General features: G+C 52.0%; 1 protein-coding gene across 1 annotated transcript; it reads left to right on the top strand.

Moving 5' to 3' along the window:
- The first annotated feature begins 25,305 nt into the window (after positions 1–25,305).
- Positions 25,306–117,951, top strand: SMOX (spermine oxidase). The gene is made up of 7 exons (XM_068149687.1): positions 25,306–25,479; positions 70,732–70,966; positions 79,635–79,861; positions 97,087–97,260; positions 105,603–106,302; positions 115,538–115,698; positions 117,418–117,951. Exons 2-7 carry the CDS (start codon positions 70,759–70,761, stop codon positions 117,553–117,555), a joined length of 1,608 nt encoding a protein of 535 aa, XP_068005788.1. The 5' UTR covers positions 25,306–25,479; positions 70,732–70,758; the 3' UTR covers positions 117,556–117,951.
- Positions 117,952–130,102: the final 12,151 nt, after the last annotated feature.

The raw sequence follows: 130,102 nt of genomic DNA on the forward strand, positions 1-130,102 counted from the left end.
AGCCTGCTCTGGCTGCAAAGCAGCATCCAAGCACCCTCAGATGAACCAGATCTGAGTTTCAATCTGCAAACTCAAGTGGTGCTAGAAAGACTGCTAACTGGTGCAGGAGTTCTGCAGGAGAGAAACTCTCTGTGCACACAAAGAGGAGGAGGCAGCAGTAAGAAAAGGATGAAGAGGACAAGGAGATAGCAACAGCAGGAGGAGTAGGAGAAAGTAACAGGAAGCAAGAGTAGGAGAAGGCAACAACAGGAAGCAAGAGTAGGAGGAGAAGTTTGAAGTAGAGAAGGAGAAACTGCATGAAAAGGTGGGAAAAGAGGAGCAGGGGAAGAATGTGGGAAGGTGAGAGATAGGAAAAGAACCAAAATGAACAAAGTGAGGAGGGAGTGTTTAGCAAAAGAACATTAGAGCTAAAAGCTGGAAGAAAAAGAGGAAGATGAGGAAGAAAAGGGGGAAAGGGAGTAAGAGGAAAAACCAGGAGGAGGGCTGATGGAAGGGGTTGAACTCAAGGATCTTAAGGGTCTTTGCCAACCAAAATGATTTCATGATTCTATGAACCACCTTTCATGTGTAACTTCCCAGGCTTCACACAGCTGATGGTCCTGGGTCACTGTCCTCTCACCTGTGCTTCACATGAAGTTGTTGGCCAGAGTGGCTAATCCTTGGCCCTGAGAGCAGCAAAAGGTGGGCAGCTACCATGTTCCCTGTCCCTGGAGGGATGTCAAAGCTGTACAGATGTGGTGCTGAGGGACATGGTTCAGTGGGGGGCTTGGCAGTGCTGGGTCAATAGATGGACTCAATGATCTTAAAGCTCTTTTCCAGCCACAACCATTTTCTGTTGGAAATGAAGCGTGGCGGGACCATATATCTCCTGGCTAGCAGATGAGCCTGACAGGTTCTGGGCTGTCAGAGCATGACTGCAGACAGCACCAGAAATGTCTTGGAAGGAGAAATTTCCTTGATGTCCTCAGTGGCTACAGAAATATGGCTTTCCCCTTCCAAATGGAAATCTCATAACATTTTTGTTTGAGGCCGTGCCAGAGCTGAGTGCTCCCAGACTGAGACGTGGCCCCCAGCACCGAGCACTGGAGCTGCTGTGATTCTTGCCAGCTGCTATTTCAAGCTGACAAGACCTGTGATGGTTTCAGATGCTGGCTGCAGGGTTTTGTGGGGGTAAAGGAAAGTGCAATGACCTCAAGCAATCCAAACAGATTTAGGTTCTACTTAGATCAGTCAGCTGGAAGGCTCCTTGGGCTGCCTGTTTGAATGGAAAAGGAGAGAAGAGAAGAGAAGAGAAGAGAAGAGAAGAGAAGAGAAGAGAAGAGAAGAGAAGAGAAGAGAAGAGAAGAGAAGAGAAGAGAAGAGAAGAGAAGAGAAGAGAAGAGAAGAGAAGAGAAGAGAAGAGAAGAGAAGAGAAGAGAAGAGAAGAGAAGAGAAGAGAAGAGAAGAGAAGAGAAGAGAAGAGAAGAGAAGAGAAGAGAAGAGAAGAGAAGAGAAGAGAAGAGAAGAGAGAAGAGACGAGATGAGACCAGGTTGGAAAAGACCTCTGAGATCATCGAGTCCAACCTATCACCCAGCACCATCTAATCAACTAAACCATGGCACCAAGCACCCCATCCAGTCTCTTTCTAAACACCTTCAGTGATGGTGACTCTACCACCTCCCTGGGCAGCACATTCCAATGGCCAATCTCTCTTTCTGTGAAGAACTTCTTCCTAACATCAGCCTAAACCTCCCTGGCACAGCTTGAGACTGTGTCCTCTTGTTCTGGTGCTGCTTGCCTGGGAGAAGAGACCAACTCCCTCCTGGCTACAACCTCCCTTCAGGTAGTTGTAGAGAGCAAGAAGGTCTCCCCTGAGCCTCCTCTTCTCCAGGCTAAGCAACCCCAGCTCCCTCAGCCTCTCCTCACAGGGCTTTGCTCCAGACCCCTCCCCAGCTTTGTTGCCCTTCTCTGGACACCTTCCAGCAACTCAACATCTTTCCTAAACTGAGGGGCCCAGAACTGGACACAGAAGTCAAGGTGTGATGGGGCAGCGAAGCTCCCCCAGGGATAACCCAACAGCCTGGAGATAGTGTGAGCTGGGATTGCACCAGTAATGAGCTGCCCCAGAGCCAGGACCTGCCAAGCTTAACCCAGTATTTGCCTAGGAGCTGTAAGAGTGACTTCTGCAGAAGTTGGAAGGGCTTGGAAGTGGCCCTCAAAGGTCATCTTGTCCAATCCCTCCTGCAGTCAGCAGGGACATTTCCAACTAGGTCAGGTTGCTCAGAGCCCCATCAAGTTGGACCTTGAGTGCCTCCAGGGATGGGGCCTCCACCACATCTTTGGGCAACCTGTTCCAGTATCAACCTGGGATATTGATTGCAAGTCTACAAGCCTGGCTCCCAGCATGTGTGGACAACTGGCTGGTAAGGAGTTCTTCACACCACCACATGATCTAGCAGTCAGTGGATGGAAATTTGTCTTATCCAGTGGAAACATCTCCCTGCCTGTGTTCCATCAGAGGTTCACTGTCTGCAATGTGTTTTCTGTGAGACATTCAGTGTGCCACAAAGCTTCAGGTTCTGATGGGGAAAAATAATGTCCAAGGTCTGGAAAATTCCTGAGCAGCTTGACTGGGTCTGTGTGGTGTGCAGCAGGCCTGGGAGTGGGGTGGTGTTAAGAAACAGGACTGCATCATGCTGTCCATCCCAGCTCTTGGGTGTAACCTCATCCCAGACCTGAATAACCTGTCGCTCTTGGCTAAAGGCTCTGGCTTGCTGCCCCTGCTCCTGGCTCCCCTGTCTCTGCTGAGCTTGTTCCTATGGATGTCTGCCACGGAGACAGCTTGATCTTGGGCTCCTAAGGAAGCATCACTTCTGGAGCACACTTTGTGTATGTATGGAAGAGATCATAGAATCACAGACTCATAGAATCAGTCAGGGTTGGAAGGGACCACAAGGATCATCCAGTTCCAACCCCCCTGCCACAGGCAGGGACACCCCACACTAGATCAGCCTGGCCAGAGCCTCATCCAGCCTGGGCTTAAACACCTCCAGGGACAGGGCCCCAGCCACCTCCCTGGACAACCCATTCCCAGGCTTCACCACTCTCATGGGGAAGAACTTCCTCCTCACCTCCAGCCTGAATCTCCTCACCTCCAGCTTCATTCCATTCCCCCTAGTCCTATCACTACCTGAGATCCTGAGCAGTCCCTCCCCAGCCTTCTTGGAGCCCCCTTCAGATACTGGAAGGCCACAATGAGGTCACCTGGGAGCCTTCTCTTCTGCAGACTGAACAGCCCCAGCTCCTTCAGTCTGTCCTCACAGGAGAGGTGCTCCAGCCCTATGATGCCTGGCTTGATCTTTGACCTTCTCTAATTCAACTTCTCTTGGCATGTCTGACCAACTCCCACCAGATTTCATGGCAGAAGGGTCACAAACAGGAAGTTTTCACAGGTTTGCAGTCAACTTGTACCAGAGTGGGACCACAAGGCACAAATCCATGGGGTGTTAGCAGCTCTGTTGCATATCAAACTACTCATTCTTGCTCCTCTTGCTTTCCCTGCTGGGAGAATCTGAGGGAGGGTAAAGGAAAGTCCACAGTCTTCATCCATGGCTGGAAGAAGAAAGCTGTAGGGTTGTCTCTCTTTTGCTTCCTGTGTGGGATCCATAGCAGGTCTCCCAGACTAAGTCAGGCTGGTTCTGCTCTGTTTCTCCTCTGGATGTTGCTCAGTGGATCACAGAAGAGACCTGGTGCTAACTGCCTATGAAGCTGCTCCAGAGAATAGAATAGAATAGAATAGAGTAGAATAGAATAGAATAGAATAGAATAGAATAGAATAGAATAGAATAGAATAGAATAGAATAGAATAGAATAGAATTAACCAGGTTGGAAAAGACCTTTGAGATCATTGAGTACAATCTATCACCCAACACCATCTGATCAACTAAACCATGGCACCAAGTGCCTCATCCAGTCTCCTCTTAAACATCTCCAGTGATGGCGACTCCACCACCTCCCTGGGCAGCACATTCCAACGGCCAATCTCTCTTTCTGGGAAGAACTTCTTCCTAACATCCAGCCTGAACCTCCCCTGGTGCATCTTGAGACTGTGTCCTCTTGTTCTGGTGCTGGCTGCCTGGGAGAAGAGACCAACCCCCACCTGGCTACAACCTCCCTTCAGGGAGTTGGAGAGAGCAAGAAGGTCTCCCCTGAGCCTCCTCTTCTCCAGGCTAAGCAACCCCAGCTCCCTCAGCCTCTCCTCACAGGGCTGTGCTCCAGACCCCTCCCCAGCTTTGCTGTCCTTCTCTGGACACATTCAGGAGTCTCAATGTCCTTCTTAAACTGAGGAGCCCAGAACTGAACACAGGACTCAAGATGCGGCCTAACCAGTGCTGAGCACAGGGCAGAATGACTTCCCTGCTCCTGCTGGCCACACTATTCCTGATCCAGGCCAGGATGCCAGATCTTGTCTCGACCTCCAAAACCCTCTGAGATTCTGCTTTACAAAGGAGGAAATGTTCATCTTTCATGTTAATGAAGCACTCCTGGCATAGCTAGCTGGCAGCCTATGCTGTAGAAACAAGACAGCTTCCTGCCTGGAAATTCACATGCTCCTCATGGATCACTGGGAGCAACAAGCTCACACCTTTGAAAGGCATAAGTCACTCCTTCAAACCCTGCCAAGCTGGAGGCTGGAAAATTCCAGCCATTCTGTGTGTATGTGACATCATAAACCCTGGGTTTCTCCTCCAGTTGAGCAACTGCAAGGATGGGCTTTAGGAAGGATGTGAAAGATCAGGCCACTCCTGCTGACAAGGTGTGAGCTGGCAATGTCCCTTGTCCTAGAAGCATCTCTGGTGGGTAAGAGGCACAAACACAGAAATGATGCTTTGCTGGCATCTGACAAAGGCCTTTGAATTCTGGCATCCAGATTCTGCCCTGGTTGTAAACTGGCCACAGGCACCACCAAAGCTGAGAGCCATGTGGTGTCTGAACCTGCACTGGAGGTCTGGAGCAAACTCCAGGACTCAGCTCCCACAGGGATGCCCAATTCATTTGAGGATGGAGTGTGTAGGGTGGACCCTCTTCCCCATGAGGGTGATGAGACACTGGAACAAGTTGCACAAGGAGGTGGTGGAAGCCTCATCCCTGGAGGTGTTTGCAGCCAGGCTGGATGTGGCTGTGAGCAAGCTGCTGTAGTATGAGGTGTCCCTGGCCATGGCAGCGGGGTTGGAACTGGCTGATCCTTGAGGGCCCTTCTTACCCTAACAATTCTATGATTCTCTGACTCTCTGATTCTATAATTTGAGGATGGAGTCCATAGGGTGGCTCCACTCTGCTGCTGTCTGTGGGCTGAATGGTGACTCTGCTCCCAGCTGCGTCCCTGGAGCCCTGCAGGACAGAGGGATTTCGTAAGGGAGTAGCAAGGCCTGTGCAGACAGCCAGGGATCTCTTTGGAGAGCATCCAACCTGCTGCCAAGCCAGCTCTGCACCTGCTCCTTGCTGCTGCTGGAGGCAGCCAACTCCAGCCTCATGGGACCAGGGCTTTCGTTTGCTTGTTTGGCTTTGCGGCTCCACATTTGATGCTGTGCTAGGCAGATGGGGCTGCCCTCTGCCCCTGCTCTTCTGGAGGCACCACACAGCTGCTCCAAGCACTTCTGGGGTTGGACAGGAGAATCCTCTCCAGCCACTGACATATTAGAATCATCACAGAAACATCACAGAATTGTCAGGGTTGGAAGAGACCTCAAGGATCATCCAGTTCCAAGCCCCCTGCCGTGGGCAGGGACACCTCACACCACAGCAAGTTGCTCACAGCCACATCCAGCCTGGCTGCAAACACCTCCAGGCATGAGGCTTCCACCACCTCCCTGGGCAACCTGTGCCAGTGTCTCATCACTCCTCTGGGGAAGAACTTCTTCCTAACATCCAAGATGAATCTCCCCATTTCTAGTTTTGCTCCATTCCCCCCAGTCCTATCACTCCCTGACACCCTCAAAAGTCCCTCCCCAGCTTTCTTGGAGCCCCCTTCAGATCCTGGAAGGCCACAATAAGGTCTCCTCGGAGCCTTCTCTTCTCCAGACTGAACCCCAACTCCCTCAGTCTGTCCTCATGGCAGAGCAGCTCCAGCCCTCTGCTCATCCTTGTGGCCCTTCTCTGGACACATTCCAGCACCTCCAGATCCTCCCTGGAACAGAGGCTCCAGAACTGGAGGCAGTACTCCAGGTGTGGTCTCAGCAGAGCTGAGCAGAGCGGGAGAATCACCTCCCTCCGCCTGCTGGCTATGCTTCGCTTGATGCAGCCCAGGATCTGGTTGGCTCTCTGGGCTGCAAGTGCTCACTGCTGGCTCCTGTTGAGCTTCTCCTCCACCAGCACCCCCAGGTCCTTTTTTTTTTTTACTGTGGTAGTTTTAGGCTGTACCTTTACACAGATCTTCAACAGGAAGTGGCAGAATGGAAATAAGTCACCACTGGGTGTGAAAAGGAAAATAAAGAGAAGTTCTAATCAATACCATTGGAGAGATGTCTACCTAAGAATTAGCCTGGCAAACAATATCTCTCTCTTTTGGCTTCTATGATACTAATTTTGTGCTGTGCTGGCTTCTGCTGGCCTTGGCTGCATTGTTTCGGCTAAGTTCTAACAACCCTCTGCTCTTCTATCTTGTCCTTTTGTGTCCCAGGGGGTGGGAGGGAGAAACTATTATTAGCTCCCCTCTTTTTTCTTGGCCAGGGGGCTTCTTGTGCTGTTTATTAGTTGCAAATCCCTGTAAGTATTGTAAATCCTGTATATGTTGTGCATATTCATTGCATTCCATTGTAGGTTGTAGTTTTGCTTGTAAATACAGCTTCATTCCCAGAGAGAGTCATTGGCCACTGGAATGTGCTGCCCAGGGAGGTGGTGGAGTCACCATCCCTGGAGGTGTTCAAGAGGGGATTGGATGTGGCACTTGGTGCCATGGTTTAGTAGTCATGAGGTGTTGGGTGACAGGTTGGACTTGATGATCTCTGAGGTCTATTTCCAACCTTATTGATTCTATGATTCTATGATCTTGGCTTACCTCTGCCTTGGGGCTAATGGAGAGGATCCCAGTGGAGGACAAAGACCATGCTGCAGCAGATACTGGCTCTCTCTCCTGGCAGGTATGAACTTCCAGGTGTAGAGCACAGTGGGCACAGGGAAGCCAGTACATGGTTATCTATAGCAGAGTTAGACTACCTTCTGTGACCTCCTTGCCTAATGCTTCAAACAGGTCTGCAGAAAGGTAGCACAGAGTGTTGCTGTGGCTGGAAGAGCTTACAGAGGCTGGTTGGCATGGGTTTGGTTCTTCTGATTGCTGCTAGCTGGAACCCATGGGGACTTAGTTGCAGGACTCAGTTCTAGAGGACAAAGCCTGGCTCAGTCTTGGCTCTGTGGTGGCTCAGGCTAGAGGTAAGAGGGTGATCACTGGAGGAGTGTTTGGATTATGCAAAGGTAGAATCATAGAATGCATTGGGTTGGAAGGGACCTTCAACAGTCATCCTGTCCAGTCCCTGGAGGTTCTTCATAACACCGTAGAATTGGTTTGGTTGGAAAACCCCTCTAAGATCATCAAGTCCAACTGTCAGCCCAGCACCACCACGGCCATTAAACCATGTCCCAAAGTACCACAGGGTTCTTGAACACCTCCAGGGATGGGGACTCCACCACCTCCCTGGGCAGCCTGTGCCAATCCCTGACCATGCTTGCAGCAAAGAAATTTTTCCTAATCTCCAACCTAAACCTCCCCGGGCACAATCCCAGGCCATCTCCTCTCCTTCTGTCACTTGATATGAGGGACAAGAGACCAAGCCCCACCTCACTCCAACCTCCTTTCAGGGAGCTGTAGAGAGCAATGAGGTCTCCTCTTAGCCTCCTTTTCTCCAGACTAAACACCCCCAGCTCCCTCAGCTGCTCCTCCCCAGCCCTGTTCTCCAGACCCATCCCCAGCTTTGTTGCCCTTCCCTGGACACCTTCCAGCACCCAGATTATTTTTTACTGGAACCCCCAGGTTGTTCAGGGCCATGTCTTGCTGAGCAGGGATAATCAGCCCATGGTAACTGTATGCTGTGAAGCACTCTTGCTGCCATGGATAAAGGTCAAAGGCAAGACACTCCCTGCTCCCTTTGCTGCCACATGGGTGCCATGTAGTGGTTGGTAATCTCTACACACAGCTTGGCAAACAGAGGGGATTTTTTTATTGATAGGAGCTGTTTTCCACTTCTGCAAGCACAACCAAGGGTTTAAAGGGACCTGCTTCCATCCACCTACACGGCCAGCAAGGCTCAAGCAGAAGGTAACTAAGACAAGTAGGGCCACGGGCTGTAGGTTGAAGAATACACAAGGAAGAGCTGACCCTCCACTAGGTTTTAGGGGTCTGTGAGCTGACCAAAGTTTAGAGCTATGCCTGATTTGGTGCTTCTGCAGCATTTCACTCCTGTGTATCACAGTGCTCTGTGCAACTGCACAAACACTGATAGGGCTGAGAGGCTGAGGGGGGAAAACGGAAGCTGGGAGATAAAACCTGGCGCTGTTTGGATAGGAGTGCAGTGGGCTGTGGCCTTCTGGTCTGCAGGCTGGCCTTTAGCTGAGAGGTGGACTCTAATGAGATTAGTTTTATCATCTGGGCAGGAATAGGAAAAAAATGGACAGAAATTAAGTGTGTTTCCATTCTGGGTCTGTTGTGTGGTTTGTAGAATGCCTTGGGAGCAGCAGTATCTGCTTGCCTGTACTTAAAGGGGCTGATAGGAAAGATGGGGACAAAGTTTTAGCAGGTCCTGTTGTGACAGGACAAGGAGTGATGGTTTGAAGCTTAGAGAGGGAAACACAGATCAGAAAGAAAGAATATTTGACACTGAGGCTGGTGAAACACTGGCCCAGGTTGAGCAGAGAGGTGGGAGATGCCCCATCCCTGGAACCATCCCAGATCAGGTTGTTTGGGGCTCTGGGCAACCTGCTCTAGTTGCAGATGTCCTTCATGACTGCAGGGGGGTTGGGCTGGATGAGCTTTAAAGGTCCTTTCCAACCCAAACCATTCTGTGACTCTATGATTCAGAGAAACCTGAAAGAAGAGGTCTTGGGGAGCTGCTGGTGTTGGGGTATTTGGCCTGAACACAGGGAAGAGGAATGACTTTCATAATGCACCCACGTCTCAGACCACATTAGATCCCTGCCTCATCTCCTTTGTTGATTTGGTTAAATGACCTGAGAAGAAGAATAGAATAGGATAGGATAGGATAGGATAGGATAGAATAGAATAGAATAGAATAGAATAGAATAGAATAGAATAGAATAGAATAGAATAGAATAGAATAGAATAGAATTAACCAGGTTGGAAAAGACCTTCAAGATCATTGAGTCCAACCTATCACTCAGCACCATCTAATCAACTAAACCATGGCACCAAGTGCCTCATCCAGTCCCCTCTTAAACACCTCCAGTGATGGTGACTCTACCACTTCCCTGGGCAGCACATTCCAATGGCCAATCTCTCTTGCTGGGAAGAACTTCTTCCTAACATCCAGCCTGAACCTCCCCTGGTGCATCTTGAGACTGTGTCCTCTTGTTCTGGTGCTGCTTGCCTGGGAGAAGAGACCAACCCCCTCCTGGCTGCAACCTCCCTTCAGGGAGTTGGAGAGAGCAAGAAGGCCTCCCCTGAGCCTCCTCTTCTCCAGGCTAAGCAACCCCAGCTCCCTCAGCCTCTCCTCACAGGGCTGTGCTCCAGATCCCTCCCCAGCCTTGTTGCCCTTCTCTGGACATGTTCCAGCTGGACTGGGATGTACAACTCAGGACATGTTGCTGTGAGCAGGGAACTCCAGGAAGGATCATCAGTTACCTTTGGTGGCTGGCCCATTTAATTTCCTTTCACCACTTTTAGGTGTGTGTTCATGGAAAGTTCAGGCAAATGGTTGGAATTCTGTCCCTGGGGTGACTTCACATCGTGGTCACTTTGGGGGTTGCATTACAGCCCAGCTTAGTTTCCTCCATGCTGGGCACCACCGAGATGTGCAGCAAGAGCTAGTCCTTGCATGGGGGACTGTGGTATTCTGGTCTACAGGCTGGGCTTGAGTTGAGAGATGGATTCTAATGAGATTGATTTCATTATCTGGGCAGGAATAGGAAAACATTGTCCATGAGTTAAGCACCTTTCCATGCTGGGCCTGAAGAAGAAAGGGACATCTGGAGGGAGCACCCGAGTGGGAGACTTAGGAGTCCATGGTCCTACCAACTGAATCATGCTGCTGATGTCATTGATTAAGGCTGTTTCCTGGTGAGGAGGAGCCTCTGCACCACACAAGTCAGTGGGCACTGTAATGAATCACTGGTGCTGTTTGCTGAGCTGAGTCACTGGCGTGGACAGAGACCTTTCCACAGAAACCCTTCTTTGATGAACCCAAACCACGGCTCCAGTAAAGATAAATTAATAACTACCTAAATCTCCAGGTCTCTTTGGGGTGTCCTGTGCCCAGTCAAAGGAGCATTTTGCTCAGTCAGATGTTGCCTCCTCCTGAGGATCTGCTCTGTGCTGGTGTCTGGGTGCAGGGTGACCTGAGGTTTCCAGCTGGCAGAACAAAGGCAGAGGATCGTGTTTGCAGGCTGTTTGTTCAGTGTCCCAGTAACAGGACATTGGGCACCTGGAAATTTTGGCAGGCAACCCTTGTATCTCAGTATCTATTTTGCTTCTGAGTCCTGAAACAACTGAGGAGGAAAAAAGAACTAAAATAAATGTAGTATTTATTTTGTTTTTCTATTTAACCAAAAAGCAAATTGGGTGAGAGGGGGAAAAAAAAACTTGTCCAGAGGCCAAGTTCTCACCTGCTTGCTTGAAAACCACTTGAATGTGGGCTCAGAGGAGACAAGTGACAGCAGAATGCATCCCTAGCTACTGAAGGAGCATGTGAAGGAGATCTGGAAAAATCCTCTGTGCCAGGGATAAGGTGAGGGAAGAGCTGTGCAGGGTCCCAGTCAAACCAGCCCAGAAAGCCAATCACATCCTGGGCTGCATCAGGAGAAGTGTGGCCAGCAGGGCGAGGGAGGTGATTCTCCTCCTCTGCTCCTCTCTGGTGAGACCTCACCTGGAGCACTGCAGCCAGTTCTGGAGCCTCTATTACAGGAAGGATCTGGAGGTGCTGGAAGGTGTCCAGAGAAGGACTGCGAGGATGAGCAGAGGGCTGGAGCTGCTCTGCTCTGAGGACAGACTGAGAGAGTTGGGGTTGTTCAGTCCTTCAGACCTTATTGTGGCCTTCCAGTATCTGCAGGGGGCTCCAAGAAAGCTGGGGAGGGACTTTTGAGGGTGTCAGGGTGTGATAGGCCTGGGGGGAATGGAGCAAAACTAGAAATGGGTAGATTCAGATTGGATGTTAGGAAGAAGTTCTTCCCCATGGGGGTGGTGAGACACTGGCACAGGTTGCCCAGGGAGGTGGTGGAAGCCTCATGCCTGGAGCTTTTTGCAGCCAGGCTGGATGTGTCTGTGAGCAACCTGCTGTGGTGTGAGGTGTCCCTGCCCATGGCAGCGGGGTTGGAACTGGCTGATCCTTGAGGTCCCTTCCAGCCCTGACAATTCTGTGATTCTATGATTCTAAGAACCAGTGGCCAGCAAATGAATTCAGTGGGATATGGGCAAACCCATGGAGGTGGGGTGGGTCTTCATGAGCTGTAAACTTCCTGCTGAAGGACACTGTGGGTACAAGCAGGTTCTAGAGGTAAATGGGCAAGTGGAAGAGAGATCTGTTGGGATTTACTCAGCAGACAAATCCCATCAGGCTCAAGACATCACTTGAGTGGAGTCTGAAGGAGGAGGGAGGTTTGGTGGCAAAGTACCATGTGTGTTTGAACCACCCTTGAGTGCCTGCTCCTGGCTACTGGGTTGAGCTATTTTGTTTGTTTCATTTTACTAACAAACCAAGCTTGGCCACCACAGCCACTGCACTGGAAGCACAATCAGCATCCTTGGTCAGGTGCAGCAGGTGCAGTCCTCCACAAGTCTCTCTGGAGGTGACCTCAGGTTTTGAGATGCCCTGAATGCTACCAGACAGCACCTTATGAAGATGCTAGGTTAACAGCTGGACTTGCTGACTGTCAAAGTCTCTTCCAGCCAAAACAATTCTATGATTCTATGATTTATCTTCCATTTTCCTCTCCAAGTTCCTCCCTACCTTTGCCTGTACCTGCCAAGGCAGCTTCCCAAGCTGGACAGAGCAACGTGGCTGTTTTTATGCTCTTAATGTGTCCCAACACCACCAGACATCAACATTCTGACTGACACTTTGATGGCTTGCTATTACCAGTTCCCTTTCTCTGCTTCTCTCCTAGCAACACTGGATCGTTTGAGCACTTTTGTAGCTAAAGTCTTGCTCTGCTTTTCTGTTGGGGTTTAGGACAAGGGACCTGCTCCCACAGAAGTGATTCGGGTGCCAGCTCCCTGCCAGTGTCTGTCACCAGCTGCAGTGTGCTGCTACCTTTCTCCTTCCTCACCTCAGTGCCAGGCAAACCCATTCTGTCCTTTGGGGATTATACCCCAGAGAGCTGAATGTCACAGCAGGCTGCATGGCTGAGCACAGGAAACATTTGTGCCTGCTATTTAAGAGGAATAAGTTGCTGGTGTTTCCCTGGGAACCAGCCTGTCAGTCGAGCTTGCTCGACTCCCCTGTTATTAAAATGAAATGTGAAAGAGCAAATGGATGTGTTGCAGGCTTTTGAAGGGTGAAAGGCTCTCTGGCTGCATTTTGTATCCAAAATATGTGCCCTTCTGTAAAGGAGAAGTGAAATCTGAGTGCTTGTTCTGGTTGCTTAGATGAGGCGTTCTCCTTTCGGGTTACTTTTGCCAGCAGTGCTGTATCTTCACGCAGAGAACTTGGAGGCTGTCTGTAAACAACAGCCTGTGGCTCAGCACTTGCTGGATGCCTGTCTGTGTGCAGGTTGCACACAGCAAAACTGAGTCCCTGGCCCCCTGGCACCGCTCTCCTCTGCTGCTTGTGGGTGTACCCAGCCCGCCTTCCCTGTTACATTTCTTAGCTTCTTTCTTTAGAGCTCTGCTCTCCACATCAGCTTCTGGTTTCGTGCAGGGTAGAGGAGGGGTTATCTTCCAGACCTGCCACTTTCCAAGGCTGCAGGTTATCTGTGGGGCAAGCTATTTTTAGGAAAAGCAGTACCAGTGCAGCTCGCCGCACTTGGCAGCACAGACGCGCAGAGCACAAAGGCAGCCTCTGTACTGGGCTGCTCGGGAGCTCGGCGTGCTCAGCAGCCCAGAGCCAGGCACGGGCAGGCAGCAGGGCACGGGCAGGCAGCAGGGCATGGGCAGGCAGCAGGGCATGGGCAGGCAGCAGGGCACAGCCGTACAACAGAGAGGTTTTGGTCAGCCCCAGAGGCTGCAGACTGCCACTCAGGTACACTCACTCAGTGTACCCTGAGTGAGGCTGCTGAGGAGGGGAGGCAATAGCTTGTGGGGCAGGGATGCACACGGTGGTGGAGGCAGGAGGATTCTCAGGATGCTTCACTGGCCTTTAAGAGGCAACATCTGAAACAGTGAGATACTGCTAGAAGACAGAGCATAAAATCATAGAACAGTTTGGGTTGGAAAGGACCTTAAAGATCATCTAGTTTCAACACCCTGGCAGGGACATCTACTATAAGGCCCCATCCAGCCTGGTCTTAAACACTTCCAGACTTTGGAGCCTCCACAGTTCTCTGGGCAACCTGTTCCAGTGCCTCACCACCCTCAAGGGGAAGAATTTCCTCCTAGTGTCCAATCTAAATCAAGCTTCTTCCAGTTTGGAGCCATTGCCTTTGTACAAAGTCCCTCTCCAGCTTTCTGCATCCTCCCTTCAAATATTGGAAGGTCTCCCTGGATCCTTCTCTCCTCCAGGTTGAACAGAATCAACTCTCTCAGCCTTTCTTCATAGCAGAGGTGCCCCAGCCCTCTGATCATCTTTGTTGCTTCCCCTGGATCCACTCCAAAAGCTCTATGTCCTTGTGCTGGGGAGCTCCAGAGGTGGACACAGGACCCCATAGAGGGTCTCACCAGAGCAGAGTATAGGGGAAGAATCCCCTCCCTCATCCTGCTAGCCATGTTTCTTTGGATGCAGCCCAGGAGATGTACCAGCTGCAAGTCCTGCTGTCAAATGGTCAAGTTCTAGAGATCAAAAATGAGACTCTTAGGACTAGTTTGCTCTTTTCCACTGCTCTCACTGCAGTGGCCATCACTTGCACTTCCCTTTGTGACCTGCTGTGAGATAAGGCAGGAGCTATGCTGCTGTCACTGGCAAAGCCACCTCCAGATTTCCACATTCAGAGCTCTTCCTTTGTGCCTCCCCAGTTTTTCATTTCCTGGTTGCTTTGTGTTCAGAATGGTTTAAGGGATTGTGGTTTCATGCACTTGGTGGCAAAGTGGAGCAAAGGTCCACTTCCTTAGGACGTCACAATGGGTGAGAGAGGACTTCCCTGGTGAGAACTTCAAAAGGATGTGCTAGAGGTGTACAAAATAGTGAGGGACTTGTAAAGGACTCAGCTGTTCACTGTCTCTTCCAACACAAGAGCATGGGGGCATCAAATGAAGAGATGGAAACAGAATCAGGAAAAGGATCCTACATATGGAGAACACAAGAAGGACATGGACCTGTTGGAGCAGGGCCAGGGGAGGCCACACAAATGATCCAAGGGCTGGAACCCCTCTGCTGTGAGGTCAGGCTGAGAGAGTTGGGGTTGTTGAACCAGGAGAAGAGAAGGCTCCAGGGAGAGCTTTTTGGGGCTTTCCAGTACTGAAAGGGGTTGATGGAAAAGCTGAGGACAGACTTTTTAACAGGACCTGTTGTGACAGGACTAGGGGGGATGGTTTAAAAATAAAAGAGAGAAATTTAGACCAGATAGAAGGAAGACAACCCTGCCTCAGGTTGTAGAGAGATGGTAGAAGCCCCATCCCTGGAACCATTCCGGGTCAGGTTGCTTGGGGCTCTGAGCAACCAGCTGTAGTTGCAGATGTCCCTGCTGGCTGCAGGGGAGTTGGACTGGATGACCTTTAAAATCCCTTCCAACCCAAACTTGTCTGTGGTTCTATGATTCATGAAGTCCTTGAGCAGAAAATAACTGGGAGCTGAGAGGGCTGAGTCTTGCTCTGCCCCTGTGGGGGCAGGATGCTGACCTAGACAGCTGTCTGCTTGCAGCTGAGGCAGTTCTCGTGCCTCTTCATTCCTCAACCCCTGCTTTCTGCCTCGATCTTTTTCACCTGCTCTGCAGTGTGGCTGGGGTAGTGCTGTCCTTCCTCTTGTCTCCTGCAGAGAACTTCCTCCAGGACTTCTGGGAGACCTAGCAAGGTACTAGGGAAAAGAGTGAGGTGTTGGGTGACAGGCTGCACTTGATGATCCTGGGCTGCATCAGGAGAAGTGTGGCCAGCAGGGCAAGGGAGGTGATCCTCCCCCTCTACTCAGCTCTGGTGAGACCCCACCTGGAGTACTGCCTCCAGTTCTGAAGCCCCTATTACAAGAGGGATCTGGAGGTGCTGGAAGGTGTCCAGAGAAGGGCTAGGAGGATGATCAGAGGGCTGGAGCACCTCTCCTGTGAGGACAGACTGAAGGAGTTGGGGCTGTTCAGTCTGGAGAAGAGAAGGCTCCCAGGTGACCTCATTGTGGCCTTCCAGTATCTGAAGGGGGCTACAGGAAGGCTGGGGAGGGACTGCTCAGGATCTCAGGTAGTGATAGGACTAGGGGGAATGGAATGAAGCTGGAGGTGAGGAGGAAGTTCTTCCGCATGAGAGTGGTGAAGCCCTGGAATGGGTTGTCCAGGGAGGTGGTTGGAACCCCATCCCTGGAGGTGTTTAAGGCCAGGCTGGATGAGGCTCTGGCCAGGCTGATGTAGTGTGGGGTGTCCCTGCCCTTGGCAGAGGGGTTGGAACTAGATGATCCTTGTGGTCCCTTCCAACCCTGACTGATACTATGATACTATCTTTGGGGTCTCTTCCAAGCTTGGTGATTCTGTGTGAAATGCCCAAGATGGGCTCTGTAGCCCTGCTCAGCTGATGGTGGTGGGGACTGAAGTTCCAGGAAGGATTTGTCTGCTGTGCACCTCCCTTCTCCAGTTCGGACTGACAATGGCCTTGGCTGTACTGCCTCAGGTGGTCACCACCACACATCCCAGAGAGTCCTGCAGCCCTTGTGCCGCCCACGTAAGGCATAGGAGGTGTCCAAGCTCCTTCCCAAAGGAGCAGCTGTGTTCAGTGAGGCACTGGGAGATATCCTGGCTGGGGGACAGCAGGGCCCGTGGCCAGCATGCAGAGATGCCTTTGTGGGGGGGGGGGGTTTCTCTGTGTGCAGCAGACTGTGCTGTCTTCTAACCTGCTTTCTGCCTGCACTCCAGGGAAAGCCTTATCCAATTCTCCTCATCCAAAGAGGGAAGTTCAGCTATGAGAGCTCACAGAAATGGAGCCATGAAGAGGTTTTAAATTTAGCAGAGAGGAGGCTGCAATAAGAATAATTATTAAGGACTTGAAGCTTGACAGACACAAGCAGTGGCACACCTCAAGGCTTCAGGGTGAAGGCTCACTGCAATACCTTCCTGAGGACTGCAATTGAGCTGCCACATGTAGAGCTGGGTTTTTTTTCCCCTGTTGTTGAGGTTAGGTACTTTTCTCAGCAGCTATATCCTTGCAGGAATCCATGTAGGAAGGTGTTGAAGCCTGTTGCTCTCAGATATTAAAAGACATAATTGTCTGAGCTGTATCATTCTGGAAATCAGCTGCCTAGAAGGGAAGAAGGAGGAAGAAGAAGCAAAAAAGCTGCGAGGGGAATTTCAGGTGCTGTCCTCTGCACCTGGGCTTGTTCTGTGTCCAACCATAAAGGTGAGCTGGGTGGTTGTTCTGTGTCCAGTGTGTTTATTAGCTCCGGGAACTATTTATGATGGGTCTTCCTGTCACTTAGCTTGTCAAATGATGAGTGATTAGGAAACGTCACCATTACTCATGCCTGTGAATTACTGCAGCTCCCCTGGAGTGCCTGGGAGGTCAGAAGGCTTTTCAGCTGAGCACAGACTCTCTGAAGTGACTTTTGAAGCCACCTGTAAGCCTGAATAATCCTTCCAAAGGGATGCTGCTGGGCTTCCAGGCTCCCTTTGTATCCTCAGTACAACCTTTTATTGACTTATTCATAGAATCTCAGAATGGTTTGGGATGGAAGGGACCTTAAAGATCAGCCAGTTCCAACCCCCCTGCCATGGGCAGGGACACCTCCCACTAGCCCAGGTTGTTCAAAGTCCTGTAGCAGCCTGGCTTTGAACACATCTGGGGAGGGAGCATCCATAACCTCCCTGCACAGCCTGTTGCAGTGCCTCATCACCCTCACTGGAAAGAATTTCTTCTCAATCTCCAGTCTAAATCCCCCCTCTTCCAGCTCACAGCCATTGCCCCTCATCCTGTCACTACAGCTCTTGTTAAAAGTACTTCCCCAGCTCTCCTGTAGCCCCCTTCAAGTACTGGAAGGCTGCTCTAAAGTCACCCTGCAGCCTTCTCTCCTCCAGGTTGAATAGCCCCAACTCTCTCAGCCTGTCCCCATAAGAGGGGTTCAGAGGATCCCTCTGATCATCCTTATGGCCTAGTCTGGACCTGCTCCAACAGTTCTATGTCCTTCTTATGCTGGGGGGCACAGAACTGGATGCAGTGCTCGAGGTGAAGTCTCAGAAGAGCGGAGCAGAGGGGCAGAATTTGTCCTGCTGGTCACACTTGCTGCAGCCAGGATCTGGTTGGCTTCTGGGCTGCAAGTGACCACTGTCAGGGGACCTCCGAGGGAAAGGAGAAAAACATTCACAAGAAGCAACTGTTTGATCTCTGCCCTTCCCTGTTGTGTTTATGGTCAGCAGTCTTGCTTCAGCTGAGACTTGGAGTGGGATATTGTGTTTATATTAGCATGTTTCTCTCTCCTGCACCGGATGTGGCTTGGCTTTTTCTCCTGGGAATGTATGTTTTTGTTTGGCTACTCAAGTGTTCCTCAAGTGGGTGAATGAATCATGGAAACTCTGCAGTAGGTAGGTGATGGGAAGAGAATAAATCATTCTAACTGAGCCCTCATGGTACCTTTGCTTTGCCTGCTCTGCAGGTGAATTAGAATCAGAGAATCATCACAGAATTGTCAGGGTTGGAAGGGACCTCAGGGGTCATCCAGTTCCAACCCCCTGCCATGGGCAGGGACACCTCACACTGGATCAGATTGCTCATAGCCACATCCAGCCTGGCTGCAAAAACCTCCTGAGGCTTCCACCACCTCCCTGGGCCACCTGTGCCAGTGTCTCACCACCCCCATGGAGAAGAACTTCTTTCTAACATCCAATCTGAATCTACCCATTTCTAGTTTCTTTCCATCCCCCCTAGTCCTAGAACTACCTGGCACCCTAAGAAGTCCCTCCCCAGCCTTCTTGCAGCCCCCTTCAGATCCTGGAAGACCACAATAAGGTCTCCTTCAAGCCTTCTCTTCTCCAGACTGAACAGCCCCAACTCCTTCAGTCTGTTCTCATAGCAGAGCAGCTCCAGCCCTCTGCTCATCCTCCTAGTCCTTCTCTGGACACCTTCCAGCACCTCCAGATCCTTCCTGTACTAGGGGCTCCAGAACTGGATCAGTGCCTGGCTTGTAAATCAGCAGTGGAGAGGATGGAAGTGTCAGCTGGGCTGCTTGGAGTTGCTGTACTGTAATTATTCAACACAGCTATTTCCAGACTGCTCTGCCATCCTGTGTCACCCAGCCCAGGGCAGCAGCCAGCGTGCCAGTGTCCCGGTGACAGTGATTGCTGGCTGAGAAAATCACAGCACTCCCTGTTCTAAACTCTATGTGTTTGCTTTTGAGCTGTGTTTCAACTGCACCAGGGTCCTGCTAGATGTCAGTGAGTGAGTGGATGCCCACAGAATCCCATGGTGGGGGTTGGAAGGGTTCTCTGGAGATCATGCAGTCCAGCCCCCCCACTAAAGCAGGGTCACCCACAGCAGCAGGTGGGGTTGGAAGCTCTCCAGAGAAGGAGACTCCACAGCCTCTCTGGGCAGCCTGCTGCAGGGCTCTGGCACCCTCACAGCAAAGAAGTTTTGACTTGTGTTTAAGTGAAAATTTGAGCACCTGCCAAAATTCTGGCATGCAAGGAGGCCTTTGACTGCTCCCAGTGCCAGCTCCGAATCTTAGCAAGGGTGGGTGGCGTGTAGAGCACAGCACAGCCTGTGGCTGCTATCAGATGGCTTCCTGGTGAAAGATTGCTGGCTTCAGGTGGCTCACAGCACTTTTACCAACAATCTGAAATCTGAAGATGAAAAATGCTGTGTGAGAACAGCAAGAGGCAAAACCTTTCTATACTGAATGTCAGGAATGTGCTGGTATGGAGGACAGAAGGGTGCTGAATGCTGCCCATTTTATCATTTCCACTCCTGCTCTCTTTTCCAGGCAGCTGGATCTTTATTTTCCTAGAAAAGAAAGCTTCATGCCAGGCTTGATCCTCATCTTCCCTGACAGTTCTAGGAATGGGGCATTCTCTTGGCCAATAAGAATCCAGAGGGCAATTGCTTAATGGCTTTAAGTCATTATTTTGCTTGGCAGACAAAGGAAAAAAATCAAGGCAAATCCATCAAATAGATCTCCTGGCAGGACTTCAAACACCCCCACACCCAGAAGTACTGTGTCCAGGTACCCTTCCACCTGCCTCGTGCCCACCATGGGATTAGTTTGCTAGATTCCCTTCTGCAGCTGAATGGGTGCCAAGGGACATGGGACCTGAGCTATTTTTGTCTGTCCCTGGGACATCTTGTTGTTGTGCAACAATCCCAACAACCCTCCCAGAAAGAGACCTTCTGGGCAGCAACACCTTTCTCTTTCATTCATGGTGTGTAGACTGGAAGTGCCTGAGAGGAGATCTCATTGCTATCTACAGCTCCCTGAAAGGAAGTTACAGTGAGGTGGGGGTTGGTAGTCTCAAGCTGTGCCAAGGGAGGTTCAGGCTGGATGTTAGGAAGAAATTCTTCCCAGCAAGAGAGATTGGCCATGGGAATGTGCTGCCCAGGGAGGTGGTGGAGTCACCATCCCTGGAGGTGTTTAGGAAGAGCCTGGAAGAGGCACTTGGTGCCATGGTTTAGTTGATTCGATGGTGTTGGGTGATAGGTTGGACTGGATGATCTCAAAGGTCTTTTCCAACCTGGTTAATTCTGTGTTCTGTCTCTTGTCCCTAGTGTCAGGTGGTAGAACGAGAGGAAATGGCCTCAAATTGTGCCAGGGGAGGTTTAGGTTGGAGATGAGGGAAAAAATCCTTTGCTGCAAGAATGGTCAGGCACTGGAACAGGCTGCCCAGGCAGGTGGTGGGGTCCCCATCCCTGGAGGTGTTCAAGAAATGTGTGGCTATGGCACTTTGGGACATGGCATAATGGCCATGGTGGTGTTGGGTTGAAGGTTGGACTCAATGATCTTAGAGGTTCTTTTCCAGCCAAAACAGTTTTGTGATTCTGTCATGATGATTTGGCTTGCAGCTCTTGGTGGTCTTCTCAGGTGTGTTGATCAATGAGGTCTTTCTCCCTAGCTTTTAGGTTGCACCCTCTGGATTCTTACCCATCATGTTTCATTTCATAGACTCATAGAATTAATAAGGTTGGGAAAGACCTCAAAGATCATCAAGTCCAACCTGTCACCCAACACCTCATGACTACTATGATGAGACAGATGAGTGGAACATGAATCCTGGAGAGCCAGGCTTGCTCCTCCTGCTTCTTCTGAAGTGGGACAGAATTGCCCAGAGAGGTGGTGGTCACTTCTCTCCTTCCTTCAAACCAGTTAATGTCAGATAGGAACTCATGATCTTTGAGGTCTCTTCCAACCTTGGTGATACTGTGATACAGTGACTACTAAACCGTGGCTTCGAGTGCCACATCCAATCCCCTCTTGAACACCTCCAGGGATGGTGACTCCACCACCTCCCTGGGCAGCACATTCCAGCAGCTAACAACTCTCTCTGGGAAGAACTTTCTGCCCACCTCCAGCCTAAACCTCCCCTGGCACAGCTTGAAACTGTGTCCTCTTGTTCTGGTGCTGCTTGCCTGGGAGAAGAGATCAACCCCCTCCTGGCTACAATCTCCCTTCAGGGAGTTGTAGAGAGCAAGAAGGTCTCTCCTGAGCCTCCTCTTCTCCAGGCTAAGCAACCCCAGCTCCCTCAGCCTCTCCTCACAGGGCTGTGCTCAAGGCCTCTCCCCAGCCTTGTTGCTCTTCTCTGGACACCTTCAAGTGTCTCAGTGTCCTTCTTAAACGGGGGGGCCCAGAACTGGACACAGGACTCCAGGTGTGGCCTAACCAGTTTTGAGTACAGGGGCACAATGACCTCCCTGCTCCTGCTGGCCACACTATTTCTGATACAGGCCAGGATGCCATTGGCCTTCTTGGCCACCTGGGCACACTGCTGGCTCATGTTCAGCTGGCTGCCAACCAGCACCTCCAGGTCCTCTTCTGTTTGGCAGCTCTCCAGCCACTCTGCACCCAGCCTGTCAAGGTCCCTCTGGAGAGCTCTTCAACCCTCTAACAGATCAACTCCTGCCCCCAGCTTGGTGTCATCTGCAAATTTACTGATGACTGACTCAATCCCCTCTTCCAGATCATCAGTGAAGATGTTGAACAGGATGGGGCCCATTCATTCATAAACCTGTGGCTCAGGAGTTCTTCCCAGGAAAGATGCTCTGTTTACTCTGAAGGATGGCTGTTCACAGACCATGAGCTAGGAAAACAGAAGTCAGAGGCTTGACATAGTGCTTATTTTAGGATGTCATCAAACTCCTTTGGAGCTGCTGTGGCACCACCAGCAGCCACCCCTGTCAATTCCTCTTTCTTGATGCATCAAGCACTATATTAAGCCTTGCAAAGTGCTTGCAGAGTGTGTAAACTTTATTTTCCCACAGGTAATTGCATTTCTCTGTACCCTCAAAATGTCTTGCAAGTGTGTCTAGGGCTTTTGAGCTGGCTGGGCTCTGCTGCCAAATTTAAACTGGAGAAAGGGGGTAGAGCCCAGGGGACCCCAGCTACTCACAGCTTTCTAGTTTTAGTACAAATCCTTCAAATTGCTGCCAAGCAAGCTAAGAGCTAGTGCAGTGCTGGAGCATGGCTGTTTGTTTGCTCTAGAGGAAACAGAAGTGCCATTCACAAGGAATTGGCTCACCATCTTTCCCAGCTGCTGGGTGACTAGCATCTTTCAGGGGTCAGCTTCTCTGTGGGAACAGGGAGCACCAGCTTGTTCTTCACCACCGTGGCTCCTCTTTGGCCTCAGCTAGCAGCAGCCCTGGGGGGGCAGGTGAGATGCTAAGGTCCATGGGCAGGAAATCCTGGCTTCCCTTTCAGATTGGTAGCTGCAAGTTGCACCTTCAAAGCAATTTCCTCATCACCCCAGACTGTCCTGACTGGTGGGAAAGGCTGCTTTTTCCAGCCAATACAACTAACCCAGTTACCAATTCCTCTCTCCAGATATAGCTGGTTAAGACAGGGATATGGCTCATTTCCCTGAAGTCCTTTAATTTGCAAAGGTCTGCTTCCATCTGTAGGCTTGGTAGAGACCCTAAGCTGAGGCCACAGGGCATGTGTGAGAGGGCAGAGCTGCTGCCTCTTCTCCACTCACACCCCAGCAGGGTCCAGCACTGCTGGCTGGCTCCTACAGTGTGCAGGACTGGGGCAGACATCCTTATGGCTTGCAGGCTTCAAAACCACCTTCCAAAGATAGTGTGTGGCCAGCAGATGCCCACTGTCCTATACTGATGGTCAAATACTGCTGGTGGCTTCAGCATCTGGCTACTCCCAGGTTCTTTGAAGGCCTGTGACATCAGCAGGAAAGCACAGCCAGAAGAGTGCAAGGTCTGGAAGAAAGCAAACGCTGCCTGTATGAAATGGAAAGGTTTGCACAGTTAGTGTTTGTTATCTGGTTGAAGCTGGGATATCCAAACCCCAGGTTTCTTCTGGCTTTTTTTTTCCCCCTCCATATGTTTTGGCTGGCTGAGCAACCTCACCCCAGTTGTGCAGCTCTACTCAGCTCTGGTGAGACCCCACCTGGAGTACTGCCTCCAGTTCTGGAGCCCCTATTACAAGAGGGATCTGGAGGTGCTGGAAGGTGTCCAGAGAAGGGCCACGAGGATGAGCAGAGGGCTGGAGCACCTCTCCTATGAGGACAGACTGAAGGAGTTGGGGCTGTTCAGTCTGCAGAAGAGAAGGCTCCCAGGTGACCTCATTGTGGCTTTCCAGTATCTGAAGGGGCCTACAGGAAGGCTGGGGAGGGACTGCTCAGGATGTCAGGTAGTGATAGGACTGGGGGGAATGGAGTGAAGCTGGAGGTGGGGAGATTGAGGCTGGAGGTGAGGAGGAAGTTCTTCCCCATGAGAGTGGTGAAGCCCTGGAATGGGTTGTCCAGGGAGGTTGTTGGGGCCCCATCCCTGGAGGTGTTTAAGGCCAGGCTGGATGAGGCTCTGGCCAGGCTGATGTAGTGTGGGGTGTCCCTGCCCATGGCAGGGGGGTTGGAACTAGATGATCCTTGTGGTCCCTTCCAGCCCTGACTGATACTATGATACTATGACACTACTATGGTACAGGTGTAAACCTCCAGCAGGCAGGTGAGTGTGTTTCGTAAAACCCCCACACTCCTGGAGGCCATTTGCAGGCATGACTTTCCATCCAAGGCACAGTCTATTCTCCAGACATCCAGAAGTAATTTCAGCCAGGGTTTAGTGGGAAGGCTGGGGGATGTTTAAGTGTTTCAGCTCAGTTTGGTGGTACTCCTGCCCTGTGAAAGAAGGATTTTACAGTGAGGGGGGTGAGACTCTGTCCCAGGTTGCTTGGTGGGGTGGTAGATGCCCCATCCCTGGAACCATCCCAGGTCAGGTTGTTTGGGGCTGTGAGCAACCTGCTCTAGTTGCAGATGTCTGTGATGATTGCAGGGGGGGTTGGACTGGGTGACCTTTAGAGGTCCCTTCCAACCCAAACCATTCTATGATTCATCCCATATGTTACACAGAGCTTGGTCCTGGTTGCAAACTTTCTTTTTGGAAAGAGACTAGGATTTAATAAAATGTGCTGTTTATGAGGCTGCTGCTTGGAAACAAGACCTCTGCCTGCAGCTGCACGAAAGGCATCAAGCTCAGAAGCAGAAGGACCCTGTCTCTCCTGCTAAAGAGCTCTCTATGGCCTCTCCCAGTTTGTTACACTGTAATGAGACCTTTTTCGCTCAGTGCCTGAAGGTGTTTAGAATCATTTTGAGGTGTTGGAGCAGCTCCAAGAAGAGCAATAAAGCTGATGATGGGTCTAGAGCTTAAGCCTTGTGAGGAGTGGCTGAAGGAGCTGGAGAAAAGGAGGCTGAGGGGTGAACTTGTCGTTCCCTCCAACTCCCTGAAAGGAGGTTGGAGCCAGGTGGGGGTCAATCTCTTCTCTCATGGAACAAGTGATAGGACAAGAGGAAACAGACTCAGGCTGCACCAGGGAAGGTTTAGGTTTGACACTGGAAAAAAATTCTAATCTAAAAGGGTTGTCAAGCCCTGGAGTAGGCTGCCTAGGCAGCACTGGAGTCTGCATCCTCGGAGGGGTTTAAAAACTGTGTAGATGTGGTGCTGAGGGTCATGATTTAGTGGAGACCTGACAGTGCTGGGTTAGTGATTGGACTCCACGATCATAAAGGTCCCTTCCCAACAAAGGGACCTTTAAATGTCATCTTGTTCAACCCTGCTGCAGTCAGCAAGGGACCAGAGCAGGTTGCTCACAAGCCTTGTCCAACATGACTGGGAATGTTTCCAGGGATGGGGCATTTACCATCTCTCTGGGAAACCTGGGCCAGTGCCTCACCAGCCTCAGTGTCAAACATTTCTTCCTTCTCTCTCATCTGAATCTCCCTTTTAGTTTACAGCTACTGACGAGTGTCCATCCTGTATCAGCCAGGCTGGGACACCTGAGGGGCGCTGAGTTCTAACGCTGGGATACAGGGAAGGTGTTCTGCTGGCTGCAAGGGGCTCGAACTGGATGCCCCTTCATGCCCTTTCCAACCCGAGCCATGCAGCGGTTCTTTGATCTCCAGTGCCAAATTTGGCCAGTCCTAAAGGAGGAGCCGCGGCTGTCCTGACCCCAGGGCAGGATTGCTTCACCCCGTCTCGGGATTCATTACTCGTGGGGCTGTGCCGCTCGGCAGGGCTGAGCTGGCAGCTCTCCCTCCCCTGCGCAGGGGAAAGCCGCAGCCCCTGCAGGCCGCGCCGGGACGGAGCGGAGCAGGACGGCCGAGAGGAGGAGGAGGAGGAGGAGGCGGGGAAGGAGGGGAAGGAGGAGGAGGAGGAGGCGGGGGGATCCTTGAGGCGGAGCTGGGGCGGGCCGAAGGGGAGGCGGCTGGAAAACAGGCCGGCGCTGGTTCTCGCCCCGCAGTGCCAGCAGCCGCAGCCGCCGCGCCGGGAGCCGCTGAGCCGCGGGGAGGGCAGCGAGGCGCTGAGGCGAGCCGGGCGGGCGGCCAGACCCCGTCTTCTCCGGCCACCGCAGAGAGAGGTACGAGGCGAGGAGGGACGCGGCGGCTCCCAGCTCGCCGCCCGCCGGGGCTCCCCCCTCGGAGAGCGGGCACGGCCGTCTCGGCTGCCCGAGCCCTGCATCCCGCCCTCGGCGGGCACCTGCCGCGCCCGGCCCGCCACCTGCGGCTGGAGGGAAGCCGGTGCCCGCCTCGGCCCTGGGCAGCCCAGCGCTGCCCTCCGCGCAGCGTGCCCGGGAGGGTTTGCAGCCCGCGGTGCGGAGAGGGTGGCGGTGGCCGCGGGGCAGAGCAGGGAGCGTTTGCCCCGGGGGCTGCCCTGGAGTCCCCTGCCGCACAGCCGGCTTCACGAAACCGCCTCCGAAACGTGAGAGCCTCGGTCCAGGCGGTGGCTGCCCTGCCCGGCACAGGTGGAGAGCCAAAGGCTGGGGGTGGCGGTGGTCTTGTCCCCAGCCGTGTGCTCGGGAGAGAGGAGCAGGGCACCTGCTGAGGCGGGCAGGCCTGTTGGGGTGCTCTGGGGTGTTGTGTGCTCTCGGTGCGGTTGTGGCAGCCTAGGACCCACAGGTGATGCGCGGCCGTGCCCCTCTCCGTTTTCTCCGCCTCAGCCTTCCAGGTGATGACAGGAAGAATAAAGAGGTTAAGTGGGAGAGTCACCCTGATCTGATGTGCGAGGTGGGGTGGAAACGACGAGCTGCCAAGACTCGCAGTTCGTTCGCGTTTTGGTGTTACTTACTTACACGGAGCTGTTACCATAACCGGGGGCTTGGCGCTTCATCCCCGTCTCCTGCTTCCCCTCAAACCCGCTGGCTTCTGCCGAATCCTGCTGTCTTGTAGCTCGCTGCCGTGGATGAGGGAGCGGTGCTGGACCTGCAGGAGCGAAAGGCGTGAAGTCCGTTATCAGTCCCCAAACCTGACCTGGAAACAAAGCGTTCTAGCAATTCACACTTTCCAGCCCCAGAAACCCAGCTGCTCTGCTGGATCCCTTGCTCTCTTTCTCGGCCCTCCAAGCGCCTTGCGTGGCACATCGGCACGCCGTCTGAAACCCGGCGCTGGGGCCAGCTGTAATTGCCCTGATACATGAGATGTAAACACAAGCTTTAGGTAAAAGTGAAACCATATGTATCGGCTGACGCGCGGCCGCTCCGCCGTCCTGCACAAACAGAGCCCAGGCCAGCGCTCTGTCCTTACCTCACCCCTGTTGATCCACTTCTTCCCTCAGCCCCTACGACACAGTCCTGTTCCCAGGAGTCACCAGACAGGTTTAGTGGAGGAGGAGAAATCAGCCTCGGAGCGTTTCTGCTCGTTGTGCAAGAATGCTCCTGTGTTTTCAGGCTCTTACAAATGTTTTATTGACTTAGTGATAACATTTTGCTCTCGTAGGTCCTTTTCCCTTTCCAGATTGTTAGCCCAGCACTTACTAATCTTGTATGGCACTGCTGTGGAACAGATGTACAGTTGTTCAGCTAGTAGCAAGGTCTGTAGCTTCAGCTGGCTTTGCTTCTAAAAGACAGTGCTGCCTTCCCCTTGTACCCCTGCTGTAGAGAGGGACTGGGAAAATAGATTTGGATGACTGCTGAGCTGGCAAGAAACTGATGGTCCTGGCTCTGGCTTGGTGCCTTGATCTACATCATTGCATAGCTGCTCAAATGCTTACCTGGGCATCTTTGGGTGTAGAGGAGCATCAAGCTGGTATTTTGGCCATACAAACATATGGAAATAGGAGCACAGATCTGTGTCTTTCAGTGCTGAAAGTGCTGGCTGATGTTGGGCACCGTGGTCATCTGTTCTTCCTCATCCTTTGGGTGTGTGGAGCAGTGCTCTTGAGCTGTACTGCTTTGTGCTATGCATCCTTGAAGTGGTGGAGTGTGTGGCTGGAACACCACAAACACTCTATACACATCCTGGGAGTCCCTGTTCTCACTTCTGCTATTGCTGCAAGCTCTCCTGGGTAAGTCCTCCCTGGTTTTCACTTCAAGGGCTTTCTCTCTGTTACATCTTTCCCACCAGAGTGTGCCCAAGGTTACTTTGGTGGCTCTGAAACACAGTCTCTTCCTGGAGCTGGGGAATCTCAGTTGTGTGGTTAGAGAGACTGAGGTAGCATTTGGAAAGCTCTGTCAAATTGCTGCCTTCCTCACAAACAGGGGACTGAGTGGTTTGTGGGCTCCCTACAGGACCCTTTGGCCTAAGAGGTGCTCTTGTACTGGTCTCCCCCTTAGTCAAGTAGTGTGATTGGGTTCTGCACAGTGCTCTATCTGCCAGAGGTAGTGGACTCCTGCCCATCTCTCCCTCAGAAGCTGGGGTGATCCTGCATGTTGTGTATTCCTGCTCCTGCTGCAAAAAAATGCCCTCTCAACCCCAGTTGTAGTGCTTTTTGTTTTCTCATCCCCCAGACAACTCATCCCTCCTGACAAAATGTAAGGTTCTCCAACTGATTTCCAGCTGGCTCACATGAGGGGGTCTAAGGAGAATCATGACACTGACTTCTGAAGTATGTGGATTTACTTGGTGTAATTGGGTTACATAAGAAACAAAAATAAACCATTTTCTCCTTGCCTTTGAGAAAGATTAAAAGACAGCCTGTTGTATTTCACAAACCTAACTGCTGTCTCTTTCTCTCAGTCACTGTAATTAACAGACCAGAAAACGGAAAAATGTAGAAATAGCCTTTCCCAGTGGCCACCAGCACTGGGCTTCTCCAGAAGTTAATGAAGTCAAGTCTATGGCAATGAGATAACTGATTTATTTTAGCTGCTTTGTGGAGCTGAAGTGTTGTGACAGAATGGTAAACAGTAAATGAAAGAGGTATAAAGATTGCCTCTTGGAAAGGGAGTGAAGAATGGATTGGAACTCTTCCCTCTGGAGCGAGCATCTAAACATCTCTGCCTTAAGGATCTGTGCTTCTCTGCTTGGGTGCAAAAATGAATCTGTAGCACAGCAGTCAATAGAATAAAGAGAATTAACCAGGTTGGAAAAGACCTTGGAGGTCATCAAGTCCAACCTATCACCCATCACCATCTAATCAACTAAACCATGGCACCAAGTGCCTCATCCAGTCTCCTCCTAAACACCTCCAGTGATGGTGACTCCACCACCTCCCTGGGCACCACATTCCAATGGCCAATCTCTCTTTCTGTCAAGAGTGATGTGGGTGAAGGACAGTAGCCCCCCATGGAACATGTCTAGAGGAGGGCCACAAGGATGATCAGAGGGCTGGAGCACCTCTCCTGTGAGGACAGACTGAAGGAGTTGGGGCTGTTCAGTCTGCAGAAGAGAAGGCTCCCAGGTGACCTCATTGTGGCCTTCCAGTATCTGAAGGGGGCTACAGGAAGGCTGGGGAAGGACTGCTCAGGATGTCAGGTAGTGATAGGACTAGGGGGAATGGAGTGAAGCTGGAGGTGAGGAGGAAGTTCTTCCCCATGAGAGTGGTGAAACCCTGGAATGGGTTGTCCAGGGAGGTGGTTGGGGCCCCATCCCTGGAGGTGTTTAAGCCCAGGCTGGATGAGGCTGTGGCCAGGCTGATCTAGTGTGGGGTGTCCCTGCCCATGGCAGAGGGGTTGGAACTAGATGATCCTTGTGGTCCCTTCCAACCCTGACTGATACAATGATACTATGGCTGGGCAGCAAGGTGCTCTCTCCTGGCTGGTAGGTTCAAGTCCTCTTGCACACCAACTGTCCTAGCAGGCCTGTGGCGAGGGGATGGAAGCACAACCACAGTACTACAAACACAAGTGACTCCTTGTGCTGTGGACACCTGATGGGAAGTGAGTGGTTTAACAGATGGCACCACAAAATGCTGTGGTGTTTCCAGACCATGTTATCATCAGGGTTGTGCTCCAGGATCATTTTCAGCCACTTTGATGATGTGTCCCATTTTCATCAGCTCTCCTTGAGGCTTTGATGTGTCCAGGAATTCCATGCTCTGTATGGAGGGCACCTGGCTGTATGCAGAGTGAACACCCTTGGGTTTGGAGTGGTCACCATGGAAATTGGGTACAAATCTTTGCTTTTTTTATGTTTAAATCTAAGGGTTCTGTGGTTTCTTTTTATTAGAGGAGAAGATTCCAGGAGCAGTGTGGGTGGGAATATGAACTGCTGGGAAAAGACAACTTTGTGGTGACTCCAGTTAGCACCACTTGCATTGTGGCACCTGCAAAGCTCCTTGATGTGGTGCAGCCTTTCCCTCTGCTCTGCAGAGTGGCTTGGTAAGAACAGGAGTCTGAGGTCCTGCTTTTGTCTCTGGCTGTGAGAGGATTTTGGGGGACCTGTGGAGTTCAGCTTTTCCTTGTACCTTCTTGGAGTCCACAGCAACCTGTAACAAGCAGCTTGATGCATACAACAGTCTTTCCTTAAGCAGGATGTCATCAGTCAGTGTTGTAACAGGTGGTGTTGCTCTTCAGCTGTGCAGGGTGTGCGCTCTTCAGGGAGATCCTGGCACTGCCCTTTCCCTTCACCTCCCCAGAGCATGTCCATCACATCACCAAAATATACAGCACATTCTTTATTCAGAAGGCATTGAGTATCAGAGCCAGCACCTCTGAGGGCCACTGAGGTGGGGATTGGGCTGCAGGAACTGTGCTGGTGGTAGGGATTCAGCCAGCAGCTTTGTGCTGGCCACCTCAGCTGTTGCACAGGGTGTTTATAGTGGCCTGCTGGGAGGCTGAACCTGATAGCACCACGACTGGAGATTAGGGAGCAATTCTTCACAGTGAGAGTGGTGAGACACAGGAATGGGTTGCCCAGGGAGGTTGTGGATGCCCCCTCTCTCTGGTGGTGTTTAGGGCCACGTTGGACAGGGCCTTGAGCAACCTGATCTAGTGGAAGGTGTCCCTGCCCATGGCAGGGGGCTTGGAAAATGGATGATCTTTAAGGTCTCTTCTAAGCCAAACCATTCTATCAATCTATGACACAGACCTTTGCTTTGGGAGACACACTGTGTGTTTTCCTGACCTTTTCCAAGTCCACCACTAGACCATGTCTCTCAGCTCCACATCTTCACAGCTTTCAAACCCCTCCAGGGATGGGGACTCCTCTACTGCCCTGGGCAGCCTGGGCTAGGCCTTGTCAACCCTTTTTTTTAGGGAAGTAATTCTTCCTCATGTCCAGCTTAAAACACCCTTGGCACAACTTGATGCCATTTGTCCTATTGCTTGTTCCTTGGGAGAAGAAGTTGACCCTGACCTCGCTCTGATCTCCTTCAGGGAGTTGTAGAGGGCAATGAGGTCTCCCCTCAGCCTCCTTTTCTCCACACTAAATAACCCCAGTTCCCTCAGCTGCTCCTCACCAGCCCTGTTCTCCAGACCCTTTATCAGCTTTGCTGCCCTTCTCTGGGCCTGCTCCAGCACCTCAATGTCCTTCGTGGAGTGAGGGACTCAAAACTGAACCCAGTATTTGAAGTGTGGTCTCACCAGCGCTGAGAGCAGGGGGAGGATGGCTGCCCTGGTCCTGCTGGCCACACTGTTGCTGATGCCTTGGTTGTGCATTTCATCATCAGCAGCAAAGTAATGCAAGGAGGGTCAACATTCCTGTTCCCACTGGAGTTTGAGCCCTGAGCTATTTCAGGGTAGTTTTCTGCTCCCAGGCCATCCTTTAAGTTTTGGTAAAACAAGACAGCAATTGTTAGTGCTCTCAAGTCACTCCAAAAGATGGCTACTGGAACTTGCTGGCTCTGAGGGGAACAGATATTGCAGCCACAGAGTGGGGTTTTACACAGGGCTTTTGTTGTCACATGCCTTCCTCAGAACCCTGTCCTCCTCCCAGACCACATTCATCTCACTGCTCAGAGCAGGAGGACAGAGGGGAAAAGCTGGGGGGCCATGGAGCAGCTGAGTTACAGGATGGAGGTCACAATGAGCAAGGCAGAGAGCTGCCCTGCTGTCAATGCAGATGATTTCAGCTGGTGGGGAATCTTTGGGTTTGGTCCCTTGAATTTTCATAGTATCATTCAGGGTTGGAAGGGACCACAAGGATCAGCTAGTTCCAACCCCCCTGCCATGGGCAGGGACACCCCACACTAGATCAACCTGGCCACAGCCTCATCCAGCCTGGCCTTAAACACCTCCAGGGATGGGGCCTCGACCACCTCCCTGGACAACCCATTCCAGGGCTTCACCACTCTCATGGTGAAGAACTTTCTCCTCACATCTAGCCTGAATCTCCCCACCTCCAGCTTCACTCCATTCCCCCTAGTCCTATCACTACCTGAGTCCAGCAGGCTTTTAAAGGGCTGAAAAGTCTTTAGGATGGCTTGGAAATGTCATCCTTTTTTGTTTTCCTTTCTATTTATTTAGGTATTGTTTGTTTTGTTTTTTACCTACCAAGTTCAAAGGCAGGAACTACCTTTTAAGTGGTAAGACAATATTTGTTTTCCTGTCTGACAAAGCAGCGAACCAAGTGGCCCAAGATAACTTCTGAAGGGAGGGTTGGGGAGGGGATGGGATTATTTCTTCATTTCTTCAGTGTTCATTGCTCTGCACAGTGCCAGATTGCTCTGAAGTGTGTCCTCTAGGTTGAGCCCAGTGGCATTTAACAGCGTAGGCTGCTGGCATGCTTGGAATGACTGAAATATTGGACAGGATATGATGCTGTTTGCACACTTGGAGGAGGGGGGGGTGTGGAAAATAAATCATAAAGCCCATGGGTTTGCATCATTGCTGTTCTCAGGTACCTGCTAAAGCTGCCTGGTAGCAAGTGCATCCAGGGAATACCTGGTGTGAAGGCCTGGCCTGGCCCTAACTTGGGACAGCAGCATTTTTCTCTTTCAAAGAGTTCTGCTCAGTTTGATTCAAGCAGGCAGGGAGGGGTTTTCTTTTCTTTTTTCCCCCTCAGGTGTAAGTCTCCAACATGCTAACCCCCTGTTTCTGCTGACACCGTGTCTGAACCAGAACTGAAACTCATGACTCATGGGCGTGCGCAGAACCACAGAATCGTTTGGATCGGAAGTGACCTTTAAGGTCATCCAGCCCAACCACTCTCTAACCCTACCAAGGCTGCTGCTAAAGCACAGCCCTCTGCCTCCTTCAAATCATAGCATCAACAAGGTTGGAAAAGACCTCAAAGATCATCAAGTCCAACCTGGGACTCCAGGGATCCAACCACTTCCCCTGGCAGCCTGCTGCAGGCTGTGATAACCCTTTCAGTCAAGGAATTTCTTCTGATATTCAACCTAAGCCTCCCTTGGTGCAGCTTGAGGTCATTTCCTCTTCTCCTGTAAGTTGTTACCAGGGAGAAGAGACCACCCCCCACCTGGGACCCAAACCTCCATTCAGGGAGTTGGAGAGAGCCTTAGAGTGTCCTCTCAACCTCCTTTTCTCCAGGCTGAACACGCCCAGGACCCTCAGCTGCTGCTCACCAGACTTGTTCTCCAGACCCTTCACCAGCTTCCTCCCTTGGACCCACTCCAGCACTTCAATGTCCTCCTTGGGATGGGGACCCCAAAACAAGGTGTGGCCTCACCAGTGCTGAGTACAGAGGGAAAATCGCTTCCCCACTCCTGCTGGTCACAGTATTGCTGATCCAGGCCAGGATGCTGCTGGCCTTCTTGGCTACCTGAGCACACTGCTGGCTCCTGTTCAGCCAGTATGTTCCAGGATGTAGGTGTAACCTCCTGCTTTGATCTCCAACCTTCTTCTAACAGGAGTTTCTGTTTTGGGATCAGTCAGAGTTGTGATCCCAGTGGGCTCTGCCAGGAAGTTGTGCATCCTTAGCGTGCTTGGGAAGCCTTTGGTTGAACAACTCAAAATCCCAGACCCTTCTGGAAAGCCTGGGGAGCTGGCAGGAGCCTCCTTTTGCAAGGCACTGACTTGAGCAGTAAAACCACATGTAGGTATTTTCACTCTGTCCTCCTATCTCCCACTGCTTGTTTCCTCTCTTGCACAACTGCTCTCCACCCCCCATGGGGGCAGAGTCTTATGGGTGCCTTACACAAACTGAAAGTGCTGCTTCTAGTGAAAGGCTTGGTCCCATTCTTGTCTGTGCTCTGGTGTGGCTGTGGGTGAGGGAGCTCCATCTGGGAGCCCAGGCAGCAGGCAGCAGATCCTTACTTAATTTTTATAGGGCTCTTTTTCAGCTGGATCCAGTCCCTGGGCTGTCCCATGACTGCTGCTCCCAGCACTACACAGATAGTCCTTAAGGACAGTGCAGACCTCAGGCTGATGTTTCCTGGGATTGCAAAACTGTCCTCAGATGTGCTGGGCTGTGCTCACACACCAGTGCATGTTTACCTCAGACCCTTTCTGGTGTCTTGCTCACTGTGTGCTTCCTTGGCCAGACATGGCTGAGAGCTTGGAGGTCAGCCTTGGGTGTAGAAGAACGAGCTGGGAGGAGCTGGAGAGGGCATGCAGGGAAGCAAAAGCTGCTAAGGCCTGCCTGCTGCTGAAGTTGATAGGTGAGGCTGTGGCCCTGTGATAAAGATAAGTGCTTGAGGGCCTGCAGTTTGTGTCCTGTCTGCTCTCAGGGTTCCCTCTGTGTTGAGTAATGCTCACAGGAGCACTGTGCTGCCAGGAACAGAATAGACTGAGTTCAGTGTCCTCTTTGGGGTCATGGGGAGCTCACACCATTACTTAGAGTCATAGAATGGGCTGGGTTGCAAGGGACCTTGAAGATCATCCAGTTCCAACCCCTCCACAGGGGCAGGGACACCTCCCACCAGCCCAGGTTGCTCAAGGCCTCATTCAACCTGGCCTTGAACACCCCCAGGGAGGGGACATCCCCAGCCTCCCTGGGCAACCTGTTCCAGTGCCTCACCACCCTCACTGGAAAGAATGTCCTCCTAATCTTCAGTCTAAATCTCCCCTCTCCCAGCTCAAAGCCATTGCCACTCATCCTGTTGCTACAAGCCCTTGTAAAAAGTCCCTCCCTGGCTTTTCTGTAGCCCCCTTCAGGTACTGGAAGCCTGCTCTAAGGTGTCCCTGGAGCCACCTTTTCTCTAGGCTGAACAGCCCCAGCTCTCTCAGCCTGTCCCCCCCAGAGGAGGTGCTCCAGCCCTCTGATCATCTTCATGGCCTCCTCTGGACCCATTCCAACAGTTCCATGTCCTCCTTGTGCTGGGGGCACCAGAACTTCATGAAACCCCCCTCTCCAGCTGGGGTTTCAGGAGGGCAGAGCAGAGGGGAAGAATCACCTCCCTTGGTCCTGCTGGTTTCACATGGTGCCTCTCTTTGGGTTTTGGAAAGAAAACTTGACAAAGGACTGAATGTGAGCCCTGGCTCTCTAGCTCAGCACTGGTCATTACCCTTTTGTGTCCTCTGATCCCCTTGGGGTGGGGTCCAGGACTGTGTGGTGGGCTCACTGTATGGGAAGGCAACCATAGTTTTCAGGACACAAAGTCAGCTTTGCTCTTAATAGCTGCTATGGACAAGAGAGAAGGAAGCTCTGAAGGCTAAAGATCACAGTATCACAGTATAACTAAGGTTGGAAGAGACCTCAAGGATCATCGAGTCCAACCTATAACCTATCACCACAGACCCCATGACTAGACCATGGCACCAAGTGCCACATCCAATCCCCTCTTGAACACCTCCAGGGATGGGGACTCCACCACCTCCCTGGGCAGCACATTCCAATGACGAACGACTTGCTCGGTGAAGAACTTCCTCCTCACCTCGAGTCTAAACCTCCCCTGGCACAGCTTGAGACTGTGTCCCCTTGTTCTGGTGCTGGTTGCCTGGGAGAAGAGGCCAACCCCCACCTGGCTACAACCTCCCTTCAGGTAGTTGTAGAGGGCAATGAGGTCTCCCCTGAGCCTCCTCTTCTCCAGGCTAAACAACCCCAGCTCCCTCAGCCTCTCCTCACAGGGCTTGTGTTCAAGGCCTCTCCCCAGCCTTGTTGCCCTTCTCTGGACACCTTCAAGTGTTTCGATGTCCTTCTTAAACTGAGGAGCCCAGAACTGGACACAGGATCCAAGGTGTGGCCTAACCAAAGCAGAGTACAGGGGCACAATGACCTCCCTGCTCCTGCTGGCCACACTATTCCTAATGCAGGCCAGGATGCCATTGGCCCTCTTGGCCACCTGGGCACACTGCTGGCTCATATTCAGGCAGCTGTCAATCAGCACCCCCAGGTCTCTCTCTTTTTTGGGAGCTCTCAGCCACTCTGACCCCAGCCTGTAGCTCTGCATGGGATTGCCGTAGCCAAAGTGCAGCACTCGGCACTTGGACTTGTTGAATGCCATCCCATTGGACTCTGCCCATCTGTCCAGTCGGTCGAGGTCCCTCTGCAGAGCCTTTCCACCCTCTAACTGACTAACATCTGCCCCTAACTTGGTGTCATCTGCAAACTTGCTGATGACTGACTCGACCCCCTCATCCAGATCATCAGTGAAGATGTTGAAGAGGACGGGGCCCAGCACTGATCCCTGCAGGACGCTACTGGTGACTGGCTGCCAGCTGGCTGTGGGGTCTTGGGGTTGACCAGAAGTTCAGCACTGCCCAGGCATTTCTGCATGAAGAGTTGATGCAGCTGGGATTTCACATGCCAGGCTCCTAGGTGAGCAGAGGGAGAGGCAGTGCTAGAGGGCAGATGGGAGCCTCCAGTGCTGAACAGATGACCTACAAGCTTCTGGTTTGTTCTTAGCAGCACAGACATTTTGCTCAGGGCTTCCCCAAAACATGAAAGAGATTCAGTCCTGGAGAGCTTACATATGGAAATATTGCAGGGACTAAGAGAAGGAAAGCCTCAAGGGGAAGAAGAGAGAGCTCTGACTGAAGGGTGAGATGTGAAGGAGGCTAAGTGGGTGAAAAGGTGGCCTCCTGTTAGCAGACATCCCTGTGCTGTGGGAAGAGAGAGCCTGTCCCTTTGGGAGGGCTGTGCTGGGAGCTGGGGAGCTCCTGTTCACATGTCTGAGCTGTAAGACCAGTGGTGTGCTCTCCAGATTGCTCCTCTGGGAATGAAGGGAGAAGCTACCCTGTGGGAATGCCAAGCTGCTGCACACAGGAGCTCCCAGCCTTTCTCTGAGGGGTTATGGATCTGTTAGGGAAGCTGCTGTTCTCTGGAGCTGCTGCTAGGTTCTGTTGTCTTATTTCTGTCCTAAGCAAAAAGCCAGCAGGGACTTTAGTAAGTTGTCTAACCTGACCTCCTGCCCCAAGACTGGCTCAGATCTATCTACACTTCCCCAGCAGATGTTTATCCAACACAGTTGTTAAGAGCCTCCAGTGACTGCTGTTCTCCATCCTCCCTGGGTGATCCTTTAAAGTCCTTTACTCCTCTTGTCATTACCAGGATTTTCCTGGTTTCTGACTTGCCTTTCTTCTGCTGCAGTTGAGAATTGCTGGCCTCCTGTTGCTGTCCGGAGTGAGCTGTTCAGTCCCCTGCAGCAGCAGGCTTTGGGAGTGTTTGGGCCATGGCTGTTTTTAGCTTCAGAGCCCAAAACTTGCTCCATCTGGCACCTGCCTCCACTGAGCCAACACACACACACACACGTTTATTACTCTCCTGTGTGGACTGTGGGGGATGAGGGATGGAATTTTTTTCTGACAGCAGCCTGGGTAAAGTGTTTAGTCATGGAAGGTTTCACTGTGGCTCTGCCTCTTTACCCACTATATAAACAGCCCCCACACTCTTGTTGCTCAAGAGGAATGTGTTAGAGATCTTCCCTGCCTGCCTGTGTTGTAAGGTGAAGGTCCTTACCAGCTGCTCTCACTGAGGTGTTCCCTGTGATGAGCTCAATTGAAGCCTGCCCAATTGGGCTTTCCTGATGTGACCTCACATCTGTTCTTCAGGAGGGACCTACTGTTCTCCCTTCCAGCCACAGCAACCCCATGCAGTGCTGCAGGCTGGGGTCAGAGTGGCTGGAGAGCAGCCAGGCAGAAAGGGTCCTGGGGGTACTGGTTGATAGTAGGCTGAACATGAGCCAGCAGTGTGCCCAGGTGGCCAGGAATAGTGTGGCCAGCAGGGGCAGGGAAGTCATAGTGCCCTGTGCTCAGCACTGGTTAGGCCGCACCTTGAGTCCTGTGTCCAGTTCTGGGCTCCTCAGTTTAAGAAGGACATTGAGACACTTGAATGTGTCCAGAGAAGGGCAGCAAGGCTGGGGAGAGGCCTTGAGCACAGCCCTGTGAGGAGAGGCTGAGGGAGCTGGGGTTGCTTAGTCTGGAGAAGAGGAGGCTCAGGGGAGACCTTCTTGCTGTCTCCAACTACCTGAAGGGCGGTTGTAGCCAGGAGGGGGTTGGTCTCTTCTCCCAGGCACCCAGCACCAGAACAAGAGGACACAGTCTCAAGCTGTGCCAGGGGAAGTTTAGGCTGGATGTTAAGAAGTTGTTCTTCCCAGCAAGAGAGATTGGCCATTGGAATGTGCTGCCCAGGGAGGTGGTGGAGTCACCATCACTGGAGGTGTTTAGGAAGAGCCTGGATGGGGTGCTTGGTGCCATGGTTTAGTTGATTAGATGGTGTTGGGTGATAGGTTGGACTTGATGATCTCGAAGGTCTTTTCCAACCTGGTTAATTCTATTCTAGTCTAGTCTATTCTAGTCTAATGTAGTCTATGTGTGGTCTCTTATTTTTGTACCTACCATCTGGGTGTTTTGGTGAAGGGTACAGTTGTTCATGACTTTCTAAAGCTGCTCAGATGTGGCTGAGATTATGCTGAGAGGAGAGGCAGCCCTCAGACATAGAACATGACAAAAAGTACAGGAACGTGGCTAGATTGGGTGTTAGGAAGAAGTTATTCCCCAGGAGGGTGGTGAGAGACTGGCACAGGTTGCCCAGGGAGGTGGTGGAAGCCTCATGCCTGGAAGTTTTTGCAGCCAGGCTGGATGTGGCTGTGAGCAACCTGCTGTGGTGTGAGGTGTCCCTGCCCATGGCAGAGGGCTGGAACTGGATGATCCTTGAGGTCCCTTCCAACCCTAACAATTTTGTGGTTCTAGAGCACTAGAAACATGACTTGCTGAGGCCAGTTGTGTGAGATTCAACAAGGCCAAGTGCTTTGACCTGCACTTGGGTCACAGCAACCTCCTGAGGGCTCCAGGCTTGGGGCAGAGTGGCTGAAAAGTGCCCAGTGGAAAAGGATCTGGGAATGTTGTTATACAGCTGGCTGAAGATGAGCCAGCATGTGCCCAGGTGGCCAAGAAGACCCACACATCCTGGCTTGGATCAGCAGTAGTGTGGCCAGCAGGAGGAAGGAAGTGATTTTCCCCTGTACTTGGCATTGGTGAGGCCACACCTAGAGTGCTATACTCTCACTCCAAGAAGGACCTTGAGGTGCTGGAGCAGAGCAGGGCAGCAAAGCTGGGGAAGGGTCTGGAGAACAGGGCTGGTGAGGAGCAACTGAGGGAACTGTGTTTATTTAGCCTGAAGACTAAACAACTGGAGTCTGGAGAAGGTTTAACCTTCTTGCTCTACAGATCTCTGAAAGGAGGTTAGAGCGCGGTGGGGTTTGGTCTCTTCTCCCTAGTAACAAGTGATAGGACAAGAGAAAATGACTTCGAGTTGCACCAGGGGGGGTTCAGGTTGGACATTAGAAGAAGCTTCTTGACTGAAAGGCTTCTCAAGCTTTGGACTGGCAGAGGCTCCCGAAGGGAGGTGTTTGAATCCCCGTTCCTGGAGCTGGCACAAAGAGGCAGAGATGTGGTGCTGAGGGACATGGTTTAGCAGCAGGCTTTGTGAAGTTAGAGAAGAGTTGGACTCCATCTTTAAAGCTCTTTTCCAACCCCAAACGATTCAGTGATATTCTGTAAGCTGGGTAAGGTGCCAGGGAGCAGGAGAGGAGCAGTGAACCCTCAGCTCCCAGGCAGCTGTTGTTGATCTCTGCAGTTTAAGGCCACTGTACCAAATGGCTGCTGTGTGACAGCTATCTGAGAGCTGCTTGTCTGCCTGGGTGAAGAGAATTTGGGTCTTGCCTCTTCCAGGTGGCATGTCCTCACAGTATCACCAAGGTTGGAAGAGACCTCAGAGATCATCAAGTCCAACCTGTCACCCAGCACCTCATGACTAGACCATGGCCCCGACTGCCAGGTCCAATCCCCTCTTGAACACCTCCAGTGATGGTGACTCCACCACCTCCCTGGGCAGCACATTCACTGCACAAAGCACTGCAGTTTGCATTCACTGCCCATCCTGCACACCCTAGTTGTATCTGCTTTGGCAGTGTTAGGGGATGCTCAGAGGATGCTCACTCAGAGGAAGGTGGCACTGGCATGTGAACTCTGTGGGCTTCCCTTTGTGGAGTGCTTCACTTTTATTTGTGACAGATGAAAAGTGGAGAAGGCACAGTGTCTGTGTGTGGTGCTGCAGGTCAAGGGAGGTTCTCCTTCCCCCCTACTCAGCCCTAATTAGACTGCATCGGGAGTTCTGGGGTCCCCAGTTCAAGAGGGACAGGGAACTACTGGAGAGAGTTTAACAAAAGCTACCAGGATGATGAAGGGACTGGAGCATCTGTCTGATGAGGAAAGGCTGAAAGCCCTGGGGCTCTTTAGTCTGCAGCAGAGAAGGCTGAGAGGGGACCTTATCAGTGTCTATAAATAGCTGAAGAGTGGCTGTCAGGAGGATGGAGCCAGGCTCTTCTCAGTGATAGCCAGTGATAGGACAAGGGGCAATGGGTGTAAACTCTATCACAGGAAATTCCAGCTTAACAGGAGAAAAAACTTTTATTCTGAGGTTGCTGGAGCCCTGGACCAGGCTGTCCAGAGAGGTTTTGGAGTTGGAGCCCTGGACCAGGCTGTCCAGAGAGGTTTTGGAGTTGGAGCCCTGGAACAGGCTGTCCAGAGAGGTTCTGGAGTTGGAGCCCTGGAACAGGCTGTCCAGAGAGGTTTTGGAGTTGGAGCCCTGGAACAGGCTGTCCAGAGAGGTTCTGGAGTTGGAGCCCTGGACCAGGCTGTCCAGAGAGGTTTTGGAGTTGGAGCCCTGGAACAGGCTGTCCAGAGAGGTTCTGGAGTTGGAGCCCTGGAACAGGCTGTCCAGAGAGGTTCTGGAGTCTCCTTCTCTGGGGAGATTCTAGCCCACCTGGAGGTGTTGCTGTGCCCCCTGTCCTTCCTAGGTGGCCCTGCTTTGCAAGGAGGTTGGCCTTGATGATCTCTGGAGGTCCTTTCCAACCTGATGGGATGGAATGGAATGGGATGGGATGGAATGGAATGGAATAGAATAGAATTAACCAGGTTGGAAGAGACTTCTGAGATCATTGAGTCCAACCTATCACCCAACACCATCTAATCAACTAAACCATGGCACCAAGTGCCTCATCCAGTCTCTTCCTAAACACCTCCAGTGATGGTGACTCCACCACCTCCCTGGGCAGCACATTTCAATGGCCAATCTCTCTTTCTGGGAAGAACTTCTTAACATCCAGCCTAAACCTTCCCTGGAACAGCTTGAGACTGTGTGCTGGGTGCCTGGGTGCCCCCACCTGGCTACAACCTCCCTTCAGGTATTCAGTGTCTCCATGAACACCCCTCATGCTTTTCAAAGGGAGAGAGCAGGAGCTGTGTCCCACAGGTATGTCTCCACACAGAGCCTTTGTCCTGAGACAGCTGGAGATGGAGCTAAGATCCCAATGAAGGCTGGCCTGGACAGGTCTGAAACACCCCTTGGCGTCAAGTGGTGTTTATTGTGGTGAGAAGAGGAGCAGGTAAGGAGGGAGGAGCAGCCTTGCTGTTGTTTGTTTGATCTATCTGCTTCAAATTCCTTCCTCACAGCTGCCCTGCAGAGCTTTTGGGTGCTAACTTGTATAATGTGAGCCTGCTGTTGCTCTTGTGCTGTCTCCAGCAGCACTGACAGTTCTTTGTGTTTCCTGCCTTGCTCTTTTTCGCCCCTGACTGCAGACACAGGGATCTGTAGTCATGTGGAAGGTATTTTATTGACAGCTTTTGAGTCTAAAGGGCTTGTTAGCACTGAGCAGGTGGAGTGCTGTAGGCTACTGAGCAAAATCCCTTGTTTAGGGTTTCTGCAGCATGATGTCACAGAACTGAGAGTGATTTAGGTTGCATAGGACATCTGGAGCTCTCTTGCCTGACCTCCTGCTCCCAGCAGGGCAAGAAGCAAAGGCAGGTTTCTTGTGAAGGTTTCTGATCAAGCTTCAGCCCTTTTCCAGTCCAGTGGGGCAAGGTGGTGCCATGCTTAGTGCTGTCACAATGAGGAATGTTTTCCTCTTGGCTGATCAGAATTTCCCTTGCTGCAAGCTGTGCCCCTTGTTTCTTGTCCTTCTGTTCCCAGAGAGGAGTCTGACTTCCTCTCCCCTGTAACCTGACAGGTAGTGGGAGGTCGGAATAGGATCCCCCACTGTCTGCCATTTCATCTCCAAATTAAGCAAACCCTATTCCCTCATTCTCTGCTCTTCCAGTGAGCAGACACCTTAGTGGTGCTCCACTGAGCACTCTGAGTTTGTCAGTATCTTTTCAGGGCAGGGCAGTACAGTGTTCCAGATGTATCCTCCTTAGTGCCAAGAGCAGGAGAGCCATTTCCCTGAGCTCTTGGCTCTTCTCCTTCCCAACACAGCCCACTATGTGGCTGGATTTTGTTGCTGGTGGGGCATGCTGCTGCTTCCTGCTCATCCATCCTATCATCCAGGGCATGAATTGAGATACTGGACAGTGTCCAGATCAGCACTGGCTGTTTGTTGAGAAGCACCATTCATGGAGGGCTGCCAGTTAGGATGCCAGTCTGTCCCTGCTACCTTTCCAGCTCCAACCAAACTTAAGCCACCTTGTGTCCCACCCTTCCAGTCTGTGTCTCCCCAGCTGTGGGGGCAGGTTAAGCGTCTCTAAAATGGTCCCTCTTGAAAAGATCTGCTCATCAGGGAGTTGCTTCAAAACAGTGGCAATGCTTTGCTTCAGGCTGACCTGTGTGGGGCTTTTCTAGGAGGCAACTGTGCTGGAAGAAGAGGGATGTCCAGTACAAGCACAAGGGACTCTGAAAAGGAGCTTTTGGTTCCATGGACTCTGCTTCTTTCCACCCATGCTGATGGCCATTAGCTTGTTTTTAAACAGGGATTGCAGCCAGTGTTAGAAGAGCTAAAAGCTAAAGACTATTTTTTCCTGCTGGATGGAGGAAGGAGGCTTCCCTCAGGCTGTAGCCTGCCTGCTTGCCTGGGCTAGTCTGTTCTAAGGAACATGTCTGGCTTAAACTGAGCCATTTTAATCCCTTACCTGGGGCTTCTTAGTTTCATTTTTCTCCTCAAGATTCTCTCCAGCCTGCTTCTGGAAAAGGCAAATTAAGCTGCACAGAAGGAAACAGCCAAGGGCAAAGCTTTGCAAGGCTTTCCAAGACATAGCTAAGTGCTTTCCATGGATCATCACTGCAGGCCCAGGTCTGCTTTTATGCAGCTGTGGGACATGGTTGAACCTCACAACTGTCCCTTGACCCTCAAAGAGGTTGGGACAGGTGATCTTCATTTAGAATAAACCTTTATTTAGAATAAACCAAACCAGGTTGGAAGAGACCTTCAAGATCATCGTGTCCAACCCATCAACCAATCCAACCCACCTAAACAACTAACCCATGGCACCAAGCACCCCATCAAGTCTCCTCCTGAACACCTCCAATGACGGCGACTCCACCACCTCCTTGGGCAGCCCATTCCAATGGGCAATCACTCTCTCTGTATAGAACTTCTTCCTAACATCTAACCTAAACCTCCCCTGGCACAGCCTGAGACTGTGTCCTCTTGTTCTGGTGCTGGTTGCCTGGGAGAAGAGACCAACCTCTGCCTGTCTACAACCTCCCTTCAGGTAGTTGTAGAGAGTGATAAGGTCACCCCTGAGTTTCCTCTTCTCCAGGCTAAGCAGCCCCAGCTCCCTCAGTCTTTCCTCACAGGGCTGTGTTCCAAACCCCTCACCAACTTTGTTGCCCTTCTCTGGACTCGTGCCAGCAAGTCAACCTCCTTCCTAAACTGAGGGGCCCAGAACTGGACACAGGACTCGAGGTGTGGCCTAACCAGTGCAGTGTACAGGGGCAGAATGACCTCCCTGCTCCTGCTGGCCACACTGTTCTTGATGCAGGCCAGGATGCCATTGGCCCTCCTGGCCACCTGGGCACACTGCAGGCTCATGTTCAGCCTGCCATCGACCAGCACCCCCAGGTCCCTCTCTGCCTGGCTGCTCTCAACCACTCTGACCCCAGCCTGTAGCACTGCCTGGGGTTGTTGTGGCCAGTGTGCAGAATCTGGCACTTGGATGTTTTCAATCTCCTGCCCTTGGACTCTGCCCATCTGTCCAGCCTGGCAAGGTCTCTCTGCAAAGCCTCTCTACCCTCCAGCAGATGATCCTTGGGGTCTGATTCTCTGGAAATAGCCAGAGCCTTCTCTGGAGACTTGCTGTGGAGTAAGTTCCTCCCCACTCTGGCATTTGTACCTGTAACTTCTCTTTCTTAAGTATTTCTTCTTGTTGATGTTGGACCAGTGTGTCAAGATGGTTTGGAAATCCAAGCCTCTAAACTGTAGTGCTTGCAAACCCTCCCAGCTGAATCATCTGTGGGGTTTATGGCCATACATTCCAGTCTATCATCCAAACTGGTAATGAGAAGATTGCACAGACCTTGTGCCTGGCTGGACCCACTTCCCAATGCCCCCCTCCCCCCCCCACACTCCCCAGATGAGATGGCAAACCCTTGATAATTATGCTCTGAGAGTGATGTTGTCAAGCAGCCACTTGATGGTGATTACATCAAGTTTGTGTTTTCTTACCTGGGCCTAATGGGAATGTCAGGCAGAAGTGTCAGAGCTAACAAAGACTGCATTGCTTGATGGGGTGCTTGGTGCCATGGTTTAGTTGATTAGATGGTGTTGGATGATAGGTTGGACTCAATGATCTCAAAGGTCTCTCCCAATCTCCCCTTCTCTCCTCTCCTCTCTCCCCTTCTCTCCTCTCCTCTCTCCCCTTCTCTCCTCTCCTCTCTCCCCTTCTCTCCTCTCCTCTCTCCCCTTCTCTCCTCTCCTCTCTCCCCTTCTCTCCTCTCCTCTCCTCTCTCCCCTTCTCTCCTCTCCTCTCCTCTCTCCCCTTCTCTCCTCTCCTCTCCTCTCTCCCCTTCTCTCCTCTCCTCTCCTCTCTCCCCTTCTCTCCTCTCCTCTCCTCTCTCCCCTTCTCTCCTCTCCTCTCCTCTCTCCCCTTCTCTCCTCTCCTCTCCTCTCTCCCCTTCTCTCCTCTCCTCTCCTCTCTCCCCTTCTCTCCTCTCCTCTCCTCTCTCCCCTTCTCTCCTCTCCTCTCCTCTCTCCCCTTCTCTCCTCTCCTCTCCTCTCTCCCCTTCTCTCCTCTCCTCTCCTCTCTCCCCTTCTCTCCTCTCCTCTCTCCCCTTCTCTCCTCTCCTCTCTCCCCTTCTCTCCTCTCCTCTCTCCCCTTCTCTCCTCTCCTCTCTCCCCCACAGGCTGCCATTTTTCTCCTGCTGGTGCCCCTGGTCACATTGCAAGTTAACAGTATTTATTAAAGTGGCTTTGAGTTCACAGTATCACTAAGGTTGGAAGAGACTTCACAAGCCATGCCAGGTGGTGTGTCCAGTTCTGGGCTCCCCAGCTCAAGAGAGACAGGGAACTGCTGGAGAGAGTCCAACAGAAGCCGTGAAGGTGCTGAGGGGCCTGGAGCATCTCCATGAGGAGGGAAGGCTGAGAGACTTAGGGCTGTTTAGCTTAGAGAAAAGCAGGCTGAAGGGAGAGCTGATCAATACTGATCAATAGCTAAAGGGTGGAGGTCACAAGGATGGGGCTAGGCTCTTCTCAGTGGTGGCCAGTGAAAGGACAAGGAGCAGGGGGTACAAACATGAGATGATCCACTTGAACATGCAGAAAAACCTCTTTGCTATGAGGGTGCCAGACTCCTGGAGCAGGCTGCCCAGAGAGCTTGTGGAGTCTCCTTCTCTGGAGAGTTTCCAACCTCACCCTGGACACTGTGATCCTGGGCAAGCTGCTGTGGGTGCCCCTGCTGCAGCAGGGTGTTTGGACTGGGTGGGCTCAAGAGGTCCCTTCCAAGCCTCACCGTTCTGGGATTCTACTCCATGATTTGTCAGGAGTTTGGTAACAGAAGGGTTGTGCTGTGACAGCACCAGGAGATCAGGAGGGAAACAACCAGGGATGTGTTCATGGGTCCCAAACAAAATTAATCAATTACCCCAACCCAGCCTTCAGAGCACCCTTTGAATGAATCCCAACCCTTGTCTGCAAGGGCTGGAAAGTGACAACCGTGTGTGCCGGGCAGCAGCTGTGGGGCGGCAGTCAGCCCTGCCTACGTGCTGCTACTCAGATCTGGTTAGCTGGCTAATTGGATAACAGGCAGGACACTTCACAACTACATGAGTATATTAAGCTTAATCTGCTTGGCAGCAGGGAGGGGAGGGAGGGAGGGAGGATGTGCTGGGTGACAAATGGCCATGAGAAGATGCACAGCGGAGCGGTGGTGTAAGCATGGTCCTGTGTCGCTGTTGCTTCATCTCCAGGAACTTGCTGAGGCAGAGGCCTTCTGTGTCTGCAGCATTTACAGAGTAGAATAGAACTAACCAGGTTGGAAAAGACCTTTGAGATCATTGAGTACAATCTATCACCCAACACCATCTGATCAACTAAACCATGGCACCAAGTGCCTCATCCAGTCTCCTCTTAAACACCTCCAGTGATGGTGACTCCACCACCTCCCTGGGCAGCACATTCCAATGGCCAATCTCTCTTTCTATGAAGAACTCCTTCCTAACATCCAGCCTAAACCTCCCCTGGTGCAGCTTGAGACTGTGTCCTCTTGTTCTGGTGCTGCTTTCCTGGGAGAAAAGACCAACCCCCACCTGGCTGCAACCTCCCTTCAGGGAGTTGTAGAGAGCAAGAAGGTCTCCCCTGAGCCTCCTCTTCTCCAGGCTAAACAACCCCAGCTCCCTCAGCCTCTCCTCACAGGGCTGTGCTCCAGACCCCTCCCCAGCTTTGTTGCCCTTCTCTGGACACCTTCCAGCAACTCAACATCTTTCCTAAACTGAGTGGCCCAGAACTGGACACAGGACTCAAGGTGTGGCCTAACCAGTGCTGAGTACAGGGCACAATGACCTCCCTGCTCCTGCTGGCCACACTGTTCCTGATGCAGGCCAGGATGGCATTGGACTTCTTGGCCACCTGGGCACACTGCTGGCTCCTGTTCAGCTGCTGTCAACCAGTACCCCCAGGTTCCTGCAGATACTTTCTCCTGAGGACAGAACAGGTGGAGTCAAGTCATGACCTGTGCATGTATCCACATGTCTTTCCAGGCATAAGCTGCTGGGAAAATAGCAGCACACATCTTCCACAGAGCCCGACTTGGTTTTCTCCATGCCTTTGAAAAGAGCCAGTTCCACTCCCCAAGTTTTTTATGGGGTAAATGCAGCAACTGCATCTTCCCAGGACACATAGGGAAAAGAATTTCAATCATCAGAGAAACTTCTCTCTTGCACATCCAGAGCTGCTCACACCAACCTCAGTGCAAGCATTCTGATCCAGTTCACTGCACCTCCTCACATACTGCAAACTAGCTTTAGCCCTGGAACCTGCTGCAGAATCCAGGTGTTCCTTATTGATTCTAGGATCCTCTGCACAGGATGTCTCTGCTGCTTCTGTCCCCCTGGATTTTCAGTCAGGGATGAAGTTATCCCATATGTTTTATTAAATGCCTCCTCTGGAAGGGATTTAAGCACTCTAGGGTCTGGAGAACAGATCTTGTGAGGAGCAGGTGAGGAAACAGGGCTTGTTTAGCCTGGAGAAAAGGAGGCAAAGGGGAGACCTCCTGGGTCTCTAGAACTACATGAAAGGAGGTCCAAAAGAGGTGAGGGTCAGTCTCTTTTCCCCAGAAAAGATGCAATAGTCAAGAGGAAATGGCCCCAAGTTGTGCAAGCAGAGGTTTAGGTTGGACATGAGGAACAATTTCTTCCCTGGAAGGGTTGTCAAGGGCAGTGGTGGAGTCCCCACCCCTGGTGGAGTTTCAAAACTGTGTAGATGTGGTGCTGAGGGATGTGGTTTAGTGGTGACCTGGCAGTGCTGGGTTCATGGTTGGACTTGATGATCTTAAAGGTTTCTTCCAACCAAAAAGACTCTATGATCCTACTGGAAAAACAGGGCTTTTAAAAGTGGAATTGGCTGGCTGATGTGGGCAGCTCTCTGCTCTGAGACCCAAATATTAACAGATGGGCAGAGTCCAAGGACAGGAGATTGAACACATCCAAGTGCCAGGTTCTGCACATTGGCCACAGCAACCCCATGCAGTGCTACAGGCTGGGGTCAGAGTGGCTGAGAGCAGCCAGGCATAGAGGGACCTGGGGGTGCTGGGTGGTAGTAGGCTGAACATGAGGCAGCAGTATGCCCAGGCAGCCAAGAGGGCCAATGGCATCCTGGCCTGGATCAGGACCAGTGTGGCCAGCAGGAGCAGGGAAGTCATTGTGCCCTTTGTGATCATTGAGTCCAACCTATCATCCAACACCATCTAATCAACTAAACCATGGCACCAAGTGCCCCATCCAGTCTCCCCCTAAACACCTCCAGGGATGGTGACTCCACCACCTCCCTGGGCAGCACATTCCAATGGCCAGTCTCTCTTTCTGTGAAGAACTTATTCCTAACATCCAGCCTAAACCTCCCCTGGCACAGCTTGAGACTGTGTCCCCTGAGGCTCCTCTTCTCCAGGCTAAGCAACCCCAGCTCCCTCAGCCTCTCCTCACAGGGCTGTGCTCCAGACCCCTCCCCAGCTTGGTTGTCCTTCTCTGGATACCTTCCAGCATCTCAGCATCCTTCCTAAACTGAGGAGCCCAGAACTGGACACAGGACTCAAGGTGTGGCCTAACCAGTGTACAGGGCAGAATGACCTCCCTGCTCCTGCTGGCCACAGTATTCCTGAGCATCTCATGTCCCAGCTGTACCTTGTGGCTCATTTCAGCAGCAGCTTTGGAGGGTTCTTGCATCCTTTCTGCCTTGAGACTTGTGTATTTTGTGACTAGCAAGGGTTAAAGGCCTGGCACTTGTCCACAGGAGGAAATTGTTCCACTGTAAAGTGGGGGTGAAGTTGAAGCATTCTGCCTTTCCCATGGAAAATCTTATTCAATAACAAAAGCCCTAAGTCAGTTTTACTCTTGGCTGAAAGGTGGAGTTTGCAGGGTGGCTGTTTGGCTCTGTTCCAGTGCAGACAAACTTCCCCAGCCACCCACTTACTTTGGGTGAACTTGAGAATGGCTGTTGAGTGCAGGAGAGGTGTTACTGTTATCCACACCTGATCCAGTGCCTGGATTAAAAGTATGGGAAGGGAAAATTTGCGCTTATTTTTTCCAAAGGATAATTCATATCTTGGCATCTAAGTCGCTGGGAGAGGCTCTGGAGGCTCCAAAGTTGGCTTATCTGTTCCCTCCTGGTGCTGAGCTGGGTCAGATCTCAACTGGAGGCATCAAGAAGGAATGAATGGCTGTGGTCTGTTACAGATCATAGAATCAATAAGGTTGGAAATAGACCTCAAAGATCATCAAGTCCAACCTGTCACCCAACACCTCATGACTACTAAACCATGGCACCAAGTGCCACATCCAATCCCCTCTTGAACACCCCCAGGGATGGTGATTCCACCACCTCCCTGGGCAGCACATTCCAATTGCTGACAATTCCCTCTGGGAAGAACTTTCTCCTCACCTCCAGCCTAAACCTCCCCTGGCACAGCTTGAGACTGTGTCCTCTTGTTCTGGTGCTGCTTGCCTGGGAGAAGAGACCAACCCCCACCTGGCTACAACCTCCCTTCAGGTAGTTGTAGAGAGCAAGAAGGTCTCCCCTGAGCCTCCTCTTCTCCAGGCTAAGCAACCCCAGCTCCCTCAGCCTCTCCTCACAGGGCTGTGCTCAAGGCCTCTCCCCAGCTTTGTTGCCCTTCTCTGGACACGTTCCCCAAAATGTTAAATGAGGTTCAGGTGTCATGTCTTCTGTTTTCTGTAACAATACACACCAACAGCATCCTTCTCTCCCACCCCAGCCTGCTGTGCCTTGAATAAACTCCTCTCCTCAGTCCATCATCGACTTTGAGTCAGGCTAGACTTGGACCTGTGCTTCCTGAAGGGTGGAGAATCATAGTATTAGTCAGGGTTGGAAGGGACCACAAGGATCATCTAGTTCCAACCCCCCTGCCATGGGCAGGGACACACCACACTACATCAGCCTGGCCAGAGCCTCATCCAGCCTGGCCAGAGCCTCATCCAGCCTGGCCTTAAACACCTCCAGGGACAGCACCCCAACCACCTCCCTGGACAACCCATTCCAGGGTTTCACCACTCTCATGGGGAAGAACTTCCTCCTCACCTCCAGCCTGAATCTCCCCACCTCCAGCTTCATTCCATTCCCCCTAGTCCTATCACTACCTGAGATCCTGAGCAGTCCCTCCCCAGCCTTCCTGTAGCCCCCTTTAGATACTGGAAGGCCACAATGAGGTCACCTGGGATCTTTCTCTTCTGCAGACTGAACAGCCCCAACTCCTTCAGTCTGTCCTCACAGGAGAGGTGCTCCAGCCCTCTAATCATCCTCCTGGCCCTTCCCTGGACAAGCTCCTGCACCTCCAGATTCCTCTTGTAATAGGGGCTCCAGAACTGGAGGCAGTACTCCAGGTGGGGTCTCAGCAGAGCTGAGCAGAGGGGGAGAATCACCTCCCTTGCCCTGCTGGCCACACTTCTCCTGGTGCAGCCCAGGATCTGATTGGCTTTGTGGGCTGCAAGTGCACACTGAGAGCTCCTGTTGAGCTTCTTCTCCACCAGCACCCCCAAGTCTCTCTCCTCAGGGCTGCTTTCCAGCCAGTCAGTGCCCAGCCTGGATTTGTGCCTGGGATTGCTGATATAGCAATTCAGAACTGTCAGTATTAACTTGGCAGTGGCCTTTTTTTCTCTTCAGCTTCAACTGGAGAAATCCCAGGGCATAAGTTGTTTTCCTCTTCTTGCATGGGCAATATCTAGACATGCCCAGCACCTTCAGGATTGGTTTTCAAACCCAAGATAACCATTGTGGTGGTTCTGACTGGCTGCTGCCTGCTGCAGATCAAACCCTCACCCCATAACTTGTGAGTCAAAAGCTGAACATCTGCTTGGTTGGTCATTAGTGTCCTCACAAATTGATTGAAACCCCAGACCAGATCACAGAATGGATTAGGTTGGAAGGCACCTCAGAGGTGATCTGCTTCACCCGCCCCTCATGGGCAGGGATGCCTTTCAACTATACTTGGTTGTTCAAGGCCTCATCCATCCTGTCCCTGAACACCTCCAGATAGGGGGCATCCACAACCTCTCTGGACAGCCTGTTCCAGTCTTATCACCCTTGTAGTGGAGAATTTATTCCTAATTTCCAGTTCAAATCTACTCTCCCTCAGTTTAAATCCATTCCCTCTTGTCCTGTCTCCAGACACCCTTATGAAAAGTCCCTTTCCAGCCTTCATGTAGGTTCCCATCAGGTACTGGAGGGGAGCCCCAGAACCTTCTTCAGGCTAAACCACCCCTGCTCCCTCAGCCTGTCCTCACAGCAGAGGTGCTCCAGCCCTTGGATTATCTTTGTGGACCTCCTCTGGACTCCCTCCAGCAGCTCTGGGTCCTTATGCTGAGGACACCAGAAGTGGAGGCAGGATTGCAGGTGGGGTCTGAGCAGAGTAGAGCAGAGTCAAGGGGCAGAATCCTCTCTCTTGCCCTGCTGCCCACACTCCTCTGGCTGCAGCCCAGCACACAGCTGCCTGCTGGGCTGCATGAGGGCACTGCTGGCTCATGGGGAGCTTCAACCAACACCCCCAAGGCTTTGTCTTCAGGGCTGATCTCAACCCATTCTGCACCCAGCCAGGATTTGTGCTGTGTGCTGGCCCAATCCAGATGCAGGACTGTGCATCTTGCACTGTGACTTGTTGAACCAAGCCTGTCAGGATGCTTCTGGATGTCATCCCTGCTCTCAAGTGAGTCCACACCACACAGTTTGGTGTCACCAGCAAGCTTGCAGTGCTGTGTGTTTGCAAGAAGACAAACAAGATAGGGAGGGTTCATCCTGTGCTTGTGGCTGAACACAGAGGAGCTGTCCTTGTAGCAGGATCCTTGGTGCCAAGAGTGAACTTGCCAATCTAGGTCTTCCTTAGGATTTTGAAGCACTACTTTAAGTTTCCTGAGCCGTAGTCATAGAAAATCTTAGGTCTGGAGTAGGGGCCCTGGGCTGTGAGAGGCAATCCTTTGGAAAGCTGTGCAGAGATCCTGGTGTCTCTCCAAAGCTGTGGCCTGTGTTTCAGAAAGGGACATTGTGAGTGAGGAGGACAAGTTTCAGATCACATGGCCCCCAGCAAGTCCTGGCCTTTTGCTAGGAACACTGGCTGGAGAATGTTAATTGAGTCCCTTTTTAAATGAAGGAGGCTTTGCTTCCTTCCCAAGTTTTCAAAACAGATTTCCCAACTACAGAGCCTGTTTCATTCAAGTGTAAATCCTTTCTCCTTAACCTGGAAGTTATCCCAGGAGAGGAAAAAAAAGCTGCTCCATTCACTGCAGGACAGAGCCTTGTGCTTGGGGTGCAAGGGAAGAAGTGGCTCAAATTGTCCAAACAGGAAGGGGATTGAGAAAAGGCTTTGCTCAGTGAGTGGAGCTCTCATTGAACTTCAAATGATCGTCCTACAAACTCCACTTTATCTCTCTGCTGCCTTTGAAGCCTGGCACAATGATTGAAGTGTCTGCTGAGTTTGGAAGTGACACTTTGGATGGGTTATGGTTTGTTGTTTCTTTTTTCCTTGCCAACGTGCCAGCCCCTCTGTGGGCTGGGTGCATTTCAGCCTGGAGTTCAGAGAGTCATGGAATCAGCAAGCTTGGAAAAGGCCTCAGAGCTGGGATTGTTTAGCCTGGAGAAGAGGGGGCTCAGGGGAGACCTCCTTGCTCTCTACAACTACCTGAAGGGAGGTTGTTGCCAGGAGGGGGTTGGTCTCTTCTCCCAGGCAACCAGCACCAGAACAAGAGGACACAGTCTCAAGCTGTACCAGGGGAGGTTTAGGCTGGAGGTGAGGAGAAAGTTCTTTCCAGAAAGAGGAATTGGCCATTGGGATGTGCTGCCCAGGGAGGTGGTGGAGGTGCTCAAGAGGGGACTGGATGTGGCACTTGGTGCCATGGTTTAGTTAGTCAGGAGGTGTTGGGTGACAGGTTGGACTTGATGATCTTTGAAGTCTTTTCCAACCTTATTGATTCTGCGATTCTATGATCATCAAGTCCAACCTGTCACCCAACACCTCCTGACTAACTAAACCAAGGCACCAAGTGCCACATCCAATCCCCTCTTGAACACTTCCAGTGATGGTGACTCCACAACCTCCCTGGGCAGCACATTCCAGCAGCTAACAATTCTCTCTGTGAAGAACTTTCTCCTCACCTCCAGCCTAAACTTCTCTGGCATAGCCTGAGACTGTGTCCTCTTGTTCTGGTGCTGCTTGCCTGGGAGAAGAGACCAACCCCCTCCTGGCTACAACCTCCCTTCATGTAGTTGCAGAGAGCAAGGTCTCCCCTCAGCCTCCTCCAGGGTAAGCAACCCCAGCTCCTTCAGCCTCTCCTCACAGGGCTGTGCTCAAGGCCTCTCCCCAGCCTTGTTGCCCTTCTCTGGACATGTTCAAGTGTCTCAATGTCCTTCTTAAACTGAGGGGCCCAGAACTGGAGTTATGGGATGGCTGCAGTCATTTGAAGTTGACTGGCTTGTTATCTCCTCAGCCTGCCACACAGCTCAGGCCTGCTGTGGGTATCTCCTACTGTACACTGACTCCCCTTTGTCTGAGGGCATTAATGGGAGCGCTGCTTTTGGCACAGCGAGGTGCTAAGGGCTGGTTTCTGTGTGCTGAAGCTGAGGGCCTGAAAGGAGGGAGCGTGACATGCTGAATAAATGAGCTCCCCTCTAAGCACACTGCAATTGTGCTGTATTTTTAGCAACTTATGGATAGGATTGTCATTCTTTCACCCTCGAGTCACATGGGAAGGCCCTGGAAGAGCAGATAAATCACAAGTGTCCCAGTTCCCAGTGTCTGCTGCTTACCACATGACAAGGCTCCTTGCTCTGTGAAATCAAATAAAGCTCTCAGATCTGAAATTCTCTCTTTTCTTCCTCAGCCTGTGCCACTGAACTTTTCTGAGCCACGTTTTATCTTCATTCTGTGAGGCTGTTTGACATGCAGTGTTCTCCGGAGGAGCAGCGTGGAGTGAACTGCCCTTTGTCTCAGTCAAATGCCCTGACTGTCAGAGGAGAAATGGTTTGGAGTTCAAGTGTGTCTGGAGTAATTAAAGGCTCCTTGCAGGTGCCCTTTTCACAAGGGCTTGTAGTGATAGGATGAGAGGGAACAGCTTTAAGCTTGAGGGGGGGGAAGATTTAGCTCCACAGAAACCTTTCAGTGGCTTTCCAATAGGTCAAGGGGGCTACAGGAGACCCAGGCAGAGACCTTTTACAAGGGCTTGTTGTGACAGCACAAGGGGCAGTGGCTTTGAGCTGCAAGAGGGGAGATTTAGACCTGAGATTAGGAAGAAACTCTTTGCAGTGATGGTGGGGAGACACTGTAAGAGGTTGCCCAGGGAGGCTGTGGATGCCTCCCCCTTAGAGGTGCTCAAGGCCAGGTTGGATGTTGCCTTTGGCAGCCTGGGCTAGTGGAAGGTGTCCCTGTCCATGTCAGGGAGTTGGAACTGGGTGATCTTTAAGGTCTCTTCCAAGCCAAACCATTCTCTGATAATCCATCCTCAGAGTGCATCCCATGGCACTCCAGCCTGCAGTTCCTGCAGGGCACTTGAAGCACAAGGTGGCAACTGGAGGAGGTTTTCTGATGAATTCCCCAGGCACAATTTCATCCTTGGGCTTTGCTTTGAATTTTGCAACAAGGTGGGAACAAAGCTGAAGGTGTCCTTGTCATGGTTTTGTCTTTGTCTTTGTCCTCTCCCACCCATCTCTGTCTTGTTTTTCATGAACTGTTTCTGCTCTCTGCTGTTTTGGTCTGTCCAGCACTCAGGAGGGCAGACACTCAGCAGGGTGAGTCGTTCCTGCTGCCTTACAGCAGGGCTGTGTCCCTGTATAGGAGGTTTTTAGTAGCAGTCATTAACCCCCTCTGGGCATCTCTGGATGACCTGAATGCAGACAGCATTGCATTAAGAATCACCATGGCCATTAAACCATGTCCTGAAGTGCCATGTCCACATGTTTCTTGAACACCTCCAAGGGTGGGGACTCTACCATTGCCCTGGGCAGCCTGCTTCAGGCCTTGACAACCCTTTCTGGGAAGAAACTGTTCTTCATGTCCAACCTAAACCTCCCCTGGGACAACTTGAGGCCTGTTCCTGTTGTCCTATTGCTTGTGGCTTGGGAGGTGAGACCAACCCCCACCTCACTCCAACCTCCTTTCAGGGAGTTGCAGAGCCAGAAGGTGTCTCCTCAGCCTCCTTTTCTCAAGGCTGAGCAACCCCAGTTCCCTCAACTGCTCCTCACCAGCCCTGTTCTCCAGACCCTTCACTAGCTTTGTTGCTCTTCTCTGGAGACACTGCAGCACCTCAATGGTCCTTCATGGAGTGAGGGGCCCAAAGCTGCACCCAGTATTTGAGTACTTCTAATTCTGGTTCCCAGCCTTTGGTGTCTCTGTTACACTTAATGATTTTCCCTCTGGCTGGAGTGGTGTAGATGTGGTAAGTGCTCAGGGATGGCTGAAAAACAAAGATCCCCTGTGGGTGTTGCTTTCAAACAGAGAAGAAATGGTGCTATTTAGGGAGCTGGGCTGCTATTTCAGGGCAGTTTGTTAGGTCTGGGTTCTGAGAAGTGGTGAGAAAAAGTAATTGCTATGGGCTAGCCTGGCTCTTATGGTGTGTCCTGAGATGATCCTCCTGTACACATCGAGCTGGAGCCAGTCCTGAGCCTCTCTCCATGCAGATTCATTCCCTGTCTCACCCTCCCTGTGTCTCCTCCTGGATGGGAGGAGAAGAAAAGATTCCTGCTGAAGCTTTGAAGCTTGCTGCAGTGAATTTTAAAGCCCCGGGGCAGAGAGAATTCCCAAGTGCACCATGGCCACCAGCGTTTATTTGACTGAGACCCCATTGTGTGCCGAGTTGTGCAAACATGGGCTAGTTTCCTAGTTAATTAAGGTGCTTTTATCACTTAAGTTGCCCAAACAATTGCAGAGAGCAGGAGGGGAGTGAAGATAAGATCGGCTGAGTACGCAGATGGGGTAGGGTCCAGCTCTCTTTGGCAGCTGGAATGGGAGTGCTGCAGGAAGCCTGTCTGCACCATTGTTCTGATCTGTTTGACCAGTGGTTTTACTCTGTAACCTCATCTTTGCCTGGAGTTTTCTGTCTGTCCTTCCTTTCACAGTCCTCAAACACCAGACTTGGCTTTCAGGAGAAGCTTAGCTGTGGCAGCTATCTCCCAATGCTGAACACGGAGCTGAAAGTAAGGGGACCAGCCAACATGGATTTAGGAAGGGCAGGTCCTGCCTCTCCAACCTGATCTCCTTCTATGACCAGGTGACCCGTCTGGTGGACGTGGGGAGGCCTGTGGATGTGGTCTACCTGGACTTCAGCAAGGCCTCTGACACCGTCCCCCACAGCAAACTGCTGTCTAAGCTGTCAGCTCGTGGCTTGGACCACTACACTCTGTGCTGGGTTAGGAACTGACTGGAGGGCCGAGCCCAGAGAGTGGTGGTGAATGGTGCCACAGCCAGCTGGCAGCCAGGCACCAGTGGTGTACCCCAGGGATCAGTGCTGGGCCCCATCCTCTTTAACATCTTCATTGATGATCTGGATGAGGGGGTCGAGTCAGTCATCAGCAAGTTTGCAGATGACACCAAGTTAGGAGCAGATGTTAGTCAGTTAGAGGGTGGAAAGGCTCTGCAGAGGGACCTCGACCGACTGGACAGATGGGCAGAGTCCAGTGGGATGGCATTCAACAAGTCCAAGTGCTGAGTGCTGCACTTTGGCTACGGCAATCCCATGCAGAGCTACAGGCTGGGGTCAGAGTGGCTGAGAGCTCCCAAACAGAGAGGGACCTGGGGGTGCTGATCAACAGCCACCTGAATATGAGCCAGCAGTGTGCCCAGGTGGCCAAGAAGGCCAATGACATCCTGGCCTGCATTAGGAATAGTGTGGCCAGCAGGAGCAGGGAGGTCATTGTGCCCCTGTACTCTGCATTGGTTAGGCCACACCTTGAGTCCTGTGTCCAGTTCTGGGCTCCTCAGTTTAAGAAGGACATCGAAACACTTGAACGTGTCCAGAGAAGGGCAACAAGGCTGGGGAGAGGCCTTGAGCACAGCCCTGTGAGGAGAGGCTGAGGGAGCTGGGATTGTTTAGCCTGGAGAAGAGGAGGCTCAGGGGAGACCTCTCTACAACTACCTGAAAGGTGGCTGTAGCCAGGAAGGGGCAACCAGCACCAGAACAAGAGGACACAGTCTCAAGCTGTGCCAGGGGAGGTTTAGACTCGAGGTGAGGAGGAAGTTCTTCACCGAGCGAGTCATTCGTCATTGGAATGTGCTGCCCAGGGAGGTGGTGGAGTCATTGTCCCTGGAGGCGTTCAAGAGGGGATTGGACGTGGCACTTGGTGCCATGGTCTAGTCATGGGGTCTGTGTTGATAGGTTGGACTCGATGATCCTCGAGGTCCTTTCCAACCTAAGTTATACTGTGATACTGTGATACTGTGGAAGGTTCCCAGCACAGGGGCAAGCAGGGCTTGGCAAGCTTGTGGAGGCATGGGGAAAGGCAGGCTGGGTTGGGGCTGGTTGTTGCTTGTCCTGGTTAGCTCAAACTTCTCTGCTGCTGAGCTGTGAACCTGCTGAGCATTCTAAGGGTCACAGCTAAACTGCTTCTTGCTGCACTGGGTTAGGTTCTGACCAGCTCAGTGTTGAGAAAGCCCTGATGGTCTGGAGGATGTGGAAACAGGGAATGATTTGGGAGCTTTAAAGGTCATGCAGTCCAACCCCCCTGCAGTTATCAGGGACATTTACAACAAAAGCAGGTTGCTCAGAGTCCCAACCAACCTGACTTGAGATGTTTCCAGGGTTTTCTCCACAGCTGGTAGAATTTCTCTCATCTGGGTTAAGACAGGAATGTGCCATCTGCACAGGCTGAGCACCGTTCTGGTGTCCCTACTTCCTCCACTTGCTGCAGCATAAGAGTGTTCTGGCAGTGTTGCTGTTGCTGGGGATGGAGTAGATGCTGTGGGATGACTGGTAGGTAGCTGGACCCTTGCTCCTATGTCTGAAACCTCCTGAAATAAAGCAGCTGCTGGTGCCCCATCCAGAGCATGTCCTGGGTCTGCCTTTGGGAGATGCATTGAGCAGAGGATTTGCTGGATTCACTCCTCTGTTGTGCAAGGAACTTGCTGAAGCTGTGCCTTTTGTCACTGCTGTGAAACTCCCTTTAACTGTGTCCTCTGCAAGAGTGTAGCCTCTGGCACATGAACCACAGCATGACTCTGTTCTGATCTTCCCAGCTGCGTGGGCAGGAGGAGCTCCATAGCCCAGACCGTGCGGCGCGGGGCAGGCATTGTCTGGGCTGCAGCTGAGCTCACCAGCTTTGTGGGACCAGAAAGGCTGCAAGAACAAGGGGAAGGAGGAGACTTATGCCTCCAGGACTGGCCAACAAACAACCAGTCTGACCATAGCTGACTCAGCTTACCATCACAGGATGCCCTTGCTGTGTGTTCCTGAAGTCCTGAGAGGTCTTTGACTCTCTGTGTAACTCTCTGAAAGGAGATGGAGTGAGGTAGGACCTCACCTGCACTACTGTGTCCAGCTCTTGGGGCCCCAGCACAAAAGAGACATGGACCTGATAGATTGAGTCCAAAAGAGGGCCCCAAAGATGATCTGAGGGCTGGAGCACCTCTGCTACAAAGACAGGCTGAAATAATTGGGGCTGTTCAGCCTGGAGAGAAGAAGGCAGCATTTCAGTGTCTGAAGGGGCCCTACAGAAATAGAATAGAATTAACCAGGTTGGAAAAGAACTTTGAGATCATTGACTCCAACCTGTCACCCAACACCATCTAATCAACTAAACCATGGCACCAAGTGCCTCATCCAGTCTCTTCTTAAACACCTCCAGTGATGGTGACTCCACCACCTCCCTGGGCAGCACATTCCAATGGCCAATCTCTCTCTCAGTGAAGAACTTTCTCCTCACCTCCAGCCTAAACCTCCCCTGGTGCAGCTTGAGACTGTGTCCTCTTGTTCTGGTGCTGGTTGCCTGGGAGAAGAGGAGACCAACCCCCACCTGGCTACAACCTCCCTTCAGGTAGTTGTAGACAGCAAGAAGGTCTCCCCTGAGCCTCCTCTTCTCCAGGCTAAGCAACCCCAGCTCCCTCAGCCTCTCCTTTCCTCCTGTGCTGCCCAGGGAGGTGGTGAAGATGTTCAAGAGGGGATTGGTTGTGGCACTTGGTGCCATGGTTTAGTAGTCAGGAGGTCTTGGGTGACAGGTTGGACTTGATGATCTCTGAGGTCTCTTCCAACCTTATTGATTCTATGATTCTATGAAACTGGAGCAGGGCACACTGATGTTGGACGTCAGGAGGAACCTCTTCACAGTGAGGGTGGTGAAACACTGAAACAGGTTGCTCAGGGATGTGGTTAAGGCCCTGTCCTTGGGGAAATTCAGTGTCAAACTTGAAGTGTTCCTGGGTAGCCAGATCAGCTGGAGATGTCCCTGCTGAGTGCAGGGGGCTTGCACAAGATGACCTGGGAGGGTCTCCTCTGACATGATGCAATCTGTGGATCCACCCTTTCCAACCTCACCCATTCTGTGCTTCTGCTGTCTTGCAGCTGGCTGAGCTGCTGCATTCTCACACTGCCCCTCAGCCAGAGGAATGCACCCCAGAAGCAGCCACAGCCCAGCCACTTTGATTTGAGTTGTCACACCTCAGGTCTGTTGTTGTTTTGTGTTTGTATCAAATAAGCATGGCTTCTTCCAGCTTGGGACAAGGACCCAAGTTGGTGTGGCCACACCTCTGCCTTTCCTGTGGTGGGGAGATGGTATTTTGGAAGGCAGGGGGTAGATGACTGTAAGACTTGTGGTGTTTTGTTGCATGACTAAAGTAGCTAAGGTCATCTTCTCAGGCTGGAGAAGACCTGAGTTTGGACAGGCAAAGGTTAGTGCTGTAATTTCCTTCTGTCTCTGTTGGGATGTGTCCAGAGGGAGGAGAGTGCAGAGTCAGCTTAAAGGGCTCTGCTGCCTTCAAAACAACTGATGCCAAGGGAATTTTGGGCACAAGGCTGCAGGCCTGGCATAAAGGTGAAACAGGAGGTGGCTTGATCTTAGAAGCATTGAATCGTTTTAGTTGGAGTCCAGCCGTTAACCCAGCACTGCCAGGTTATCACTAAACCATGTCCCTCAGCACCACATTGACATGGCTTTTGAATCTCTTCAGGGATGGGGCAGCCTGTTCCAAGCCTTGACAACCATTTTGGGGAAGAAATTATTCTTCCTGTCCAACCTAAAGCACCCCTGGTGCAACTTGAGGCTCTTTCGTCTTTCCTTATCACTTGTTGCTTGGGAGAAGAGATCAACCCCCCACCTGGCTCCACTCTCCCTTCAGGTAACTATAGAGAGCCAGAAGCTCTCCCTTCAGCCTCCTTTTCTGCAGACTAAACACCCCCAGTTCCCTCAGCTGCTCCTCACCAGCCCTGTTCTCCAGACCCTTCACCAGCTTGGCCCTTCTCTGGGGGCCAGAACAAATGGTGGTGTTTACTGACAACAGATCCTGGCAGAGCCTGCAGGGTAGAGGTCCTACACCAGATCTCTGTCACTGAGATGTAACAGGCTGCCCAGGGAGGTGGTTGAGTCCCCATCCCTGGAGATGTTCAAGAAATGTGTGGAAGTATCACTTTGGGACATGGTTTAATGGCTGTGGTGGTGGTGGGTTGATGGTTGGACTCTGTGTGCTCACAGGCACACAGTTCTGCATGATGGTAGACCCCTGAGGTGCAAAGGCCAGAAAATCATAGAGGCACTGAATGGTCTGGGTTGGAAGGGTCCTTAAAGATTGGAAGCAGATAGTTCCAACCCCCCTGCCATGGGCAGGGACATCTTTCACTAGAAGAGGTTGCTCAAGGCCCTCTTGAACCTGGCCTTGCATCTGCATTATGCAGGCAGGAGCGTTCCCAGCCCCACATTCCCTGTCCTCTGCTGGCACTGGAGTGGAAGTGTGTGAGAGATCTGATCTTGATTTACGAGCTCCAAGCAATATCCTCTCTGTCTTGAAGGAAAAGTGTTTCAGCAGCTGATGAGTGGCACTGCTAAAAATAGCCATTTCTGAGCTGAATTGCTGCAGCTTCTGCTTGTGGTCTCACAATTGAGCTTTTGTCTCTGCTTGGGTTGATTTCATCCCTCGGTGTCAAGTGCTGCCTGTTTGTAAACACTCTCAGAGCGTGATGACAAACCTGCAGTAAATCCACTTGTGTGTGTAGGGCCCCTTCATGTGTTGACAGTAGCCTGAATAGCTGCACTTCAAACAATGATAGAATCCTGGTGTGTTTATTTCTTGGGCTGCCTTGCAGCCTTTCAGCTGGATTCCAGCCCGGTTGTTTGCATCTCGCTTCTACACACACACAAGGTTGCTTAGGCTTCTGATTAGGGATGAGGTTTAACTGGTTAGGGATGAGGTTTAACTGGTTAGGGATGAGGTTTAACTGGGGCTGTTCAGCCTGGAGAAGAGAAGGCTCTAGGGACACCTTAGAGCAGCCTTCCAGTGCCTGAAGGAGACTGACAGGAAAGCTGGGGAGGGACTTTTTGCAGGGGCTCGTAGTGATAGGACTAGGGACAATGCCTTTGTGCTGGAAGAGGAGAGAGAGAGACTAGGGATTAGGAAGAAATTTGTTCCAGTTAGGGTGGGGAGACACTGGAACAGGTTGCCCAGAGAGGTGGTGGATGCTCCCTCCCTGCAGGTGTTCAAGGCTAGGCTGAATGAGGAACCTTGAGCGACCTTGAATAGTGTGTGGTGTCCCTGCCCATGGCACTGGGGTTGGAACTGGATGATCTTTAAGGTCCCTTCCAACCCAACCCATTCTGTGAATCTGTGATTTTCCATCAATTAAAACACCTGAAGGGAATGAAATGCTCCTGGTAAATTTGCAGGCAGCTCACACCTGGCTGTGCTGGTGTTGACGATTCAGTTCTCACCCTCCAGACAAGCTGTTACACTTGTCACTGTGGCAGTTCAACACTCCACAGGAGGACCAAGCAATTCAGGGAAAATTGTGTGCTTAGGAAAGAAAATTGGCTCCTCAGAATAGCAAGTGGAAGTGCAGCCACTGGCTGCCTCTTCTGGAGGTGCATTTCCATTTTAGCTGTCTGAAGCTATCTCCGGATCAGCACGCGTGTGGTGGCAGCAGGGAGCGGAGTGAGAGTCAGTGCTGAGGCCCCAGGGTCTGTGAGTGTGTGTCCCTGGAGGCTTCAGCTGGACTTGCTTTACACCACCCCATAATCATAGAGGCACAGAGTTGTTTAGGTCAGAAAAGACTTTTAAGGTCATGGAGTCCAACCTTTAATCCAGCACTGCCAGCTCACCACTAGACCATGTCCCTCAGCACCACATCTACACAGTCTTCAAATCCCTCCAGGGCTGGGGACTCCACCACTGCCCTGGGCAGCCTGGGCCAGGCCTTGACAATCCTTTTGGGGAAGACATTTTCCTCATGTCCCACCTAAACTTTCCCAAGGTGCAACTTGAGGCCATTTCTTCTTGTCCTAACATTTGTCACTAGGGAGAAGAGACCAAGCCTCACCTGACTTAAACCTCCTGTCAGGTAGTTGTAGAGAGCAGGGTCCCCCTTCAGCCTCTTTTTCTCTAGGCTGAGCAACCCCACTTCCCTCAGCTGCTCCTCACAAGGCTTGTGCTCTAGACCCTTGACCAGCTTTGTTGATTTTCTCTGGACCTGCTCCAGCTCCTCAATGTCCTCCTTGTAGTGAGGGGCCCAAAACTGACCCCAATGCAGCCTCCTCAGTGCCAAGCAGAATAGAATAGAATAGCATAGAATAAACCAGGTAGGAAAAGACCTTTGAGATCATCAAGTCCAACCTATCACCCAACACCATCTGATCAACTCAACCATGGCACCAAGCACCTCATCCAGTCTCTTCCTAAACACCTCCAGTGATGGTGACTCCACCACCTCCCTGGGCAGCACATTCCAATGGCCAATCTCTCTTTCTATGAAGAATTTCTTCCTAACATCCAGCCTGAACCTCCCCTGGCACAGCTTGAGACTGTGTCCTCTTGTTCTGGTGCTGGGTGCCTGGGAGAAGAGACCAACCCTCACCTGGCTACAACCTCCCTTCAGGGAGTTGGAGACAGCAAGAAGGTCTCCCCTGAGCCTCCTCTTCTCCAGGCTAAGCAACCCCAGCTCCCTCAGCCTCTCCTCACAGGGCTGTGCTCCAGACCCCTCCCCAGCTTTGTTGCCCTTCTCTGGACACATTCCAGCATCTCAACATATTTCTTAAACTGAGGAACCCAGAACTGGATACAGGACTCAAGATGTTGTAGAGAGCCAGAGGGACCCCCTTTAGCCTCCTTTTCTCCAGATGGTCCATCTTAAGATGGGTGTGCCAGAGATCAGCAGAAGGGATCACTGCTCCTTTCCATCACCTGAACAGCAGCAGGCAGCTGATACAAGTTGGAAATCCCAGGAATGAGATGGGAGGAAATGAGTCCCACCTGGGATGGCCATGACCATGGGGGACAAAAAAAGGGAGTAATCACAGAATTGTTTGGATTGAAAGAGACCATCTAGTTCCAAACAGGATTGGAAGAAATCATCTGGTTCCTACCCCCGTGCCATGGGCAGGGACACCTTCCACTAGACCAGGTTGCTCCAAGCCCCATCCAACCTGGTCATGAACACTTCCAGGGGATGGGACATCCACAGTGCCTCTGGGCAACCTGCCTCACCATCCTCACAGAGAAGAATTTATCCCTTCTATCTAATCTAAGTCTCCCTTCTTGCTGTGTGATGTGAAGTCTGCATGGAGAGCAAGGTCACTTTTATTTTAAGACTTACCAATCCTGGTGGGAAAAAGAGAAAGAAAGGAACAAAGAAGCCCCAACCAACCAAGTCCCAGCCAAGCTTTCAAGCAGACAAGCCTTGTTTGCAGCTTGTTTGTGTCCCCACAGCTCTGGCCAGTGCTACCACAGGAGGATTTGGGTGAGCTAAGAATAGCAGATTTCCTTGAGAAATGTGGTTGTTTATTTTGGGTTTTTCTTCTTGAATTGTTGGAGCCTTGGTGACCTTTTTTATCTGAAGGGTGCTAGAAGAATAGCCTGGTCAGAGAGCATTGTTGTGATGAGGAGGGCAGCTCACAACTGCCCTAATTCTCTGGCTTCTTCCTTGTGACCTGCAAGCTTTTGCTGGCAACATGGGATGAAAAGTGGTCATGCCTCTGAGCTTGGGTGCTATTGCTGCTGGATTGAAGGTGGAGAAGGCCAGAGGAACATCTCCAGTCCTGCTGTTTCTGGGTTGCCATTGTCCAGGAGGTCATTGCCAAAGGAACCCAGAACCCAGTTTCACTTCTGATCCTGTTAGATTAAAAGCCACTAAACTGACCTGCTTGAGAAGGGAGGTGCAGGACCACTGACTGACAAGGGCAAAGAGATTACAGAATCACAGAATGGCTTGGGTCAGAAGGGACCTTTAAAGGTCATCTAGTCCAACCCCTTGCAGTCAGCAGGGACATCTGCAACTAGTGCAGGTTGCTCAGAGCCCCAGACATCCTGGACTGGCTGCAGGGATGGGGCATCTACCACCTCTCTGGGCAGCTTGGGCCAGCATCTTACCACCCTCATGGTAATGTAGTAGCTTCACTCAACCTCAGGAGAAGGTGACAGGGAAAAACCTCACACATTTCTTTGTTAACAGCCCATTGTCCTGCACTGGCAAAACCAGAGAAGTGATGCTTCCTCTATTGGATGTTTTTCTAACTAGACTGTTGTCCTTCATCTCTGTGTGGTGTCTTTGTGTGAGTCTGAGGAAAGGTCACAGAATGACCATCATAGAATGGTTTGGGTTGGAAGGAACCTCCAAAGGTCATCTAGTCCAACCCTACTGCAGCCACAAGGGACATCTTCCACTAGATCAGGTTGCTCAGAGTCTTATTGAGCCTCATCTCCAGACATGGGGCCTCAGCTACCTCTCTGGGCAACCTCTGACTGTTAGGGATTAACCTGCAGCTGGCAAAGGGAAGGAAACTGGGATGCCACATTCTTGTTTATCTCAACCCATTCTGAAAATCCACTTCCAGGGTGGGTTAAGATGAACAAACCACTCATGTCCCAGATGATGAAATCCCACAAGGGAAATGAATCAGCACCAAACCCAAGCAGACCCATCTCACCAGCTGCTATAGGGAAGGAGCTTTGCATCCTCCACCTTGCTGTGTGCTCCAGATCTTTGCTGTTTTAGGTGGAACAGGAAAGAAGTGGTTCACCACAAAACAGAGTCATTGAGGTTGGAGGGGACCTCTGAGATCATTGAGCCCAACTATCAGCCCAACACCACCATGCCCACCAAACCATGTCCCTAAGTGCTGTGTCCCCACGAGCCACAGGCCCCCCTGGGCAGCCTGTTCCAATCCCTGACCACTCTTGCAGCCAACAAATTGTACCTAATCTCCAACCTAAACCTCCCCTGGTGCAACTTGAAGCCATTTCCTCTTGTCCTAAAGTGTCCACTGCTCAGGTTCTGAGGCCACCCATATGTCCAAGAGATCTTGAAAGAGGGCAGTTTCAGACAGATGTTCCTTTGCTTCTTGGCTGTGTCATCCTTATTGCTTTAGTGTGCATGACCTAAACTGGGACAGCTGGAGGGTAGGAATGCTGCTCTGGGCCAATCTCTGCTCCAAACTGGGACACTGTTTACTGGGCCAGTGAACTATTGATTCTATGATTCTCTTGGTGCTGGGTGACAGGTTGGACTTGATGATCTTTGAGGTCTTTTCCAACCTTATTAATTCTATGATTCTATGATTCAGACTGTGATGCTGCTTTTGGATCCAGCTTGCTCAGAAGTAAGTCCAGTGCCTGGCCTGGCTGCTCACACCTCTTCCTGCTTGTCAAGAGACCATGAGTTGTGACTTGTCACGTACTGGAAAGCGTCAGCTGCTTGACGTGTTTGACTGCAGCTTGGGAAGAACTCTCCAAACAGCAGTGTGTGGTAGCTGAGATCTGCTGGACAGGAGATGAAAGCAGGGAGATGATTGATGTCATTGCAGGTAGAAGTGTGGAGCATGGCTGCAGCCAGAGCTGGCTCAGCCTCACCTGCTCTGTTGCTTGGTGGCAGTTGGAACAGGCTGCACTGGCAGGAGCGGAGCGCTGTGCTCATCTTCTCTCGCAGGTGAGCCCAGGTAGGGTGGATTGAGCTGAAGCTCTTCCAGTTGAAACCAAACCAAAGCAGTTGCCAGGAGCTTTGGTAGGACCATGTTGCTTTTCATACCACTGCTTGAATCACTACTGACTGCATGCTGGTATTAGCAGATGTTGGTCAGTTAGAGGGTAGAAAGGCTCTGCAGAGGGACCTCGACTGACTGGACAGATGGGCAGAGTCCAATGGGATGGCATTCAACAAGTCCAAGTGCCGAGTGCTGCACTTTGGCTACGGCAATCCCATGCAGAGCTACAGGCTGGGGTCAGAGTGGCTGAGAGCTCCCAAACAGAGAGGGACCTGGGGGTGCTGATCAACAGCCACCTAAATATGAGCCAGCAGTGTGCCCAGGTGGCCAAGAGGGCCAATGGCTTCCTGGCCTGCATTAGGAATAGTGTGGCCAGCAGGAGCAGGTAGGTCATTGTGCCTCTGTACTCTGCATTGGTTAGGCCACACCTTGAGTCCTGTGTCCAGTTCTGGGCTCCTCAGTTTAAGAAGGACATTGAGACACTTGAAGGTGTCCAGAGAAGGGCAACAAGGCTGGGGAGAGGCCTTGAACACAAGCCCTATGAGGAGAGGCTGAGGGAGCTGGGATTGTTTAGCCTGGAGAAGAGGAGGCTCAGGGTTGACCTCATTGCCCTCTACAACTACCTGAAGGGTGGTTGTAGCGAGGAAGGGGTTGGTCTCTTCTCCCAGGCAACCAGCACCAGAACAAGGGGACACAGTCTCAAGCTGTGCCAGGGGAGGTTTAGATTCGAGGTAAGGAGGAAGTTCTTCACCGAGCGAGTCATTCGTCATTGGAATGTGCTGCCCAGGGAGGTGGTGGAGTCACCATCCCTGGAGGTGTTCAAGAGGGGATTGGACGTGGTGCTTGGTGCCATGTTCTAGTCATGGGGTCTGTGTTGATAGGTTGGACTCAATGATCCTCGAGGTCCTTTCCAACCTAAATTATACTGTGATACTGTGATACTGGTGTCACCTCTCTTATATAGAGCAGGAGGCACTTGCTCAACATCCATAAATGCTTTAAGATGCCAGAGAGGAAGTGACTCCAAATAAAACCACTCTTGCTTTGGCCTTCATTACTTGCTCTAGACTTCATTAGCACACCTGATCTTATCCAGCAGTGCCTTAAGCACAAAAGTTTGACTCTTCTCCTGGTGAAGCAAGAGAGGAACAGGAGTCTTTGGCACCAGGCAGGCGTTGAGTGAGTTGAGGAAGAGCTCAGGAGTAGTCAGCAGCCTGGCAAGAGGCAGAGGCAGCACAGTAACTCAATGGGAAGCATTGGGTAGGCCAGGAAACATACATGTGCTTTATCTCCCAGTCACTGGGCAGCACCTGATCCAAGGGCTGGTGAATCCTGGGCTGTGTGTTCATCCATTGCAAGTCAGGACTGATGCCTCCTTAGGCCTTGTGGAATATGTTTCTCTGTACTCTCTTCCTTTGTGCTCTTGAGGGCACCTGTGACCCTATCCAGAGCCAGAAGTCATTGACATTTGTCTATAAAGACATCCAACATTGGATGAACCTGGAGAGCAGGTCTGGTGAGGAGCAGCTGAGCAAACTGGAGTTGTTTAGTCTGGAGGAAAGAAGGCTTAAGGGAGACCACCTCACTCTAAAACTTCCTGAAAGGAGGTTGGAGCCAGGTGGGGGTTGGTCTCTCTCCCACAAATGATAGCATGAAACAAAATTAGTCTCAAGTTGCCCCAGGGGAGGTTTAGGTTGGACATTAGGGACAACTTCTTCACTGAAAGGGGATATTGGAAGAAACTTCTTGACTGGAAGAGTTCTCCAAGACTGGCACAACCTTCCCAGGGAGCTGGTTGAATCCCCATCCCTAGAGGTGTTTCAAAGAGGCAGAGATGTGGTGCTGAGGGACATGGTTTAGCACCAGCCTTAGCAGAGTTAGAGCATGATTGGATTGATGATCTTAAAGGACCTTTCCAAGCAAAACAATTCTGTGATTCCATGATTCCACACATTGCTGATCCCTGATTAAGGTTTAAACTTAACCATGGACTCAGGCTGTGTACTAAAGTAAGATGGTGGGTCGTGGTTTAGTGTTGACCCTTCAGTGTGGGGTTGAAGGTTGGACTGGATGGTCTTGAAGGTCTCTTCCAACCAATAAGATTCTGTGAGGACTTGGGGTATACACAGGTAGCAAGATGGCTTCTAGGAGTTTGCAAAGCAGATCAGCATAGTATCATAGTATCATAGTATCAGTCAGGGTTGGAAGGGACCACAAGGATCAGCTAGTTCCAACCCCCCTGCCATGGGCAGGGACACCCCACACTAGATCAGCCTGGCCACAGCCTCATCCAGCCTGGCCTTAAACACCTCCAGGGACAGGGCCCCAACCACCTCCCTGGACAACCCATTCCAGGGCTTCACCACTCTCATGGGGAAGAACTTCCTCCTCAAATCCAGCCTGAATCTCCTCACCTCCAGCTTCACTCCATTCCCCCTAGTCCTATCACTACCTGAGATCCTGAGCAGTCCCTCCCCAGCCTTCCTGTAGCCCCCTTCAGATACTGGAAGGCCACAATGAGGTCACCTTGGAGCCTTCTCTTCTCCAGACTGAACAGCCCTAACTCCTTCTGTCTGTCCTCATAGGAGAGGTGCTCCAGCCCCCTGCTCATCCTCCTGGCCCTTCTCTGGACATGTTCCAGCACCTCCAGATCCCTCTTGTAATAGGGGCTCCAGAACTGGAGGCAGTACTCCAGGTGGGGTCTCAGCAGAGCTGAGTAGAGCTTGGAGGAGCAGCTGAATGCCTTGGGTGGGTGGAGGTAGAATGGGACTAGTCAGGGCTGGTATGAGTTTAAACCTTTCTTCATCACAGAAGTTTGAACCTCTCCTCATCAAAGACTTGGGGCTCATCCTGCTGTGGCAGGACGGGCTTGGCTCCGGGGCCCGCATCATGTGGCTGTGAATTTGCTTGGCCCTTGTCGTCTTTCATCAGATACAAAGCATTTTTCTGTCTGCAGCCCTTCTGTAATTAGTGGTGTGATATCTGATCTGTGTGCTTGGAGCTAAATCCTCTTCACCTAGCCCCACAGTTACGTGATGTGAAGCGTGTGCTTTGCGGTTGCCACTGAGGCGAAGCGCAGCGTTCTGGCTGTGCTGTGGAGCTCGGCGGCGCTGGGCACGGTGGCTCGCTGCTGCTTTCTGCTTTCAAGGCTTGACCGCAAAATTGCCACTCTGAGACGAGGCTTTGAAAACCCTTGGACTTCTCTGGAAATAATCAACGTGGTACATGAGGGTGGAGGTTCCTGGAGTTCCCACTGCTGCTGCTTCGGGCCAAAAAGTCACTGCATCCCAGCTTGACCTCAGTTATCCTTACTGTCCCGTTTGGAAAGCTTGGTCTAGTTCACAAGTTTTCTTTCTTTCCTGCTGGGCTTTTTCTTTTTAAGACTTCCTGAGGATTTTTAACTGCAGAGAAACTTGAGCTGAGCTCCCTCAACATGTTTCTTTGCCTTTTTTTCCCCTCCCATAGGTTCCTTAGTTTAAAAATCCTGAAGCTCTCTTTCTGCAGGGAAGTTCAAGCTGAGTTCCCTCCACACATTTCCTTGCATTTTTCCATGGACTCCTTAGAGATCTTGAGGGTTTTTAACTGAAGAGGAAAAGTTCAAGCTGGGTTTCCTCAACAGTCTTCTCTGCTTTCTTCCACAGATTCCTTAGAAAGAGAGCTTGAGGGTTTTTTAACTGCAGAGAAGCTCATGCAGAGTTCCCTCACCAAGCTTCTCTGCCTTCTTCCATAGGTTCCTTAGAGAGCTTGAGGGAGTTTAACTGCAAAGGTTGAACTGAGCTCCCTCAGCAAGCTTCTCTGTTTTCTCCCATAGATTCCTTAGAAAGAGAGCTTGAGGATTTTTAACTGCAGAGAAGAAGCTTGAGCTGAGTTCCCTCACCAAGCTTCTCTGTTTTCTCCCATAGATTCCTTAGAAAGAGAGCTTGAGGATTTTTAACTTCAGAGAAGCTTGAGCTGAGTTCCCTCACCAAGCTTCTCTGTTTTCTCCCATAGATTCCTTAGAAAAAGAGCTTGAAGATTTTTAACTGCAGAGGAGAAGCTTGAGCTGAGTTCCCTCAACAAGCTTCGCTGCTTGCTTCTATAGATTCCATAGAGAGCTTGAGGGTTTTTAACTTCAGAGAAGTTGTTCAAGCTGAGTGTCCTCAGTAAGATTCTCTGCTTCCTTCCATAGATTTCTTAGAGAGCTTGAGGGATTTTTAACTGTGGAGGAGAAGTTCAGGCTTAGTAGTATTATTAGTATCACTAACTAAGGTTGGAAGAGACCTCAAAGATCATCGAGTCCAACCTGTCACCACAGACCTCATGACTAGAGTAGGGAGGACACTACTGTCTACTGCTGAGTTCCCTCACCGACCTTCAGAGAATCAAAGAATTGTTAGGGTTGGAAGGGACCTCAAGGCTCAGCCAGTTGCAACCCCCCTGCCATGGCCAGGGACACCTCACACTAGAGCAGCCACATCCAGCCTGGCTGCAAAAACCTCCAGGGATGAGGCTTCCACCACCTCCCTGGGCAACCTGTGCCAGTGTCTCACCACCCTCATGGGGAAGAACTTCTTCCTGACATCCAATCTAAATCTACCCATTTCTAGTTTTGTTCCACTCCCCCCAGTCCTATCACTCCCTGACACCCTAAACCATCCCTCCCCAGCTTTCTTGTAGGCCCCTTTAAGACACTGGAAGGCCACAATAAGGTCTCCTTGGAGCCTTCTCTTCTCCAGACTGAACAGCCCCAACTGTCAGTCTGTCCTCACAGGAGAGCATCTCCATACCTCTAATCATCCCTGTGGCCCTTCTCTGGATACATTCCAGGATGTTCAGATCCTTCTTGTACTAGGGGCTCCCGAACTGGACACAATACTCCAGGTGTGGTCTCACCAGAGCAGAGCAGAGGGTGAGAATCCCCTCCCTGGCCCTGCTGGCCACACTTCTCTTGCTGCAGCCCAGGCTCTGCTTGGCTCTCTGGGTCGCGAGTGCACCGCAGTGGCTCACGTTGAGCTTCTCCTCCCGCAACAAGCTTGTCTGCTTTCTCCCCCAGGTTCCTTAGAAAGAGAGCTTGGACGGCATGCAAAGTTGTGAAACACCTGCAGACAGCACGGATGATCCTCTCAGTAGTGGCCTGCGGAGCAAGCGGCAGCCTCGAATAGTGATCATCGGCGCAGGGCTCGCGGGCCTGTCGGCAGCCAAGGCGCTCCTGGAGAGCGGCTTCACGGATGTAACCGTCCTCGAGGCCACTGACCGCATCGGGGGCCGCGTGCAGAGTGTGAAGCTTGGTAAGAGCCACCCCCTGGGTTTGGCTGTCTCCTGCCTGGGTGCTGGGGGTTTGTGTGTGTGTGTGGCTCTCAGCTGGGGTGGCTTTGGGGAGGGGCTTTGTTGGTCTGTGCGCCTGTGCGGCAGGTGATTTGAGCTGGGATGCTGTCAGCAGTGTGAGCGCCTGTGCGGCAGGTGATTTGAGCTGGGATGCTGTCAGCAGTGTGAGCGCCTGTGCGGCAGGTGATTCGAGCAATGTGAATGTGCTGTCAGCAGTGTGAAGCCCTGGGCTCCTGTCAGGATGGGAGAGTCAATAATTCAATCATTATGGTTGGAAAAGACCTTTAAGGTCGTCAAGTCCAACTGTAACCCAGCTGTTGTGACCACTAAATCACCATGCCTACACTCTGCTTCAACACCTTTGGGGATGATGACTCCGCTGCCTCCCTGGTCAGCCTGCTCCAGTGCCTGCCCAGAGAACAGCAACAAAGCTGGGGAGGGGTTTAGAGCACAGCCCTGTGAGGAGAGGCTGAGGGAGCTGGGGTTGCTTAGCCTGGAGAAGAGGAGGCTCAGGGGAGACCTTCTTGCTCTCTACAACTCCCTGAAGGGAGGTTGTAGCCAGGTGGAGGTTGGTCTCTTCTCCCAGGCAACCAGCACCAGAACAAGAGGACACAGTCTCAAGCTGCACCAGGGAGGTTTAGGCTGGAGGTTAGGAAGAAGTTCTTCATAGAAAGAGAGATTGCCCATTGGAATGGGCTGCCCGGGGAGGTGGTGGAGTCACCATCACTGGAGGTGTTTAAGAAGAGCCTGGATGGGGTGCTTGGTGACATGGTTTATTTGGTTAGATAGTGTTGGGTGATAGGTTGGACTTGATGATCTCAAAGGTCTCTTCCAACCCTGTTAATCCTATCCTATCCTATCCTATCCTATCCTATCCTATCCTATCCTATCCTATCCTATCCTATCCTATCCTATCCTATCCTATCCTATCCTATCCTATCCTATTGCAGGAATGAAATTTTCCCTAATATCCAACTTAAGCCTTCCCTGGTGCAACTTAAACCCATTTCCTCTCATCCTATGGCTAGTTACTTGGAAGAAGAGACCAATACCAGCCTTAATCCAACCTCCTTTCAGGAACTCATAGAGGGCAATAAGATCTCTCCTCAGCCTTCTCCAGACCAAACAACCCCAGGTCCTTCAGCTGCTCCTCATATGGTGCCCTCCAAATCCCTCACCAGCCTCATTGCCCTTCTCTGGACACCCTTCAATTCTGGTGCCCAGGACTGAATACAGTGCTCAAGCTGTGGCCTCACCAGGGCTGAGTACAGGGGCACCATCACTTTCCCTACTCCTGCTGGGCACTGGGTTTTGATCCAGGCCAGGATGCCACTCGACTTCTTGGCCACCTGGGCACACTGGTGGCTCATGTTCAGCTGTCCACCAGCACCTCCTAGATCCTTTTCCACCTTACTGCCTTGCAGCCACTCTGCCCCAAGCCTGTAGTGTTGCTTGGGGTGGTTGTGACCAAAGCACAGGACCCGAGACGTGGCTTTGTTAAACCTTGTCTGCCCAGTCTTGTGCATCTCTTTGGAGGGAGGGCTGCTCCAAACCCTGTTTCTATGAAATAAAGACCTTAGTGATTGTTTTCACTTGTACAGGAAGAGCTCTGTGTAACAGGTCTGTGAGAAGCCTTCAGTGACTGAATAGCTGTATCAAGAGAGTTTCCACCAGCTCTTTCCAGCTTGACTCCACCGGGAGCAGTCAGTAAATCTCCTGGCTAGTGACAGGGCTGTCTCTGGGTGACTTGCATCACTTGCCAAGTGGCAAGCCCTGAGCTATTCTGTTTCACAAACCCCATTCATTTCCCTAGAACTAATTTAGTGTGTAAGGGTACTACCCACTGTGAATCAAGCTGCTGGAAAAACCTCCTCAATCTTCCTTTTCATCCCGATCTGCAGCGTTCCTACCTCCGTGGCTTCCCTTCTCAGTGTGCAATAAAGGTGCAGACAGGAGATATTTTAACCCTCTGTCAATTAGAAGCACTTGGAAAACCCCTGCCTGCAGGAGGAGTGGAGCAAACATTGTCCTTTGCAGCACAGCACTCTGTGGAACTTCCCCTGGTACCTAGAAGGGCACTGCCTGTCTCTTCTCCACAGGAGGCCAAAAGCTCCTCTCTTCTACTCAGTTGTCTTCCTGATTTCAATTAACTGCTGCTGTTTCTGATCCCACTTCAGGATTTGTAAGCTCTGGCCTCTTGCTGCCCTCCTTTCTTTGTGTTTGCCAGGTGCTTACATCATTACTATATTTTACTTGATAAACTCCCCACAGTAAATAAACAGCCACGTCCTATGGACCTTTTGGAAGGGAAATGAATGGAGAGGCAATTGGACAAATCTAAGCTCCAGGGTTTGAATAGGGGCACTTCACATTCTGCTGAGACTTGGCATGGAGGTTGGAAGGGGAAGTGTGTCCTTTGCTCACAATGCACTGCATTAAAAATAGCCTCATGGCTGTGAGAGGAGGGAAGTGTGAAAGACCTGAAGTCTTCAGGGAGTGACAGATCATCCTGGCAGTGCACCTGTGAAATGGTTTTGTTGTACTACTGCTGGGACCAGTTCTCTCCCCTTTGGACACCTCCACTGGTTCCTGATATCTTTGCCTTTGCTGGGAATCTCCCTCCTGTTCATTAACACTTCTTTCATGTGAGACAGGAGCAGGTTTCTCAGTCTGGTGGAGCTCTTGCTGTTTATAGAATCATAGAATCACTTTGGTTGGAAAAGACCTCCAAGATCAAGTCCAACCATCAACCCAACACCACCATGGCCAGTATCACAGTATCACAGTATCACAGTATCACTTAGGTTGGAAAGGACCTCGAGGATCATCGAGTCCAACCTGACACCACAGACCCCATGACTAGACCATGGCACCAAGTGCCACGTCCAGTCTCCCCTTGAACGCCTCCAGGGTCGATGACTCAACCACCTCCCTGGGCAACCCATTCCAATGCCGAATGACTCGCTCGGTGAAGAACTTCCTCCTCACCTCGAGTCTGAACCTCCCCTGGCGCAGCTTGAGACTGTGTCCCCTTGTTCTGGTGCTGGTTGCCTGGGAGAAGAGGCCAACTCCCTCCTGGCTACAACCACCTTTCAGGTAGTTGTAGAGGGCAATAAGGTCACCCCTGAGCCTCCTCTTCTCCAGGCTAAACAATCCCAGCTCCCTCAGCCTCTCCTCATAGGGCTTGTGTTCAAGGCCTCTCACCAGCCTTGTTGCCCTTCTCTGGACATGCTCAAGTGTTTCAATGTCCTTCTTAAACTGAGGAGCCCAGAACTGGACACAGGACTCAAGGTGCGGCCTAACCAAAGCAGAGTACAGTAAACCATGTCTCAAAGTGCCATGGCCGCAGGTTTCCTGCACACCCCCCAGAGATGGTGACTCCACCACCCCCCCTGGGCAGCCTGTTCCAGGGCCTGACCACTCCTGCAGGAAATAAATATCCAGTGCAGATTTGCAGGGCAGAGGTCTGGAATCCAAAACTCTTGGTCTTTTAATACCTTTCTTAAAGTGATGAATTGTCCATCTCTTCATTGCTTCAGCAAATTTTCTCATAGAATCATAGATTATTGCACTGTGTGAGTACGGGAAACAGTTCCAGGACCTGCTGGCATGTTTGTTTTTCCTTCCAAAAATCAGGTGCCCTATAAGATAGTGTTGGATGATGGGTTGGACTTGATGATCTCAAAGGTCTTTTCCAACCTGGTCATGTCACTCCACTCCACTCCACTCCACTCCACTCCTCCCCTCCCCTCCCCTCCCCTCCCCTCCCCTCCCCTCCCCTCCCCTCCCCTCCCCTCCTCTCCTCTTCCCCTCCCCTCCCCTCCCCTCCCCTCCCCTCCCCTCCCCTCCCCTCCCCCTCCCCTCCCCTCCCCTCCCCTCCCCTCCTCTTCCCTCCCCTCCCCTCCCCTCCCCTCCCCTCCCCTCCCCTCCCCTCCCCTCCCCTCCCCTCCCCTCCCCTCCCCTCCCCTCCCCTCCCCTCCCTTCCCCTCCCCTCCCCTCCCCTCCCCTCCCCTCCCCTCCCCTCCCCTCCCCTCCCCTCCCCTCCTTTCCTCTTCCCTCCTCTCCTCTCCTCTCCTCTCCTCTCCTCTCCTCTCCTCTCCTCTCCTCTCCTCTCCTCTCCTCTCCTCTCCTCTCCTCTCCTCTCCTCTCCTCTCCTCTCCTCTCCTCTCCTCTCCTCTCCTCTCCTCTCCTCTCCTCTCCTCTCCTCTCCTCTCCTCGAGTCTCCTCTCCTCTCCTCGAGTCTCCTCTCCTCTCCTCGAGTCTCCTCTCCTCTCCTCGAGTCTCCTCTCCTCGAGTCTCCTCTCCTCGAGTCTCCTCTCCTCGAGTCTCCTCTCCTCTCCTCTCCTCTCCTCTCCTCTCCTCTCCTCTCCTCTCCTCTCCTCTCCTCTCCTCTCCTCTCCTCGAGTCTCCTCTCCTCGAGTCTCCTCTCCTCGAGTCTCCTCTCCTCTCCTCGAGTCTCCTCTCCTCTCCTCGAGTCTCCTCTCCTCTCCTCGAGTCTCCTCTCCTCTCCTCGAGTCTCCTCTCCTCTCCTCTCCTCGAGTCTCCTCTCCTCGAGTCTCCTCGAGTCTCCTCTCCTCGAGTCTCCTCTCCTCGAGTCTCCTCTCCTCGAGTCTCCTCTCCTCTCCTCTCCTCGAGTCTCCTCTCCTCTCCTCGAGTCTCCTCTCCTCTCCTCGAGTCTCCTCTCCTCTCCTCTCCTTGAGTCTCCTCTCCTCTCCTCTCCTCTCCTCTCCTCTCCTCTCCTCTCCTCTCCTCTCCTCTCCTCTCCTCTCCTCTCCTCTCCTCTCCTCTCCTCTCCTCTCCTCTCCTCTCCTCTCCTCTCCTCTCCTCTCCTCGAGTCTCCTCTCCTCGAGTCTCCTCTCCTCGAGTCTCCTCTCCTCGAGTCTCCTCTCCTCGAGTCTCCTCTCCTCTCCTCGAGTCTCCTCTCCTCGAGTCTCCTCTCCTCGAGTCTCCTCTCCTCGAGTCTCCTCTCCTCGAGTCTCCTCTCCTCGAGTCTCCTCTCCTCTCCTCTCCTCGAGTCTCCTCTCCTCGAGTCTCCTCTCCTCTCCTCGAGTCTCCTCTCCTCTCCTCGAGTCTCCTCTCCTCGAGTCTCCTCTCCTCTCCTCGAGTCTCCTCTCCTCTCCTCTCCTCTCCTCTCCTCGAGTCTCCTCTCCTCTCCTCGAGTCTCCTCTCCTCGAGTCTCCTCTCCTCGAGTCTCCTCTCCTCTCCTCGAGTCTCCTCTCCTCGAGTCTCCTCTCCTCTCCTCTCCTCTCCTCTCCTCTCCTCTCCGTCTCCTCTCCTCTCCTCTCCTCTCCTCTCCTCTCCTCTCCTCTCCTCTCCTCTCCTCTCCTCTCCTCTCCTCTCCTCGAGTCTCCTCTCCTCGAGTCTCCTCTCCTCGAGTCTCCTCTCCTCGAGTCTCCTCTCCTCTCCTCGAGTCTCCTCTCCTCGAGTCTCCTCTCCTCGAGTCTCCTCTCCTCTCCTCGAGTCTCCTCTCCTCTCCTCGAGTCTCCTCTCCTCTCCTCTCCTCGAGTCTCCTCTCCTCTCCTCGAGTCTCCTCTCCTCTCCTCGAGTCTCCTCTCCTCGAGTCTCCTCTCCTCGAGTCTCCTCTCCTCTCCTCGAGTCTCCTCTCCTCGAGTCTCCTCTCCTCGAGTCTCCTCTCCTCGAGTCTCCTCTCCTCTCCTCGAGTCTCCTCTCCTCTCCTCGAGTCTCCTCTCCTCTCCTCTCCTCGAGTCTCCTCTCCTCGAGTCTCCTCTCCTCGAGTCTCCTCTCCTCTCCTCGAGTCTCCTCTCCTCTCTCTCCTCTCCCTCAAGATTGTAAGTGTAGCAGACAGCAAGCTCCTCCTGCTCCTGCTCTGGCATCTGATGGCTGGCAGGAGGGTTGCATTAACAAGGTGACTGTCACATGCATTATTGATGAGCTCTGCTGCTCTGCAGCAGTCATCTCTACCAGGCTGCCCGTGCTGGGGGGGCAGTGGAGCTTGTGGCACCTTAAATATCCACACGTTTGTGGCTTGATGCTGCACGCTGAAGCACATCTTTGTTTAGGTGCATGTGGGAATCTTTCACAGTCATAGAATGATTTGGGTTGAAAGGGACTTCCAAAGCTCTATTCCAACACCCCTGCAGTCAGCAGGGGCATCCTCCACTAGATCAGGTCGCTCAGAGCCTTCTTGAGCCTGACCTTGAATATCTCCAGGGATGGGGCTTCAACCCCCTCCCTGGGCAACCTGTTGCAGTGTTCCAGCACCCTCACGGTGCAGAATGTGTTCCTCACATCCAATCTAAGTCTCCTCTAATTTCAAACCATTGCCTCTTGTCCTATCACCACAGGCCTTTGTAAACAGTCCCTCTCCAGCCTTATTGTGGGGCCCCTTCAGGTACTGGAAAGCCACTATTAGGTGTCCCCAGAGCCTCAAGGCTGAGAATCACAGAATGGTAGGGGTTGGAAGGGACCACTGAAGATCATCTAGGCCCAGAATACAGAGCTTGAAGGGCAATCAGCATGCTGCTTAGTGAGGAGGTGGTTGTTTGCTTGAGAAGCAGGAGGATACCTGGAGCTTCCCATGGAGGCAGCATCTCATCTGGAGAGCAGCATCTCTTGGAGTCTCCACCTGTTCAACTGTGCTACAGCTTAGTGCTGCAGTGTTGTTCTGCCTGAGCATACATTTACATGTTAAGCAGGCTGTGATGACTGGCAGCTGCATGCTCCTTTCTTCATCAAGCAGCATCCTGTTACCTCTCCTACTTAATCAGGTGCTCACACACCTCTGGAGCAAGCTGCACAGCAGGCTGCTGGCTGGGATGCTGGGAGAACACAGCTTCTGCAGCCTTTGAAACAGCCAGCTTTGGACTTCTGAGAATCTCTAAAAGGGTGGGTGGAGGACACTACCCAAGCTTATTTTTAGCATCTCTTTTCAGCTGCTGAACATCTCCCTGTGCTGTCAGCCCAGTTGTGGCTGTGCTGGGGCTGGGGGGAGGTCAGAGCTCTGGTGCACAGCCAGTTAGTTGTGAGGAGGGGAGAGAGTGGGGCTGACTAAACCCTTTGAGTTTTGCAGGCAGGGATTACAGGTGATGAAAACTAAATGCCTTTGGTGTTTGACCTGGCTGTGCATCTGTTTAAAGAACCTGATTTAAGTTTTCAAAGGCATAAATAATGCAATAGAACCTGTTGACTCATGTGGGGAATGGAAATGCTTCGTTGTGTTGCAGCTAATCTGAGGTGTATTTGTAAAAGACACACAGGTTTGATCACAGGACAAGGTTCAGTATTCAGGCCACTGTCATTATCCCAAGGCAATCCAGTTTCCCCCCCCCTGTATTTCTTGCTGCAGATGCTTTTCTTTCTGTATTCATAGAATCACAGAATGGTTTGGGCTGGAAGGGACCTTATAGATCATCTAGTTCCTTGGCATTAGCAGGGACACACCTTCCACTAGACCAGGTTGCTCTGGGTACCCAGCTCCTCCTCTTGAATACAGGGGACATTTGAAGTCTTTAAGTACTCTATCCTGTCCCTACAACTTGAATATTTCTGTAAGTATCTTTCTATGTCCTTTTTGCAGTAGTGCACTGTGGCTCTTACAGCTCTTTCCCTTCACGACCACCTGGCTGGTGCTGCAGCACCACCAGTGCATTCTCTGCTTCCTGGTCATGTTAAGTGCAGCTTATAGAATCATTAAGGTTGCAAAAGATCACTAAGATCAAGCCCAGCCTTCTACCTAACACCTCCAGGTCTCCTAGACCATGTCCCAAAGTGCCACAGCTGCTTGTTTCTTGAACACCTCCAGGGATGGTGAATCCACCACCTCCCTGGGCAGCCTATTCCAATGCTGACCACTCTTGTAGGAAAGAAGCTCTTCCTAATATCCCACTTAAACATTCCCCTGGCACAGGTTTAGAGGAAATGGCTTAGGAAAGTGACATAGCAGGGACAAAGCAGTTAGGAACAGCCATGGTAAGTACTGGGAACCCAAAAGATTCTGAATTTCACCTTAAGTTTCAGAGGTTTGTCACTGAGGGAGGTGGTGTGGGGGGATACCTTTATTGGAAACACAGAATCACAGAGTTGTTAGGGTTGGAAGGGACCTCAAGGATCATCCAGTTCCAACCCCTCACACTACAGCAGGTTGCTCACAGCCTGGCCTTAAAAACCTCCAGGGATGAGGCTTCCACCACCTCCCTGGGCAACCTGTGCCAGGGTCTCACCACTCTCATGGGGAAGAACTTCTTCCTAACATCCAATCTGCATCTACCCATTTCTATTTTCATTCCATTTCCCCCCAGTCCTATCACTCCCTGACAGCCTACAAAGTCTCTATCCAGCTTTCTTGTAGCCCCCTTCAGATACTGGAAGGCCACAATTAGGTCTCCTGGGAGCCTTCTCTTCTCCAGACTGAACAGCCCCAACTCTCTCAGTCTGTCCTCATAGGAGAGGTGCTGCATACCTCTAATCATCCTCGTGGCCCTTCTCTGGACACCTTCCAGCATCCCATCCTTTGAGCACTCTCTAAGCATGTCTCCTGGAGGACTGGTTTGAAGAGCAGAGAGAGCTGTGAGTGATGTTCAGAAGCGTTGAGCAGTTGCTGTGGTTTCTTTAGGGTGGAGCGTTGCGCGCTGTCGGATGAACGCTGAGTGTCCTTGCTTGGTTCTCCCGCAGGGCACGCCACTTTTGAACTGGGAGCTACGTGGATTCATGGTTCACATGGAAACCCAGTCTATCATCTAGCAGAAGACAATGGTTTGCTTGAAGAGACTACTGATGGCGAGAGAAGCGTGGGCCGGATCAGCCTTTACTCCAAGAACGGGGTGGCTTACCACCTCACCAACAATGGGCAGAGGATCCCGAAGGATGTGGTTGAAGAATTCAGTGATTTATACAACGAGGTTGGTACTCAGCTGCTCTCTCACCTTGCAGATTGGCCTCAACCACCTGGACTCCAGGGCCGTTCTAATGCTCTGGGTGCTGGGCAAAGGTAGAGAACCTGTGATATGGAACTGTAGACTCATTGGATAGGATAGGATAGGACAGGATAGGATAGGATAGGATAGGATAGGATTGAATAAGATAGGACTGAATAGGATAGGATTGAATAGGATAGGATAGAATATGATAGGATAGAATAGAATGGGTTAGGATAGAATAGAATAGAATAGAATAGAATAGAATAGAATAGAATAGAATAGAATAGAATAGAATAGAATAGAACAGAATTAACCAGGTTGGAAAAGACATCAAGTCCAACCTATCACCCAACACCATCTAATCAACTAAACCATGGCACCAAGCACCCCATCCAGTCTCTTCCTAAACACCTCCAGTGATGGTGACTCCACCACCTCCCTGGGCAGCACATTCCAATGTCTAATCTCTCTTTCTGTGAAGAACGTCTTCCTAACATCCAGCCTAAACCTCCCCTGGCACAGCTTGAGGCTGTGTCCTCTTGTTTTGAGGTTTCTGTTGAGGTGGGAAGGACCTTTAAGACTGATGAGGCCAACCATTAACCCAACACTGCCAAGTCCACCACTAAACCATGTCCCTCAGTTCCATATTTACATGTTGTTTTAATACTTCCAGGGAAAATGATTCCATGCTATTTAAAGTGTCAGGTCTAGGGGGACTGGGGGGAATGGAACAAAACTAGAAATGGGTAGATTCAGATTGGATGTTAGGAAGAAGTTCTTCCCCATGAGAGTGGTGAGAGACTGGCACAGGTTGCCCAGGGAGGTGGTGGAAGCCTCATGCCTGGAGGCCAGGCTGGATGTGGCTGTGGGCAACCTGCTGTAGTGTGAGGTGTCCCTGCCCATGGCCAGTCCCTTCCAACCCTGACAATTCTATGATTCTATGATTCCAGGGTTTAACCACTGTTTCAGTAAAGAATTTTTTCCTAATGTCCAACCTAAACTTCTCCTGGTGTGAGTTGAGGTTGTTTCCTCTTGTCCTGTCACTTGATACATGGGAGAAGAGTTGTCCCTGTAGTGAGAGTGCCAAAGCTGAAGGCAGTACTCAAGGTACAGCCTCATCAATGCTGAGTACAGGGGGACAATCCCTGCCCTGGTCCTGCTGGTCACACTGTTCTTGATACAGGCCAGGATGCAGTTGGCCTTCCCAGAAGCACAGAATACATCTGGTTGGAGGAGACCTCAAAGACCATTCAGCCCAACCCTCAATCCAGTACTGAAGAGTCTTGGCTACCTGGGCACATGTTGGTTCATCTTTGTAGAATCATAGAATCAATAAGGTTGGAAAAGACCTCACAGGTCATCAAGTCCAACCTATCATAGTATCATAGTATCATTCAGGGTTGGAAGGGACCACAAGGATCATCTAGTTCCAACCCCCCTGCCATGGGCAGGGACACCCCACACTACATCAGGCTGGCCAGAGCCTCATCCAGCCTGGGCTTAAACACCTCCAGGGACAGGGTCCCAACCATCTCCCTGGACAACCCATTCCAGGGTTTCACCACTCTCATGGGGAAGAACTTCCTCCTCACCTCCAGCCTGAATCTCCCCACCTCCAGCTTCATTCCATTCCCTCTAGTCCTATCACTACCTGAGATCCTGAGAAGTCCTTCCCCAGCCTTCCTGTAGGCCCCTCTCAGATACTGGGAGGCCACAATTAAGTCACCTGGGAGCCTTCTCTTCTGCAGACTGAACCTGTCACATAAGACTTCATGACTACTAAATCATGGCACCAAGTGCCACATCCAATCCCCTCTTGAATACCTCCAGGGATGGTGACTCCACCACCTCCCTGGGCAGCACATTCCAATGGCTAACAACTCTCTCTGGGAAGAACTTTCTCCTCACCTCCAGCCTAAACTTCCCCTGGTGCAGCTTGAGACTGTGTCCTCTTGTTCTGGTGCTGATTGCCTGGGAGAAGAGACCAACCCCCACCTGGCTACAATCTCTTTTCAGGTAGTTGCAGAGAGCAAGAAGGTCTCCCCTGAGCCTCCTCTTCTCCAGGCTAAACAGCCCCAGCTCCCTCAGCCTCTCCTCACAGGGCTGTGCTCAAGGCCTGTCCCCAGCCTTGTTGCCCTTCTCTGGACACCTTCAAGAGTCTCAATGTCCTTCTTAAACTGAGGGGCGCAGAACTGGACACAGGACTCATGCTGCTGTTGATTAGCACCCCCAGGTCCTTTTCCATCAGGCACTTTCCAGCCACTCTGCTCCAAGCCTGGAGTGTTCACGGGGTTTGTTGTGACCCAAGTGCAGGCCCCAGCACTTGGCCTTGTTGAACATCATCCCATTGGCCTCAGCTCATCAATCCAGCCCGGCCAGGTTCTTCTCTCAAGCCTTCCCACTCTTAAGCAGATCAACACTTCCAACCCAACTTGGTGTTGTCTGCAAACTTACTGAGAGTGCACTCAGTCCCCTCCTCCAGATGACTAATGAAGGTAGTGAAGAGAAGTGGCCCAAAATATCTTTAGTTCCTTTGCAGCACATCAACCTCTGGTTTGCTCTCATCTGCGTAACTGTGGCCCACTTGTCCCTGCCGTGGGATTAAGTCACTGCTGCCAGCATGAACAATCTTTCCATATTTGTCATCCATGTAATCACTTCCAGCAACTATTGCTGGGGAGATCCAGTCATTTGCTTTAGAAAGTTGTTCCTTGACTGAAAGGGTGAAGGAGAGATCAAATTACTAAACAAAGTGGAGCGTAAAAACCTTAGCAACCACCAGCTAAATATTGTAGGCCTGTGACGTTTTATTGCTGCCCTAAATACCATGGTGTGTGCCAAAGCAGCCCAGTGTCCAGGAACTGCAACTCTTCTTACATCAGAAGGAAAGGAAAGGAACATCTTTTCTGGTAGACTCAGAGCAGTGTGGACTTCAGCTGATGGTTATTTTAGCTTTTGTTGGATGCTCGGTGATGTCCTCTTCACGCAGTCACGGAGTGCCAGGTTGGAAGGGACCCCAAGGATCACCTGGTCCAACCTTTCCAGGTCATAGTATCATAGAATCATAGTATCAGTCAGGGTTGGAAGGGACCACAAGGATCACCTGGTCCAACCTTTCCAGGTCATAGTATCATAGAATCATAGTATCAGTCAGGGTTGGAAGGGACCACAAGGATCATCTAGTTCCAACCCCCCTGCCATGGCCAGGGACACCCCACACTAGATCAGCCTGGCCAGAGCCTCAGCCAGCCTGGGCTTAAACACCTCCAGGGATGGGGCCTCAACCACCTCCCTGGACAACCCATTCCAGGGCTTCACCACTCTCATGGGGAAGAACTTCCTCCTCACTTCCAGCCTGAATCTCCCCACCTCCAGCTTCATTCCATTCCCCCTAGTCCTATCACTGCCTGACATCCTGAGCAGTCCCTCCCCAGCCTTCCTGTAGCCCCCTTCAGATACTGGAAGGCCACAATGAGGTCACCTGGGAGCCTTCTCTTCTCCAGACTGAACAGCCCCAGCTCCTTCTGTCTGTCCTCATAGGAGAGGTGCTCCAGCCCTCTGATCATCCTCATGTCCCTTCTCTGGACACCTTCCAGCACCTCCAGATCCCTCTTGTAATGTGGGCTCCAGAACTGGAGGCAGTACTCCAGGTGGGGTCTCAGCAGAGCTGAGCAGAGGGGGAGGATCACCTCCCTTGCCCTGCTGGCCACACTTCTCCTGATGTAGCCCAGGATCTGATTGGCTTTGTGGGCTGCAAGTGCACACTGAGAGCTCCTGTTGAGCTTCTCCTCCCCCAGCACCCTCAAGTCTCTCTCCTCAGGGCTACTTTCCAGCCAGTCCCTGCCCAGCCTCGACTTGTGCCTGGGGTTGCCTCAACCCAAATGCAGGACCCTGCACTTGGTCTTGTTATGTCATGAGCTGGCCCAGCAGCCTGTCAAGCTGAGGCTTAAAATTGCCTAGTGTAGGGGAATCCACTGCTTCCCCTGGGAGATGATTCTGAGGTCTCACTGTTCTCATGGGCAAACAGTTTCTCCGGGAGTCCAACGAGACTCCCCAGCAACTTGTCCCTATCATCCCTTGACTTCTCCATGGGACTCCTTGTAGCAGGGATTCTCCATCCTCCTGATATCCACCCTCTCTGTACTGGTTCCTCTTCAGCTTAGTGCAGACAAGAGCATCAGTATGTTACAGAATAACCGAATAGGAACAAAACCCCAACCAACTAGAGACACAGAACCTGAACACACCAAACAGAAGCCTGCAAGATGGAAATGAAGATGAAAGTCCAGTGGAAAGATTAACCCCTGCTAAAAAAAAACAAACAGCAAGCCAGTGTTAGATGAAAATGGCCAAATTTATGTTGATATAACCTGGTACTGGTGTTCTCATCTGCTGTTCCCTTCTCAGGGAAAATGGGGTGACTTACTGATCTGTGCTGGGCACAGCAGAGTGAGAGAGCTGATTCCGCTTTCTCTGAGACATCAACTGGAGTACTGGGTCCAGCTCTAGGTCCCCCAACACAAGAGAGACATGGAACAGCTGGAGTGGGTCCAGAGGAGAGCCACAAAGGTGATCAGAAGCCTGGAGAATCTTTCCTATGAAGACAAGCTGAATGATTTGGGGCTGTTCAGCCTGGAGAAGAGAAGGCTCCAGGGAAACCTTATAGCAGCATTTCAACATCTGAAGGGGACCTACAGGGTGGCTGGGGAGGGACTGCATAGAAAAGCCTGTGGTGATAGCATGAGGGGCAATGGGTTGAAACTGGAGCAGGGGAGATGTAGGTTGGACATCAGGAGAAAGCTCTTCACAATGAGAGTGGTAAAATAATGCAGCAAGTTGGCCAAGGATGTGGTGGGGGCCCCATCCCTCTGGAGACATTCAAGATCAAACCAAATGTGTCCCTGTTGGAGGTATCCCTCCTGACTGCAGGGGGGTTGGTCAAGATGACTTTTGAGCAACCCACTGCAGTCTGTGAAGCTGTGATTGGTGTTGGTTCTATCTGCTTTCCATGGAAAGATTAGGCCCCAGGCAGAGTGAAGTGAAAGGAGGAGGCATGGCATAATGAATTCTGATTAACTAATCCAAATTATTCCCCACACTTTTATACTGTCACTTATGAAATACATTTATGGAGGTGAGTACAGAACCTCTCATCCTCCAGGTGATGTGATTCATTCCAGGAAATGGGATCTCTCAGTGCATTATGTAAATGGCAGGAACTTTATTGTTTAACAGAGTCCCTGGGGCAGTGAGGTTGTGGAGTCTCCTTCTCTGGAGAGATTCCAAACCCACCTGGACATTGTTGTCCTGGGCAAGCTGCTCTGGGTTGCTTAGTAGGAGAGTTGGACTGGATGATCTCCAGAGGTCCCTTCCAACCCACACTATTCTGTGTTTCCATCATTTCCATCAGGCCAAGCCTAAACCCTCCAGATTTTCATCTTGACAATGAACTCCACCACCTTTGATGCTTGGCAGAGCATCTAGACTCAGGTTGCTCTTCATGTTTAAAAATATGCCCATGAACACTTAGGAAGCCACTTGGAGCCTGTAAAGCATGATCAAGAAATGAGTGGGGAACAGAAAAAGAGGAACCTTTCTTCTTGTTGTTTTGTTTGTTTGTTTGGTTTTGTTTGAAATAACACTGTTCTGGGCCTCAGAACTGGTATCTGTGATGGGATGGCACAAAAAGACTTGATGGGGTGCTTGGTGCTATGGTTTAGTTGGTTAGATGGCGTTGGATGATAGGTTGGATGTGATGATCTTGAAAGTCTCTTCCAACCTGGTCTTGTTTCCCTTCCCTTCCCTTCCCTTCCCTTCCCTTCCCTTCCCTTCCCTTCCCTTCCCTTCCCTTCCCTTCCCTTCCCTTCCCTTCCCTTCCCTTCCCTTCCCTTCCCTTCCCTTCCCTTCCCTTCCCTTCCCTTCCCTTCCCTTCCCTTCCCTTCCCTTCCCTTCCCTTCCCTTCCCTTCCCTTCCCTTCCCTTCCCTTCCCTTCCCTTCCCTTCCCTTCCCTTCCCTTCCCTTCCCTTCCCTTCCCTTCCCTTCCCTTCCCTTCCCTTCCCTTCCCTTCCCCATTCCATTATCATTTCAGTTTTGGAGAGGAGTAGTTGGATTAAAGGAACCTTGTTATGGAAAGAATTCAGCAACCTGTGGCAGAGATAGAGTTTTTCTTGGCCAAAAGCCAGTGGAGATAATTCATCTGAGTTCTCAAAGACTGGATTAGGCTCCCCAGGGAGATGGTTGAATCTCCTTCCCTGGAGGTGTCTAAAGGCAGCAGAGGACAGACTGAAGGAGTTGGGGCTGTTCAGTCTGCAGAAGAGAAGGCTCCCAGGTGACCTCATTGTGGCCTTCCAGTATCTGAAGGGGGCTACAGGAAGGCTGGGGAAGGACTTTTCAGGATCTCAGGTAGTGATAGGACTAGGGGGAGTGGAATGAAGCTGGAGGTGGGGAGATTCAGGCTGGAGGTGAGGAGGAAGTTCTTCCCCATGAGAGTGGTGAAGCCCTGGAATGGGTTGTCCAGGGAGGTGGTTGAGGCCCTGTCCCTGGAGGTGTTTAAGCCCAGGCTGGATGAGGCTGTGGCCAGGCTGATCTAGTGTGGGGTGTCCCTGGCCATGGCAGGGGGGTTGGAACTGGATGATCCTTGTGGTCCCTTCCAACTCTGACTGATACTATGATGCTATGATACTATGATACTAGATGTGGTGCTGAGGGCCATGGTCTAGCACCAGCCTTGGCAGAGTTAGAGAATGGTTGGACTTGGATGATCTGAAAGGTCTTTACCATGCAAAATGATTCTGTGATCTGAACAACTTTTTCATCTCACTGGATTGCAAAGAGAACCAGGGGAAACAGAGTTGACAGGTGAGACGTGTGCAGGGAGATTAACAGCAGCTGAGACTGGAACAGGGAGAGGGAGGGAGTGAAAACGCTGTGGTGAACAGCATCATTGATGCAAGTGGAACACCTCCATGCTCATCCTGTCTCACAGATGAGAGGAAAATCTCCAGCCAGGGAGGGTGTCAGAGGCAGGCAGGCTCTGAAATGAGGAGAGAATACAAAGATGAGAGCTTGCTTAGCTTGGAGGTGCAGCTGATAAGATAAAGGCAGCGTCAGTGTGCTGGTGTTTTAGGAATGATTAATTGGGGAAATCAAGCCTCTTTAAAGGGTTTTAGGTTGTGTTTTTTTTTTCCTTACAGCCCCAGAAAGGGGACAGGCAGTGACATGAGAGCAGCACATTAAAAGTTAATCTTCTTTACACAACACCTAATTAGCTTATCGTTGCCACAGGATATCTTTATCGCTAGGAGACGGAGAAGGCTTTCACACTTAGGCGTTGTAAAAATGTCCACAGCTACTCCCTGCCAGAAAAAATATGTGAGGGACAGGTTCAGCCAAGAAGAGGACATCAGCCAGCCTCTAGCTGCTGTTGCTGGGGAGGTGATTGCTCTCTTTTCCTTCGCAGTGAGCTGGAGTTTCTCCCAGGGGTGGCTCATCACGGAATGGTAGAATGCTAGGGGTTGGAAGCTCATCAAATCCAACCCCCTACCAGAGCAGGATCACCTAGGGCAGGTCACACAGGAGCACATCCAGGTGGATTTTGAAAGTCTCCAGAGAAGGAGACTCCACAACCTCTCTGGGCAGCCTGTTCCAGCGGTCCAGCACCCTCACCCTTAAGTGTCTCCTCACGTTGAGGTGGAACTTCCTGGGTTCCAGCTAGTACCTTCTCCTATCACTGGGCACCACCATAAAGATCCTTTTGTCTTGACACCCAGCCCTCAGATATTTATAGTAATTGATTAGATCCCCTCTCAGCCTTCTCCAGACCAAACAGCCCCAGGTCTCTCAGCCTTTCTTCATAGGAGAGATGTTCAAGTGCCTTCATCATCTTTGTAGCTGTCTGTTGGACTCTCTCCAGTAGTATCACAGAATCACCAAGGTTGGAAGAGACCTCAAAGATCATCAAGTCCAACCTGTCACCACAGACCTCAAGACTAGACCATGGCACCAAGTGCCACATCCAATCCCCTCTTAATCACCTCCAGGGATGGTGACTCCACCACCTCCCTGTCTCTCCTGAACTGGGGTTTTGTTGAGCTCCTTGTCCCAGCCTGTTTGGCCTGTTAGATTGGACCATCTGTGGTGATTTCATAGAGCTGAGTGGAGGTCTCCCCTGTGCTGCTGTGTAGGAAAAGTCTGGGCATGAAAGTGAGCTGTGTGATCTCCTGAAAGTCTCCAGTGAAAAAAGATGGTATGGAACAGTGACAAGCGGAGTCCCTCAGGGATCAGTCCCGGGACCTGTCTTGTTCAACATCTTTGTGGGTGACATGGACAGTGGCATTGAGTGCACCCTCAGCAGGTTTGCTGATGACACCAAGCTGTGTGGTGCAGCAGACACGCTGGAGGGAAGGGAGGCCATCCAGAGGGACCTGGACAGGCTGGAGAGGTGGGCACAAGCCAACCTCATGAAGTTCAATAACAGCAAGTGCAGGGTCCTGCATCTGGGTTGAGGCAATCCCAGGCACAAATACAGGCTGGGCAGTGACTGGCTGGAAAGTAGCCCTGAGGAGAGAGACTTGGGGGTGCTGGTGGACAAAAAGCTCACCAGGAGCTCTCAGTGTGCACTTGCAGCCCACAAAGCCAATCAGATCCTGGGCTGCATCAGGAGAAGTGTGGCCAGCAGGTCAAGGGAGGTGATCCTCCCCCTCTACTCAGCCCTGGTGAGACCCCACCTGGAGTACTGTGTCCAGTTCTGGAGCCCCTATTACAAGAGGGGTGTAGAGGTGCTGGAGCGTGTCCAGAGAAGGGCCAGGAGGATGAGCAGAGAGCTGGAGCACCTCTCCTGTGAGGACAGACTGAAGGAGTTGGGGCTGTTCAGTCTGCAGAAGAGAAGGCTCCCAGGTGACCTCATTGTGGCCTTCCAGTATCTGAAGGGGGCTACAGGAAGGCTGGGGAGGGACTGCTCAGGATCTCAGGTAGTGATAGGACTAGGGGGAATGGAATGAAGCTGGAGGTGGGGAGATTCAGGCTGGAGGTGAGGAGGAAGTTCTTCACCATGAGAGTGGTGAAACCCTGGAATGTGTTGTCCAGGGAGGTGGTCGAGGCCCCGTCCCTGGAGGTGTTTAAGAGCAGGCTGGATGAGGCTCTGGCCAGGCTGATGTAGTGTGGGGTGTCCCTGCCCATGGCAGGGGGGTTGGAACTAGATGATCCCTGTGGTCCCTTCCAACCCTGAAGGAAACTATGAAACTATGAAACACAAGTACCAAGTGCCTCAGTGCAGCAGGCATGTGGCTTCGGGAGCCTTTTCCTCTGCCACCTTAGGTGCAGAGCATGTCTCTCTTTACACCTGCTGAGCCTGCCTGATGCATTTCTGGTTTGTGTTTTGTCAAGTCCCTTACTCCTTCAGGACTTTCTCTTAATTTTCACTAGAGTCTATTCTGTCATTATTGGTTTTTTTCATTCCTGGCTGGCCAAGAGTCTCTTGATTTCCCTGGTGATGAAATGGATGCTGGGGAGGAGCAGTAGCAATTTGCTATTCAGTTCATAGATTCATAGAATGATTTGGGTTGGAAGGGACCTTAAAGGTCACCTAGGTCCAAGCCACCTGCCATTGGCAGGGACACCTTCCATTAGATCAGGTTGCTCAGAGCCCCATCCAGCCTGGCACTTGGAGCCATGCTTTAGCTCTCAGGAGGTGTTAGGTATTAGGTAATAGGTTGGAGTTGATGATCTCTGAGGTCTTTTCCAGCCTGGTTGATTCTATGATTCTATAGACCAGATTGCTCAAGGCCTTGCCCAGCCTGGCCTTGAACACCTCCAAGGAGGGGGCATCCACAACCTGTTGCAGTGTCTCACCACCCTCACTGTGGAGAATTTTGTCCTAATCTCCAGTCTGACTCTACATCTCTACATCTTTTGGAGGAAGCAAGTGTTTTGAGAGGTTGTCCAGGATAAAAAGATCACCAAAATCCTGAAGTCAGGCTCCTCCTCTACCTTGCAGGAGCTCCCAGACCCTTCTCAGTCGCAGCAATCCCACCCATAGGTCATTCATCTCTGGCTTCATCTCCCCCTTTAGAAGAGGCTGAGCTAGCAAAGGCTGTGACACACACTGTCCTCACTTGGCAAGAAACAAAAACCCCACCAACCACAGGATGGATGCAAAGCCTGCTCAGGGCTGGGGCTCTGGCATGGGCAGTGGAAAATGTAGTGCTGAATGAACAGGACTAAATTTGTCAGGGTTTCAGTGGCTGCACAGCCGGCTTCCTTCCCCAGCACTCACACACTGCCCTCCTGATGCTGCAGCTGCTGCCATCTGCTTGGGCTCCAGCATGTGCCTCCAGCTCTGCTCCTCCAGCTGGATCTCTCTCCCACCCCAGTTATCTTGTCATCTGGGCACCAAACTCCAGTGCATGCAGAGAGTGGAGGGTGTCCCTTGGGTGTTTCACCTGGGTCTGTGGAGTCACTGAAGCTGGAGCCCGGCAAGTGAAGCATCTGCTCTGTGCTGAGTTTCCCTGGTGCGAGGCAAGGCAGCCCAGTACCTCCAGAGCTCTGCCTCACTGGTTCATTTGGAAAGTCCTTGGGCTTTTTCCAGGCACTTGTCCAAGCTTTCTTGGCTGGCTTCTTCCACTTCAATGGAAGTTTTGCTTCTTTTTGTTCTCAGGAGCCTGAATTTTTAATAGCTGTAGGGATGCCTGACAGAAGCCTTTATTTGGTTGTGAGCAGTAGGACTGCCCAGCTCTTCTTTTCTCTAGCAGAAAGGTCCCTACGAGAGGCTGCTGCACTGCACTGAAGTCAGTCATGATCAGTCACAAACTTGAGACCAAGGTGACCCAAATATTCCTCTGTGAGAGCACTGAAAACCCAGCAGAGCCTGCAAGGAAGGTCTTCAGTACTGGAGAGCAGTTATCTGCATTTCCAACCAGGTGTTGCACCATAACAAAGAGCACTGAGCCTGCTGATGACAGGACACTGCCCTCCTTAAACCACAGACTGTGCTGGTCTGGCTCTGCACAGGCTCAGCATCAGTCCACTTGGTCAGTCTCTCAAAGGAAGGGGACACTAGCACTTGGAAGGGTCACCAAGGTGTAACTGTCCACCCCAAGAATTCATAGTGTTCCCACCTTCCTCTCCACTCCTGTTGGGAACATAGAATCAGAGAATGCTTTGGGTTGGAAGGGACCTTTAAGGGTCACCTAGTCCAAACCCTTGCAGTCAGCAGGGGCATCTGCAACTAAAGCAGGCTGCTCCCAGCCCCAACCAACCTGACCATGAATGGTTGCAGGGATGGGGCATCTCCCACCTCTCTGGGCAACCTGGGCCAGTAAAAAAATCTTCCTTCTCCCTAGTCTGAACCTCCCTCTTTCAGTCTCAAACCATCACAATAGACCCTGCTGAAGTGTCGGTCCCCAGCTTACTGATCAGCTCCTTCAAGTCCTGAAAGGCCACCAGAAGGTCTCCCTGGAGCCTTCTCATCTCCAGGCTGAAGAACCCCAATTCTCTTAGCCTGGCCTCACAGCAGAGAGTTTCCAGCCTTTTCCTCATTGCTGTGACCCCACTGTTTTGGGTGGATAACTGGGGGAATCCTAGGGCTGAAGAAAAGTGACAGGAGTCTGACCCTTGAGGGTAATCCCTGCAGCTTCCCTGTCTGTGTGTAACTGCTGGGAAAATGCAAACAGGGACAAGTGACCTCTGAGCAACTCTCCTGTCCCTGCTAAGTCTTCATTTCACTCTCCAAGGAGGTTTTTAAGGCCAAGTGCCAGGTATTAGCAAAGGGTGAGCGGGAGGCAGTGAGCTTGACAAGTGAACTGCAGGTGCAGCACTGCACTGCTTTGCCTGCCTGATTATTTTGCAGTCCTTCAGCCAGCCTGATGCAGAAAAAGTGCCTGTTTTGACTTGGTCTTTTCAGTCAGGATGTGGTCCCCAAAGACCTGCTTCACAGGAACCTTCCCCTTAACAATCAGCTAATTAATGGCCTTGTTATCTGTCAGCTTTCTCCTGTGTGCTGCACAGCTTCTGGGGGTGGGATGCAGCCAACGAATGACAAAGTTTTCCACCCTTCTCACTCCCCCTGCCCTGTGCTGGGCTTCCTGCCATCCCCAATTAAGCTCCAGTGCCTTGCCTTGCATTATCTTAGAAAGCAGCACCAAAGGGCCACCGAGAGTCACCGTCCCCTCCCTGCCCCTCTATGGCAGTGACAGATGTGTGGCCTGCTAACAGCCTTCACCTACCTCTGCTGAAGGCTTTTTGCTGCCTGGGGATTAAATCACTGCAGTTTTCAAGCCAAGTGAGGAAAAAGACAATGCCCCAGCTCGTCAGCAGTGCTGACAGGAAGGAGCATGGACTGGGATGTGCTTTCCTGACCTCCTTCAGTGCTGGGGGACTTCTTTATTTAGATTTGTTCTTCCTAAGAGGCTGCCTCTTCCTGTGCTGGAGGAGCATGTATGTAGTAAACACATGGAGGTGGAAGCCTGTAGGTAACAGAGAGGACATCCTTGCTGGGACCCACGTTCACTGCAAAGCCCCTTGGTTGTGGGGACCAAAGGTGTAAGCTGAAGTGAAACCATTTTCATGGCCCTTCAATTAACTCCTTTTAATTTCTGCCCTTTGGCCCCATTTCCTTGCAGGATTTTATGTAAACCCTCAGAATTAGCAAAGGAAATCTGCTTAGAATGAAGAGCTGCTTGGGATGGATACAATCACAGACTGGTTTAGGTTGGCAGAGACCTTAAAGGCCATCCACTTCCAATGCCCTGCCATGGGCAGGGGCACCTTTCCCTAGAGCAGGTTGCTCAAGACCCTCTTCAGTCTGACCTTGAACATTTTCAGGGAGGGGGCTTCCACAAACTCTCAGGGCATCCTGTTCCAGTGCCTCACCACCCTCATAGTGAAGAATTTCTTCCTAATATCCTGCCTAAAATTCTTCCTCATATCCTGTCTATATCTCCCCTCTTTCAAAGCCATCACTACATGCCCTTGTGAAAAGGCTCTTTCTTGCTTTCCTGTACCCACCCTTTAAGTACTGAAAGGCCACCTGAAGGTCTCCCTGGAGTCTTCTGTTTTCCAGGCTGATCAGCCCCAAGATTCTCAGCCTGTCCTCACAGCAGAGGGGTTCAGGCTCTGGGATCATTTTTGTGGTCTTCTTTGCAACCCACCTGGGCAGGTCTGGGCCCCACAGCTGAAATGCAGTCAACTTCTTTTGCTTCTGCTGATGGTTCTTGCAGACAGCACATTCCAATGGCCAATCTCTCTTTCTGGGAAGAACTGAACCTCCCCTGGCACAGCTTGAGACCGTGTCCTCTTGTTCTGGTGCTGGTTGCTTGGGAGAAGAGACCAACCCCCACCTGGCTACAACCTCCCTTCAGGTAGTTGTAGAGAGCAAGAAGGTCTCCCCTGAGCCTCCTCTTCTCCAGGCTAAGCAACCCCATCTCCCTCAGCCTCTCCTCACAGGGCTGTGCTCAAGGCCTCTCCCCAGCCTCACTGCCCTTCTCTGGACACATTCAAGAGTCTCAATGTCCTTCTTAAACTGAGGAGCCCAGAACTGGACACAGGACTCAAGGTGTGGCTTAACCAGTGCTGAGCACAGGGCACAATGACCTCCCTGTTCCTGCTGGCCACACTGTTCCTGATACAGGCCAGGATGCCATTGGCCTTCTTGGCCACCTGGGCACACTGCTGGCTCATGTTCAGCCTACTGTCAATCAATACCCCCAGGTCCCTCTCTGCCTGGCTGCTCTGCAGCCACTCTGACCCCAGCCTGTAGCACTGCATGGGGTTATTGTACCTTTCACCAGGCTCATGGAACTAAAGCCCCTCTCTCAGGAGCCCTTTGTCCATCACATTGGGATGAAGTGACTGAAGGGGAATGTTTTTCAGATCTCACCTCTGCCTGTTCCCAGTGACCTCAGAGGTGGTCTCATGGGCATGAGGATGCTTGCTGTGAGTGTGAGCAGTTTCCTGCCCAGGGAAGGAAAGCTTTGATTGTTTCAACTGCAGACAGTACAATCCTACTCCTACTTGATTAGAAACCTGCCTGCAAAGGGATGTGCAGGGAGCCTTTCCTGTAGTTTCTTCCATAGGATGTGGTCACTGCATGCCTGCAGTAAAGGACATCTTTTGAGTGTCTGTTGGATTCTTTTATCATGACAATATAGCTTTTAATGAAGGACTTCCTCCTCCATCTAAACATGAGGAGGAACTTCTTTAATTTGAGCACTGGAGCAGGCTGTCCAGAGAGGTGGTGGGGTCTGCATCTCTGGAGACATTCAAAACCTGCTTGGATGCATTCCTGTGTGGAGCTGCCTTGGCCAAGGGGCTTGGACTGGATCTCCAGATGTCCCTTCTGATCCCTACCACTCTGTGTTTCTGTGCCTTTGCTGTTGCTTCTCCTCTTCCTTCTTGCCTACAACAATTTTGTCTTCTGCTCCTCCTCAGATGGTTCAGCAGCCTCAAGAAGGGGAGAGCAAGGAAATAACAGGGCTTGTGAGAACAACTGATAAATCCTGGTGGTGGTTATCCTTACCTGCTGCCTGACCTGTGGGATGACAGCTCTAGGAAAGGCCCCACTCAGTGTTTGCACCACAGGGAATGTGCATCTCTGCTCTTTCCTCTGTTGGGCAATGAAGGATACAATGGTTAATAAAAACACCCCCATGGCTCACTTACCCTTTTTGGCCAAATGGTAGCTGGGTTTTAGCACAGCTTTGCTTGTCTTGTGAATGTGTTATCTGCTTACACTCTGCAAGCAGCTTATGAAAGCTGAGCTGAGTTGTGCTGACACAAGGTCTGCAGCTCAGGCTGGTTGGAAGTGGTCCGGGCCTCAGAAATCAGCAGCCCTGAGAGCTGTGGGATGCTGGAGGGCACTGGGGAACAGACAAGGCACTCTTTGCTTTCCTTTGTTTCACTGCATGTAGGGCATTGGTCTCCACCTTTCCTGTCTGCAAGTGTCCTTGGGAAGGCTCTGCCCCACTCAGTGTCTGCAGTTCCCCTCTGTCCTCACCAATTCTACTCATTTCTCTTGTGATGAGCTCCTTGGGTTTGTAATTTATTTTCCCCTTTTCTCATTGTTTCAGATATTTTCTGTTTCAGTTTCCTCCTCATGCCTTATGTGTCCTAATCTACTCACTGTCCTCCAGTCACTCACAGACCTGCTCTCTCTCACTCTTGCTGCTGCTGCCTTTTTTCCTCACCCTTCCTCTTCATCCCCTGTCTTTTGCCCCCTCAAATTCACTTTATTGTTAAAACCCAAGTGAAAACCAAGCTTCTAGGACAATAAAACAGGGAAGAACCCACACCCTGGTGAATTAGCTGTATCAGCAGAGCCTGTGTTGGCAGAGATCTTTGAGATCACCTAGTTCCAATCTCCTTGCCCATAGGCCTGGACACCTTCCACTAGATCAAGTCACTCAAAGTCCCATCTAACCTGGCCTTGAACACTTCCAGGGATGGAGCATCCACAACTTCTCTGGACAACCTGTTCCAGTGTCTCATCACCTTCACAGTGAACAATTTCTTTTCAATATCTGAATCTCTTTCAGTGTAGAACCATTAATCCTTGTCATGTCACCCCATTCCCTGATGAAGAGTCCCTGTAGCCCCCTTTAAGTACTGAAAGGCCACAAGTAGGTCTCCCTGAAGCCTGAGAATCATAGAATCAATAAGGTTGGAAAAGACCTCAGAGGTCCAACATATTACCCAACACCTCATGACAACTAAACCATGGCTTCAAGTGCCACATCCAATCCCCTCTTGAACACCTCCAGGGATGGTGACTCCACCACCTCCCTGGGCAGCACATTCCGATGGCCTCTTTCTGTGAAGAACTTTCTCCTCACCACCAGCCTAAACTTCCCCTGGCACAGCTTGAGACTGTGTCCTCTTGTTCTGGTGCTGGTTGCCTGGGAGAAGAGACCAACCCCCATTTCTTCCCATTTCTAGGCTGAGCAACCCCAGCGTCATAGCCTGTCCTCATAGGGGAGATCCTCAGTCCTTCTGATGATTGTCATGGCCCTCCTCTGGACCTGCTCAAACAGCTCCATGTGTTTCTTAAGCTGGGAGTCCCAGAGCTGAACACAGTACTCCAGGTGGAGTCCCATGAGAGTGAAGCAGAGGGGGAGAATCACCTGCTTCCTACCAGGCATTTACTTTTGAGTGGAGCTTCTCAGTATGACCAAATAATCTGTCTCCAAAAAATGATCTTCAGTTGGAATGAAACCACCTCCAGCAGGAAGCAGGGACATAGCTCTTCTGCTTGAAAGAGTGCTGTGCACCCCTGTGGTGTGACAGAAACGAGAGGGCGACACCTTCTCCACAAACAAGTCACTAATGGGATGAGTTGCACTTCTGGGAGGCACCTTTGAAAGCTTTCCTGTGTTAAAAGATTCCTCAGAGTTTTCCCATGGAAGTGAAGAGCCATGTTTCAACTGCAGGCTCTTCTGGTAATATTAGAGACAGAAGTTCAGATCACTCCAGCCAGCCTCAAGCAGGAGGTCAAGGTGGATGGTTGCTTTAGAATTCTCTTCTATTCCAGTTGGAATGGAATGGAATGGAATGGAATGGAATAGAATAGAATGGAATGGAATGGAATGGAGTGGAATGGAATGGAATAGAATAGAATAGAATAGAGTAGAGTGGAGTGGAGTGGAGTGGAGTGGAATGGAATGGAATGGAATGGAATGGAATGGAATGGAATGGAATGGAATGGAATGGAATGGAATTAACCAGGTTGGAAAAGACCTTCATGATCATCAAGTCCAACCTATCACCCAACACCATCTAATTAACTAAACCATGGCACCAAGCACTCCATCCAGTCTCTTCCTAAACACCTCCACTGATGGTGACTCTACCACCTCCCTAGGCAACTCCCTGAAGGGAGGTTGTAGCCAGGAGGGGGTTGGTCTCTTCTCTCAGGCAACCAGCACCAGAACAAGAGGACACAATCTCAAGCTGTGCAGGGGGAAGTTTAGGCTTGATCTTAGAAAGAAGTTCATCACAGAGAGAGAGAGATTACCCAGTGGAATGGGCTGCCCTGGGAGGTGGTGGAGTCAAGGTCTCTGAGGGACGAGGGACGAGGCACTTAGTGCCATGGTCTGGTTGATCAGTTCGGGTTGGCTGATCAGTTGGACTTGATAATCATGGAGGTCTCTTCCAACCTGGTTGATTCTGTGACTCTGCTGTGAATCACGTTGTCCAATGTTCTGCCCTGTCTCTGGCAGGTCTATAACCTGACTCAGGAGTTCTTCCAACGAGGTAAACCAGTCAATGCTGAGAGCCAGAACAGTGTGGGTGTCTTCACACGGGACGTAGTGCGCAAGCGCGTCAAGGCCGACCCGGATGACACAGAGGCCATCAAGAGGCTGAAACTAGCCATGATCCAGCAGTACCTGAAGGTGAGTGTGCAGGGCATTGTCTTTTGGGTTTAGCTAAGAGCACACCTTTGACACTATCAGTTCAGGCTGGGGGGTGAGGTGTTTGTGATGGTTTGGCCCACCAGCGTTAACAAAACTCGGCTCGCTCAGTCAGGGAAGCAAAGGGAAGCTGTATTTACAAGCAATAGCTACACTCTGCAATGGAATGCAATGAGTGTGTCCAAATACACAGGATTTACAATGTTATGCAGGTCCCCCTGCTTCCCCCCTAACCTTCCCTCCCCCTTCTCATAGAATCAGTAAGGCTGGAAGAGACCTCACGGATCATCAATTCCAACCTGTCACCCAACACCTCATGAGGACTAAACCATGGCACCAAGTGCCACATCTAATGCCCTCTTGAACACCTCCAGGGATGGTGACTCCACCACCTCCCTGGGCAGCACATTCCAATGGCTAACAACTCTCTCTGGGAAGAACTTTCTCCTCATCCCCAGCCTAAACTTCCCCTGGTGCATCTTGAGACTGTGTCCTCTTGTTCTGGTGCTGGTTCCACAAACTCTCAGGGCATCCTGTTCCAGTGCCTCACCACCCTTACAGTGAAGAATTTCTTCCTAATATCCTGTCTAAATCTCCCCTCTTTCAAAGCCATCACTACATGCCCTTGTGAAAAGGCTCTTTCTTGCTTTCCTGTACCCACCCTTTAAGTACTGAAAGGCCACCTGAAGGTCTCCCTGGAGCCTTCTGTTTTCCAGGCTGATCAACCCCAAGATTCTCAGCCTGTCCTCACAGCAGAGGGGTTCAGGCTCTGGGATCATTTTTGTGGTCTTCTTTGCAACCCACCTGGGCAGGTCTGGGCCCCACAGCTGAAATGCAGTCAACTTCTTTTGCTTCTGCTGATGGTTCTTGCAGACAGCACATTCCAGTAGCCAGTCTCTCTTTCTGGGAAGAACTTCTTCCTAACATCCAGCCTAAACCTCCCCTGGAGCAGCTTGAGACTGTGTCCTCTTGTTCTGGTGCTGGTTGCTTGGGAGAAGAGACCAACCTCCACCTGGCTACAACCTCCCTTCAGGGAGCTGTAGAGACAAATGAGGTCTCCTCTGAACCTCCTCTTCTCCAGGCTAAGCAACCCCATCTCCCTCAGCCTCTCCTCACAGGGCTGTGCTCAAGGCCTCTCCCCAGCCTTGTTGCCCTTCTCTGGACATGTTCAAGTGTCTCAATGTCCTTCTTAAATTGAGGGGCCCAGAACTGGACACAGTACTCAAGGTGTGGCCTAACCAATTTATTAGAAGAAAAGAGAAAAGAGATTTGAGAGAGCTCAGTTGGTCTTATCTGCAAGGTCAGCTGGTAGCAATAAATCCTCCCAGCTGAAACAGAAGCAGAAAGCAACATGCCAGTGAAGGAGGAAAAGAATGAATGTGGGAAATGAGACTGCTGAGGGTCCCCTTTCACACATCTGGCCAATGAAGTTAGTTTGGAATAATCGTTTGTTTTCCTTTTTACCCCCAGCTGTGGATTTGTTTGTATTTCTTCACCCTTCTGCTTGAAAATCTGCAGCTAACTTTTAAAGGCATAGCCTGAAACTGTCACAGTGTGAGAAAGCAGCCCTGAGGAAAAGGGCTTGGGGGTGCTGCTGGGTGAGAAGCTGGACAGGAGCCGGCAGTGTGAGCTTGCAGCACAGGAGACCAATGGCAGCCCGTGCTGCATCTAAAGCAGTGTTGCCAGCAGATCCAGAGAGGTGATTCTGACACTTTGCTCTGGTGAGACCTCACCTGAAGTGCTGTGTCCAGGTCTGGAGCCCTCAGTACAAGAAGGACATGGAGCTGATGGAGAGGGTCCAGAGGAGGGCCGTGAAAATGGGCAGGAGGTTGGAGCACCTCTGCTATGAGAGCAGGCTGAGGGAGCTGGGGGTGTTCAGCCTGAAGAAGAGGAGGCTCTGGGGAGACCTAATAGCAGCTTTCCAGTACCTGAGGGGGCTACAAGAAGGATGGGGAGAGACTGCTTGCAAAGGCCTGCAGTGACAGGACAAGGGACAACGGCTTCAAACTAGAGAAGGGCAGAATGAGATTGGATATCAGAAAGAAGTTCTTCACTGTGGTGAAGCACTGAAACAGGTTGCCCAGGGAGCTGGTTGAGGCTCCTTTCCTGGAGAAACTAAAGGTAAGACTCAACAAGGCCCTGGACAGCCTGATCTAGTTGGGGATGTCCCTGCTGACCACAGGGAGGTCAGACTGGATGACCTTTGGAGGTCCCTTCCAGCCTGGACCATGCTATGATTCTGTGACACCTGGCTAAGCCTGGTTCATCCTTGGGATGCTGAGGGTGGTGAGACACTGGAACAGGTTGCCCAGAGACATTGTGGATGCCTTCTACATGGAATTGTTTAAGACTAGGCTGGATGAGGCTTTGAGCAACCTGCTGTAGAGGGAGGTGTCCCTAGGCACTGAGGATGTGGGTCTGCTGGTGGCAAGGGGATGGAACTGGATGGTCTTTAAGCTCCCTTTTAACTCAAGCCATTCTATGAAGTCTTTGAATTGCTTCCTGTGGTCTCTTGCAGCCAGGGCAGTTGGTGCTTATACTTATCTTCCTGGGGTGCATCCCAACACAGGGGGCTGGAAGAAATAACACCTTTGCTCTTTTTCCTTCTTCTTTTCTTGCCTAAAACTTCCACCTTTCTAATTAAAAAGGGCTTTCCTGAGCCCTGTTGAATTTTCTGCTGTGATTCAATGTTTTCTTAACCCCCTGAAGCTACTCTATCATCACAGTCTTTATAGTAAAGTCTTCTCTTGTGCCTCACACCTGGGACCCTGTGATCCTTCCTGAGTGTCTTTCACTCCCTTCTGCTTCTGTCCATATCTCAGAGAGCAGAAGAAATGTCACTTTGATACTGGTAATTTGCTGAAGAAATCCCCAGATAGCCTTTGAAGGGAAAGCAATACAATCAAAAGTGGATTGTACAAACCCATGTCCTAATCATCCTTCCTCACAGCTTCCCTAGTTCTTTTGATCTCCTTGATGTCTTGGCCTAAATGAGATCTCTGTGGGATGAGGATTTAATGCTGCATCAAGCACTCCACAAGTGTAACAGTCATTTCTCTTTTAATTATAATGACTTAAAGGCTTATGAAATGAGGCAGGGGAGGCAGGCAGCATTCTGGGGATCTCAATCAGTGTCTGCAGGTGGGGAGCTGAAACAGGGAGAAATAAAGAGCTAAAGAGTCTCACAGGAGATCTGTGATAAAAGTGAGATTTGGACCTAGGCAGCCTGAGTGCTCTTCATAGAATGGCTTGAGCTGGAAGGGACCTTAAAGATCATCTAGTTCTACCCCCCAGTGCCATGGGCAGGGACACCTCCCACTAGAGCAGGTTGCTCAAAGCCTCATCCAGCCTGCTCTTAAATACTTCCAGGGATGAGGCATCCACAAGGTCTCTGGGCAGCCCATTCCAATGTCTCTCCATCCCCACAGGAAAGAATTTCTTCCTAATATCCAACCTGAATCTACCCTGCTGTAGTTTAAAGCCATTGCCCCTTGTCCTATCACTACAAGCCCTTGTAAAAGGTCCCTCCCAATCTTTCCTGTGGCCCCCTTCAGGTACTGGAAGGCTGTTCTAAGTTCTCCCCAGAGCCTTCTCTTCTCCAGGCTGAAAAGCCCCAACTCTTGCAGCCTGTTCTCATAGAAGAGGTGCTCCAGATCCCTGGTCATCTTTGCAGCCTCCTCTGGACCCTCTCCAACTGATTTGTGTCCTCTTTGTGTTCTCTTGTGCTATCTCAGTGTCCTAACCCAAGTGTATCACAGGCTGCTTGCACAGCTCCCCCATGAAGCTGAGTTAATGACTGTGCTATCCACCTGGCATCCCCTGTGCAGACAGCCTTTGCCATGTGCTAGAGCTCTGGCTTTCCTGGTGCTTGCTTCTGTGGTTGCTACAGGTTAGCACAGCCAGAAACTTTTCTGCAGGTCTTGCAAATCCCTTCTCATGTGTAAATACCTGAGAACAACAAAGCTCCTGATACTTAAGACTGTCAGATCAGAGTGGCTGCTGAGTGAGCAGTGATTAGCTGGTGTTTCAGGCAATCCCTAGACAGGTGGTTGCCTGTTTGTCTACCTGGCATTTTTCCTCCAAGGGTGAAAGAATCAAACAGCCACCACTCTGCCATCTTCATAATGTGGAGTGGCCTGCTGGAACACCCAGGCAGGCTGAAGGGCCTGTTGAGTGAGTGTCCAGGCTTGCCAGGCTTCCAAACACAGTCCTTAAAGTCTGGAAAGGCCTAGAAAACTGACCTAAGGCTGGGACAAGAAATTAGGATAGGATAGGATAGGACAGGATAGGATAGGATAGACCAGACCAGGTTGGAAGAGACCTTCAAGATCATCATGTCCAACCCATCAACCAATCCAACCCACCTAAACAATTAACTCATGGCACCAAGCACCCCATCAAGTCTCCTGAACACATCCAGTGATGGTGACTCCACCACCTCCCTGGGCAGCCCATTCCAATGGACAACCACTCTCTCTGTATAGAACTTCTTCCTAACATCCAACCTAAACCTCCCCTGGCGCAGCTTGAGACTGTGTCCTCTTGTTCTGGTGCTGGCTGCCTGGGAGAAGAGACCAACCTCTTCCTGTCTACAACCTCCCTTCAGGTAGTTGTAGAGAGCAAGAAGGTCACCCCTGAGTCTCCTCTTCTGCAGGCTAAGCAACCCCAGCTCCCTCAGCCTCTCCTCACAGGGCTGTGTTCCAAACCCCTCACCAACTTCATTGCCCTTCTCTGGACACCTTCCAGTAAGTCAACCTCCTTCCTAAACTGAGGGGCCCAGAACTGGACACAGGACTCAAGGTGTGGCTTAACCAGTGCAGTGTACAGGGGCATAGAATAGAATAGAATAGAATAGAATAGAATAGAATAGAATAGAATAGAATAGAATAGAATAGAATAGAATAGAATTAACCAGGTTGGAAAAGAGCTTTGAGATCATAGAGTCCAACCTGTCACCCAACACCATCTAATCAACTAAACCATGGCACCAAGTGCCTCATCCAGTCTCCTCTTAAATGCCTCCAGGGATGGTGACTCCACCACCTCCCTGGGCAGCACATTCCAATGCCCAATCTCTCTTTCTGGGAAGAATTTCTTCCTAACATCCAGCCTGAACCTCCCCTGGCACAACTTGAGACTGTGTCCTCTTGTTCTGGTGCTGGGTGCCTGAGAGAAGAGACCAACCCCCACCTGGCTACAACCTCCCTTCAGGGAGTTGTAGAGAGCAAGAAGGCCACCCCTGAGCCTCCTCTTCTCCAGGCTAAGCAACCCCAGCTCCCTCAGCCTCTCCTCACAGGGCTGTGCTCCAGACCCCTCCCCAGCTTTGTTGCCCTTCTCTGGACACCTTCCAGCAACTCAACATCTTTCCTAAACTGAGGGGCCCAGAACTGGACACAGGACTCAAGGTGTGGCCTAACCAGTGTATTGTCATCTTCTCTTTGCCTTCAGTGTTTAATTAGTGTGTAAACCATTGTGACTCTGGTGATCTGAAGAGTTTATGGTCACTGTGTCCCATGTGTCAGTATTGCCATTGGGAATTCGCCCCAGGACATGGCAAACATCCTGCCTTTCTTCCAGGGATTGGGGAGGGACTTTTTACTAGGGCTTGTAGTGATAGGATGAGGGGCAATGGCTTGGAGCTGGAAGAAGGGAGAATTAAACTGGAGATGGGGAAGAAATTCTTTCCAGTGAGGGTGGTGAGACACTGGAACAGGTTGCCCAGGGAGGCTGTGGATGTCCTCTCCCTGGAGGTGCTCAAGGCTAGGTTGGATGAGGCCTTGAACAACCTGGGCTAGTGGGAGGTGTCCCTGCCCATGGCATGGGGATTGGAACTGGATGATTTTTGAAGTCCCTTCCAACCAAAGCCTTGTGTGACTCTATGAAGCTTTGGCTGTGGAGGTCTCAAATCTAGAGCTTCTGTGACCACACAAGTGTCTCACATATTGGCATTTCCCTTTTCTGCCTTCCCCAGTGCCTGCTGCTCCGAGTCCCCTCACCCTCAGCAGATCATTAGCTTGCTGCCTGTTTGACAGCATGCTGAAAGCTGCAGGCAGCAGGGATAGCTGCCAAAAGCCTTTCATGGCTCCTCATGGGCATGTTTATTACCATGGGAAAAAGCATCTGATTAACATAGCTCCAGCTTCTGTCCCTGCAGCACCAAGCAGCCAGTCCCTGGCCAGGACAGTGGGTTTTAAATGACAGCAAGCAGGCAGAGCTGTAACCAAGAGCCAGGCAGAAGCAAAGACACCATCTCTGAACCCTGGCTGGTGCAACCAAAGCTGCTGCACCTTCTTACCATGGCAGAACATTTCTGTGACTGGAAGGAAGGCTAAGGATTGATTTTTTTTCAGGCCTTATGGCCAAGCACTTGTTGCTTAGCACAAATGATGTGGTTTAAGAGTGGGATTCAGGACTCCCAGCTTGTGCAGCTCCTCTGCCCTTGGAGGCTCCAGGACAAAATGTCTCACAGTGAGAACAGTCAGACGTTGGAATCATCTCCCAAGGGAGGTGGTGGATTTTTTAGCAGAGGTTAATCTTTCCACTGAACATCCATCTTCATTTCCATCTTGCAGGCTTCTGTTTGGTGTGTTCAGGTTCTGTGTCTCTAGTTGGTTGGGGTTTTGTTCCTATTTGGTTCTTCTGTCACATACTGATGCTCTTGTCTGCACTGAGCTGAAGAGGAACCAGTACAGAGAGGGTGGCTAACAGGAGGATGGAGACTCCCTTCTTAGAGGGAGTCCCATGGAGAAGACAAGGGGTGATAGGGACAAGTTACTGCTGGGGAGAGTCCCATTGGACTCCAGGAGAAAACTGTTTGCCCATGAGAACAGTCAGAGCTCAGAATCACCTCCCACTGCTTCCACTGCTTCCTCTACATTTGGCACTTTTAAGCCTCAGCTTGACAGGCTGCTGGGCCAGCTCATTTCAACTAGACCATCACCTAGAAAGGTTGGGCCAGGAACGTGTCCAGAGAAGGGCAACAAAGTTGGTGAGGGGTTTGGAACACAGCCCTGTGAGGAGAGGCTGAGGGAGCTGGGGTTGCTTAGCCTGGAGAAGAGGAGGCTCAGGGGAGACCTTATTGCTCTCTACAACTACCTGAAGGGAGGTTGTAGCCAGGTGGAGGTTGGTCTCTTCTCCCAGGCAAGCAGCACCAGAACAAGAGGACACAGTCTCAGGCTGTGCCAGGGGAGGTTTAGGCTGGAGGTTAGGAAGAAGATCTACACAGAGAGAGTGATTGCCCATTGGAATGTGCTGCCCAGGGAGGTGGTGGACTCACCATAAGGTGTTTAGGAGGAGACTTGATGGGGTGCTTGGTGCCATGGGTTAGTTGCTTAGGTGGTGTTGGGTGATAGATTGGACTTGATGATCTCAAAGGTCTCTTCCAACCTGTTCTATTCTATTTGGCCATTGGAATGATTTAGTTGCTTAGATGGTGTTGGGGTGATAGGTTGGATGCAATTATCTTGAAGGTCTCTTCCAACCTGGTCTAGTCTATTCTATTATTCTCCTCTCCTCTCCTCTCCTCTCCTCTCCTCTCCTCTCCTCTCCTCTCCTCTCCTCTCCTCTCCTCTCCTCTCCTCTCCTCTCCTCTCCTCTCCTCTCCTCTCCTCTCCTCTCCTCTCCTCTCCTCTCCTCTCCTCTCCTCTCCTCTCCTCTCCTCTCCTCTCCTCTCCTCTCCTCTCCTCTCCTCTCCTCTCCTCTCTCTCCTCTCCTCTCCTCTCCTCTCCTCTCCTCTCCTCTCCTCTCCTCTCCTCTCCTCTCCTCTCCTCTCCTCTCCTCTCCTCTCCTCTCCTCTCCTCTCCTCTCCTCTCCTCTCCTCTCCTCTCCTCTCCTCTCCTCTCCTCTCCTCTCCTCTCCTCTCCTCTCCTCTCCTCTCCTCTCCTCTCCTCTCCTCTCCTCTCCTCTCCTCTCCTCCTCTCCTCTCCTCTCCTCTCCTCTCCTCCTCCTCTCCTCTCCTCTCCTCTCCTCTCCTCTCTTCTCTTCCCCTCCCCTCCCCTCCCCTCCCCTCCCCTCCCCTCCCCTCCCCTCCCCTCCCCTCCCCTCCCCTCCCCTCCCCTCCCCTCCCCTCCCCTCCCCTCCCCTTCCCTTCCCTTCCCTTCCCTTCCCTTCCCTTCCCTTCCCTTCCCTTCCCTTCCCTTCCCTTCCCTTCCCTTCCCTTCCCTTCCCTTCCCTTCCCTTCCCTTCCCTTCCCTTCCCTTCCCTTCCCTTCCCTTCCCTTCCCTCCTATCCTATCCTTGGGGTCCCTTGCAAGCTGGCACTGAGTCTGCAGCAGGGTGACACAAGTCGCTCCATGGCAACGTTGCCTTTGGGTTGCTTTTCCTCAGGTCGAGAGTTGTGAGAGCAGCTCCCACAGCATGGATGAGGTCTCGCTCAGTGAGTTTGGGGAGTGGACCGAAATCCCTGGGGCTCATCACATCATCCCCTGCGGCTTCATAAAGGTCGTGGAGATTCTGGCTCGCTCCATTCCCGAGTCCGTCATTCAGCTCCGCAAGCCCGTCAAGTGCATCCACTGGAACCAGTCAGTCAGCAAGGAGATTGAGAGGGTGGCTGACCACAACAGCGACCTGCCCGAGGAGGACAAGGGCTCTGACGTCTTCGTAGAGTGCGAGGACTGCGAGTTCATCCCAGCCGACCACGTCATCGTGACCGTGTCCCTGGGAGTGCTGAAGAAGCGCCACGAGAGCCTCTTTCACCCCCGCCTGCCCGAGGAGAAGGCGCTGGCCATCGAGAAGCTGGGCATCAACACCACCGACAAGATCTTCCTGGAGTTCGAGGAGCCTTTCTGGAGCTCCGAGTGCAACAGCATCCAGTTTGTCTGGGAGGACGAGGCAGAAAGCGAGAGCTTGACTTACCCTGAGGAGCTGTGGTACAAGAAGATCTGCAGCTTCGATGTGCTCTACCCGCCGGAGAGGTACGGCTACGTCCTGAGCGGCTGGATCTGCGGAGAGGAGGCCTTGATCATGGAGAAGTGCGACGATGAGACCGTGGCGGAGACCTGCACCGAGATGCTGCGGAAGTTCACAGGTCAGCCGGGCTGCGGTTCCTTTGGAGGGCGGGGAGGAGCGGGAGAGCGGGGCTGGGGTGCGGGATAGGCGCCGGGAAGCCAGCGCGCGGCAGGAATCCTTAGTTCCGTGGCGCCTGGCGTCCCTTTGCCTCTGCTTCCACCTCCCGCCCGGGTGTGCCTGGCAGCTATTTATACAGAGGGGCTGAGAACCAGCTCAGGAAGTGGTGGGCAGAAGTGCTGGAGGATTCCACATCCTCTGCTTTATTTGCTCACAAACAGCTCTTTGGCAGCTGGAGCTGTTGGCCGCTGTACTCCCGAGGACTCACCGCGGCCGTGGAAAGCAGCTGAGCTCTTCTAGAGCCAGTGGGCTTGGACCTGGTTAGATCAGCTGAGATGTGGTGGCTGAATCACACCCCTGACTTGCCATTCAGCATGAGAATCCGTTGATCTTGAGAGTTCCCATCTTCACAGAGTCATAGAATGGGTTGGGTTGGAAGGGACTTGGAAGACCATCCAGTGGGCAGGGACCCCTCCCACTACACCAGTCCCCTGTCCAACCTGATCTTGAACGCCTCCAGGGAGCAGGTTACATTTCTTTTGTCTCTTCAGAAACCACAGGGTAGACCCTGGGATCAGCAAGTCCTAGCACAGCCACCAAAGCTGAGTCCTTGGTTCAGTTCTCTGGGTGCTGCCTTTCTGTTGGACCACGAACCCCTGGCTGCCCTGCAGCCTGCAGAGGAGTAGATGAACTGCTGGATGCTGGACTCTGGGCAGCTCCTGCCTCCTGAGCTATTTGGCTTTGGGGGTGTTGGGTGTCCCTACAACGTCAGCAGACGCACACCTCCTTTCCTCCTGACGTCAGCAGGCCAACTGCTTCAACTATGCAGTGCAGCAGGAGGCTCTTCTCTTTCAGGCCAAGCTGTTCCCATGCTGATATCTCCCAGAGCAGATAAACAACCTTGGTTGTTGCAACTTTTCTTGCTTGAGGCCTCCTTTGGGGTTTTAAAAACACCTTGATTCCTTAGTGGGAATTTGGCCCTTTGGGTCTGTCTCCGTTTGGCACACTGGAACTCTCCCTCTTCCTTCTTGGGCTCCCTTGCTGCTGATATTGTTTGCATGTGTTGGATGTTCCTCTTCTCCTCCTAGGATGGAAAGCTGTTGGCAAGGGGTCACTGGTATGTGCTGCAGTTGCTGTTCCAGCTGATCCTGCACTTGGTCACTGTCCATCAGACTCTTCAGCAGTGTGAGCTTTACCTCAGCCTGCTTCTAATCTTGGCTTATCCAACCCTGGGGAATTTCAGATGGAATTTACCAGGGCCCTGCAATGAACATTTTGTGCAGAAGCTGGGGGGTGGCCTCTCAGCTGCTTGAAACTATGAGCAAAGAAAGCCTGTTCTTGGAACACCCTTTGCACAAGGTGACCTGTTCCACTTTATGCCCCCCAACACGTGTTTGTTCCTAGAAAAGGTCTTTACAGGCCTTGCAGGATGGCCTTGCTGGGGAAGCTGGGTTGATCCTGCCACCCTTGCTCCTGTTTTGCCCAGCAGGTTCACAGAGGCAGCAAATATCTCAAGAGTAATCTGGGCCAGGTGCCAGGCAGGCTGAAATAACAGCAGCATGCTCAGCTCTGTCCTCTCCACTCATCTGGCTTGCTGGAGAGTGAGTGGAGAGGGACAAAGCAGGCTCCTGTCTGTGATCTATCGGTAGTCATTTCTGAGAGTGACTGGACTGCTCTGCCCCAATTAGCTCCACCAACCCCAGCTTGGAAAGTGTTTCCCACTGCCCCTCTTCATGGAAGTCAGCTCACAGAGTTGGGGAGCTAGGATTTCCTGAGCTCAGCAGAAAGAATGACTCTTCCACGAGGTGCTTCAGTCCTTCCAGACTTCACTTGGTGCTCTGTGGCAGCTTCTGAAGAAGCTTTTCTCCACTGAGTACAGAGAATCTTAGCTTCAGCAGTGGCAGTAGCTAGTGTGAGCTTTTACTATTCACTTTGCCTTTTGTAGCTTTCATGTTCTGGGAATTAAATCCCCCACATTCCTATTTCTTACTCTTCTGTGAAAGGATTAATGCATTGCCAGGTGGGGTCCCACCTTTGCCTGTGTTCTCCCAGCCCATTGCTCATGCAGGCTTTGGTTTGGCTTCAAAGGGTGCTACTCCAATGATAAAACTGCCCTTTAAGTCTCTGTGTTTCTTCACACTGAGATCTTTCTCTCTGACAGGAGGTGATCTGTGACCTGAGTCGTGTGCAGGCTGGTGCTGTGGATGAGAGTAGCCCTAAAGAAAGTTGATGAGAAGCTCCCCAGGAGCCAGCAGTGCCTCATGCAGCCCAGCAGGCAGCTGTGTGCTGGGCTGCAGCCAGAGCAGTGTGGGCAGCAGGGCAAGAGAGGGGATTCTGCCCCTTGACCCTGCTCTGCTCAGACCCCACCTGCAATCCTGCCTCCAGTTCTGGTGTCCCCAGCATAAGAAAGACACAGAGCTGTTGGAGTGAGTGTAGAGGAGGCCACAAAGATGATCCAAGGGCTGGAGCACCTCTGCTGTGAGGACAGGCTGAGGGGGCTGAGGTTGTGCAGCCTGGAGAAGAGAAGACTCCAGGGGGACCTTAGAGCTGCCTTCCAGTACCTAAAGGGATCCTAAAGGAAGGCTGCAGAGGGTCTTTGTCTAAGGGTGTCTAGAAACAGGACAGGGGGAAATAATTTGAAGCTGAGGGAGAGCAGGGTTGGAGTGGATCTTAGGAAGAAGTTCTTCAGTATGAGGGTGGTGAGACTCTGGAATAGGCTGCCCAGGAAGGTTGTGGATGCCCCCTCCCTGGAGGTGTTCAACACCAGATTGGATGAGGCCTTGAACAGCCCAGTCTAGTTGAGAGGTGTCCCTGCCCATGGCAGGGGGTTGGAGTAGATGACCTTTGAGATCCTTTCCAGCCTGAGCCATTCTAGGATCTGGCTTTCCTGTGAGAAGCTCCCAGGGCTGTTCTAACCAAAGATCCACTGACCATTGCTGCTTTCCACAGCTGGAAGGCTGGAATCCCGTGCCTCTAGATCTGTTTAGATGGGATGCCTTGCTCTGGTTCCACTGCTGGCTAGGCTCTGTGTGTCTGAAGCCAGAAGGCAGTAACTGCAGACCTGCTCCCTTCTGAGGCTCTTGCTGATTGTCCCACTGTGGCTGGGGGTGCCCTGAGTTGTCCTCCCTGTCCCCCAGCTATTTGTCCAGAGAGGAACAGATCCCTTTTAGGCTCTGAGTCATATCTGCCAACCCCACATGTGTGCCTGAGGTACCCTCATGTCCCTCTGGTGGCTGTAGACACTAACCCATGTGTTAGTGTCTACAGATTTCCTCTGGCCTTGATGGGATCTTGTGTACCCGGCTCTCAGGAAGGCAACTACCTGTGTCTGGGGCCGTGTATGTTTGCAGGCTGTGTTTGTCTGCTGGCCTCTGCCACCTTGTGATGTGGGTGCCAGTGGCTAGAAGGTGCTCACAGTGAGCTCTGGGAAGCTGCCCAGGGGCCCTTGCTCCAGTTCAGCCTCCTGGCTGCCACAGCATGCTCCTGAAAGCAGGAGAGTTGATGTCATAGTGTCAGTCAGGGTTGGAAGGGACCACAAGGATCATCTAGTTCCAACCCCCCTGCCATGGGCAGGGACACCTCACACTAGATCAGCCTGGCCAGAGCCTCATCCAGCCTGGCCTTAAACACCTCCAGGGCTGGGGCCTCAACCACCTCCCTGGACAACCCATTCCAGGGCTTCACCACTCTCATGAAGAAGAACTTCCTCCTCACCTCCAGCCTGAATCTCCCCACCTCCAGCTTCATTCCATTCCCCCTAGTCCTATCCCTACCTGAGATCCTGAGCAGTCCCTCCCCAGCCTTCTTGTAGCCCCCTGCAGATACTGGAAGGCCACAATGAGATCACCTGGGAGCCTTCTCTTCTCCAGACTGAACAGCCCCAACTCCTTCAGTCTGTCCTCACAGGAGAGGTGCTCCAGCCCTCTGCTCATCCTCCTGGCCCTTCTCTGGACACCTTCCAGCACCTCCACATCCCTCTTGGAATAGGGGCTGCAGAACTGGAGGCAGTACTCCAGGTGTGGTCTCAGCAGAGCTGAGCAGAGGGGGAGAATCACCTCCCTTGCCCTGCTGGCCACACTTCTCCTGATGCAGCCCAGGACCTGATTGGCTTTGTGGGCTGCAAGTGCACACTGAGAGCTCCTGTTGAGCTTCTCCTCCCCCAGCACCCCCAAGTCTCTCTCCTCAGGGCTGCTTTCCAGCCAGTCCCTGCTCAGCCTGGATTTGTGCCTGGGATTGCCTGATGTGTCATGATAATCCTGCCTCACGAGCAGCCCCACAACCAACAACTCTTTGTAGCCACACCTCCCAGTGTGTGAATCAGGACAGAATTGCTTGAGGCCCATGGAATTACCTTCCACAGCTTCACAAGTGGACCTCTGTGCCATGATGACAGCTGCCCTCCTATTCTGGTGAAGGCTAAGATCCTTTTTTAGCCATTTTCTCTCTCTTGGACATTCCCACATCTGCAGTAACTGTGTACATGGATCTGTGGGCAGAGCCTGGTGTTTACCCATTTGTCTGAGAGCAGATTAAGGAGGGCCAATTAAATATGTCCCTTAAACCAGCTTGGCCCTCCAAGTGTTTGCAGTTTGCCTTGCAAACAAGAGTTCAGGATCAGAGCTTGTGTTACTTGTTCCCTTCTGACCTTCAACCCAAGCTCCTCCTCTCTGTCTGCCGCAGGACCTAAGGTCTCCTGCTTAGCTGCTCACATGACAAGCTGCAGACCTGAGGGAGTGCAGGGGCACAGTAGTTGCATGGTGGACACTTGGATCATAGGATCAGAATTGGTTTGGTTGGAAAAGCCCTCCACATCCAACCTTCAACTACACCTCCCTGGATGTTAAACTGTGGCCCAGAGTTCCACCCAGGTCTCACCAGCACTCCACCACCCCCTGGGCAGCCTGTTCCACTCCCTGACCACTCTTGCAGCAAAGACATTTTTCCTAATCTCCAACTTCAACCTCCTCTGGCACAATTTCAGGTCATTTCCTCTCCTTCTATCACCTGATACTAGGGAGAAGAGACCAACAACCACCTGCCTCCAAACTCCTTTCAGGGAGTTGTAGAGAGCCAGAAGGTCTCTCCTCACTCTCCTCCAGGCTGTACACCCCTCAGCTGCTCCTCACCTGCCCTGTTCCCCAGACCCTTCCCCAGCTTTGTGGCTTGGGTCATGCTCCTATGATCTGAGGTGCTGGAGAGCCTTGGAAGAGCTTTGGGAGAGCTGGTACACCTGCAGCACACAGTGTGGTGCTGGGTGGGAAGAGGGGCTTCAGTTGTGGGAGCTCTGCAGCTGCCTTTTGATGGCCCCAGGCTCCTCAGCCCTGCTCCATGCTCAGGTGTCTCTGTGTGAAGCTCTGTGTGCCTCGTGTTGCTCTGCAGTGTGCTCCCTTGGGCTGATTGTGCTGTGGCAAGAACAATTCCCTGGTGGGGAGGCTGCTGTTTACCTGCTTGTGTGCACAGCAGAAGCTCATCCCTGGGAAGCACCAGAGATGGACAAAGCTGTTGCTGGTACCAGTCTGAAGCATTGCTCTAGTAAACACTGCTGGCTTTCTCCACTTGCTGCTGGGGCTGGTGCCTCCAGGAGCTCTGTTGATAGTAAATGACAACCTTTGAGCAGATCTGTGGCCATACCTGCAGGCTCAGCAGCCCTCATCTCATTTCTTGCAGCTTGTGTTCCTCATCACAGTATCACAGTGTCACAGTATCACTCAGGTTGGAAGAGACCTCGAGGATCATCGAGTCCAACCTATCAACACAGACCTCATGACTAGACCATGGCACCAAGTGCCACGTGCAATCCCCTCTTGAACACCTCCAGGGATGGTGACTCCACCACCTCCCTGGGCAGCACATTCCAATGGGCAATCTCTCTGTGTGAAGAGCTTCTTCCTCACCTCCAGCCTAAACCTCCCCTGACACAGCTTGAGACTGTGTCCTCTTGTTCTGGTGCTGGTTGCCTGGGAGAAGAGACCAACCCCCACCTGGCTACAACCTCCCTTCAGCTAGTTGTAGAGGGCAATGAGGTCACCCCTGAGCCTCCTCTTCTGCAGGCTAAACAACCCCAGCTCCCTCAGCCTCTCCTCACAGGGCTGTGCTCAAGGCCTCTCCCCAGCCTTGTTGCCCTTCTCTGGACACCTTCAAGTCTCTCAATGTCCTTCTTAAACTGAGTGGCCCAGAACTGGACACAGGACTCAAGGTGTGGCCTAACCAGTTTTGAGTACAGGGGCACAATGACTTCCCTGCTCCTGCTGGCCACACTATTCCTAATGCAGGCCAGGATGCCATTGGCCCTCTTGGCCACCTGGGCACACTGCTGGCTCATGTTTAGGCAGCTGTCAATCAGCATCTCCAGATCCCTCTCTGTTTGGGAGCTCTCCAGCCACTCTGACCCCAGCCTGTAGCTCTGCCTGGGGTTGTTGTGACCAAAGTGCAGCCCCTGGCACTTGGACTTGTTAAATGCCATCCCATTGGATTCTGCCCACGTTCATCAGCTTCCTATCAGCTTCTTGTTTGAAAGTCTTCTCTGGGCAGCTTGATAGTGGAGCATGAGAGAACGTTCCTGACCTGGAAGAGTGTGACCAGCAGGACCAGGGAAGGGATTGTCCCCTTGTGCTCAGCACTGGGGAGGCCACAGCTGGGTTCAGTTTTGGGGTCCTCATTAAAAGAAGGACCTTGAGGTGCTGGAGCAGGTCCAGAGAAGGGCAGCAAAGCTGGGGAAGGGTCTGGAGAGCAGGGCTGGGGAGAAGCAGCTGAAGGAACTGGGGGTGTTCAGCCTGGAGAAAAGGAGGCTGAAGGGAGACCCCATTGCTCTCTACAACTGTCTGAAAGGAGACTGGAGTGAGGTGGGGGTTGGTCTCTTCTCCCTAGTAGTAAGTGATAGGACAAGAGGAAATGGCCTGAAGTTGCACCAGAGGAGGTTTAGGATGGACAGTACAAGAAACTTCTTGACTGATAAGGTTCTCCACCACAGGCACAGGCTCCTCAGGGAGGTGGTTGGATCCCCATCCCTAGAGGTGTTTCAAAGAGCGAGAGCCATGCTGGAGGACATGGCTTAGCAGCAGCCTTGGTAGAGTTCCACCAATGGAGAATGGTTGGACTGGGTGATCTTAAAAGGCCTTTCCAGCCCCAGCAATTGTGTGATTCCATTCCATGGCTCTATAACCTGCAGCAGGCACAGAGGAGGCCCCACCAGCCCCCTGCAGAGAAACAAACACCCCTGGTGTGACTGCTTCTGGGTGGTGCAGCTTGGTGGCTGCCTGCTGTGGCCCTCCTTGGGGAGCTGTTGTGTGACAGCTTCCATGGTGTGTGTGCTCTCCTGGGTTTTCCCACAGCCCTTAAAAATAAACCATGATCACTTCCTTCCTCCATGCATCTGAGAGCTCCCTGTTCTCAGACTCCCTTGGGCTTGGCACTTCCAGCCCAGGCATTCCTGCTTTGAAGAGTGCAGGAGGAGCATGCTGGAGAGGCTTTGTTGTGCTCAGTCCTCTACTCCTGAAACAACACCCACTTGTGGGCTGTGTGTGTTTGCAGGCTGTGTTTATCTGCTGGCCTCTGCCACCTTTTGATCTGGGTGCCAGTGGCTAGAAGGTGCTCACAGTGAGCTCTGGGAAGCTGCCCAGGGGCCCTTGCTCCAGCTCAGCCTCCTGGTTGCCACAGCATGCTCCTGAAAGCAGGAGGTGAGGCAGGGAAGGAAGCAGCTCCTGTTCTGCAGGAGTTGAAGCAGGCTAAGCACACTGATGTGCTGCACAGCCAGGGGCAGGCACAGGAACTGTGCACCAAGTGTCAGTTTATCTTGCTGCTGCTGCAGGAGCTGAACCTTACCTGGTTGTGTGAGGTTGCCTCAAGGCTGGCTCTCAGCTCTCCTGCAGAGAGACTTCATTGCAATGCTCCATGCCCAGCCTCCTCATTCCTCTCTCACTGGCTCGGTCCAGAGAGGGGAAGAGACTCAGTTCTGTTGAATATTCCCCTGTTATGAAATCAGAGGCACAAATGAGGCCAAAAGGTCATCAGCCCTTGAGGCTATCTGTTAACAGAATAAAGTGGTGATCTGCTGCAGAGAGGGAGAGAAAAATGGAGAGAGAAAAAGAGAGAAGAGGGAGAGAGGAGAGGAAAGGAATTATATTACGACCCCCCAAGAGACAGTTTGGGTAGGTGGAGGAAGGCTGCTGCCTTGCTGGCTGTGCTGTCCTCTGCTGGAGGAGGGAAGGGAGAGATGAATGGAATGGAATGGAATGGAATGGAATGGAATGGAATGGAATGGAATAGAATAGAATAGAATAGAATAGAATAGAATAGAATAGAATAGAATAGAATAGAATAGAATAGAATAGAATAGAATAGAATAGAATTAACCAGGTTGGAAAAGACCTTTGAGATCATCAAGTCCAACCTATCACCCAACACCATCTAATCAACTAAAGCATGGCAGCAAGTGCCTCATCCAGTCTCTTCCTAAACACCTCCAGGGATGGTGACTCCACCACCTCCCTGGGCAGCACATTCCAATGGCCAATCTCTCTTCTGGGACTAACTTCTTCCTAACATCCAGCCTGAACCTCCCCTGGCACAGCTTGAGACTGTGTCCTCTTGTTCTGGTGCTGGTTGCCTGGGAGAAGAGACCAATCCCCACCTGGCTACAACCTCCCTTCAGGTAGTTGTAGAGAGCAATGAGGTCTCACCTGAGCCTCCTCTTCTCCAGGCTAAGCAATCCCAGCTCCCTCAGCCTCTCCTCACAGGGCTGTGCTCCAGACCCCTCCCCAGCTTTGTTGCTCTTCTCTGGACATGTTCAAGTGTCTCAGTGTCCTTCTTATCTACACCAATGACTCAATCAAGTTCACAGTCCATTCTGGATGTCTTCAGATATAGATGGTCTCAAGCTGTGCCAGGGGAAGTTTAGGCTGGAGGTGAGGAGAAAGTTCTTCCCAGAGAGAGTTGTTAGCCATTGGAATGTGCTGCCCAGGGAGGTGGTAGAGTCCCCATCCCTGGAGGTGTTCAAGAGGGGATTGGATGTGGCACTTGGTGCCATGGTTTAGTAGCCATGAGGTGTTGGGTGACAGGTTGGACTTGCTGATCTCTGAGGTCTTTTCCAACCTTATTGATTCTGTGGTTCAGAAGTCCCAAACCCAGGCAAGAAGCAAACAGAAAGCTACCACACAGGCAGGCTCTCACATTTCTGCCTTCCCCTCTGTTCCACCCAGGGAACCCAAACATTCCGAAGCCTCGGCGGATCCTGCGCTCCTCCTGGGGCAGCAACCCCAACTTCCGCGGCTCCTACTCCTACACCCAGGTGGGCTCCAGCGGGGCCGACGTGGAGAAACTCGCCAAGCCGCTGCCTTACGCCCAGAGCTCCAAAACCCGGGTGAGTACGGGCCACAGGGCTGCTCTGCTCAGCTCAGGCACGCAGCACCGGCTGCTGGGGGCGGGCTGGAAGGGACAAGCCCCTGGCTGCACCGCCGGCAGGCTGTGTTCCAGGGGGGTTGTACATACCCCTCTGCACGGCTGATGTGGGGAGGATCTTCCCCTGTGTGTTTGGAACCCCAGCACCCAGGGGGAGTCCCAGCTCTCTGGAATCATGGAATCCTAGAATCAATAAGGCTGGAAAAGACCTCAGAGATCAGCAAGTCCAACCTGACACCGAACATCTCCTGACAACTAAACCAAGTGCCACGTCCAATCCCCTCTTGAACACCTCCAGGGATGGTGACTCCACCACCTCCCTGGGCAGCACATTCCAATGGCCAACAGCTCTTTCTGGGAAGAACATTCTCCTCACCTCCAGCCTAAACCTCCCCTGACACAGCTTGAGACTGTGTCCTCTTGTTCTGGTGCTAGTTGCCTGGGAGAAGAGACCAACCCCCTCCTGGCTACAACCTCCCTTCAGGGAGTTGTAGAGAGCAAGAAGGTCTCCCCTCAGCCTCCTCTTCTCCAGGCTAAGCAACCCCAGCTCCCTCAGCCTCTCCTCACAGGGCTGTGCTCAAGGCCTCTCCCCAGCCTTGTTGCCCTTCTCTGGACACCTCACACTACAGCAGGTTGCTCACAGCCACATCCAGCCTGGCCTTAAATACCTCCAGGGATGAGGCTCCCACCACCTCCCTAAGTAGCACTATGAATTTCCAACTCCCCTGCAGGCAGCAGGGACACCTTCCTCTAGACCAGGCTCCTCAAAGCCCTCTCCAACCTGGCTTTGAAGACTTTCAGGGCTGGGTCATCCACAGCCTGGACAGCCTGTTCCAGTTTGTAACATCTAAACACCTGTTCCATCCTCATTTCTAATCTAAATCTCCCCTCTTGTCCTACCTGGGCTGTGCCTCTCCCCCTGCTGCACCACAGCAGGACTTGGAGGACCAGCAGGAGGGAGTTGGTCTCTTTTCCCAGGCAAGCAGCACCAGAACAAGAGGACACAGTCTTAAGCTGTGCCAGGGGAAGTTTAGGCTGGAGGTGAGGAGAAAGTTCTTCCCAGAGAGAGGCTGTTAGCCATTGGAATGTGCTGCCCAGGGAGGTGGTGGAGTCACCATCCCTGGAGGTGTTTAGGAAGAGACTGGATGGGGTGCTTGGTGCCATGGTTTGGTTGATCAGATGGTGTTGGGTGATAGGTTGGACTTGATGATCTCAAAGCTTCTTTCCAACCTGGTTAATTCTGTTCTATTCTATTCTATTCTATTCTATTCTATTCTATTCTATTCTATTCTATTCTATTCTATTCTATTCTATTCTACTCTACTCTACCCTACCCCATCCTGCCCCGCCCTGCCCCACCCCACCCTACCCTACCCCACCCTACCCTACCCTACCCTATCCTATCCTATCTTATCCTATCCTACCCTATCCTATCCTACCCTATCCTATCCTATCCTATCCTATCCTATCCTATCCTATCCTATCCTATCCTATCCCATCCCATCCCATCCCATCCCATCCCATCCCATCCCATCCTACCCTACCTTACCCTACCCTATCCTATCCTAACCACTGATGCCAGCTTGTGGGGCCCTGGGCAGGCACAGAAACGTTTGTCTCCCGCTGGCATCTGCTGCCCAAGCAAGCTCTGCTGAGCAGCTGTGCTGTTCTCTGCCCCCAGCCCATGCAGGTGCTGTTCTCTGGGGAGGCCACCCACAGGAAGTATTACTCCACCACCCACGGTGCTGTGCTGTCCGGGCAGAGGGAGGCCGCTCACCTCATCGAGATGTACCAGGACCTCCTGCAGGGCTGCAACTGAGGGACCCAGTGATTGCCAACACCCCCACCCCCCACACCTTGGACAGGTGTGTGTGTGTGTGGAGGAGTCCTTTTCTCTTTGATTTCTAGTTCAGTTCAGAGCAGAACAGCTTTTGTCTTGGGTTTGTTGGTTATTTCTTTTCTCTTACACAACAACAACAACAGCAACTGAGGCTAACTGTTATAAACCCCTTAGTCTGCCATAGCTTCATTCCTGTGTGATGTCCTGCTCCTGGGGAAGGGTTGGGTTTTCCTTTGGGTCTGGGAGATGGTTTCTTTGTCACTGGAATTCCCACTTCACTTTATTTTTGTGTTCCCCTCCTTTTCTGTCTTGTAAGTGCCTTCTTCTAGATTGGAATAAATGTTGTAATAAAAAAGGCCTTGGGAGCCTCCTGAAGACTTTGCTCAGCAGCTTTGCAGCTCTTCCATTCAGCAGGCTGAAACCAGAGGTGTGCACACAAATGACACCATGGCTTGGCTTGGAAAGGACCTCTCAAGGTCATCTAGAGCAGCTCCACTGCACTCAGCAGGGACAGCTGCAACTAGAGCAGGTTGCTCAGAGCCACAACTAACCTGGCCTGGAGTGGGCCCAGCCATGGGGAAGGAAGGAGGAAGTTCTTCCCCATGAGAGTGGTGAAGCCCTGGAATGGGTTGTCCAGGGAGGTAGTTGGGGCCCTGTCCCTGGAGGTGTTTAAGCCCAGGCTGGATGAGGCTGTGGTCAGGCTGATCTAGTGTGGGGTGTCCCTGCCCATGGCAGGGGGGTTGGAACTAGATGATCTTTGTGGTCCCTTCCAACCCTGACTGATACTATGATACTACACTAGTATACATGGGGCATCTCCCACCTCTCTGGGAAACCTGGGACAGGGTCTCACCACCCTCAGCATAAACCAGCTATTCCTTCTCTCCATTGTCAACCTCCCTGTTTTAACTTCAAACCATCACCTCTTGTCCTATCATGACAGTCCCCAATAAAAAGTCCCTCCTCATCCTTCCTGTAGTCCCCTTCAAGTACTGAAATGCCACCAGAAGGTCTCTCTGGATTCTCCTCCAGGCTCAACAACCCCAACTCTCTCAGCCTGGCCTCACAGCAGAGGGCTTCCAGCCCTCCCAGAAATTGCTGTGGCCTCCTCTGGCCCTGCTCCAACAGGTCCCTGTCTGTGCTGTGCTGAGCACACCAGAGAGGCCTCAGGGACGAGATGCCAGTGCTGCTGAACTGGGAAAAGACTCAACAGCAGTGCCCAGGATAAGGAATATCTGCCAAGGTTGGTTCTGAGTCTGCCAGCTCCTCCTTGTGTGAGCTGGAGAGTTTCTTCAGCTGCAGAGCCCCTCTGGCAGTGACACCTCTGACAGTGCCCAGGTAGAACTGCTTGAAAATGCATTTAAAAGTGCTTGGGATAAAGAGTGACAGAACTGAGGAAAAGAGAAAAGCTAACAAAGAAGGTTTGACAATGAACTGAACCATGGAATCATGAATCATGGGATTACACAGGGTAGAAAAGACCTTTAGGATCATCCAGTCCAACCATTACCTAACTCCACCCAGGCTGGTGCTAAACCAGCCCTCAGCACCATATCAAGACCTCCAGGGGTGGGGTCTCCATCACTGCCCTGGGCAGCCTGGTCCAGGGCTTGACAACCCTTTTGGGGAAGAAATTGTTCCTCATGTCCAACCTAAACCTGCCCTGGGGCAACTTGAGGCTGTTTCCTCTTTTCTTCAAGTTGCACCAGGTTGGAGAAGAGACCAGCCCCCACCTGGCTCCAACCTTTTATCAGGGACTTGTAGAATAGAAGAGAAGAGAATTAACCAGGTTGGAAAAGACCTTTGAGATCAACAAGTCCAACCTCTCACCCAACACCATCTAATCAACTAAACCATGGCACCAAGCACCCCATCCAGTCTCCTAAACACCTCCAGGGATGGTGACTCCACCACCTCCCTGGGCAGCACATTCCAGTGGCCAATCTCTCTATGAAGAACTTCTTCCTCACCTCCAGCCCAAACTTCCCCTGGCACAGCTCAAGACTGTGTCCTCTTGTTCTGGTGCTGGTTGCCTGGGAGAAGAGACCAACCCCCACCTGGCTACAACCTCCCTTCAGGGAGTTTTAGAGAGCAAGGTCTCCTCCAGGCTAAGCAACCCCAGCTGCCTCCTCAGCCTCCTTCCCTGCAGGATGAACAAGCCCTGTTCTCTCAGCTGCTGCTCACCAGAAAGAAGGCACAAAGATGCTGAGGAGCCTGGAGAAGAGCAACCTGAGAGGGGATCTGAGCAATGCTCAGCAAGAGATAAAGGGTTGGGGGTGGGGGCAGGTTGAGAGGATGGGGCCAGATTCTTTTCAAGTGGTGCTCAGTGACAGGACAAGAGGCAGTGGCCACAAGTTAGAAGACAGGAGGCTCCACCTAAACATGAAAGAACAACTTGAATGTGAAGTTGCTGGAGCCCTGGAGCAGGCTGCCCAGAGTGGTGGCGGAGTCTCCTTTTCTGGAGAGCAAACAGGAGGACATTGTGATGCTGGGCGAGCTCCTGTGGGTGCCCCTGCTGTAGCCGAGGGGATTGGACTCGGGTGACCTCCGGGAGTCCCTTCCACCCCTCACCATGCTGGGGTTCTGGGATTTTCTGCTGGCCGGGGTCTGCCGACTGCTCCTTGGCAGGGTGGCAGCGGGGAGGCTGAGCCAGCGGGCCGGGTGGCTCTCTGCTGCCATCTGCTGGCACTCACATCCTCTGCAGAAACATCGGCACTCACGGGCCACGGGAGGCGCCTGCTGGGGACACGGAGCGGGGCGGTGAGCTTGGAGGGACAGCCTCAGCACGGAGATAGAGCAAGAATAGAGTAGAGTAGAATCGAATCGAGTAGACTAGACTAGACTAGACTAGACTAGACTAGAGTAGAATAGGAGTAGAGTAGAGTAGACTAGACTAGAGTAGACTAGACTAGACTAGACTAGACTAGACTAGAATAGAATAGAATAGAATAGAAGTAGAGTAGAGTAGAATAGAGTAGACTAGACTAGACTAGACTAGACTAGAATAGCATAGCATTAACCAGGTTGGAAGAGACCTTTGAGATCACTGAGTCCAACAGGAAGCAGGATCCAGGGAGTGTGTTTTGTCCCCAGCTCTCCTGGAGCCCCTTTAAAGTACTAGAAGGTTGCTCTGAGGTCTCCCTGGAGCCTTCTCTTCTCCAGGCTCAACAGTCCCAACTCCCTCAACCTGTCCCTGTAAGGGAAGTTCTCCAGCCTTCTGATCATATTCTTGGCCCTCCTCTGGACCCTCTCCAGCAGTTCTATGTCCCTGTTGTGCTGGGGGCCCCAGAGCTGGAGGCAGTGCTGCAGGTGGGGTCTGAGCAGAGCAGAGGGGCAGAATCCCCTCCCTGTGCTGCTGCTCTCCCTGCTCTGGCTGCAGCCCAGCACACAGCTGCCTGCTGGGCTGCCAGGGACCATTGCTGGCTCCTGAGGAGTCTGCCACCAGCTGACACCCCCAAGCCCTTCTCCCCCAGCCTGCTGTCAAGCCACTCCTCCCCCAGCCTGGATTTGTGCTTGGGATCAGGGGTGTTAGAGGTGAGTGCTGCTGGCGTGAAAGCAGCAATGAAGCCAGCAGTTCAGAGGAGAAGCAACAGCATCAGGTTTCTCCCGGGGCAATGTGGCCCCAAGCAGGGTGGCTGCCAGGGAGCAATTTGCAAGATTTTTGGCAGATGGCAAGGCAGCAGCACAGGGTGTGAGTCAGGGGCTGGAGAAGCTGATTTGTAAGAGGAGAGATGAAACCAAAACTAAAACTAGCCGAGCTCAGTGTGTTTGGTTTGGCTGGGCAGAACCCGAGGGCTCAGCTGGTGAGATGCCAGCAGCGCAGGAGGAGCTGGCAGGCGCTGCAGGGAGGTTTTGTGGCCTCTACAGCCGTAGAGGATGACGGCAGAGCAAGGAGAGAGGGCACAAACCCACCCTGCTCGGAGGAACGCTGATGTGGCACAGTCTGCAGCTGTGCGGTGCTGAGTCTCACCAGCTGAGGGCATTGCATCTCCAGGAAACTGGTACAGGGACATCAGCACACAGCCCTCCTGCTCTGCCCTGCTTCGTTGGAAACCATGGGGAAAACATCATCTGCCTACAGGTAAGCAAGCTCCCAACTGGTGCTTTCTCCCTGCTCTGGGGGTGTTCAGACCATCCTGAGGAGAACCTTCCTTGCTGTGCGGCTGCTGGAGCCCTGGAGCAGGCTCCCCACAGAGGTGGTGGAGTCTTCTCTGGAGAGATTCTGAACCCACCTGGACATTGTGATCCTGGGCAAGCTGTTCTGGGTGACCCTGCTTTAGCTGGGGGATTGGACTGGATGGTCTGCAGAGGTCCATTCCAAACCCCACCATGCTGGGAGTCTGGGATTCTGTGCTCTTGCTAACACCTGGACTTGCTTGTGTGGATAAATATGCCCTCAAATCATTGACCCCTTCCTGTCCTGCTGCTTATTCCCAAAGGCAAAGCAAGAGGTTGAACTTTTACCCCCTTCTGTGCTGACAACCATTGTGCTCCTGCATGGTGGGGAGGGCAGCAGCTGAAGTTCTTCACCATGAGGGTGGTGAGAGTAGGTAATGTTGGTAAAGACATATACAGATAAAATGAAAGGTCTGTTTCCACATCTGTCTGTCTGTCTGTGTATCTTTATCTAGATTCAAAGACCTGTTTATGCCTGTGTCTATAAAATTGCACTGGTTCTCACTCCCAGAGCTGTCCTCATGGTTTGTGAAGAGGCTACATGGCCTTGGGCTCACCAGATTGGCTCTGAGCTCCTTTACCCTTCCCCAGCTTGCTCTAAGCCTGCGCTCTCCACCCTGCTCCCTGTGCCCTCCAGCCTCTCTCATCTCCTTGCTATGTGTTGCCATCACCCCAGCCACGCCTGCTGCTCCAGGACAAACACTTCCAGTGGGAAATGGAAAAGTGGGAGAGAAGGAGCTTTCCTGAGCCAAGTGCCTCTCATCACCGCTCACCCCTGAGCTGAGGACAGCTTCGGCACATTCTTCTCTATCTGACGTGACCCACCTCCGTTCAGCCTGGGCTGGGAGAAGCTCCCTTCTGCTGGAGGATTTAGCCAGCCCAAATGCAGCCAGCCCACTGAACACTCCTTCCAGGGGACACACAAAGGAGTTCCTCTGTGGATGAGGAGAAAGAGAGATCAAGTAAGAAGATAGGAACAGGTTCTTTACCACGAGGGTGGTGGCACACCGCAACAGCTTGCCTGGGGAGGTGGTTGAGGCTCCAATCCCTGGAGATATTCAAGGTGAGGGCTCTGGGCAGCCTGATCTAGTTGAGGCTGTCCCTGCTGAGTGCAGGGAGGTCCCTTTCAATCCCAACCATTCTATGATTCTGTGATCCCTAAGGTCCCTTCCAAGCTAAGCCATTCTATGGTTCTGTGACAGCGTAGAGAGGAAGAGGTAAGGATGTGAGAGAGCTCCCCAGGGGATGGGTGCTCTGAAAACACTCACAAGCATGCAAGCTGAGGGATGGAAATAACAGCAGGAACAAATGCAAGCTTGCTTCATCCTCAAAGTGTTTAATGTCATAGAATCACAGAATGCTTTGGCTTGGAAGGGACCTTTAAAGGTCATCTAGTCCAGCCCCCCTGCAGCCAGCAGGGACATCTGCAGTCAGCAGGGACATCTGCAGCCACATCCACTGGGAGTGACACAATGGGGTGAAGCACTCAGGTTTGGACAGCTTAAAAGAACAGCAGATAGGCAGGGGGACAATTGATATTTTGCACTGGGATGTGAGTCAAGGCATCATCCAAAGCTCATTGATGTTAAGGAACAAGAGAAAGCCTCAGGATGACTTTGGGTGGAGCTGGCTGCTAATGGCTCCACATCACAGAGACACTTAGGAGCTAGTCCAGGAGCTGCTATCTGCCTTCTGAAATAGAAGACAACTCCCATCTCTGCCCAGCCACTTCTCCCATCCTTCCCTTCCCTCTGGTGGTCTTTCTGCCTTACCCAGCCCTTCCTATTTCCTGGCAGAAACTCCACTGACCCAAGCAACAGAAGAGGAATCATTTCTGGGAGGTTTTAAAGCCAGGCCCAGATACAGGGATGGTTTCACTACAGAAGCTCACAGGAAAGCATCTCATCCTGTATCTGTATGACATGTGGAGCATGTCAACCATATCTAAACTGAGAAGAGGTTCCTCTGGTACTGGGAGGCCCTCTGTGGACACTGAGAATCAAAACCAGAGAGCACATATTCAATCCAAGAGTCAGGTGTGGGCTGGAGGTGGAGGGGATATAAAGCTGTGGCTCCTCTGACATTCCTTGGCCTTCAAGGTAAAGGGAGCAGGCTGAGGAGGAAGGCAGCTCTCAAGATAGTGCTTGTGGTCCCTTTTTGATCTCCCCTTGAGGCATTCCTGGCTGAAGCATCACCCCATGCTAACCTTTCAGCATGGTTTCCAGCGATGAGCTGGCTCCCACTCGGCTCTTTCTGCTTGATAGACCTAGCAGCTTTAGTTTGGGGGTTAAATGTGGATGGAGCTGGCAGAGGCTTATTGACCACTGGCACAGGCTCCCCAGTGAGGTGGCTGAATCCCCATCCCTGGAGGTGCTTCAAAGAGGCAGAGATGTGGTGCTGAGGGATGTGGTTTAGCACCAGACTGGGTAGAGCCAGAGAACAGTTGGACTTGATCTCTGATGCTATGCCTGGTATCTGCCCTGTGGACCTGCCTGCAGACCATTGGTGAGCACCCAGCCAGCAAATGTCCACTGCTTATCTCAGGAGGCTTGTCCCAGGGGTCTAGACCATCTGGGCAGGCATTTTAAATCAAGTTAAATGGGACTTGCTTGACTTGCTAAGGAAAAGAAGCAAAGATTGGGGTTTGGGGAGGGTTGCATTGATATCCAAAGAGCCTTAAGGGGAGCCTGGGGGAATGGCAGGCTGTCCCTCCTTGCATCTGTCCTGGGGAAGTTAGTTTGCAATGATGTTTAAAAGCTGAGCAATGAAGCTTCAGGGAGGTGGCTCACAGCAGAAGAGCATGGGCCCAGCAGCTTGCAGAGAAGACAGATCCCACAGAGGGGTTGTGACTGTGGTGGATGAAGGGGGCTTGGTGCCTTTGGATGTCCTGAAGGTCTTCAAAAAGGCCACACTACCCTGGGGTAGCCTTGGATACATCAAGAAAAGTGTGGCCAGCAGGGCTAGGGAGGTTCTTCTCCCCTTCTACTCTGCCCTGCTCAGACCACACCTGCAATCCTGTGTCCAGTTTGGGGCTGCCCAGGTCAAGAGAGACAGAGACCTGCTGGAGAGAGTCCAGGGGAGAGCCATGAGGATGCTTAGGGGACTTGAGCATCTCCCCTGTGAAGAGAGACTGAGGGCCCTGGGGCTGTTTAGGTTGGAGAAGAGAAGACTGAGAGGGGATCTGATCAATGTCTATCAGTATCTGAGGGGTGGGTGTCGAGTGGAGGGGGCCCAGCTCTTTTCAGTGGTGCACAGTAATGAGACAAGGAACAACAGGCACAAGCTTGAACAAGGAAGATTTCACCTCAGTATGAGGAGAAACTTCTGTACAGTGAGGGTGCCAGAGCCCTGGAGCAGGCTGCCCAGGGAGGCTGTGGAGTTTCCTGTCTGGAGACTTTCAACACCCACCTGGATGCATTCCTGGGCAGCCTACCCTGGGTGACCCTGCTCTGGCAGGGGGGTTGGACTGGATGATCTCTGGAGGTCCCTTCCAACCTCTGATGTGTTGTGATAATGTACTGTGATGTTAAAGAGGAGCTAAGGGATCACAGCATGAGCAGGAAAGTGTTGTGGCTCTACAGCTGTCCTAGGAGCAAGCAAGGAGAGGGCTTGAATGGTCAGTGCTCAGAGAAGGTCACTGGTCAGTGACCACAGGAGGTCACAGGTCTTTGGTTAGCCCTGAGCATGCTGTGCTGGTTCATGTGCTGATTGGAAATAGAGGCAGACACATCTGCTGGTGGCACAGAGCAGTCAAAAGCAAGGAGGAACTTCAGAGGCACCTAAAGAAGGCAAGAGAATGAATGTCTCTGTAGCAGAAGAAATGAAGCATGGATAAAATGCAGACACAGAAGAGAGGAGAAATGAATCAGATCCTGAGCTGGAGAGGAGCCTCAGCTAACCTGTGCCTGGTCAGGAGTGGCACCACTCTGCCAGGACAGACAGTTCCTGACCAACCCTCTTTTCACTCTGTAGTTGCAGCCAAGAAAGCAAACAAAACAGAATGTCCTATAAATACTGAGCTGCTGGCAGTGCCTTCACAGAAAAGCCCTGTGTCCTCAGGAAGGTTGCTCAGGTGGTGGTAGCTGGGAGCCAGCTACCCTGGGGAGGCCACAGCTGGAATATCGCATCCAGTCCTGGGCTCCCCAGTTCAGGAGGGACAGGGAGCTGCTGGAGAGAGTCCAAGGGAGGGCTACAAGGATGCTGAAGGGACTGCAGCACTGCCTGGTGAGGAGAGGCTGAGAGCCCCTGGGGCTGTTCAGTCTGGAGAAGACTGAGAGGGCATTTGATAAATGTCTATAAATATCTGAGGGTCAAGAGGCAGGGCACAGGCTCTGCTCAGTTGCACCCTGGGACAGGACAAGGGGCAGTGGATATAAACCACAGCACAGGAGGTTTCACTTCAACATGAGGAGGAACTTCACTGTGAGGGTCACAGAGCACTGGAACAGGCTGCCCAGTGAGGTTGTGGAATCTCCTTCTCTGGAGACTTTCAAGCCTCATCTGGATGCATTCCTGTGTGACCTGTGCTGGATTCTATGGTCCTGCTCTGGCAGGGACCAGGACTTGATGATCTCTGGATGTCCCTTGCAAACCCTAACATCCTCTGATCCTGTGATACAGGACCTCTGGGACCCAGGAGCTCAAGGCAGCTGAGTCTCTGGGAGAGACTAAAGCACATCTGCCTCATTTACAACACAAATTAGGAGGTGACTTTGCAAAACCATGAAACAATACAGACTGATGGCACAGGATGCAGAAGGCCACATGTCTTCCTAACCATTTCTTCCTAACAGCCAGCCTAAACCTCCCCTGGCACAGCTTGAGACTGTGTCCTCTTGTTCTGGTGCTGGCTGCCTGGGAGAAGAGACCAATCCCCTCCTGGCTACAACCTCCCTTCAGGGAGTTGTAGAGAGCAAGAAGGTCTCCCCTGAGCCTCCTCTTCTCCAGGCTAAGCAACCCCAGCTCCCTCAGCCTCTCCTCACAGGGCTGTGCTCCAGACCCCTCCCCAGCTTTGTTGCCCTTCTCTGGACACCTTCCAGCAACTCAACCTCCTTCCTAAACTGAGGGGCCCAGAACTGAACACCGGACTCAAGGTGTGGCCTAACCAGTGCAGTGTACAGGGGCAGAATGACCTCCCTGCTCCTGCTGGCCACACTGTTCCTGATGCAGGCCAGGATGCCATTGGCCTTCTTGGCCACCTGGGCACACTGCTGGCTCATGTTCAGCCTACTATCAACCAGCACCCCCAGGTCCCTCTCTGCCTGGCTGCTCTCAGCCACTCTGACCCCAGCCTGTAGCACTGCCTGGGGTTGCTGTGGCCAATGTGTAGAACCTGGCACTTGGATGTGTTCAATCTCCTGCCCTTGGACTCTGCCCATCTGTCCAGCCTGTCAAGATCCCTCTGTAGAGCTCTCCAACCCTCTAACCTGCCCCCAGCTTGGTGTGACCTGCATTCCTTGATAGCCACACTTTCCAAAGAGGAAAGGAAGGGGAGAAGTTCTGGAGAGCTGACAAAGGGAGAGAAAAAGAAGTTTTGCCTGAGTGCTGTGTGCAGACAGAGAGCACATGAGCAGGGTTTGTGTCACAAAGTGCAGCTCCAACAAACAGCCCTTTCTGGGTCCCCACTGGGGAGGCCTGATGAAGATCTGTTAGCATGGGAGTGACTCAGTCTATGTCAAGAGGCTTCTGAATACTCCCCTTTCATTTTCCACTCCTAATGACAAATTTCACTCCCAGCCCTCAGCAATTTGCTTCTGGCTGATGCTGTTTACTCCTGTTTTGTTTTGGGGGGAGTTGAGAGAAACCCAGAGGAGGCTGCCATTTGGGGTGAAATTTCTCCATTATCCAGGCAAATGCTTTGTGTGTTCCCAGATGCTGGTGGGTCCTGGCTTCCACACCCTGCTGAGCTGGGAAACACAGGCTCTGGGAGATGCTGGCTGGACAAACAGGTCACAGCCAGCTCCTGCCTGCACTGCTGATTCCTGCCCTCTCTCCTGCTCCCCTCCTTGGGTGAGACTCAAAGAGTAAATAGTGAGGTGGTAAGGTGGGGAGAACAGTGTGGCCAGCAGGAGCAGGGAGGTCATTCTGCCCCTGCACACTGCACTGCTGAGGCCACAGCTTGAGTCCTGTGTCCAGTTCTGGGCCCCTCAGTTTAGGAAAGATGTTGAGTTGCTGGAAGGTGTCCAGAGAAGGGCAACAAAGCTGGGGAGGGGTCTGGAGCACAGCCCTGTGAGGAGAGGCTGAGGGAGCTGGGGTTGCTCAGCCTGGAGAAGAGGAGGCTCAGGGGAGACCTTCTTGCTCTCTACAACTACCTGAAGGGAGGTTGTAGCCAGGAGGGGGTTGGTCTCTTCTCCCAGGCAACCAGCACCAGAACAAGAGGACACAGTCTCAGCCTGTGCAGGGAAAGTTTAGGCTGATCTTAGGAAGAAGTTCTTCCCAGAAAGAGAGATTGGCCATGGGAGTGGGCTGCCAGGGAGGTGGTGGGGTTGAGGTCCCTGGAGGTGTGCTCTGCAGGGGGTTTGGATGAGATGATCTCTAGAGGTCCCTTCCAGCCCCTGACATCCTGTGATCCTGTGTGACCCTGTGAAGAAAAGCCTGGATGAGCACTCAGTGCCATGGTCTGGTTGATCAGTTGGGGTTGGCTGATCAGTTGGCCTTGATGATCTTGGAGGTCTCCTCCAACCTGGCTGACTCTGTGATTCAAATCCAGCACTTTCCAAGCTGTGCAAACCTTTAGGCTGTGTTGTGAAGATGAGGTTGGAGTGCTGGGGGCAATCAACTGGAGATGGCATTCCCAGACAATGCATAAAGGTTATTTCTGCTGTCTGCACCCTACCTTCCAACCCCCAGGACATCTATTACCCCCCAGCACTGGCCACACCAGCTCTTAAAAGTTGGCTAAGTTTGGTTTGTTGAGCTGAACAGATCTGAACATTGATTTTGTTTAGCCTCAGGAGACTTCAAGATCCATTGCAGTCTCTGGCTTCTCCTTCCCAGCCTCTTGGCAGGACTCAGCCTCCCAGGGTGCTGTAGGGACTGGGTGCTGTGAGCCCTCTGGGAGAAGATACGGCTGGTGGGACTTCTTCATCCTCTTCTGCCTTGTTCCCACCACAAACTCCTTCATGTGGAAGCAATTATCCTTGTGAAACTCCAAACCAGGTCTCAGAGTCACAGAATGGCTTGGGCTGGAAGGGACCTTCATGGAGGTGGCACTTGGTGCCGTGGTGTAGTAGTCATGAGGTGTTGGGTGACAGGTTGGACTGGATGGTCTGTGAGGTCTCTTCCAACCTTATTGATTCTATGATCATCTACTCCAATCCCCTTGCTGTGAGCAGGGACACCCTCAACTAGATCATGTTGCTCAGAGCCATGTCCAACATAGCTTTCAACTCCTGCAGAGCTGGGGTTTCCATCACCTCTCTGGGCAACCCAGGCCAGTGTCTCACCACCCTCACAGAGAAGAATTTCTTCCCAATATCCAGCCTAAATCTGCCTCTTTCAGTTTCAAACCATCACCCCTTGTCCTGTCACTGTTCTCCCCAAGCAGGAGTCCCTCCCCATCTTTTCTGGAAGCTCCTTCAAGTACTGAAAGAGCACCACAAGGTCTCCCTGGAGCCTTCTCCAGGCTCAACAACCCCAACTCTCTCAGCCTGGCCTCACAGCAGAGGGCTTCCAGCCCTCCCAGCATTGCTGTGGCCTCCTCTGGCCCTGCTCCAACAGGTCCCTGTCTGTGCTGAGCACTCCAGAGCTGGCCCCAGCACTGCAGGGGGGGTCTCAGCAGAGCTCAACAGAGGTGCAGAATCCCCTCCCTGCCCCTGCTGCCCACCCTGCTGGGGATCAGCCCAGGACAGGGCTGGCTGTGAGCACTCAGTGCCAGCTCATGTCCAGCTTTGCACTGATCAGCACCCTCAAGTCCTTCTCCACAGGGCTGGTCCCCAGCCCTTCATCCCCAGCCTGTGTTGATCCAGGGGATTGCCCTGCCCCATGTGCACAACCTTGCACTTGGCCTTGTTGAACACAGCCCCACTCCTCCAGCTTGCCCACCCCTCTCGTCACCTCTGTGCTCTTCACCGGACCCAGCTGAGCAGCTCCAGGTCTTTCCTCTCTTTCAAAGTCTGAGCACAACCAACAGTGGATAAGATCCATATTTTGCTCCCTCCCTCCTTTTCTCCCTTCCTCCTTCCTCTCTCCTCTTTCCTCCCCCCCCCTTCCTTCCTCCCTCCCTCCCTCTCTCTTCATTCCTCCTCTTTCCTCTCTTCTCTTTCCTCCCTCCCTCCCTCCTCCCTCTCTCTCTCTCCTCTTTCCTCCCTCCCCCCTCTTCCTTCCTCCCTCTCTCTTTTTCTCTTTCCTC

The sequence above is a fragment of the Melanerpes formicivorus genome, unplaced genomic scaffold (assembly GCF_026170545.1).
Source record: "Melanerpes formicivorus ecotype bairdi unplaced genomic scaffold, bMelFor1.0.p_v2 SCAF_18, whole genome shotgun sequence".
In the NCBI taxonomy this organism is placed as follows: domain Eukaryota; kingdom Metazoa; phylum Chordata; class Aves; order Piciformes; family Picidae; genus Melanerpes; species Melanerpes formicivorus.

Bases quoted from the DNA above. Each gene is read 5' to 3' on its own strand.
- SMOX (XM_068149687.1), top strand. From the start codon at position 70,759: ATGCAAAGTTGTGAAACACCTGCAGACAGCACGGATGATCCTCTCAGT. The intron at 97,261-105,602 runs GTGAGTGTGCAG...GCTTTTCCTCAG, and splicing joins TGATCCAGCAGTACCTGAAG to GTCGAGAGTTGTGAGAGCAG. The intron at 106,303-115,537 runs GTCAGCCGGGCT...TGTTCCACCCAG, and splicing joins GATGCTGCGGAAGTTCACAG to GGAACCCAAACATTCCGAAG.